The following is a 144,179-nucleotide window of genomic DNA, read 5'->3' as shown; positions in this document are numbered from 1 at the left end:
CGTCTCCCTGTTTTGGTGAAATGGACACCTTGCTTTTCAAAACTGCACCCGGTTGCGGACACGCCGTAACCATCTTATGTGTTTTTCTTATTGTATTGTTATTGTTATACCTTGTTATGTTTTTCTAAAAAAAAAAAATATATGTTTAGTCCCGGAGTACTAAATTTCACTAGGGGGGAATGTGACACCCCAGGGGTCTGGTTGCCACAGTGATAGAGATATTACGTCTGAGAGCAGGTGGGAGGTCCTTTGGTCAGGGATCCTGTGCATGCCACACCTCCTGCCCAGTCTTGGGAGGGGAAGGACTTCCCCTATATAAACCCGGGGCTGAGGCAGGGTGAGTGAGAAAGAAGACAGAACAAGAGTAGAGAAGAGAAGCAGCATAGCAAGAAACATCAGGAGCTCTGTGGGGAGCAGTGTTACATTATGTAGTAGCGAATAGGCCTGAGGTGGTCAGCGTTTTGGCGCATATCCTACCTCCTCCGAAGATTGCTGGATGTTTCCCTGCTACTATCCCAGTTCTATGACTCCCGTTAAAACAAAGCTTCAGGTGATGAATGATGGATGAGGTGGTGGCAAAGGAGAAAGAGCAGGAGGAACAGGGACCATTCAAATCAATATCAGGCCAGTCAACCACACATGTCTTGTAGGATATGTTTCTGTACCAAAAGGAGCGGTTCGGCTACACAGTTATAGGGCATGTTGTGAGTGCAATGCCTAACAAAAATTTGGAGGCACTCCAATGCCCCTTGGAAGTGACATGGAGGTCAGAGGGCCTTAACTAAACAGTTTTTTCCATTTATAGCAACTGGGTCTCCTGTGCACTGTTGGCCTAAGCAGTGAATGGAAGGCTTTCCAAAAATTATGAGGAACTGCAATGCCCCTTGAAACAGACGTGGATTACAGCATGCTAAAAACCTTCTACCCATTATTGGGGAGTGGATCTCCCTTAGTGTTCGCCTTTGAAAAGCAAAAGCTGACTAAAATTAGGAGGAAATGCAATGCCCGTTGGAAGAATAGTGGAGGTCGCAGTGGAATAAAAAGACAATATCAATGCCCCTTGGAAAAGTGGTGGAGGTCGCAGTAGCTTAACAAGACGGTTTTAATGCCCCTTGGAAGAGACGTGGAGGTCGCAGTAGCTTAACAAGACGGTTTTAATGCCCCTTGGAAAAGTGGTGGAGGTCGCAGTAGCTTAACAAGACGGTTTTAATGCCCCTTGGAAGAGACGTGGAGGTCGCAGTAGCTTAACAAGACGGTTTTAATGCCCCTTGGAAGAGACGTGGAGGTCGCAGTAGCTTAGCAAGACGGTTTTAATGCCCCTTGGAAGAGACGTGGAGGTCGCAGTAGCTTAACAAGACGGTTTTAATGCCCCTTGGAAGAGACGTGGAGGTCGCAGAAGCTTAGCAAGATGGTTTTAATGCCCCTTGGAAGAGACGTGGAGGTCGCAGTAGCTTAACAAGACGGTTATAATGCCCCTTGGAAGAATGGTGGAGGTCGCAGTGTAATAAAAAGACAATATCAATGCCCCTTGGAAAAGTGGTGGAGGTCGCAGTAGCTTAACAAGACGGTTTCGATGCCCCTTGGAAGAGACGTGGAGGTCGCAGTAGCTTAACAAGATGGTTTTAATGCCCCTTGGAAGAATGGTGGAGGTCGCAGTGGAATAAAAAGACAATATGAATGCCCCTTGGAAAAGTGGTGGAGGTCGCAGTAGCTTAACAAGATGGTTTTAATGCCCCTTGGAAGAGACGTGGAGGTCGCAGAAGCTTAGCAAGATGGTTTTAATGCCCCTTGGAAGAGACGTGGAGGTCGCAGTAGCTTAACAAGACGGTTTTAATGCCCCTTGGAAGAGACGTGGAGGTCGCAGTAGCTTAACAAGATGGTTTTAATGCCCCTTGGTAGAATGGTGGAGGTCACAGTGGAATAAGAAGACAATATGAATGCCCCTTGGAAAAGTGGTGGAGGTCGCAGTAGCTTAACAAGACGGTTTTAATGCCCCTTGGAAGAGACGTGGAGGTCACAGTGTAACATCCCAGGTGGCGTGCTTGCATAGTGCACCACCTACCACTATGCAAGACCGCAATCTTACCTGTCAGATCAGCCTGCAAACCGTGCTCCAGTTCATGCTGTGTGCATGTCTCTTGACTGACTGCTTAGGGCGGCGGCCCGGTTACTTTCTGATTCTTATAGCTGCTGTGGGCACACCCCTAATGCGTCTCCAGGCTATTGCTGTGAGTCACTGGATATTTAAACCCCCTCCACTAAGTAGGAGGTGCCTGAGCAACACTAACATTCAGTGTGCTCCTTGACTCTGAAGTTGCCAGGTTCAGTTCTGCTTCTTGTCTGTTTCCGCCATCTCTGGGGGCTGCATACCCAGACCTGTTATTTGTGACTTCTTGTCAGTTTCCGCCATCTCTTGGGGCTGTATACCCAGGCCTGTTATCTCTGACTTCTAGTCTGTTCCGCCACTCTGGGGGCTGTATACCCAGGCTCGTTCTTGTATCTCATTGCAGTAGCAGTTCCTGTCTGAACTGTTTCCTAGCCTGTTACCTGTTTGTCTCTATGTCCGTACCTTCCCTTTTCCTGCAGTATCTGAACCTGCACCTACTCCAACTCGTTGTCTCTGTACTTCTGTTTGTGAGTTTTGTGTCCACTCGCTACTTCATAGTAAGTACCTTGTGTGTATCTGGTTCTGCTTGTCCCTTTTCCCTTCCTCCATATCTTCCTCCTGTGTTCTAGCCATCTTCCTGTATTTTCCAGTCTGTTCCATGTGAACAGAGCCCTGTCCTCTCTGCCTTGTCCACCGCACCTGCGGTTTCGCTCCGCTCTGTCTTGCCCACCGCTCCGGCGGCTTCCCTCTGCTCTGCCTTACCCACCGCTTCAGCGGTTTCTCTCTGCTCTGACTTGCCCACCGCTCCAGCGGCTTCCCTCTGCTCTGCCTTGCCCACCGCTCCGGCAGCTTCTCTCTGCTCTGACTTGCCCACCGCTCCGGCGGCTTCTCTCTGCTCTGCCTTGCTCACCGCACCAGCGGTTTCTCTCTGCCCTGCCTTGCCCACAGCTCCGGCAGCTTCCCTCTGCTCTGCCTTACCCACCTCTTCGGCGGTTCCTCTCTGCTCTGCCTTGTCCACCGCACCTGCGGTTTCCCTCTGCTCTGCCTCGTCCACCACTCCGGCGGTTCCGCTCTGCTCTGCCTTGCCCACCGCACCTGCGGTTTTCGCTCTGCTCTGCTTGCTCACCACACCAGCAGTTCCTCTCTGCTCTGCCTTGTCCTCCGCTCTGGCGGTTTCGCTTTACTCTGCTTGTCTACCGCATCTGCGGCTCCGTACCTGTCTCCCAGTCTGTACTGGACCCTATCCAGCCTGCGCTCCAACCTGCTAGTACCTCCCTGTCTGCACTCCAGCCGTGGTTGCCAGTATCTCCCTGTCTGCATACCAGCCGTGCTTGCCAGTGCCCACCTGTCTGCATACCAGCCGTGCTTGCCAGTGCCCACCTGTCTGCATACCAGCCGTGCTTGCCAGTACCCACCTGTCTGCATACCAGCCGTACTTGCCAATACCCACCTGCCTGTATGCCAGTCTAACCTGCCAGTTCCTGCATTCCCCGGTGTGGGTCAACAACTGTGACCGGGGTGTGACCTGGAGTCGCACCTGGTCCCTCTGCTTGGTTCCTCCTTGGTCCATGGAGTCGACTAAGCCGCCGTGAGACCTTGGTCGGATCGGGTTGATACTTAGTTACGCCCCTCCAGGCACTCCTCGGTTCATGGTACAGTGGGATCACTAATCACGCTCACGCCAGTCAGTCCGGGTGCGAGCGTAACACGCAGTAGCTTAACAAGACGGTTTTAATGCCCCTTGGAAGAGACGTGGAGGTCGCAGTAGCTTAACAAGACAGTTTTAATGCCCCTTGGAAGAGACGTGGAGGTCGCAGTAGCTTAACAAGACAGTTTTAATGCCCCTTGGAAGAGACGTGGAGGTCGCAGTAGCTTAACAAGACGGTTTTAATGCCCCTTGGAAGAGACGTGGAGGTCGCAGTAGCTTAACAAGACGGTTTTAATGCCCCTTGGAAGAGACGTGGAGGTCGCAGTAGCTTAACAAGACGGTTTTAATGCCCCTTGGAAGAGACGTGGAGGTCGCAGTAGCTTAACAAGACTGTCTTAATGCCCCTTGGAAGAATGGTGGAGGTCGCAGTGGAATAAAAAGACAATATCATTGCCCCTTGGAAAAGTGGTGGAGGTCGCAATAGCTTAACAAGACGGTTTTCATGCCCCTTACAAGAGCCATGCAGTACAGCATATTAAAAACATTATTCCCATTATTGGGGAGTGGGACTCCCATAGTCTTTGCCTATGCCTTCCAAGAAAAATCTGCCAAAAATTAGGACGAAGGAACTTGCAATGCTGGCAAACAAGAGCCATGCAGTACAGCATATTAAAAACATTATTCCCATTATTGGGGAGTGCGTCTCCCATAGTCTTTGCCTATGCTTTCCAAGAAAAAGCTGCCAAAAATTAGGACGGAGGAACTTGCAATGCTGGCAAACAAGAGCCATGCAGTACAGCATATTAAAAACATTATTCCCATTATTGGGGAGTGGGTCTCCCATAGTCTTTGTCTATGCCTTCCAAGCAAAAGCTGCCAAAAATTAGGACGGAGGAACTTGCAATGCTGGCAACACGGACCACGGTCACCCTGGTGGTATAGTGGTGGTGGAGGCTGAGGATAAGGAGAAGAGCAAAATACAGCCGAAATGAGGAAGCGTAAATGTGGCACCCCAGGGGTCCGGTTGCCACAGTGGCTTTGCCTCCCTCAAAAGAGGTAATGCCATGCCTGGAAGCAAGCAGGGATCCCCTAGTCAGGTATACTAAACATGCAACACTTTCCTGTCTCCAGACCAGCAAGGGGAGCTCCTCACCTTGGCAACTGGGATCTGGGGGCGCGGTTAGTTAGTCTTAGTGTGAGGAGTTGAAGCAAGGACGTCGAGGAGAGAGGAGCTGGGGACTGGAGCTGCGCGACAGCTCACTCCAGAAGGAGCAAACACCGAAGAACCGGACACCAGAGTCCGAGACTGTGGGGCACCGAAAGGCCCAGCAGTAGAAACCGGAGGGCAGGAGACAGCAGGTTTCCTGGCCCCAACAGACGCCCGGAGGCTCAGCAGTACCGCAGGGTCCAGCACCGCCACGTGGGAGTGACGCGCCAGCAAGGCCCAAGCTGCCTGCCATACGGGTGAGCACAGAAACGCCGCACTCAGGGACGAGGGTCATCGCACCTCTACAAGCAGCAGGGCCAAAGAGTTTAGTGGAAAGGGAAGGCCTCCAACTTCACCTGGCAAGGAGGATTCTTTACTTGCTTCCAGGCTGCCCGGACTTCCACTTCTAGCCAGTACCCTAGTCCCGGCTTGTCTAATCAGCACCAGTAAAGACCCTGGGACTGCACTTCCTTGTCTCTGTGTTTCTTGCTGCGCCATCAACCCCTGCACTACAACGCCCAGCACAACCTGCAATATCTACACTGCCCTGGAGCTAGCTCTTCCTGTCGAGAGCCACACCATCCCTGCTGCAGTAACATCAGCTTCAGAGGACTGCCCCGCAGCAGCGGCTCCCTTTAGCCGCACTCCACAGGTGGCGTCACAAACTCTATAAAAAACACTCGAAATCCCCTATCCATAACCCCTTTTATTGACCGCCCTGGGTCACGGACCGGGTCACTGCCACTGTGACATTCCCCCAGCATCTACCGGCCCGGCACCGGGTACCCCACGGCCCAGGGAGCGCGTCAACTTGGCGACACAAACAGGATTCACGAAGCCCTCTATAACTGGGTCCTGTGTGCCATAGACTTTATTGAACTATGTAATCACGTGCTTTGCCGCCCGCCGAGGGGGAAGAAAGAAGCCCCGATCCGGAACCGCCGGGTAAGAGATCCTTCCGCCTGCAGAGCAGCATAGTGGTACGTCAGGAGACGCCCAGGACCTGGCTGAGGTTCACTAGGGGGGAGGAAGATGCCCAACATGGAGGAGGGTTCAGCCGCAGGCGTGGCTGCTGCCACTGTAATGCCGTTATCAATGCCATACATACCGGGGGCAGCGTGGTTGCCCCAGTACTCAGGAGAGTCGCACACCCTGAACAACTTTGAGGAGAGACTGCGCAGTTTGTTTAAAGTGTACCCCCTGTCGGAGGAGCAGAGAGTCAGCATCCTTATAGGCCAGCTAATTGGTGCAGCCCAGAGAGAAGTGAAGTCCTGGCCGGGCAGAGACAAAGGCACTGTAAAAGAGATATTGGCCCGGTTAAAGGATACCTTTGACACCCGCACAGCAGCAGAAATTAAAATGACGTTTTACGGGTGCAAACAAAGGGTGCAGGACAGTGTACGGGACTATGCTCTAAACCTGCAGGAGGTGCTGCGGGCCATCAAACAGGTAGACCCTGACAGTGTGCATGATGAGAACAGATTGCTAACTGAGCAGTTTATTGAGGTGCTCCTGTCCAGCGCTCACAGGACACAGCTGCGCATTATGGCTCTGCAAAACCCTGATCTGGACTTTGCACAATTTAAAGACAGTGCCATCCGGGTGCTGCGAGAATCAACACCAGGAGGCGCTGCACCCCACCGGCGCCCAGCTATCACATACCACCAGGAGGTGGCGTCCATTTCCCCAGAACCTGTGGAGGCTGACGCACAGACTCTGGACAATGACCCATCTGCAGACCTGCGCCCTCAGGTCCAGGAGCTGACCAAAAGTGTGGCTACACTAACTAAAACCGTGCAGGCCATGCAAGTGTCTCCAAAGGAAAAGATCCAGCTGGCTTCCAGTCCAGATGATGTCCCGTGGCGGCGACAGAAGAGAATTCCACCGATCAGAGGGAGGAACAGCGATCGCTACGACCAGGACGGACAACCCATCTGCCGCCGCTGTCAAAAGGGGGGATACTACGCAAGATTCTGCAATTTAAATGAGCAACACCTGGGGCAGAGGGCCAACCCCAAGGAGTAAGACAACCAGGCCCACAACGCTGGCGAGACAAGTACGTGGGAGGACGACCGGTCCTACCTGTCGTGCTTGATGGCATCCCAATGAACGCGTTGCTGGACACTGGGTCCCAGGTGACCACGATGCCATATATCCTTTATAAACAATACTGGACTGATTCAGACATTACCCGCCATCCAGATGAACATCTTAGTATCTATGCCAGCAATGGTCAGCCCTAGCCTCAGGTGGGGTATAAAGAGGTGACCATAAAAGTTGGCAAAGTAGAATTGCCATCACGAGGAATGATTATTGTTGATATTGATCACCGAGAAAGTCATCCCATGATAACCTTAGGCACTAATGTGATAGAAAATTGTCTTGGAGAAATTATTGTTTTGTTGCAACAGGTCGCAGAGACTGCCAGTTCCAGTCAGCAGCGAGTTCTGCAATAGGAGATCAGAGCCCTGATGAAAAAACAACAGGTAGAGCTGTCTGGAGGGGAAATTGGCAGTGTCAGGATGAGTGATCCGTTCCCCATTGCAATGCCCCCTAGGAGTGAAATGTTGATATGGTGTCGAGCAGCAATTGGTCTCAGGGGTCAAGATTATCAGGCCCTGGTAGAACCCGTGTACTCTGACAGTAGGCCCACCATCTTGACAGCCAGGTGGGTGGTCGATGTCCGCAAGGGGAGAGTACCGATACGCATCCTGAATTGTGGGGAGAAAGAGGTCCATTTACCCTGGTATGCTACCCTTGCTAAGCTGTTCACTGTCAGAAACAACGCAATAAAGACAGTGGAACCCTTGCCTCCATCCAAACCGGCGGAGGATAATGGCTCCAAGGGACAGGTGGAGGATTGGTGTCAGAAGCTACAAGTGGGCACTGACTCCACCCCGTTGCACCAAAAGCATGGAGTATACCGGGTGGTCCAAGAATATGAGCGAATCTTCAGCAAACACCCACTAGATTTTGGGCAGGTAAAAGGGGTCCAACATCATATCCCCACAGGAGATCATCAGCCTATTTAAGAGAGGTACAAGTCTGTACCCCCAGATCACTATCAATGTGCCAAAGGAATGCTACGGGAGATGAAGGAGGCTGGGATGATCAGAGATAGTTGTAGACCCTGGGCAGCTCCTTTAGTTCTCGTTAGAAAGAAGGATGGTACAATGAGGATGTGTGTCGATTACAGGCAGATTAACCGCATTACACATAAGGACGCCTACCCATTAACCAGGATTGAGGAGTCATTAGCTGCACTAAGATCTGCTAATTATTTCTCCACTTTGGATCTCACCAGTGGGTACTGGCAGGTTCCTGTGGCAGAGGCGGACAAAGAAAAGACCGCGTTTACAACACCAATGGGCCTCAGTGAGTTCAACTGCATGCCATTCAGGCTCTGCAACGCCCCAGGAACCTTCCAGCGGTTAATGAAGTGCTGCCTAGGACACAAGATGTTTGAAACTGTCCTGCTGTACCTGGATGACGTAATTGTCTACACGAAGACATATGAAGACCACCTGGAGCACCTGGCCGAGGTGTTTGAAGCCCTATCTGGTTTTGGCCTGAAGGTAAAGCCGTCTAAATGCCACCTGTTGAAGTCCAAGGTGCAGTACCTAGGTCATGTGGTAAGCGCTGAAGGTGTAGCGCCAGACCCTGAAAAAGTCACCGTAATCAAGGACTGGCCAAGACCCTCCACTATCAAGGAAGTGCGGCAGTTCCTCGGGCTGGTAGGCTACTACAGGAGATTTATCAAGGGTTTCACCAAGATAGCAGCACCCATGCAGGACCTCCTGGTAGGCCAGTCCAAGAAGGCCAAGAACCCGAAACCTCCGTTCAAATGGGGTAAACCAGAAGGCGAATCTTTCACCTGACTGAAGATGGCTCTGACCGGAGACGAAGTCCTGGCCTACCCCGACTATGGCCAACCTTTTATACTTCATACAGATGCCAGCAAAGTGGGATTGGGAGCGGTGCTGTCCCAGGTACAGCAAGGCAGAGAGAGAGTGATTGCCTTCGCCAGCAGGAAGCTCCGGCCCACGGAAAGGAACCCCGACAACTACAGTTCCTTCAAGTTGGAGTTTCTCGCCATAGTCTGGGCTGTAACAGAGCGCTTCAAGCACTATCTCGCCTCCTCCAAATTTACAGTCTTCACAGATAACAAACCTCTGACGCACCTGGAGACTGCGAAGCTTGGTGCCCTAGAACAACGATGGATGGCCCGACTGTCTAACTATGAGTTTACCATCAAGTATCGGGCGGGGCATAAAAATGCAAATGCTGATGCGCTGTCCTGGATGCCCAACTTGCCAGATGGGGGAGAAGACCCGGAAGAGCTGGAGGAGATAGAGATACCCGCTTTCCATTGTCACGGGGTGACCCAGTGCTCCCACTGTGTAAGGGACAAGCACTCCGCCAACAGAGATGCCACGTTCAACCCATTGCCCCACCATGGATGGGCAGAAACGCAGGATAGCGACCCGGCTGTCTGCCTAGTCAAGGAGTTGCTGACGCAAGCTGACTCGCACCCTGATCCAGATGCTCCACAGGAGACTCAACAGTTGTGGAAGGAGAAGGGCAAACTGTTCATCTACGAAGGAAAGCTGTGTCGAAGAAGCATCAACTCCCGGACACACGAACTGGTCTGGCAGGTGGTAGTCCCGAGGCGGGATGCGTCCATGGTCTTAGAAGCGTACCACGATGGAGCAGGACATTTCGTGTGGAAGAAGTTGGAAGTCCTGCTACGTGAGCGATTCTACTGGGCTGGCATGAGGAAAGCAATCGAGAGATGGTGTTGAGAATGTGGTCCATGCAACCTGAGACGAAAAGACCGTGACAGCCAGAGGGCTCCCTGCCAGCCCATCATCACCAAACAGCCACTAGAACTGGTAGCCTTGGACCACGTGAAGCTAGCCCCAAGCAGGTCAGGCTATGTCTACGCTCTAACCATAGTAGACCACTACTCCCTGTTCCTGGTAGTAGTGCCAGTGAGAGTCCAGATGGCTCAGACGGCAGCCAAAGCATTCCAACAGCACTTTTGTCGCCCCCACGGTTACCCTGAACGAGTGCTTACCGACCAAGGTCCAGCCTTTGAAGCAGAGGTGTTCCAGGAATTCTGTAACTTGTACGGCTGCAAGAAAATCAGGACGCCGCCGTATCATCCCCAGACCAACGGGTTGTGCGATAAGATGAACCAGGTGGTGATAGACCTGTTGAAGACGTTGCCCCTTGAAGAACGTAGCCTGTGGCCAGAGAAGTTACCAGATTTGGTGGACCTATATAACCACATCCCGGTGAACTCCACCAACTGTACACCCGCTTACCTGATGAGAGCAAGACCTGGTAAGCTACCCATCGACTTAGACATGGGAGTTTTAACACCAGAGACGACCTCACCAGATGCGGATTGGGATACCGAGCGGCAGCAACAATACCGCAAAGTGCAAGAGTGTGTTGAAAGAAGTTTGTCCCAGGCAAGACAGAAGCAAGAGAAGACTTACAATCAGCATGCACCTGCCGTTCCCTTGTCACCTGGAGAGCAGGTACTTAAGAGAAAGAGACGACTCCATAAATTAGATGACCAGTGATAGGTAGAGCCATACACCGCCCTACCCTCGAACTACGATAACACCAAAGTGTGCCTCATCAGCAAAGATGGAGGGGAAACTTCAGCGGCAATCTCAAGAGACCACTTGAAGATCTGTCCTGAACAATTGAAACACACGGAAGAAGATGAAGACAACCCTCAACCCACAGAAGGAGTGGAGGAAGTGGTCCAAACAGTACTCAGAGAATTTCCCCGGTCTTGGACGCAGGTGAACAAAGCCATTGTGGTGCCTGTCCTAACCTTTCTCCAAGCGGCCTCACCGGAAGCTTCAGAGGCTCCAGAACATCTGGAAAACCAGTCGGTCCCAGAGACAGAGGTTTCATCATCAGCAGACCAGGAGAATCTACCCTCTGCTAGCAGTGAACCTGTCGTACCCATGGTGAGCCAAAGAATTTGTAGGAGGTTACCCAGCCTACCAGTGTTACCTCAAACTACCCGTAGAGTAGTTCACACTGAGCCCACCACACCAGGGGTAGACACAAGGGACCAGGGTAGAGCAGTAACTACCAACGTACTACGTAGATCGACCAGGAGTGCAAAAGGTCAGCTCTCCGCCCGTTGGAGAAACTAAAATGTAAAGAATTAAAGTATAAGAGAACCAAAATGTATGCCGTATATAGTTACCCGTAAGGGTAAAGCAGAAAAGTTGTGTTTTCAAAGTGAATTGCAAAAGTTGGTCATGTGTGCATTTAGTTACCCGGTAAGGGTATAAAGACTTGCAGGTTATGGACGGTGAATAACCAAAAAACTTTCCATTGTAAATAGTTGCACTTATTAGAGTGCCCCCTATTGGTTTTATGATTACAACAAATGACCTCACAACAAAAACCCGTTTGGCGTGGCCGAAGACGTGGTCCAACACCTGGATCATCTATGCCCTGCAGCCACGCCCAGGGCCTACGTTGAAGGTTTTCGGACGGGTCCCTCATGTTGCTCAAAATTGTACCTAGCTAAAGAAGAATGGACACCCAGTTACAGAATGTACTGTAACCTGTTGAAGAATGTTATTAACAGTGTTTATAATGTTTTGATAACCAGTAACGTTCAAGAAATGTTATATTCATAATCTTCTAATGTGAACTGTAATTGTTATTTGTTAATTTTGAAAGATATCCTCAGTCCGGGAGTACTGAAATTAACTAGGGTGGAATGTGTCACCCCAGGAGTCCGGTTGCCACAGTGGCTTTGCCTCCCTCAAAAGAGGTAATGCCATGCCTGGAAGCAAGCAGGGATCCCCTAGTCAGGTATACTAAACATGCAACACTTTCCTGTCTCCAGACCAACAAGGGGAGCTCCTCCCCTTGGCAACTGGGATCTGGGGGCGGGGTTAGTTAGTCTTAGTGTGAGGAGTTGAAGCAAGGACGTTGAGGAGAGAGGAGCTGGGGACTGGAGCTGCGCGGCAGCTCACCCCAGAAGGAGCAAACACCGAAGAACCGGACACCGGAGTCCGAGACTGTGGTGCACCGAAAGGCCCAGCAGTAGAAACCGGAGGGCAGGAGACAGCAGGTCTCCTGGCCCCATCAGACGCCCGGAGGCTCAGCAGTACCGCAGGGTCCAGCACCGCCATGTGGGAGTGACGCGCCAGCAAGGCCCGAGCTGCCTGCCATACGGGTGAGCACAGAAACGCCGCACTCAGGGACGAGGGTCACCGCACCGCTACAAGCAGCAGGGCCAAAGAGTTTAGTGGAAAGGGAAGGCCTCCAACTTCACCTGGCAAGGAGGATTCTTTACTTGCTTCCAGGCTGCCCGGGCTCCCACTTCTAGCCAGTACCCTTGTCCCGGCTTGTCTAATCAGCACCAGTAAAGACCCTGGGACTGCACTTCCTTGTCTGTGTTTCTTGCTGTGTCATCAACCCCTGCACTACAACGCCCAGCACAACCTGCAATATCTACACTGCCCTGGAGCTAGCTCTTCCTGACGAGAGCTACACCATCCCTGCTGCAGTAACATCAGCTTCAGAGGACTGCTCCGCAGTGGTGGCTCCCTTTAGCCGCACTCCACAGGTGGCATCACGAACTCTATAAAAAACACTATAAATTCCCTATCCATAACCCCTTTTATTGACCGCCCTGGGTCACGGACCGGGTCACCGCCACTGTGACATTCTCCCAGCATCTACCGGCCCAGGGGGCGTGTCATATACCCATGTGTGGGTGTGAAGCGGTGCATGGGAATACACCTCCCGAAATAACACAGTGGATTTTGATAAGGGTCAGCTTGTCAGCATTGTCAGTTGACAGGCGAGTGCGCTTATCAGTTATAATTCCCCCAGAGGCACTAAAAACACGCTCCGATAACACGCTAGCGGCAGGGCAGGCCAGGACCTCCAAGGCATACAGAGCGAGTTCATTCCAAGTGTCCAGCTTGGATACCCAATAATTAAAAGGCACATAGGAATCACGGAGGACACTGGTACGGTCGGCAAGGTACTCCCTCGCCATCTTTTGAAACTTTCCACTCCTTGTGAGAGTACCCCGCGCCTCAGGGCCTGTAAGCTGGGCGGGTCTCAGAAAACCGTCCCAGAATGTTGACAGTGTTCCCCTACCGCTGCTGGATTGGAGTTGCGTCTCTCTCGCCTGTACGCCTTGGTTGGTCAACGAACTGTGACCTCTGCCGCTAGCGTGTTCAGATGGGAATTTTTTTAAAAGTTCTGCAGCAAGGGCCTTCTGGTACTGCCACATTTTTGTAGACCTCTCCACCTCAGGAATAAGAGAGTGAAAGTTCTCCTTGTAGCTGGGGTCTAAAAGTGTCACCAACCAGTAATGACTGTCACCCAACATTTTGACAATGCGAGGGTCACGGTTAAGGCAGCGTAACATAAAGTCAGCCATGCGTACCAGACTGGTAACGGGCAAGACTTCCGTGTCCTCACCAAGATGATGACTGACCATGCTCTCCTCCTCCTCCCCCCTGTCCTCAGGCCACCCACGCTAAACCGACTGTATGACAGTTGTACAGGTACTACCGTCTACAGCGCATGATACCAGCTCCTGTTCTTACTCCTCCTCCTCCTCTCTCTCATTGTCCCCCAATGAACGTTGGGATGAGATGAGGCTAGGCTGTGTGTAATCGCCTGTTACGGCTTCTTGATCCATCTCATCATACTCTGGCTGCAATGCCTCCTCTTTAATTGTCTGCAGAGAGCATTGCAAAAGACAAGAGGGATGCTGACGCTAATGATGGCATCATCGCCACTCACCATCTTGGTGGACTCCTCAAAGTTTGTCAGGATGGTACATATGTCAGACATCCAGGTCCACTCCTGAGGTCTCATGTGTGGAGTCTGACCTGAATATCGACGACCTTGTTGCAGCTGGTACTCCACAACTGCTCTCTTCTGCTCACAAATCCTTTGCAACATGTGGAGGGTCGAGTTCCAACGTGTGGGAACATCACACACCAGTCGGTGTGCCGGAAGCTGCAAACGCTGCTGCAACACAGCAAGGGCGGCGGAAGCTGTAGCCGACTTCCGAAAATGAGCTGACAGGCGGCGTACTTTGACTAGCAGATCTGGCAACTCGGGGTACGATTTAAGAAACCGCTGAACCACGAGGATAAGCACATGAGCCAGGCATGGTACGTGTGTGATCTTGCCTCGCCTCAGAGCCGCCACTAGGTTACGGCCATTGTCACACACTACCATGCCTGGATGTAGGTTCAGTGGTCTCAGCCACAGATCTGCCTGCTCTTTCACAGCTGTCCACAACTCACAAGTAATGTGAGGTTTATCACCTAAGCTTATGAGTTTCAGCACAGCCTGTTGTCGCTTGGCTGAGGCAGTACTGCAGTGCTTCCAGCTTGTAACTGATGTGGTGATATCTGAGATGGAGGCTGAACATGAGGAGGAAGATGATGCGTAGGAGCTATACACTGTGGGGGCAACTCTGACTGACATAGGGCCTGAAATCCTCAGTGTGGGGAGGATGTGTTCCGTCCCAAGGTCCGACTGGGTCCCGGCTTCCACTATGTTTACCCAGTGTGCCGTGAGGGAGATGTACCACCCATGGCCACAAGCACTTGTCCACGTGTCCGTTGTCAGGTGGACTCTCCCAGTAACTGCGTTGTTGAGGTCACGGCAGATGTTTTGGGACACGTGCTTGTGTAGTGCGGGGATGGCACACCGGGCAAAATAGTGTCGGCTGGGGACCGAGTACCGAGGGACGGCCACCGCCATAAGGTTGTGGAAGGATTCCGTCTCCACCAGCCTAAAAGGCAGCATTTCCAACGCAAGCAGTCGTGAAATATGCAAATTTAAGACTGTGGCCTGTGGGGCGTTGGCTGCGAATTTGTGCTTTCATTCAAAGCTCTGGGATATGGACAATTGAACACTGCGGTGGGACGTGGACGTGGACGTTGATGCTGTTTCTTGAGAAACTGCCATAGCAAGTGAAGACTGAGAGGAGGGGGCATCTTTGTGACGCACCCCCTGGGCCGTGGGGATACCCGGAGCCGGGCCGGTAGATGCTGGGGGTTGTAGTCACCGTGGCGGTGACCCGGTCCGTGACCCAGGGCGGTCAAACCAGGGTAGTCTATGTGTATCTGGTTTAAATAGTCCGACTACGCCACCTGTGGAATGCGGTTATTGGGAACCGCCGCTGCAGAGCAGTCCACTGAAGCTGATGGTGTGTGCAGCAAGGTGATGCGACTCCCCACAGGAAGAGTGGAGCTTCAGGGCAGCGTGTATGGATGATGGTGGTGATAGTGCCTGGATCAGTAATGTTAACACAGAGCCTTTGCAGTGCAGTCCCAGGGTTTTTACTGGTGGCAATTATATAGGCCCCAACGAGAGTACTTGCTAGAGATGAGGGCCTGGTCAGTCTGGGAGAAATCCTAGAATTCCCCTGGCCAGGTGGAGTTGTAGGCCTGCCGTTCTGACTGTACTCTTTTGGCTATCCCGCTTATAGTCGTGTTGTAGCCCACGTCCCTGAGTGTAACGTGCTGCTCACCCGTATGGCTGGCGACTCGGATCCCGTGTATTCCTCGATCCTATGTGGCGGTACTGGTCCTTTCGTGTGGCTGAGCCTCCGGGCTTCTGTTGGCCAGGAGACGTATAATCTCCTGCCGTGCGGTTTCTGCTGCTGGATATGTGGCACCCCAGGGGTCTGGTTGCCACAGTAATAGAAATATTATGTCTGAGAGCAAGTGGGAGGTTTCTCTGGTCAGGAGCCCTAAGCATGCAACACTGCCCGCCCAGACCTGGGAGGGGAGGAATCTGCCCTTATAAACTGGGTCTGGGGCTGGATTAGGTCAGTCAGAGCCTAGTGAGTGAAGTCCCAGACAGAGACGCAGTCAGGGTCTGGGAGTCAGAGCCTGAAGAGGGAAGGCAAGAACTAGGAGCTCTGTAGGAGCAGGAGCGAGTGCCAGAGGCTGGAAGCTAGAAAGCTCGCCTTGGCTGAAGACACTAAACCCGGACACGGAGTCCGAGGCTGTGGGGACATCCAGGTCCAGCAGCAGAATCCAACCAGCAGGGGATTCCATGTCCTCTGGCCTTAGAAGCCTGGAGGCACGGTCACGAGCAAGGGACCAGCACCGCCATCGTGAAGTGGAGGCTAACGGAAGGCCCCAAGTCACCGGTCATACGGGTGAGCACCACACGGTAGACTCAGGGACGTGGGCTACTTCTACCCGCATAGAGCAAGGTAGCCAGGAAAGAGTGCAGATAGTCGGGGAGGCCTACAACTCCACCTGGCCAGGGGGGATCCTACTTGCTTACAGACTGACCAGGCCCCTACTGCCAACCAGTACTCCCGGGAGGGTCTGCGTTATACCATCAGTAAAGACCCTGAACTGCACCACACGTCTCTGTGTTTCATCGCCGCACCAGCACCATCAGTATTGGGACGCTCACACCATCACTACCATCATCCACACTAGATGCCCTGAGGCAATACTTCTCCCATGGGGAGTCATCCCATACTTGGCTGCGCATACAACATCAGCCTCAGTGGTCTGCAGCGCAGCGGCGGTCCCCACTGACCGCAATCCACGGGTGGCGTAGTCGGACATTTGTCACATTACTAAGACTGCCACTGGTTTGACCGCCCTGGGCACGGACCGGGTCACAGCCACGGAGGACTACAACCCCCAGCGATCCGGCTCCGGGTATCCCCTGCACAGCACAGGCCCAGGGGGCGCGTCAGATATACAATCCCCACAGCCTCGGACTCCGGTGTCTGGTTCTCTGTATGTACTCTGGCCAGGACGAGCTCTGCCAGCTCCAGTCCTCAGCTCCTTGCTCCTTCCTGTCCTATCTCACTCCTGACACTCAACTTTACTCACTAACCCCGCCTCCAGACCCAGTTATAAAGGGCAGGGTCCTCCCCTTTCTGGTCTGGAGCAGGAGGTGTTGCATGTTGTGTGTCCCTGACCAGGAAACCCCTGTTTTGCTCCCAGACATGGTATTACTACCACTGTGGCAACCAGACCCTCTGGGGTGCCACATTTGCATGCAGTATGGACAGGGGATTGCCTTGCACGCACAACAGGGGGTTCTATTACACACACAACTGCGGAAGAAGCAGTGGTGACACCCGCTGACACTGGTCGTGGACCCTGGGGTTCGCCCCACAAAGTCGGGTGCTTTGCTGACATGTGCCTGATCATGCTGGTGGTGGTCAGGCTGGTAGTTTTGTCACTCCTGCTGATGTTGGCATGGCAGCTGGTACAAATGGCCTTTTTGGGGTTATCAGCAGAGTCTTTAAAAAAATTCCAGACTCTGGAAGACCTACCGGTTGTACTGGCAACGTGTTGGTGCTACTGGGAACTGTTGCCCGCCTTCTGTGTGCGGCCACCACACTACTTCTTCCTGCCTGTTGGGGTACTCTGCCTCCCTCCCCCTGTGTGCTTCTGGCCTTGCTCTGCGTGTCCTCCTGCCACGTTGGGTCAGTTACTAGATCATCCACCCCCTCCTCCTCTTCCTTTTGTGGACCACGATCCTCCTCCTCACTTCGTGGCAATTGTGTCTTGTCTTCGTCCACCTCTTGTGACAAATTGCCAGCGTCGACTTCCTGTGTCCGTGGCTGTTCAAATATTTGGGCATCGCTACATGGGATCTCCTCTTCCACCACTTCAAGCGGAGCAGGCGAGGGGCACAAATATGGAAATGGACCAGTGAACAGCTCTTCTGAGTGTCCAAGTGTGGGATCAGTTGCTGTCTGACGACACTCGGCATGGTGGGAGGAAGGAGCATCAGGGTGAGAAGGAGTATGCGGTCGAGACTCACGGCTACTAAAACTTGACCGTGTGGAAGACAGACCGGAGGTGGTGGTGCCCAGGTAACTGGAAGTATTATCTGCTATCCAATTAATAACCTGTTCACACTGATCAGTTCGCAATACTGGTGTTGTAGTGTGCTTCCCTAGTAATTCGGTCAAGAAGTGGGAGAGAGAAGATGTGGCTGTTGGTTGTGGCACATTTTCACCTTGGCCACGGCCCCGTCCTCTACACGCACCATCACCAGAATGTCCAGTTCCACGTCCCTTGCCACGCGCCTTGCCCATTGTAAATGAAGTAAAATAGCTTACAGTCGCACTATCAATGGAAAAAGGGTAATAAAAAGGAGATTAGAACTGTGGAAGAGGAAAACCACAGTTCTATTTCTCTGGCCTACACCAGACTCTTTTAAACAGATATATTTGTGTCTGAACAGTCAGGGAGACACTGTTACTGTTTTTTTTTTACGGCAAAAAATGCCAAAAGCAGGATAATACAGAGATTTGACCAGTGGAACTGCAAAACCACAGTTCTATTTCTATGGCCTACACCAGACTCTTTTAAACAGATATATTGGTGTCTGACCAGTCAGGGAGACACTATTACAGGTTTTTTTTTACGGCAAAAAATGCCAAAAGCAGGATAATACAGAGATTTGACCCGTGGAACTGCAAAACCACAGTTCTATTTCTCTTGGCTACACCAGACTCTTTTAAACAGATATATTGGTGTCTGAGCAGTCAGGGAGACACTATTACAGTTTTTTTTTACGGCAAAAAATGCCAAAAGCAGGATAATACAGAGATTTGACCCGTGGAACTGCAAAACCACAGTTCTATTTCTCTGTCTACACCAGACTCTTTTAAACAGATATATTGGTGTCTGAACAGTCACAGAAATACCAAAAGGTTAATAAGACGCGTATTTGTACAGTCTGACTGAGGAAAAAAAAATACAGGACTGTAATGCAGCGTTTGCTGGTATAACCACTGCGTCTCTTATACAGCCTGCCTGCCTGATATCTGGGATGGATATTAGTCCTGAGAAGGACTGTTTGTTTGATTTGGCAGGCTTTAGAGACCCTACACTACCTATTTCGCACTATATATCTCTCCCTAACTCAGCAGCACTCTCCCTACACTGTCTGATCCCGGGCGACTGCGTCCAAGATGGCGGCTCCCGGTTTTAAATACTCGAGGTGACGCTGTGCGGCCAGCCAATCACTGTAATGCCCACAAACAACATGGCTGCGGAATTGCAGTGACTGGCTGGCAATCCCTGCATGTTCATTGGCTCTGTAAAGAGCGCCAAACGTGCAGGGCGGAGACCCGAGCTCCCACCCGAGTAACCCGGAAATGCTCGGTGCTCGCCAAACATCCCGAGTAGCGAGATGCTCGGGCGAGTACCGAGCAGTGTCGAGCATTCTCGCTCAACACTACTCCCTGCCTAATTCTCCCCTTCTGCAGCACATCGCTCACTGCCTAATCCTCCCCCTCCTGCAGCATATCGGTCACTGCCTAATCCTCTCACTACTGCAGCTCATCACTCCCCTGCCTAAGCCTCCCCCTCATGGAGCATATTGCTCCCCTGCCTAATCCTCCCTCTCCTGCAGCACATCACTCCCCTCTATCCGGCAGCACATCACTCCCTACCTAATCCTCCCCGCCTGCATTACATCACTCCCCTGCCTAATCGTCCCCCTCCTGCAGCACATCACTCCCTGCCTAAGCCTCACCCTCCTGAAGCACATCGCTCCCTGCCTTATCCTCCCACTCCTGCATTACATCACTTGACTGCCTAGTCCTCCTCCTTCAGCAGCACATCGCTCCCTGTCTAATCCTGACCTCCTGCATTACATCACTCCCCTGCCTAATCCTCCTCATCCTGCAGCACATTGCTCCCCTGCCTAAGCCTACCCCTCCTGAAGCACATCGCTCCCTGCCTTATGCTCCCCCTCCTGCAGCACATCGCTTGATGCTAATCCTCTCCCTCCATCAGCACATCGCTCCCTGCCTGATTTTCCTCTCCTGCATTACATCACTCCCCTGCCTACTCCTCCCTCTCCTGCGGTGTGTTCGACCCCAAGGCTGTAGGTCTAGGGGGGGAAACAAAAAACATGAGCAGATCTAAATGTAGATGTGTATATATATATGGAAAAAGAAGAAAAGTGAACTGCCTACCTTTAGCAGATCTTGTATCAAGGCTTATCGACCAATTCTGGTCTAATATAGGTATCTGGTCCCACCGGTATGCAGCTTCTGTCCGGATTAAGCGGATCTTCCAGCTGGAGTCCGTAGGAATAAGATTCGGAATGGGTATCCGGCTGAATGAGCGCTCCCAGGGTCACAAGGAATGAGTATCCAAAAAACATTTTCTTTGGCAGATCTTATATCAAGGCTTATCGACCAATTCTGGTCTAATGTAGGTATCTGGTCCCACCGGTATGCAACTTCTGTCCGGATTGAACAGATCCCCCAGCAGGAGTCCGTAGGAATGAGATTCAGAGTGGGTATCCCGCTGAATAAGCGCTCCCAGGGTCGCAAGGATTAATTATCCAAAAAAGATTTTCTTCTTCAGAGAATTTATTCAAGTACATAAATAAATGATACATAAAACTGATATATAAAACAACCGTTTCGGCTATTAAAATAAAAGATGTATAGTCTTCCTCAGGTCTAATGCAGGAGAGTCAATAATGGTGGTTATATGGTCAGTACAAACCCACCTAATGAGATGATTATCCTAATCACATGTAAATTAGTTTTAGTTGGCACACCCAAATCCCATTCTATAGAGACTCAGCTTTCTAAGAGTAAAGATTTTCCGGCATTTCCTTCTAATTATAGTCAGTTTCGGAGGGCTCATTCAGCCGGATACCCATTCCGAACCTCCCTCTCCTGCAGCACATCACTCCCCTGCCTACTCCTCACTCTCCTGTAGCACATCGCTCCCTTGACCCCCTTTTACGTGACATCTTTCCTATCAGTTACACATGTGTAGTAACCGCTGTTTCCTGTGAGCAGTGGAGAGCGAGGCTGAGAGATAGGAGGCTTTGCCTCTTCTTACATCATCGTCCATCTAGACCAGGGGAGTCAAACTCAAATGCACAGAGGGACAAAATTAAAAGCTTGGACAAAGCCGTTGGCCAACCTCAATATTTATTAAAACAAATGTCTACAATTGAGGAAGTTTCTTCTTATCATCAAATATAACAATGAACTTTTTCATATAGAAGCAAACTTAAATGGGTTGTCCTATGAACAAAATACATTTTAACCTCTTCCCAACATGTGCCATATATATACGGCACATGTCGTGTTTCCCCCTTTGATGTGGGCTGCAGCGCTGAGCCCACTTTTTCCCAGTACATGACAGTGTCGTGCCCCCGTGGGCCTTACTGTTTGGGGACAGTATATATATATCACGGTGGCTGGCCCAGGGCGGACAGTGCACAAAAGGGGTAGCGATTATTATTAAAGTTCGGAAAAATTTGTGACGCCACCTGTGGTGTCTGGTGAAGGTCACCAGCGCTGCAGCAGTCCTCTGAGGCAGGTGACAAGGCAGCTAAAGATGGTACAGCTCCCCACAGGTGGAGCGGGCCTCAGGGCAGCGTAGATAGTTAGATGGTGGGTGCGCTGGGCGTTGTGGTGCAGTGAGGAATATTAGCGCCGGTGAAGAGACAGACAGAGGCAATTTCCTTGCAGTCATCCAAGGTTTTACTCACAGTCCTTTGGCAAGTCACAAATGCACTTTGCAGGTGAAGGCCTCCCTCGTCGCGCTGCGTTCACCGGGCAGGGGTTCAGTCCTTTCTCAGCAACCTTAGGAATGCCTGGCGGAACCCCACTTTCATATGTGCCTATCTTGACCTTTTCCAGACTCGGTCCTTCTCACCGCTGCCCTATGCTGCTCACTCTCATTCCCGCTCGGGTATGCTGCAGTCCTTCCTGTACGTCGGATCCGGGACCAGCCTAACCCTCTGGGGTTTTGAATGTAGCAACCGATCCCTCTTGATCACCTGGCAGGAGCGGGGCGTACGGGTGCCGTCCTGCACGTGCCGTACTCCCTGGGATCACCTAAGTAGCCTGCTCCCTTCGCCCCTCCGGGGCCTCTACACTGGGCCCTAACTTGTGGAGCACAGCTCTGACTGAGCCTCTGCTCCCTGACTGAACTCAACTGACTGCAAACTGCTCCGTGTATCTGTTTCCTCCACCCACACCCACTATTGGTTCCCCCTACCTTTGGGTTCCCCCCTACTCCAGCCAGGGCTACATTGCGTTTTGCCCCTCCGGCTGGCCTGGAACAGTGTGGTGTTGGATGTAGGTGGTTGGGGTTCAGGGCAGCACTCCCTCCTTACCTGAGAGAAGGGAGACACCACACCTCGGGGTGAGGTGCAGTATCTCTGTGGCAACTGAACCCTCAGGGGCGCCACAACAGCTGATCGGATCAGCTGTCATGTGCCCCTAACAGTCGCGGGTGGAATCTCGATTAACATGTTAAATGCTGCTGTCAATGTCTAACAGCGGCATATAACATGTCGGAAGCGTGTTACTAGTCCCGCCCATCGGCTCGTCCGTCACATGATTACGGGGTGCCAATGGGTTGGCATGACATGTCTGCAGGAGACCCCTGTAGTTATCATAGCCGAACTGCTATGAGCTCCGCCCAGCGGTCGGTGTTCATAGTGTGGCGCCCTGCTGCGCATGGTGCCACAGAACCCAGAAGGGTGCATGGATGGATTTCTCCACAAGAGGCCCTCACTACATACAAACACCTCCACCTTCCACCTCATACCAACAGAGGGAGCCCTGATAGGGATATATAAAGTGAAGGTGGAGCCAGGCAGCTCAGTTAGTGAGTTAGTTAGTTTGAGTCTAGTTAGAGATCAGTTTCAGATTAGTGTGAAGTTTGTGCTCAGTCAGAGTGAGAGCAGCACGCAGGCTGCTGTGTGAGGCAAGCTAGGCCTCCAGCAGCACTGAAGCCTAGTGAGGGCCCCGAGCATGGTCGAAGGCGAGAGAAAAGAAGTAGTGATAAAAGGGGGCAGAGGAGCATAGTAAGCTCACCCCGATATATATACCGGACACCGGGTCCGAGCCTACAGGGACCCTCTACACCCAGTAGGGATAATCGAAATCCCAGGAGGACTACAAGTCCCTGGCAAACCTGAAGCTGGACACATACAGGACCAGGAACCACGAAGGCCCCGACATCCAGGGAAAGTGGTTACCAACCGGAGGTCCTACTTCAGAGCAACAGGTGGAGTAAAAGCAGGACACATAAGCTAGGCCCAGTTGCAGGCTCGCCAGGAGCTTACACAGAGGCAGACACGGATCAGGAGGCCTTATACCCGCTCCCTGGGGAGAAGTCCAAAAGTGCGTCCTTCACCTGGAGTACCCTGGACCGTACCTAACAGCTGTACCAGTAAAGGTAACGAAGAAAAACCCCCTATCTCTGTCCGTTACTCCTGCTGCGCCATCGTTCTCTCCCTGCACCACAACGCCCAGTGCACCATCCATCTATCTACACTGCCCTGAGGCCCGCTCCGCCTGTGGGGAGCTGTACCATCTTTAGCTGCCCTGACATCAGCCTCAGAGGACTGTTGCAGCGCTGGTGATCCTCACCAGACACCACAGGTGGCGTCACGAACTCTCTGAAATTTTACTAATAATTGATACCCCTTTGTGCACTGACCGCCCTGGGCCAGCCATCGTGATATACCCCCCAAATAGTACACCGCGGCCCTCGGGGGCTAGTCATCCATCTGGTGTCACGAACAGGATTGCGTGCCCGTTGCCACCGGGTACTGTGCGCCTTAAAAGACTGTGTTACTCACTGTGGTGAAGTTTTCCCGCCATTTCTGAGGTTTTCCCGCCATATCCGCCATTTTTCCCGTTGTCGCGCGGGAAGAAGAGGGGCGTAACCGCTGGAAGCGCGCGAAGCCTAGGACACGCCCCGCCCCTGACGTCATTCCACGAAGCATCAGGTCCTGGAAGGAGTCAGAGGACGCTCTGACGTCAGATGTGAGCGACGCAAGGTCCTGAAAGAAGACCGTCGCCCGCGGAGCTGTGGCCTACCTGTTGAAGAAGGTAGGCTCCGGTTCACTGGGGGGGGCGCAACCATGGCCGATGACCAGCAAGCCGCCGGAGCACCGGTTAGCGCTCCTGATGCCCAACTTGCGCACAGGCCGGAGCGGCTGCTCCACCAGCAGGGGTCGTAACTCCATTGATACCTATGGCCCTGCCGTATATCCCTGGAGCGAAGTGGTTCCCCCAGTATAATGGTAAGCCAGACACACTGTCCGGATTCAAGAGGAAAATATGCGGCATACTGGATATGTATTCTATGACTGGCAAGCAGAGAGCCGCTGTAGTGTTAGGACAATTGACTGGTGCCGCTGAGCGAGAAGTTGAAACCTGGCCAGCCGCAGACCAAGAATCAGTGTCCATCATCTTTAAAAGATTGCAAACAGCGTTTGAAAACCACACTGAGACAGATCTCCGAATGAGGTTCTACCAGTGTGTCCAGAAACCCGAGGACAGTATCCGGGACTATGCCTGGCGTTTACAGGAGGCCCTGAAACAGGTTAGTCCAGCCAGCATCCATAAGGAAAATAAAATGCTGACGGAACAATTTATCCGGGGGCTGAGGTCCCAGGAGGAGAGCAGAAATGTACGGTGGTGGGCCTTAGACCATCCAGATGCCACCTTTGACACCCTTAAGGACATGGCTATAAAGGGCCTGCAGCCCCTGGAAACCACAGACACTGCTATCCAGCGTTACCAGGGTGGGGCCACCCCAGTGCCTGCAGCACCCACCGCTCCTTCACTAACGGCCGAAACAAGGATGCAAACAGTGCCCCCTAGCGAGCTGGACACCCTACGCTCTGAAGTGCGCCAGTTAAGTAAAACCCTGGCGAATGTCATGAGCATCCTGCAGCTGCAGACGGAGCCTGAGCTGGAAGGAAGGATCCTGCTAGCCGACAGCCCTGAGGATGTCCCCTGGATGAGAAGAAGAAGGAGGACAATGCCACCCCGTAGGAGGACAACGCCGCCCCAGAGGAGGACAACGCCACCCCGTGGGAGGACCAGCGACCAACGTCACCCTCCAGGAGAATTCATCTGCTACCGCTGCCAGAAGGCAGGCCACACAGTGCGGAACTGTCCTTTAAACGAGCAAACCCTGGGGCTGAGGGCCGACACCCAGGAGTAGACCAACCAGGCCCATCAAACTGGTACCGCCGGTTCGTGGGAGGAAGATCTTTCCTGTCCATTGTGCTGGATGGCATCGCGACACCTGCCCTGCTGGACACTGGATCTCAGGTAACCATCATGCCAGATGTCCTCTACAAAAGGTTCTGGTCCATGGACGAACTTCGCCGGCCAGCTCCAAACCTTTTCGTGTATGCCTCCAATGGCCTTCCACTTAACCTAGTCGGGGTTAAGGATGTGGCAGTAAAGGTGGGAAGAGTAGAACTGAAGGACCAGGGACTAATTGTAGTAGAGACTAATCCTGATGATACAGACTTGTATATGGTACTTGGCACAAATATTGTCGGTAACTGTTTGGGAGAAGGGTTGTTTTTGCTCCAACAGATGGCTGACACCGCCAGACCAGGGCAGAGGAGGGTGCTCCAGAAAGAGATCCGAGCCCTTATGTACTAGCAACAGGTAAAGCTATCAGGTGGTGAAATTGGTAATGTACGGGTGACAGACCCGATACCCATTGTGATCCCCCCGATGAGTGAGATGCTGATTTGGTGTAGAGCAGCAATAGGTCTCAAAGGACAGAGCTACCAGGTGGTAGTAGAGCCCCTTAGCTCGGAGCATAGCAATGGGAGGGTGCCTGTACGCCTTCTAAACTATGGGGAGGACGAGATTAGATTACCACGCTACGCCACTGTTGCCAAACTGTACACAGTAGATAACAACTGCATACACACGACGGAGTCCTTAACCTCACGAGACGAAGTGGAGGATAATGACCAAGGAACCGAGGTGGAGGATTGGTGTCAACAGCTCCATGTTGGGACAGACACCACTCCTGCCCATCAGAAGCAGGGTGTACACCGGGTGGTTCAGGAATACGAGCAGGTATTCAGTAAACACCCACTTGACTTTGGGAGGATTAAAGGGGTACAACACCATATACCCACAGGTGACCATCCACCCATCAAAGAACGTTACAGGCCCATACCACCAGCACACTACCAGAAGGAAAAACGAGATGTTGCACGACATGAAGAAGGCAGGGGTAGTAAGGGATAGCTGTAGTCCCTGGGCAGCTCCCCTCGTCCTAGTCAGGAAAAAGGACGGAAGCATGAGAATGTGTGTAGATTACAGAGAGGTAAATCACATAACACACAAAGATGCATACCCTTTGCCCCGTATAGAGGAATCCCTGGCTGCATTAAAGTCTGCAAATTACTTCTCCACCCTTGACCTCACTAGTGGGTACTGGCAAGTAGCTGTTGCTGAGGAGGATCGGGAGAAGACGGCCTTCACTACCCCGATGGGACTCTGCGAGTTCAATAGTATGCCGTTCGGACTCTGTAACGCCCCCGGAACGTTCCAGAGATTGATGGAGTGCTGCCTGGGACACCGCAACTTCGAGACTGTGCTGCTATACCTGGATGACGTGATAGTGTACTCCAAAACTTACGAGGACCATTTGAAGCACCTGGCAGAGGTATTTGAGTCGCTATCCCGGTATGGGATGAAGCTGAAGCCCTCCAAGTGCCACCTGCTCAAGCGAAAGGTACAGTACCTGGGGCACATCGTCAGTCCAGAAGGAGTAGCACCGGACCCAGAGAAGGTCACTACCATCCAGAAATGGCTGGAGCCGAAGAGTCTCAAGGAGGTACGTCAGTTCCTGGAACTAGTCGGGTATTACCGGAGGTTTGTGAAGGACTATACAAAGAAAGCGGCGCCTTTGCAAGATCTCCTGGTAGGACAGTCCGTGAGAGGCAGAAACCCCCCGTTCCAGTGGGGTAAGTAGCAAGCTGAATACTTTGAGGTAATGAAGGGGATCCTGACCGGCGAAGAGATCCTAGCCTACCCTGACTACAGCCAACCGTTCCTGCTGTACACAGATTTCAGCAACAAGGGATTAGGAGCTGTGTTAAGTCAGAAGCAGAATCTCCGAGAGAAGGTGATCGCCTATGCAAGCAGGAAGCTCCGCCCGACCGAAAGGAACCCAGAGAACTATAGCAGCTTCAAGTTGGGGTTCCTGGCCCTGGTCTGGGCCATCACCGAGCGGTTCAAGCACTACCTAGCCTCCAGTAAGTTCACTGCCTACACTGACAATAACCTCTTGACTCACCTAGAGACAGCCAAGTTGGCAGCCATGGAACAACGATGGATGGCTCGGCTGTCAAACTACCAGTTCACCATTAAGTACCAGGCAGGCCGCAAGAATGCCAACGCTGATGCCCTGTCCAGGATGCTTCACCAGTCGGACACTGAAGAAGAAGTGGATGACCTGGAAGAGATTGAGCTACCTGCCTTCCACCGTAATGGAATGGTCCACGAGTAAGGAGCCTCCAGGAGGTATCGTGGTAAGACACTAAACCCTTTACCTCACCACAGCTGGAAGGAGACCCAGGACAACGACCCGGTTGTCAGCCGTATAAAAGAACTGATAACCCAGGAAGGTTCCTCCCTGGAGAAGGATGCGTCTCCACAAGCCAAGCAACTGTGGAATGAGAGAAGCCGGCTGTTCATCTATAGAGAGAAGCTGTGCCGAAGGTACATCAACCCGAGGACCCATGAGATGGTATGGCAGATCGTAGTGCCCAGGACGGACATCCAGATGGTGTTGGAGGCCTACCACGATCAAGCGGGGCACTTTGGCTGGAAGAAGCTAGAAACCCTGCTGAAAGGTCGGTTTTATTGGGTTGGAATGCGCAGTTCCATAGAGAGATGGTGTCAGGATTGTGGACCCTGTAGCCTCAGAAGAAAAGACTACAGCAGCCAGAAGGCACCCCTGCAACCCATGAAGACAACTCGACCCTTGGAGTTCGTGGCCCTGGACCATGTCAACCTGTCACCCAGCAGGTCAGGATATTCCTATGTCCTGACCATGGTGAATCACTACTCCCGGTTCCTGGTGGTCGCCTGCGTCAAGGATCTGACGGCAGAAACTGCGGCGAAGACGTTTCAGGCGTACTTCTGCAGGCCCCATGGATACCCGGAGCAGGTACTGACAGATCAAGGCCCTGCCTTTGAAGCCGAATTGTTCCAGGAGCTCTGCTATCTGTACGGGTGTAAGAAGATCCAGACTGCACCGTACCATCCCCAAACCAATTGGTTATGTGAAAAGATGAATAACATCGTCATCGACCTGTTGAAGACCTTACCGCTAGAGGAAAGAAACCAGTGGCCCGACAAGCTACCTGACCTGGTATATTTGTACAACCACATACCTGTGAGTTCCACCAATTGTACTCCAGCATATCTCATGCGAGCAAGACCCGGAAAGTTGCCCATGGACCTGGAGCTTGGTGTAGTAGAACCCGAAGCAGATATGTCCACTGAGGACTGGGACACGACGCGACAGGAGCAGTACAGGAGAGTACAGGCCTGTGTCGAAGACTGTCTGAATAGGGTAAGAGACAAGCAGGAAGCACAGTGTAACGGGTCTGGGAGGTGGAACCTCTGAGCAACTATACAAAGGGGAAGTCCTTGTAAGGAAGCGGGTGGCTCCCAGGGAAGGCGGGCAGGTAGTCACAGCAAATGACAGGGACAGTCTCTGGGTAGAAGGGCAGGAGGTCACGGCAAGTGATGGGGACAGTCTCTTGACAGGCGGATGGTCACGGCAAGTGACAGCAGGGTAAGAGTCTCTAGACAGGCAGGTGGTCACGGCAAGTGACAGCAGAGCCTCCAGGTAGGCTAGTAGGCAGGTAGCAGGTGAGCGCTCCCAGGTGAGCGGGCAAGAGTCTCTGGACAGGCAGGTGGTCACGGCAAGTGACGGCTGAGCCTCCAGGTAGGCTAGCAGGCAGGTAGCAGGTGAGCGCTCCCAGGTGAGCGGGCAAGAGTCTCTGGACAGGCAGGTGGTCACGGCAAGTGACGGCAGAGCCTCCAGGTAGGCTAGCAGGCAGGTAGCAGGTGAGCGCTCCCAGGTGAGCGGGCAAGAGTCTCTGGACAGGCAGGTGGTCACGGCAAGTGACGGCTGAGCCTCCAGGTAGGCTAGCAGGCACGTAGCAGGTGAGCGCTCCCAGGTGAGCGGGCAGGCAGATCCATAGACAGACTGACAGGTGTTGGTAGGCAGACTGTCGGACCGCAGGAATGCAAGCAGATAGACAGGAATCAGGTAGGTATCAAGCAGAGATCTGGCAGGTAACTGGCAGGTATCTGGTAACGGGACCTGAGGGCTGAAGCAGAGTTGAAAGGCTTTGCAACAACATTGCTCGGGCACCTCCATTTTGGAGGAGGTGCCTTATATATGGTGAGGTCCTCCGGCCATTGGCCGGGGACTCCTTAGGACGGCGCGCGCGGCCCCTTTAAGAGAGGGGGAGTGCGCACGCGCGCGCCCTAAGCACAGAGGCCGGGAAGCAGCGCGCGCTGCCAGCAGAGCGGGAGGAAGCCGCCGGGCACGGAGCGGAGAGGTGAGGGAAATGGCGTCCCTGCCTAGCAGGAGGCAGGGACGCCGACGCTACAGTACCCCCCCCCCCTTTAGGCCCCCCTTTTTTTAGGCCAGAGAGAAATTTATCAAGGATGAGAGGGGCATGGATGTTCTACCAGGGCTCCCATGTTCTCTCCTCAGGACCAAACCCCTTCCAATCCACTAGAAAAAAGGACTTTCCTCTTACACTTTTGGTGGCCAGAATGTTCTCTACCTCAAACTCGTTTTCAGCGGAAACCGGATCAGGAGGCGTACCTGTAGACTTGGAAAAAGAGTTAAGTACCACGGGTTTGAGTAGAGATACATGGAAGGAGTTAGGAATCCGTAAATTGGCCGGGAGTTTCAATTTATAGGCCACCGGGTTGATTTGTTTGATAACTTCCAGTGGACCGATGAACTGAGGCCCTAACTTGTAGAAAGGAATCTTGAGCGAGAGCTAGACCTTATCTCCAGGACGGAATTGTGGTGGATCCAGACGTCTTTTGTCAGCCTGTTTTTTTATCCGCTCGGATGACTGAAGAAGTGCGGATCTGGTACTTTCCCAAATGGAGGAAAATTTGTTAACGAGAGATTCCGCAGCCGGATTGTCCACCGAGGTGGAGACGGGAAACGGGATCCGAGGATGCTGACCGAAGACTACAAAAAATGGGGATTTGGAGGAAGATTCGCTCTCGTGATTATTGTAGGAAAATTCGGCCAATGGTAAAAGATCCACCCAGTCGGAATGGTGAACATTAACAAAGTGCCAGAGGAAACTGGTTAAAATTAGGTTGATCCGTTCTACTTGGCCATTGGACTGTGGGTGATAAGCAGAAGAAAAGTCCAAGGTGACCCCCAGCAGTTTACACATGGCTCGCCAAAAGCGAGAGGTGAACTGAACCCCTCGGTCGGATACGATGTGGAGAGGAAGACCATGAAGACAGAAGACATGATGGATAAAGTCTTTAGCTAACTCTGATGCAGACGGGAGACCCGGCAGGGGAATAAAGTGAGCCATTTTGGAAAAGCGGTCAGCGACCACCCAAATGACCGTACAACCGGCAGATACAGGGAGGTCCGTTATAAAGTCCATAGCTATATGCTGCCACGGGGCAGCAGGTACAGGAAGAGGAAGGAGACGACCGGCTGGCAGATGTCTCGGAACCTTGTTGCGGGCGCAGGACACACAGGCTGAAACAAAGTCTATTACGTCCTTGTGCAGGGTAGGCCACCAGTAATGCCGGGTAATAAGCTGGAGGGTCTTTTTCTGACCAGCGTGGCCAGCTAGCTTGGACGAGTGTCCCCAGTGTAGAACCTTCTCACGATCAGGTACAGTTACGAACGTCTTACCGGGTGGAAGACGATTTAGATTCACGGGGGCCACCTGCATTACTTTGGTGGGGTCGATGATGTGTTTAGGCTCCTCCTCAAGATCAGAGACCAAAAAGGATCGGGACAAGGCATCAGCTTTGATGTTTTTGTCAGCCGGGCGAAAATGAAGAATGAAATTAAAGCGGGCGAAGAACAAGGACCACCGGGCTTGGCGCGGGTTAAGTCTCTGGGCACTCTGGAGGTAAGCCAAGTTCTTGTGGTCCGTGTAAATTATTACCGGGTAAAGAGCCCCCTCGAGCAGGTAACGCCACTCCTCCAGTGCCAGCTTAATGGCCAACAATTCTCGGTCTCCTATAGAATAATTGCGCTCAGAAGAGGAGAAGAGTTTGGAGAAGAAGCCGCAAGTTACCATTCTTCCGGAAGACGACTTTTGGGTAAGTACCGCTCCGGCTCCGGAGGAGGAAGCGTCGACTTCTAGGAAGAATTGTTTGTTGCCGTCCGGACGATGCAGCACAGGGGCGGAGGAAAAAGCTTGTTTTAAGGAAAGGAAGGCTTCCTCTGCTTCGGGCGGCAATTCTCTGGGATTAGCGCCCTTACGGGTGAGCACCGAGATAGGGGCAGTCCGGGAAGAGAAGTGCGGAATGAAGAGGCGGTAGTAGTTGGCGAAGCCCAGGAACCGCTGAATAGCTTTCAACCCCTCTCGTCGGGGCCATTTCTGGATGGCAGACAGTTTCTCAGGATCCATTCGTAGGCCGGTCTGAGAGATTATGTAGCCCAGAAACGGAAGAGAGGTCTGCTCAAAGAGGCACTTCTCATATTTAGCGTAGAGGTGGTTCTGGCTGAGCCTGAGCAGGACCTGACGAACGTCCTTCCGATGAGTGAGGAGATCCGGAGAGAAGATCAAGATGTCGTCCAGGTACACCACCACGCAGGAGTAGAGAAGGTCACGGAAGATGTCATTGACCAACTCTTGAAAGACGGCGGGAGCGTTACAGAGACCGAAGGGCATTACAAGGTATTCATAGTGGTCGTCCCGGGTGTTGAATGCCGTCTTCCATTCATCCCCCTGACGGATACGGACCAGGTTATACGCCCCACGGAGGTCCTGCTTGGTGAAGATTCTAGTCCCCCTTAAACGGTCAAATAATTCAGGAATGAGCGGAAGGGGGTATTTATTTTTCACCGTGATCTGGTTAAGGCCTCTATAGTCTATACAGGGACGGAGTGAGCCGTCCTTCTTTTTGACGAAGAAGAAGCCTGCTCCCGCCGGGGAGGTAGATTTCCGGATAAATCCCCGGGCCAGATTCTCCTCAATATATTCAGACATGGACTGGGTCTCAGCAGCGGACAAAGGGTAAATACCCCCACGGGGAGGAGTAGCGCCGGGTATCAGGTCGATTGGGCAGTCGTATGGTCTATGAGGGGGTAATGTTTCTGCTTCTTTTTTATTAAAGACGTCCGCATAAGACCAATAGGGAACCGATAGGCCAGGTAGATTGGCTGGGGTAGGAGAAGGACGGGCAGGATGAACGGGAACTAAACAAGTCTTATGGCAGTCCTGTCCCCAGCGAAGGACTTCTCCGGTCTGCCAATCAAGCACGGGTGCATGTTTCTGAAGCCAAGGTAGGCCTAGCAAGAGGGCGTGAGAGAGTCCAGGCAGAACATGAAAGAAGATGCTCTCAGAGTGCAGCATTCCCACCTGCAGAGTTATGGATTCGGTAATGAGTTGGATGGGATGTGGTAAGAGGCCCCCATCCACAGCGGCGACAGATAAGGGTACAGCCAGAGGTTTGGTGGGAATGCGGTATTTCTCTACCAGGGACTGAGAAATGAGATTTCCGGCAGCTCCCGAGTCAAGTTGAGCCAGTTCAAAATAACGGTTCTCCCCGCAGATGATAGAGACCAACAGCATCAGAGATGGAGAGGGTTTACTCTTGTCTAGGACGACCTCTCTGAGCGATCCTAGACACAGGCGTTTCCCGACCTCTCCGGGCAGGAACGGATCTGGTGCTCCTTACTGCCACAGTAGAAGCAGCTCCCCTCGGCACGGCGTAATTCTTGACAGGTTTTGACCATCACCTGCATAGGCTCGGGTGAGTGCGCCTGGGGAGTAACGGAGGAAGTGACGGGTTTCTGGAAGGTAGGGGCAAGGCGTGGAAACCTCCTCTCACGGGTGACCTCTTTGGTGCGCTCCTGGAACCGGATGTCAATCCGGGTAGCAAGTGTTATTAAGTCGTCGAGAGTGGTAGGAATGTCCCGACCGGCGAGTTCATCTTTAATACGGCCGGACAGACCCTCCCAGAAGACGGACACCAGGGCGTCGTTATCCCAGGCAAGCTCCGAGGCAAGGGTACGGAACCGTATGGCATATTGGCCCACGGTGAGACTTCCTTGACGGAGGCGTAGCAGGGATGAGGCAGATGAGGTCTTCCGTCCCGGTTCGTCGAAGACTTTCCGGAAAGCCGTGAGAAAGGCTGGCAGGTTGGACACCAGGGGGTCTCCTCTCTCCCATAGAGGATTTAGCCAAGCCAGCGCCTCCCCCGTGAGATGGGACATGATGAAGGCTACTTTGGCTTGGTCGGTGGAAAACTGGGGTGCCAACAGTTCGAAGTGCAGAGTGCACTGGTTAATGAAGCCCCGTGCCTGGCCGGGATCTCCGCCAAAACGATCGGGGCGGAGAGGCGGGGACCGGGAAGAGATGCCATGGTATTGATGGGCTGCGGCGGCGCCGGGATAGTAAGTGTGCGAGTGGAGGCCGCTCCCGATGAGGCAGTCAATGTGTCCAGGCGGGAGTTAACACTACGCAGGTGACTCAGGATGGAGTCCTGTTGGGACCTCTGACGGGAAAGTTCATGACATAGGTCCGAGAGCGAGGGAGCTTGGGTGCCACCGGGTTCCATGCCCCGAGCAAACTGTAACGGGTCTGGGAGGTGGAACCTCTGAGCAACTATACAAAGGGGAAGTCCTTGTAAGGAAGCGGGTGGCTCCCAGGGAAGGCGGGCAGGTAGTCACAGCAAGTGACAGGGACAGTCTCTGGGTAGAAGGGCAGGAGGTCACGACAAGTGACGGGGACAGTCTCTTGACAGGCGGATGGTCATGGCAAGTGACAGCAGGCTAAGAGTCTCTAGACAGGCAGGTGGTCACTGTAGCGTTGGCGTCCCTGCCTCCTGCTAGGCAGGGACGCTGTTCCCCTCACCTCTCCGCTCCGTGCCTGGCGTCTTCCTCCCACTCTGCTGGCAGTGCGCGCTGCTTCCTGGCCACTGTGCTTAGGGCGCGCGCGCGCTCCCCCTCTCTTAAAGGGGCCGCGCACGCCGTCCTAAGGAGTCCCCGGCCAATGGCCAGAGGACCTCACCATATATAAGGCACCTCCTCCAAAATGGAGGTGCCCGAGCAATGTTGTTGCATAGCCTATCACTCTGCTTCAGCCCTCAGGTCCCGTTACCAGATACCTGCCAGTTACCTGCCAGATTCCTGCTTGATACCTGCCTGATACTTGTCTATCTACTTGCATTCCTGCAGTCCGACAGTCTGCCTACTAGCCCTGCCAGTCTGTCTATGGATCTGATTGCCCGCTCACCTGGGAGCGCTCATCTGCTACCTGCCTGCTAGCCTACCTGGAGGCTCTGCCGTCACGTGCTGTGACCACCTGCCTGTCCAGAGACTCTTACCCGCTCACCTGGGAGCGTCCGCCTGCTACCTGCCTGCTAGCCTACCTGGAGGCTCTGCCGTCACCTGCTGTGACCACCTGCCTGTCCAGAGACTCTTGCCCGCTCACCTGGGAGCGTCCACCTGCTACCTGCCTGCTAGTCTACCTGGAGGCTTAGCCGTCACTTGCTGTGACCACCCGCCTGTCAAGAGACTGTTCCCGTTACTTGCCGTGACCTCCTGCCCTTCTACCCAGAGACTGTCCCCGTCACTTGCCGTGACCTCCTGCCCTTCTACCCAGAGACTGTCCCTGTCACTTGCCGTGACCTCCTGCCCTTCTACCCAGAGACTGTCCCCGTCACTTGCCGTGACTACCTGCCCGCATACCCTGGGAGCCACCCGCTTCCTTACAAGGACTGCCCCTTTGTATCGTTGCTCAGAGGTTCCACCTCCCAGACCCGTTACAGTTTGCTCGGGCCATGGAACTCGGTGGCACCCAAGCTCCCTCGCTCTCGGACTTGTGTCATGAACTTTCCCGTCAGAGGTCCCAACAGGAGTCCATCCTGAGTCATCTGCGTAGTGTTAACTCCCGCCTGGACACATTGTCTACTTCTTCGGGAGCTGCCTCCACACGCACACTTACTACCCCGGCACCGCCGCAGCCCATGAACACCATGGCATCTCTTCCCGGTCCCCGCCTCTCCGCTCCTCCTCGTTTTGGCGGAGATCCCAGCCAGGCACGGGGCTGCATTAACCAGTGCACTCTGCACTTCGAACTGTTGGCACACCAGTTTTCCACCGACCGAGCCAAAGTAGCCTTCATCATGTCCCATCTCACGGGAGAGGCACTGACTTGGCTAAATCCTCTATGGGAGAGAGGAGACCATCTGGTGTCCAACCTGCCAGCCTTTCTCACGGCTTTCCGGAAAGTAGACCTCATCCGCATCATCTCTGCTACGCCTCCGTCAAGGAAATCTCACCGTGGGCCAATATGCCATACGGTTCCGTACCCTTGCTTCGGAGCTGGCCTGGGATAACGACGCCCTGGTGTCTGTCTTTTGGGAGGGTCTGTCCGGCCGTATTAAAGATGAACTCGCCGGTCGGGACATTCCTACCACTCTCGACGACTTAATAACTCTTGCCACCCGGATAGACATCCGGTTCCAGGAGCGCGCCAAAGAGGTCACCCGTGAGAGGAGGTTTCCACGTCTAGCCCCTGCCTTCCAGAAACCCGTCACTTCTCCTGTTACTCCCCAGGCGCACTCACCCGAGCCTATGCAGGTCGACCAGACCAAGATGGTCAAGACCCGTCAAGAGTTACGCCGAGCCGAGGGGAGCTGCTTCTACTGTGGCAGTAAGGAGCACCGGATCCGTTCCTGCCCGGAGAGGTCGGGAAACGCCTGTGTCTAGGATCGCTCAGAGAGGTCGTCCTAGAAAAGAGTAAACCTTCTCCATCTCTGTTGCTGTCGGTCTCTATCATCTGCGGGGAGAACCGTTATTTTGAAATAGCCCAACTTGACTCTGGAGCTGCCGGAAATCTCATTTCTCAGTCCCTGGTAGAGAAATACCGCATTCCCACCAAACCTCTAGCTGTACCCTTGTCTGTCGCTGCCGTAGATGGGGGCCACTTACCACATCCCATCCAACTCATCACCGAATCCATAACTCTGCAGGTGGGAATGCTGCACTCAGAGAGCATCTTCTTTCATGTTCTGCCTGGACTCTCTCACGCCCTCTTGCTAGGCCTACCTTGGCTTCAGAAACATGCACCCGTGCTTGATTGGCAGACCGGAGAAGTCCTTCGCTGGGGACAGGACTGTCATAAGACTTGTTTAGTTCCCATCCATCCTGTCCGTCCTTCTCCTACCCCAGCCAATCTACCTGGTCTTCCAGTTCCCTATTGGTCTTATGCGGACGTCTTTAATAAAAAGGAGGCAGAGACATTACCCCCTCATAGACCATACGACTGCCCAATCGACCTGATGCCCGGCGCTACTCCTCCCCGTGGGCGTATTTACCCTTTGTCCGCTGCTGAGACCCGGTCCATGTCTGAATATATTGAGGAGAATCTGGCCCGAGGATTTATCCGGAAATCGACCTCCCCGGCGGGAGCAGGCTTCTTCTTCGTCAAAAAGAAGGACGGCTCACTCCGTCCCTGTATAGACTATAGAGGCCTTAACCAGATCACGGTGAAGAACAAATACCCCCTTCCGCTCATTCCGGAATTATTTGACCGTCTGAGGGGGGCTAGAATCTTCACCAAGCTGGACCTCCGTGGGGCGTATAACCTGGTCCGTATCCGTCAGGGGGAGGAATGGAAGAAGGCATTCAACACCCGGGACGGCCACTATGAATACCTGGTAATGCCCTTCGGTCTCTGTAACGCTCCCGCCGTCTTTCAAGAGTTGGTCAATGACATCTTCCGGGACCTTCTCTACTCCTGCGTAGTGGTGTACCTGGACGACATCTTGGTCTTCTCTCCGGATCTTCTCACTCACCGGAGGGATGTTCGTCAGGTCCTGCTCAGGCTCAGGCAGAACCACCTCTACGCTAAATATGAGAAGTGCCTCTTTGAGCAGACCTCGCTTCCATTTTTGGGCTTCATAATCTCTCAGACCGGCCTACGAATGGATCCTGAGAAACTGTCTGCCATCCAGAAGTGGCCCCGACCAGAGGGGTTGAAGGCTATTCAGCGGTTCCTGGGCTTCGCCAACTACTACTGACGCGCCCCCTGGGCCTGTGCTGTGCAGGGGGATACCCGGAGCCGGATCGCTGGGGGTTGTAGTCTCAATGTGGCGGTGACCCGGTCCGTGCCCAGGGCGGTCAAACCAGTGGCAGTCTAATGGCATTGTAATTGTCCGACTATGCCACCCGTGGATTGAGGTCAGTGGGGACCGCCGCTGCGCTGCAGACCGCTGAGGCTGATGTTGTTTGCGCAGCCGAGTATAGGATAACTCCCCACGGGAGAAGTATTGCCTCAGGGCAGCTAATGTGGATGATGGGAGTGATGGTGTGAGCATCCCAGTAGTAATGGTGCTGGTGCGGCAAGGAATCACAGAGACGTGTGGTGCAGTTCAGGGTCTTTACTGATGGTATAAAGCAGACCCTCCCGGGAGTACTGGTTAGCAGTAGGGGCCTGGTCAGTCTGTGAGCAAGCAGGATCTCCCCTGGCCAGGTGGAGTTGTAGGCCTCCCCGACTATCTGCACTCTTTCCTGGCTACCTTGCTCTATGCGGGTAGAAGTAGCCCACGTCCCTGAGTATACCGTGTGGTGCTCACCCGTATGGCCGGTGACTTGGGGCCTTCCGTTAGCCTTCGCTTCACGATGGTGGTGCTGGTCCCTTGCTTGTGACCGTGCCTTCGGGTTTCTAAGGCCAGAGGACATGGAATCCCCTGCCGGTTGGATTCTGCTGCTGGACCTGGATGTCCCCACAGCCTCGGACTCCGTGTCCGGGTTAGTGTCTTCAGCCAAGGCGAGCCTTCTAGCTTCCAGCCTCTGGCACTCGCTCCTGCTCCTACAGAGCTCCTGTTGTCACTTTCCCTGTGTCTGGAACTCAACTCTTTCTGACTTAATCCCGCCCCAGACCCAGTTTATAAGGGCAGATTCCTCCCCTCCCAGGTCTGGGTGGGCCGTGTTGCATGCTTAGGGCTCCTGACCAGAGATACCTCCCACTTGCTCTCAGACATAATATCTCTATTACTGTAGTAACCAGACACCTGGGGTGCCACATTCCCCCCTAGTAAATTTTAGTACTCCGGGACTAAACACATTTTTTTTTTTTTAAAGAAACATAAATGCAGGGTATAACAATAATACAATAACATATTTACAAGTAGCTTTAGTTCTTTAAAGGTCACGGCATGTCCGCAACCGGGTGTCCATATCACCCAAGGTGAAGTTTTAAGCGAAGTAGGGGACCTGTCCAAAGCAAACCCCTTGCGTTGTCCTTGGGCGTGGCTGCAAGGCTGGAGCTAGCTACTTTGGGCCGCAAGTAGGCCACGCCAGACAGGTTTTCTCTTCCGCGGCCGTCTTCGCAAGAGGCACAAATGGTGCAACTATCTACAAGATTGTTCCGGTTATCCAGTGTCCATAACCTGTTAGTCCAAATAAATCTGCAGGGTAACTGAGAAACATAATTAGTAACAGGCAACAAACATAAACCATAAACATTTTCAAGAAACAAGTAAATTCACAGTGCATTAGTTTAGATTCTCCAGCGAGCGGGCATCTGACCTCTAGTGACTCTAGTGGACCTACGGAGCTCACTAACTGGTCCTGCACTACAGGGTGTAGGAGGTGTTATGGGTAAGCTGGGCAGCTGTCTGCGCACTCTTTGGCTCACTAGGGGCACGGCAAGCTCACTACTAGCAGAGGGTTGATTCTCCTGTGCTGCTGGTGTGGATTCTTCTGCCTCCTGGGCCGGTTGCTCTTCCAGCTCTACCTGGTCTTCTGTAGGCACTTGAGGGGCTGGCTGGAGAAAGGTGAGGACGGGCACCACGATAGCGTTGTTTACTTGTGTCCAGGACCGGGGAAAGTCTCCGAGTACGGTGCTGATCATTTCCTCCTTTTCCTCTACGGGTTGAGGGTCTTCCTGATCTTCATCCGTGCTTTGCAACTTCTCGGGGCACTTTTTCAGGTGGTATCTGGAGACAGTGGCTGTGGTCTCTCCTCCATCCTTGCTGATGACGTACACCTTTGGATTATGGTGGCTTGAGGGCAGTACGGTGTACGGGTCCTTTTCCCACTGGTCGTCCAACTTATAGAGCTGCCTTTTTCTTTTCAAGACCTGCTCTCCTGGTACCAGGGGAACAGCGGGAGCATGTTGGTCATAAGTTCTCTCCTGCCTTTCTCTTGATTGACAGAGACTTCGCTCGACGCTCTCTTGTACTGTCCGGTACTGCTGCTGCCGTTCTGTATCCCAGTCTGTCTCTGGTGAGGTGTCCTCAGGCATCAGGACTCCCATATCCAGGTCAACAGGCAGCTTACCAGGTCTTGCTCGCATTAGGTAAGCCGGGGTACAGTTGGTGGAACCTACCGGGATGTGGTTATACAGGTCCACCAGATCGGGCAGTTTCTCAGGCCACAGACTGCGTTCTTCCAGGGGCAATGTTTTTAGCAGATCTATCACCACCTGGTTCATCTTCTCGCAGAGTCCATTGGTTTGGGGGTGATAGGGCGTTGTTCTTATCTTCTTGCAGCCATACAGGTTGCAGAACTCCTGGAAGACCTCCGCTTCGAAGGCTGGTCCTTGGTCCGTCAGCACTTGGTCCGGGTACCCGTGTGGGTGGCAGAAGTGCAGCTGGAAGGCTCTAGCTGCTGTTTGTGCTGTTAAGTCTTTGACGGGGACCACCACTAGGAATCGGGAGTAGTGATCCACGATGGTTAGGGCGTAGACATACCCGCTTCTGCTTGGAGCCAGTTTAACATGGTCCAGAGCGACCAGTTCCAGCGGTTGCCTGGTGATGATGGGCTGCAGGGGAGTCCTCTGGCTGGCACGGTCCCTTCTTCTTAGATTGCACGGGCCACAGTCTCTACACCACCTCTCAATGGCTCCTCTCATGCCTATCCAGTAGAACCGTTCACGCAGCAGGAACTCCAGCTTCTTCCATCCGAAGTGCCCGGCTCCATTGTGGTAGGCCTCCAGCACCATAGCCGCGTCCCGTCTCGGTACCACCACCTGCCAGATCAGCTCATGTGTCCGGGAATTGACCATTCTGCGGCACAACTTCTCCTTGTAGAGGAACAGTCTGCTCTTTTCCGTCCACAGTTGCTTGGTCTCTTCCGGAGCTTCTGGGTCCAGGCGGGCGTCAGCCTGGGTCAGCATCTCCTTCACCAGACGGACTGCGGGGTCACTATCTTGCGTCTCCGCCCAGTTGTAGTGGGGTAAGGGGTTGAACGTAGCGGATCGCTGGCCCCTCACACGGTGGGAATACTGGGTAATCCCATGACGGTGAAACGCAGGGAGTTCGATCTTTTCCAATTCTTCTGGATCTTCCCCTTCGTCAGGTAGGTTTGGCATCCTGGACAGGGCGTCCGCGTTGGTATTGGAGCGTCCTGCCCGGTATTTGATGGTGAACTCAAAATTGGACAGGCGGGCCATCCATCTCTGCTCCAGGGCACCCAGTCTTGCAGTGTCCAGGTGTGTCAACGGGTTGTTGTCTGTGAACACGGTGAACCTGGAAGAGGCAAGGTAATGCTTGAAACGTTCGGTTACTGCCCACACCACTGCCAGGAACTCTAGCTTGAACGAGCTGTAATTCTCAGGGTTTCTTTCCGTGGGTCGCAGTTTTCGGCTGGCGTAAGCAATTACCCGTTCTCTCCCCTGCTGGATCTGGGACAGTACGGCTCCTAGCCCGATGTTGCTTGCGTCCGTGTAGAGGATAAAGGGCTGGCTGTAATCAGGGTACGCCAGGATTTCATCCCCCGTGAGGGCCATCTTCAGCTGGCGGAAGGACTCCTCTTCCAGCTTTTCCCATTTGAAGGGTGGCTTCTGGTTTTTGGCCTTCCTGGACTGGCCTATCAGGAGGTCCTGCATAGGAGCTGCCTTCTTGGTAAAACCGGGAATGAATCTTCGGTAGTAGCCTACCAACCCGAGGAACTGCCGCACTTCCTTTATGCTAGATGGTCTTGGCCAGTCCTTAATCACGGTGATCTTGTCAGGGTCGGGGGCTACTCCGTCAGCACTCACCACGTGTCCCAGGTACTGTACCTTTGGCTTCAGTAGATGACACTTTGAGGGTTTTACCTTTAGGCCATAGTTTGCCAGGGCTTCAAACACTTCTGCCAGGTGTTCCAGATGGTCCTCATAGGTCTTGGAATAGACGATGACGTCGTCCAGGTATAGTAGGACCGTCTCGAAGTTCCGGTGTCCCAGACAGCATTCCATCAACCGTTGGAAGGTTCCTGGTGCGTTGCAGAGCCCGAACGGCATACAGTTAAATTCGCTGAGTCTCATCGGGGTGGTGAATGCGGTCTTCTCCCGGTCCGCCTCTGCTACAGGAACCTGCCAGTACCCGCTAGTGAGATCCAAAGTAGAGAAGAAGTTAGCAGATTTTAATGCAGCTAAGGACTCTTCTATCCTTGGTAACGGGTACGCATCTTTGTGTGTGATACGGTTGACCTTCCTGTAGTCTACACACATTCTCATGGTGTTGTCTTTCTTTTTCACTAAGACTAGTGGAGCTGCCCAGGGGCTACAGCTGTCCCTAATTACCCCAGCCTCCTTCATGTCTTTTAGCATCCCCTTGGCGTGTTGATAGTGTGCAGGGGGTACGGGTCGATATCTCTCCTTTATGGGAGGATGGTCTCCCGTTGGGATGTGATGTTCTACCCCCTTTACTCGCCCAAAGTCTAGCGGGTGTTTACTAAACACTCTCTCATACTCTTGAACCACCCGATAGACTCCCTGTTTTTGGTGTGAGGGAGTGGAGTCAGTACCCAAATGCAGTTGCTGACACCAGTCCTCCATTGGTTTCTTAGAGCCGTTACCTTCCTCTGGATGAGATGGAGGCAAGGGTTCCACGGCCTGTACAGAATTCTGGTTTATGGTGAACAATTTGGCTAGCGTGGCGTACCGGGGCAGGTATACTTCTCTCTCCCCGATATTGATGATGCGGACGGGCACCCTCCCATGGCGTACATCGACCACCCCCCGTGCTGTCAAAATGGTGGGCCTACTGTCTGAGTAGACGGGTTCTACCATTGCTTGGTAGTCTCTACCTCTTAGACCAATAGCTGCCCGGCACCAAATCATCATCTCACTTTTTGGGGGCATGGCAATAGGGAACGGGTCACACATTCTCACGCTACCTATCTCACCACCAGATAGTTCCACCTGTTGCCGTTTCATCAGTGCCCGGATCTCTTTTTGGAGCACACGTCGCTGGCTGGAACTGGCGTTCTTGGCAACCTGCTGCAAAATAAGAATCACCTCTGCAAGACAGTTTTCAATTACGTTAGTACCTAGTATTATTTTTGGGTGACTCTCGCGACGGTCAATGTCCACAATGATAAGTCCTTGTGCCGGCAGTTCAACTTTACCGACCTTAATGGTCATTTCCTTAAATCCTATCTGTGGCACGGGCTGACCATTGCTGTCGATAATGCTCAGCTCGTCATCTGGGTAGCGGGTTATGTCCGAGTCATTCCAGTACTGCTTGAAGAGCACGTACGGGATGGTGGTGACCTGTGACCCGGTGTCTAGTAGGGCACTCATAGGAATGCCATCCAGTACCACAGGCAAGACCGGACGTCCCCCTACGTATTTGTCACGCCAGTTTGATGGGCCTGATGATCTTATGCCTGGGGGTTGGCCCTCTACCCCAGGTTGTGCCCGTTTAAATGACAGTACCTTGCCATATGTCCGGGTTGATTGCAACGGCGGCAGATGGGTCGTCCGTCCTTGTTGTATCTGTCGCTGGGTCTTCCTCTGGCCGGTGGGGTCCTCCTCAGTCGGCGCCACAGGACGTCCTCCGGTCCGGATGCCAGCTGGATCTTTTCTGGAGAAGAGACCTGTAAAGACTGCACAGTTCTGGTTAGCGCGGCAACACTCTTAGTCAGCTCTTGGACCTGGTGGTGCAGGTCTGTTGTCGGGCCATTGTTCAAAGCCTGCGCATCAGCTCCCACAGGCCCTGCAGACAAGGGTGCCGTCTCCTGGTGGTAAGTGATAGCAGGGCGCCTGTGGGTCACAGCGCCACCTGGTGCCGGTTCTCGGAGCACCCGGATGGCTCTGTCCTTGAACTGTGCAAAGTCCAGGTCAGGGTCCTGTAAGGCCATTGCCCGCAACTGGGTTCGGTGGGCATTGCACAGTAGACCCTCAATAAATTGTTCGGTCAACAGCTTGTCTTCATTTCCCACGCTGTCAGGGTCTGCCTGCTTAATGGCTCTCAGGGCCTCTTGTAGGTTTAGAGCATAGTCTCTTATACTTTCATGTGCCTGTTGTTTGCACCCATAAAATCTTAGTTTTATCTCGGCTGAGGTGCGGGTGTCAAACGTGTCTTTCAGCCGGGCTAGTATCTCTCTGACAGTCCTCTTCTTCCCAGGTGACCAGGACTTTACCTCCCTTTGGGCTGCCCCGATTAACTGGGCCACCAGAATGCTCACTTTTTGCTCTTCTGTGAGGGGGTATACCTGGAAGAGGCTATCAAGTCTTTCCCTAAAGCCACTCAGGGTATGTGACTCTCCTGAGTACTGGGGTAGCCAGGTTGCCCCCGGGATATAGGGCATGGTGAATGGCATGACTGCTGCAGCGGTTGCGCTGGCGGTGGCTGTGGCAGTGGAGCTCCCCTCGGTGTCCGACATCCTCCTTCCCCCCTAGTGGACCGTGGCCTACCTTGCAATGCTCTTCTTCCGTAGGCCGCGGCTCCGCAGCCAATCGTCGGGGTCGAGGACCTGGCGTCGCGCTCCGATGACGTCAGCGTCGCTCTTCCTCCCTTCCAGGACCTTACGCAGCGTCAGAGCGTGGGGCGGAGCTTCGGATCTCGCGCGCTTTCGGCGTCCACGCCCCTCTTCTTCCCGTGCGGCGTCCCGAAGATGGCGTCCGAAGGCGGGAAGCAGCTGCGGATGGCGGGAAGAAGGCAGAAGACGGCGGGAAACGGTCCAAGATGGCGTCTGATGGCGGGAATCGGCTCCGGATGGTGGGAAACGACTCCGGACGGCGGGAAACTTCACCACAGGTAAGTTCAAAAGTCTTTTTCAGGCACGCAGTACCCGGTGGTTGCGGGTACGAAATCCTGCCGACTACGCCAAAGTTGACGCGCCCCCTGGACCTGTGCTGTGCAGGGGGATACCCGGAGCCGGATCGCTGGGGGTTGTAGTCCTCCGTGGCGGTGACCCGGTCCGTGCCCAGGGCGGTCAAACCAGTGGCAGTCTGAGTGTGATAATAATGTCCGACTACGCCACCCGTCGATTGCGGTCAGTGGGGACCGCCGTTGCGCTGCAGACCGCTGAGGCTGATGTTGTTTGCGCAGCCGAGTATGGGATAACTCCCCACGGGAGAAGTATTGACTCAGGGTAGCTAATGTGGATGATGGGAGTGATGGTGTGAGCGTCCCAGTAGTAATGGTGCTGGTGCGGCAAGGAATCACAGAGACGTGTGGTGCAGTTCAGGGTCTTTACTGATGGTATAAAGCAGACCCTCCCGGGAGTACTGGTTAGCAGTAGGGGCCTGGTCAGTCTGTGAGCAAGCAGGATCTCCCCTGGCCAGGTGGAGTTGTAGGCCTCCCCGACTATCTGCACTCTTTCCTGGCTACCTTGCTCTATGCGGGTAGAAGTAGCCCACGTCCCTGAGTATACCGTGTGGTGCTCACCCATATGGCCGGTGACTTGGGGCCTTCCGTTAGCCTTCGCTTCACGATGGCGGTGCTGGTCCCTTGCTTGTGACCGTTCCTTGGGTTTCTAAGGCCAGAGGACATGGAATCCCCTGCCGGTTGGATTCTGCTGCTGGACCTGGATGTCCCCACAGCCTCGGACTCCGTGTCCGGGTTAGTGTCTTCAGCCAAGGCGAGCCTTCTAGCTTCCAGCCTCTGGCACTCGCTCCTGCTCCTACAGAGCTCCTGTTGTCACTTTCCCTGTGTCTGGAACTCAACTCTTTCTGACTTAATCCCGCCCCAGACCCAGTTTATAAGGGCAGATTCCTCCCCTCCCAGGTCTGGGTGGGCCGTGCTGCATTCTTAGGGCTCCTGACCAGAGATACCTCCCACTTGCTCTCAGACATAATATCTCTATTACTGTGGTAACCAGACCCCTGGGGTGCCACACTACCGCCTCTTCATACCGCACTTCTCTTCCCGGACTGCCCCAATCTCTGCGCTCACCCGTAAGGGCACTAATCCCAGAGAATGGCCGCCCGAAGCAGAGGAAGCCTTTCTTTCCTTAAAACAGGCTTTCTCTTCCGCCCCGGTGCTGCATCGTCCGGACGGCAACAAACAATTCTTCCTGGAAGTGGACGCCTCCTCCTCTGGAGCCGGAGCGGTACTTACCCAAAAGTCATCTTCCGGAAGAATGGTAACTTGCGGCTTCTTCTCTAAACTCTTCTCCCCTTCTGAGCGCAATTATTCTATAGGAGACCGAGAGTTATTGGCCATTAAGCTGGCACTGGAGGAGTGGCGTTACCTGCTCGAGGGGGCTCTTCACCCGGTAATTATTTACATGGACCACAAGAACTTGGCTTACCTCCAGAGCGCCCAGAGACTTAACCCGCGCCAAGCCCGGTGGTCCTTGTTTTTTGCCCGCTTTGATTTCGTTCTTCATTTTCGCCCGGCAGACAAAAACATCAAAGCTGACGCCTTGTCCCGATCCTTCCTGGTGTCTGATCTAGAGGAGCAGCCTAAGCACATCATTGATCCCGCCAGAGTAATGCAGGTGGCCCCCGAGAATCTAAATCGTCTCCCTCCCGGTAAGACGTTCGTAACAGTACCTGATCGGAAGAAGATCCTACACTGGGGTCACTCGTCTAAGCTAGCTGGCCACGCCGGTCAGAAAAAGACCCTCCAGCTTATTACCCGGCATTACTGGTGGCCTACCCTGCACAAGGACGTAATAGACTTTGTTTCAGCCTGTGTGTCCTGCGCCCGCAACAAGGTTCCGAGACATCTTCCAGCCAGTCGCCTCCTTCCTCTTCCAGTAACTGCTGCCCCGTGGCAGCATATAGCTATGGACTTTATAATGGATCGCCCTGTCTCTGCCGGTTGTACGGTCATTTGGATGGTCGCTGACCGCTTTTCCAAGATGGCTCACTTCATTCCCCTGCCGGGCCTCCCGTCTGCACCCGAGCTGGCTAAAGACTTTATCCGCCACATCTTCCGTCTCCATGGCCTGCCCCTCCACATCGTGTCGGATCGTGGGGTTCAGTTCACCTCACGCTTCTGGAGAGCCACATGTAAGCTGCTGGACGTCACCCTGGACTTCTCCTCCGCCTACCACCCACAGTCCAATGGTCAAGTGGAGCGGATCAATCAGATCCTGACCAGTTATCTCCGGCACTTCGTTAATGCCCACCATTCGGACTGGGTGGATCTCCTACCATGGGCCGAGTTCTCTTACAATAATCACGAGAACGAATCTTCCTCCAAATCCCCGTTTTTTGTAGTCTTTGGTCAGCATCCACGGATCCCATTTCCCGTCTCCACCTCGGTGGACAATCCGGCTGCGGAATCTCTCGTTAGCGAATTCTCCTCCATTTGGGAGAGTACCCGATCCGCACTCCTTCAGTCGTCCGAGCGGATGAAAAGACACGCTGACAAAAAATGCCTGGATCCTCCACAATTCCGTCCTGGAGATAAAGTCTGGCTCTCGTCCAAGTATGTCCGGCTCAAGATTCCTTCCTACAAGTTAGGGCCTCGGTTCATCGGCTCACTGGAAGTTATCAAACAAATCAACCCAGTGGCCTATAAATTGAAACTCCCGGCCAACTTGCGGATTCCTAACTCCTTCCATGTATCTCTCCTCAAACCCGTGGTACTTAACTCTTTTTCCAAGTCTACAGGTACGCCTCCTGCTCCGGTTTCCGCTGAAAACGAGTTTGAGGTAGAGAACATTCTGGCCACCAAAAGGGTAAGAGGAAAGACCTTTTTTCTAGTGGATTGGAAGGGGTTTGGTCCTGAGGAGAGAACATGGGAGCCCCGGGAAAACATCCATGCCCCTCTCATCCTTGATAAATTTCTCTCTGGCCTAAAAAAGGGGGGGCCTAAAGGGAGGGGTACTGTAGCGTCGGCGTCCCTGCCTCCTGCTAGGCAGGGATGCTGTTCCCCTCACCTCTCCGCTCCGTGCCCGGCGTCTTCCTCCCGCTCTGCTGGCAGCGCGCGCTGCTTCCTGGCCACTGTGCTTAGGGCGCGCGCGCGCTCCCCCTCTCTTAAAGGGGCCGCGCGCACCGTCCTAAGGAGTCCCCGGCCAATGGCCGGAGGACCTCACCATATATAAGGCACCTCCTCCAAAATGGAGGTGCCCAAGCAATGTTGTTGCATAGCCTATCACTCTGCTTCAGCCCTCAGGTCCCGTTACCAGATACCTGCCAGTTACCTGCCAGATTCCTGCTTGATACCTGCCTGATACTTGTCTATCTACTTGCATTCCTGCGGTCCGACAGTTTGCCTACTAGCCCTGCCAGTCTGTCTATGGATCTGATTGCCCGCTCACCTGGGAGCGCTCATCTGCTACCTGCCTGCTAGCCTACCTGGAGGCTCTGCCGTCACGTGCTGTGACCACCTGCCTGTCCAGAGACCCTTACCCGCTCACCTGGGAGCGCTCATCTGCTACCTGCCTGCTAGCCTACCTGGAGGCTCTGCCGTCATGTGCTGTGACCACCTGCCTGTCCAGAGACTCTTACCCGCTCACCTGGCAGCGTCCGCCTGCTACCTGCCTGCTAGCCTACCTGGAGGCTCTGCCGTCACGTGCTGTGACCACCTGCCTGTCCAGAGACTCTTACCCGCTCACCTGGGAGCGTCCGCCTGCTACCTGCCTGCTAGCCTACCTGGAGGCTCTGCCATCACCTGCTGTGACCAACTGCCTGTCCAGAGACTCTTGCCCGCTCACCTGGGAGCGTCCACCTGCTACCTGCCTGCTAGTCTACCTGGAGGCTTAGCCATCACTTGCCGTGACCACCCGCCTGTCAAGAGACTGTTCCCGTCACTTGCCATGACCTCCTGCCCTTCTACCCAGAGACTGTCCCCGTCACTTGCCGTGACCTCCTGCCCTTCTACCCAGAGACTGTCCCTGTCACTTGCCGTGACCTCCTGCCCTTCTACCCAGAGACTGTCCCCGTCACTTGCCGTGACTACCTGCCCGCCTACCCTGGGAGCCACCCGCTTCCTTACAAGGACTGCCCCTTTGTATCGTTGCTCAGAGGTTCCACCTCCCAGACCCGTTACAGTCACGGCAAGTGACAGCAGGATAAGAGTCTCTAGACAGGCAGGTGGTCACGGCAAGTGACAGCAGAGCCTCCAGGTAGGCTAGCAGGCAGGTAGCAGGTGAGCGCTCCCAGGTGAGCGGGCAAGAGTCTCTGGACAGGCAGGTGGTCACGGCAAGTGACGGCTGAGCCTCCAGGTAGGCTAGCAGGCAGGTAGCAGGTGAGCGCTCCCAGGTGAGCGGGCAAGAGTCTCTGGACAGGCAGGTGGTCACGGCAAGTGACGGCAGAGCCTCCAGGTAGGCTAGCAGGCAGGTAGCAGGTGAGCGCTCCCAGGTGAGCGGGCAAGAGTCTCTGGACAGGCAGGTGGTCACGGCAAGTGACGGCTGAGCGTCCAGGTAGGCTAGCAGGCAGGTAGCAGGTGAGCGCTCCCAGGTGAGCGGGCAGGCAGATCCATAGACAGACTGACAGGTGTTGGTAGGCAGACTGTCGGACCGCAGGAATGCAAGCAGATAGACAGGAATCAGGTAGGTATCAAGCAGAGATCTGGCAGGTATCTGGTAATGGGACCTGAGGGCTGAAGCAGAGTTGAAAGGCTTTGCAACAACATTGCTCAGGCACCTCCATTTTGGAGGAGGTGCCTTATATATGGTGAGGTCCTCCGGCCATTGGCCGGGGACTCCTTAGGACGGCGCGCGCGGCCCCTTTAAGAGAGGGGGAGCGCGCGCGCCCTAAGCACAGAGGCTGGGAAGCAGCGCGCGCTGCCAGCAGAGCGGGAGGAAGCCGCCAGGCACGGAGCGGAGAGGTGAGGGAAACGGCGTCCCTGCCTAGCAGGAGGCAAGCACGCCGACGCTACACACAGTAAAACAAGAGTGCATCAGCAGGACCCTTAGCACCTGGAGAAGTTGTGCTAAAAAGAAAAAGGAGAAACCACAAACTTGATGACCAGTGGGAGAGGGAACCCTACACTGTGTTAAATTCAAGATTTGATAACAGGAAGACCTGCCTAATTAGTAGAGACGGAGGAAGAACGACTACAACGGTATCTAGAGACCATCTGAAGTTGTGTCCAGGTCTGCTAAAGCCCCAGGAAGAAGTGCCTCTCATCGTACCAGAGGAGCCTAAAGAAGCAGTAATACATACTGAATTAGGAGATTTCCCGGCAGATTGGCCCCAACTGGGAGGAGCAGTGATAATACCTGTGATCCCCTTCTTCCAACAGCCAGAAGACCCTCCACAGCAAGAAGAACCTGTAAGTGCCCCAGAAGAGCCTGCTCAAGAAGAATCCCCGGAAGAAGGATCCCCGGTTGGAGCAGAGCAAGAAGGCCTAGCCAATGGAACACTTGCCAGTCCCATAGAGAGGTTAAGGCAGTTTTACAATCTACCCACACGTAGAACTGACAGGGTAGCAGATGGTGCAGACACAGATACCATCCACACTCCCGTACTACACAGATCAACACGTAGCACCAAAGGCCAGGCCCCTGTCAGGTTCAGTGAATAAGTAGAAAAAGGAACGCTGACAGTATAAATAGTTGCCCCTGGGGTATGTTATTATTGTGTGATTTTCATGTATTTATTTATTGTTTTGTCTTGCCTTGCTAATGGACAATTTAGGTGACATGGACACTTTTCTATTGCATTTAGTTACCCGTAAGGGTATATATATAAAAGACTCAGTGGCTGAGGACTGTGAGCAGCCCAAAAACTGTTCATGTTAGAACTCTCCTGTTAGGTTTTTTCTATCTTGCTGGTCACATGACCTTTTTTGCCTATTTAATCCTCCTCCACCCTCCTGGCCTTCCTGGACTTCATTGTAATTTCTACTCTTAAGCTAGCCTGGTGCTTAATTACCTTTCTCAGTCAGTTTAGCTAGGTCTTCGGACCTTTATGTTCTATGTTGTGTGTTTGTCTTTTACTGCTACAATTTCTGCTAGGAGGTGTCCAACTTTATCCCAGTCCCTAGTTCTTGTAGGGATCCCTCCCTTGCATCTTTAGGTCTTCGTACAGACTAGCCGAGGACTTTAGCGGGTCTGATCGCAGGATCAGGTTCCCCGTTACATCGTAGGGATCTAGCTTAGTTCTATTGTAGGGACAGATCTCCTTTCTTTCCTTAGTGCTTGTAGCAGATCGTAACAGTAAGTCCAGCCCAAAAATATCTCTAAGGAAAGACTTCCAGTTTCCATCATGGTGTCGGTTCAGGATTTGGCTCAACGCCTGCAGAGACTCTCTCTGGAGGTGGCCGAGCTCCAACAACACGTGAGTAGCTGTTCTGGAGCACATTTTGTGGAGCCAAAGGTACGTTTGCCTGATTTATTTTTTGGTGATCAACAAGAATTTTTTTCCTTTAAAAATGCTTGTTTGTTGTATTTTCGTTTGAGACCCAGATCCTCTGGTGATGAATCACAGCGCATAGGGTTCATAATGTCACTTTTGCGCAAAGAACCTCAGGGATGGGCCTTTTCTCTCCAACCTAGTGATCCATGCTTTAGATTAGTGGATAGTTTTTTTCTGCTTTGGGTTTGTTGTATGATGATCCTGATCGTGTCTCATCAGCTGAGACTGAATTGAGACGTTTGAGACAGGGATCAGGTAATGTGGAAAAATATTGTTCTCACTTCCGTCGGTGGTCTGCCCAGGTGGGGTAGAACGATTCAGCTTTGAAAAGTTTGTTTCTTGCGGGGCTAGGTGAAAGGGTTAAGGATTTGCTGATTACTTATCCCACACCTGGAAACTTGCAGGAGGCAATGCAATTAGCTATACGGGTGGACAGGAGACTGCGTGCAAGGGTTAATGAGAGTAAATCCTCTGCCATGTCAGCTCCGAGTCTTGAGAGGGTCTGTACTGACATTGGAGAGCCGATGGAGATTGGGGCGATGGCACCCCGCTCTCAGGAAAAAGACCGCAGGTCTTCTGAAGGTTTGTGCTTTTATTGCGGGAAATCTGACCATTTTATTAAGAACTGTGTGCTTCGTATGAACAAAGAAAAAAAAAAGGTCAGTTACACCCGTATAGCCTGTTTAAATACGAAGGGTGTATTTCTTTCTGCTACTACTGCAGCTCAGGAAGAATTAATTGAATTTCGGGTATTTGTGGATTGTGGTTCTACTCTGAATGTGATTGATGGGGGATTCTTGGAAAAACTTAAATTAAAATCCAAACCTTTGTCATCCCCTATTGCTGTGGTTTCTGTCGATGGCTCTCCCTTGAAGAATGTTACTCACAAGGTCTGTGAATTTCCCCTCACTATTAATGGTGTTCACCAAGAGAATTTGAATTTGGTAGTATTAAATAATTTGCCTTCTCCAGTAGTTTTCGGGTTGCCCTGGTTAAAACTGCACAATCCTGTACTGGATTGGTCTACCAAATGAAATTAAGTCCTGGAGCCCTAAGTGTTATGACAAGTGTTGTAACGGACGTATTGCTGCGGTGGAAAAAGGGGAATTACCTGTACCTATTCAGGATTTTTGGAGAGTTTTTTCTGAAGAGGAGTCACAAATTTTGCCTCCCCATAGAGACTATGATTGTACCATTGAATTTGTCCCTGGAGCGACTCTTCCTAAAAGTCGTTTATTTAATCTTACTATTCCTGAGAGAAAGGCTTTGGAGGAATACATACAGACAAGCTTGGCCTCCGGTCACATTAGGCCTTCCAAGTCTCCTGTGGCTGTTGGATTTTTTTTTGTTAAAAAAAAGGACGGCGGTTTACGTCCTTGTCTGGATTTTCGTGAGATTAATAAAATTACTGTACGCAATCTTTACCCACTGCCATTGATTCCTGATTTGTTTAACTAGTTAGTGGGGGCCAAGTGGTTCTCTAAAATTGATCTCCGGGGGGCATATAATTTGTTGCGCATGAAGGAGGGTGATGAATGGAAGACTGCTTTTAACACTCCTGTGGGTCATTTTGAGAATCTGGTTATGCCTTTTGGTCTTACCAATGCTCCAGCATTTTTTCAGAATATTATTAATGACATCCTTAGACCTTTGATCGGCAAAAATGTGGTTGTATATTTGGATGACATTTTGATTTATTCACCGGATCTGGAGTCTCATTGGCGGAGCGTACGTGAGGTATTACAGTTATTAATTGACAATTCGCTTTTTGCTAAGCTGGAGAAATGTGAGTTCGCTGTACAGAGAATTAGTTTTTTGGGCTACATTATCTCCAGCGAGGGCTTTGAGATGGACCCGGTGAAAGTTCAAGCTGTGCAGGAATGGCCTAGGCCTATTGGTTTGAAATCGATATAGAGGTTTTTGGGTTTCGCCAATTATTACAGAAAATTCATTAAAAAATTTTCTATTATTGTCAAACCACTGACCGATCTCACCAGGAAAGGTGCTAATGCGGTTCAGTGGACTACTGAGGCCATTGAAGCTTTTGTGTTTCTAAAGGAGAGGTTCAGCTCTGCTCCCATCCTTATGCAGCCTGATGTGACTAAGCCGTTTTTGGTTGAGGTTGATGCTTCTTCGGTAGGGGTCGGTGTGGTGTTGTCTCAGAAAAACAAGGATGGAGTACATCCCTGTGCTTTTTTTTCAAAAAAATTTTCTGAGACTGAACTTAATTACGATATTGGTAATCGGGAATTGCTGGCTATTAAACTCGCATTTGAACACTGGTGTCATCTCTTGGAAGGTGCTGAATTTCCCATTCAGGTTTTCACTGATCATAAAAATCTGATCTATCTTGATGCTGCCAAGCGCTTGAATGCCCGTCAGGCTTGGTGGGCACTTTTTTTCTCGCGGTTTAATTTTTCCGTTACTTACATCCCGGGTACCAAGAATGTTAAAGCTGATGCTTTGTCTCGCAGCTTTTCTCCCATGGTCGGTGCTGAGGAGGAGGAGAGCATTTTACAAGAAGGTGTTCTCATTGCTGCATTGAACTCCGTTTTGGAAGATGAGATTCTTAAAGCACAGGAGAATGCCCCATCTAACACTCCCCATGGGAGGTTGTTTGTGCCTAGGACCTTTAGGAGAGATTTGTTTGTCGAGAGTCATGAGTCTCGGTTGGCAGGTCATCCAGGAATTTCTGAGACCAAGAGACTTGTGGGTCGCAGTTTTTGGTGGCCTGGATGGCAGAAGGAAGTCATTAAGTGGGTGTGTCAATGTACGGTGTGTGCCAGATCTAAGTCTTCACATACTCCTGCAGGGGGGTTGCTTTGCCCTCTGGAGGTTCCTAGTGCACCTTGGACACATCTGGCTATGGACTTTATTACTGACCTTCCCCCCTCTGAGGGTTTCACGGTCATCTGGGTGGTCGTGGACCGTTTTAGCAAGATGTGTCACTTGGTTCCTTTCATCAAACTGCCCTGCGCTAAGACACTCGCTAAGGCCTTTGTCAAGGAAATTGTCAGACTACATGGCGTTCCTACTGACATTGTTTCGGACAGGGGACCTCAGTTCGTGGCTCGTTTTTGGCGTGCTTTTTGTGACAGGTTGGGAGTTCATTTGTCGTTTTCATCCGGATATCATCCTGAGTCTAATGGCCAGACAGAAAGGAAGAATCAGGATGTTGAGCAGTTCTTGCGTTGTTTTGTGGCAGACAATCAGGAGGGGTGGTCTGAGTTTCTGCCACTTGCTGAGTTTGCTCTTAACAACCATACATCCTCTTCTGCTGGTTGTTCGCCTTTTTTTGTTGTTCTGGGAGACATCCGTCTTTTGGGTCATTCTCCAAATTGGTATCGGCTGTGCCTGAGGAGGAGAGTTTTTCCGGTGATTTGGAGAGAGTTTGGACGGATGTGCGTGGTAATCTTCAGGAGGCTAACAAAAAATCTAAGAGGTACTTTGATAGGAAACGGCAAGAGGTTTTGTTTGCTATTGGTGACATGGTTTGGTTGTCCTCTAAGAATCTGCGGTTGAGGATTCCTTCTAAAAAATTGGGTCCCAAGTTTGTAGGGCCCTTTAAGGTGCTTCAGGTAGTTAACCAATCTGCTGTTAAGTTGGAGGTTCCTATCTCCTGGAAGATTAATCCGGTGTTTCATGTTTCTCTGTTGAAAAGAGCTTATGTGTCGGATGGAGACGCCTCTGCCACTGTTCCTCCGGTGGTGGAGGACGGGGAATACGAAATTTCCCGCATCCTAAATTCTAGACGGTATAGAGGGAGTTTGCAGTATCTCGTCACTTGGAAGGGTTTCGGACCCGAGGATAACTCATGGGTGAGGGGGGATGATGTTTCTGCTTCCAGACTTGTGAGAGCGTTTCACAAGAGGTTTCCTGATAAGCCTGGGCCTAGGGGATCCGGAGGATCCTCATAGAAGAGGGGGTACTGTTAGAACTCTCCTGTTAGGTTTTTTCTATCTTGCTGGTCACATGACCTTTTTTGCCTATTTAATCCTGCTCCGCCCTCCTGGCCTTGCTGGACTTCATTGTAATTTCTACTCTTAAGCTAGCCTGGTGCTTAATTACCTTTCTCAGTCAGTTTAGCTAGGTCTTCGGACCTTTATGTTCTATGTTGTGTGTTTGTCTTTTACTGCTACAATTTCTGCTAGGAGGTGTCCAACTTTATCCCAGTCCCTAGTTCTTGTAGGGATCCCTCCCTTGCATCTTTAGGTCTTCGTACAGACTAGCCGAGGACTTTAGCGGGTCTGATCGCAGGATCAGGTTCCCCGTTACATCGTAGGGATCTAGCTTAGCTCTATTGTAGGGACAGATCTCCTTTCTTTCCTTAGTGCTTGTAGCAGATCATAACAGTTCATGTACATAATTGCACTCCCTGGAGTGCCTTGTAAGTGACCACTGAACAAAAACCCGTTTGGCGTGGCCGAAGACCTGGATCACCTATGCCCTGTAGCCACGCCCAGGGCCTACGTTGAGGGTTTTCAGGCGGGTCCCTCATGTGCCTCATGTTCTTTCACCGGTGAGGTGGACACCATTAACTTGTAAGACTCTGAGGACGCTCCATATTTGTATATATTTATTATGTCTTTACATCTGTAACGTTCAAGAATGTGCCTCCCATAAAGGGAAGAAATGTTATTATTATTGTTTAACCTGTTTTTGAAAATTGCTTCAGTCCAGGAGTACTGAGTTTTACTAGGGGGGAATGTGGCGCCCTGCTGCGCATGGTGCCACAGAACCCAGAAGGGTCCATGGATGGAGTCCTCCACAAGAGGCCCTCACTACATACAAACACCTCCACCTTCCACCTCATACCAGCAGAGGGAGCCCTGATAGGGATATATAAAGGGAAGGTGGAGCCAGGCAGCTCAGTTAGTGAGTTAGTTAGTTTGAGTCTAGTTAGAGATCAGTTTCAGATTAGTGTGAAGTTTGTGCTCAGTCAGAGTGAGAGCAGCACGCAGGCTGCTGTGTGAGGCAAGCTAGGCCTCCAGCAGCACTGAAGCCTAGTGAGGGCCCCGAGCGTGGTCGAAGGCGAGAGGAAAGAAGTAGTGATAAAAGGGGGCAGAGGAGCATAGTAAGCTCACCCCGATATATATACCGGACACCGGGTCCGAGCCTACAGGGACCCTCTACACCCAGTAGGGATAACCGAAATCCCAGGAGGACTACAAGTCCCTGGCAAACCTGAAGCTGGACACATACAGGACCAGGAACCACGAAGGCCCCGTCGTCCAGGGAAAGTGGTTACCAACCGGAGGTCCTACTTCAGAGCAACAGGTGGAGTAAAAGCAGGACACATAAGCTAGGCCCAGTTGCAGGCTGGCCAGGAGCTTACACAGAGGCAGACACGGATCAGGAGGCCTGATACCCGCTCCCTGGGGAGAAGTCCAAAAGTGCGCCCTTCACCTGGAGTACCCTGGACCGTACCTAACAGCTGTACCAGTAAAGGTAATGAAGAAAAACCCCCTGTCTCTGTCCGTTACTCCTGCTGCGCCATCGTTCTCTCCCTGCACCACAACGCCCAGTGCACCATCCATCTATCTACACTGCCCTGAGGCCCGCTCCGCCTGTGGGGAGCCGTACCATCCTTAGCTGCCCTGACATCTGCCTCAGAGGACTGTTGCAGCGCTGGTGATCCTCACCAGACACCACAAGTGGCGTCACGAACTCTCTGAACTTTTACTAATAATTGATACCCCTTTGTGCACTGACCGCCCTGGGCCAGCCACCGTGATATACCCCCCAAACAGTACACCGCGGCCCTCGGGGGCGAGTCAATAGCAGATGGGCATTTATGTTACACATAGCAGGGCTAAAGACAGGTGATTGGATGATCACAGCTTCTAGTCTCCCATGCAGATGATTAAAGCAAGTAAAAAGTGTAAAAAATGTTTTTAAAAATATTTTAAAAAATATTAAATTTTAAATCACCCCCCTTCCTCCCCATTCAAAACAAATCAATACAAAAATACACATATTTGGTATCGCCGCATTCAGAATCGCCCTGATCTATAAATATATAAAAAGAATTAATCCGATCAGTAAACGGCGTAACAAGAAAAAGGAATCGACAAAATTATGTTTTTTTGGTCGCTGCAACATTGCTATAAAATGCAATAATGGGTGAGCAAAACATTGTATCTACACCAAAATGGTATCACTGAAAACGTCAGCTCGGCACACAAAAAATAAGCCATCACTCAGCCCCTAATCCTGAAAAATGAAGAGGCTATGGGCTCGGAAAATAACACCATTTACTTATTTATTTTTTTTACAAACTTTGGATTTTTTTTCACAATTTAAATAAAAAAGAACCTATACATGTTTAGAATCGACAAACTCGTAATGACCTGGAGAATCATAATGACAGGTCAGTTTTACCATATAGTGAACGTGGTAAAAAAAAAAAAAACTATTTGGAATTGCACTTTTTTACAATTTCGCTGCACTTGTAATTTTTTTCCTGTTCTCGAGTATATGATATGGTAAAACCAATGGTATTGTTCAAAAGTGCAACTCGTCTCGCAAAAAAAAGCCCTCACATGGCCATATCGATGGAAAAATAAAAAAAGTTATGGCCCTGGGAAGAAGGAGAGCAAAAAATGAAAGCGCAAAAACGGAAAATGGCCTGGGGGTGAGGGGGTTAATTTATAGATCTTAGAATAAAATCTTGGAATACTATAATATGTTATCTAAGAGCAGTAAAAACATATGACCCAATGGCCCAATTTAAATATGTAACCACAAAGGATAAAACACCTTGAATAATACAGATAATAAAGTATGATGCCAACAAAAGTGCCCCCCAAACACAGTAAGATATTCCCACAGTGAATTCCTCCACACAAACGGTATGATGACCTCCCTCAATCCCCCCGACAAAGAATGGTGACCCCACCACAGTATAATTCTCCAACTGTAATTCCCATACAGCTTCCCATACAGTATAATGGCCACAAAAAGTGCTCCATACAGTATAATTGGCCCCACATAGTCCTCCATACAGTATAACGGGGCCCTGCATTCCCTTCCAAACAGTATAATAGTCCTCACATAGAGCTCCATACAGTATAATGGTCCCACATAGTGCTCCATACAGTGTAAAGGGCCCCACATAGTGCTCTATACAGTATAACGGGGCCTTGCATTTCCTTCCAAACAGTATAATAGTCCTCACATAGAGCTCCATACAGTATAATGGTCCCACATAGTGCTCCATACAGTGTAAAGTGCCCCACATAGTGCTCCATACAGTATAATGGCCCCACATAGTCCTCCATACAGTATAATGGCCCCACATAGTGCTCCATACAGTATAATGGCCCCACATAGTCCTCCATACAGTATAATAGCCCCACATAGTGCTCCATACAGTATGATGCGTCTAACATAGTGCTCCATACAGTATACTGGCCTCACATAGTGCTCCATAGAGTATAATGGCCCCACATCGTGCACTATACAGAATAATGCCCCACATAGTGCTCCACACAGTATAATGTGTCCCACATAGTGCTCCATACAGTATAATGGCCCCACATAGTGATCCATACAGTATAATGGCCCCACATAGTGCTCCATACAGTATAATTCGTCCCACATAGTTCTCCATACAGTATACTGGCCTCATATAGTGCTTCATACTGTATAATGGCCCCACAGAGTGCACCATACAGTATAATAGCCCGGCATAGTGCTCCATAGAGTATAATGGCCCCACATTGTGCACTATACAGAATAATGCCCCACATAGTGCTCCACACAGTATAATGTGTCCCACATAGTGCTCCATACAGTATAATGGCCCCACATAGTGCTCCATACAGTATAATGGCCCCACATAGTGCTCCATACAGTATAATTCGTCCCACATAGTTCTCCATACAGTATACTGGCCTCATATAGTGCTTCATACAGTATAATGGCCCCACATAGTGCACCATACAGTATAATAGCCCGGCATAGTGCACCATACAGTATAATGGCCCCACATAGTCCTCCATACAGTATAATGGGCCCCACATAGTGCTCCACACATTATAATGCGTCCCACATAGTCCTCCATACAGAATAATGGCCCCATATAGTCCTCCATACAGTATAATGGGCCCCACATAGTGCTCCATACAGAATAATGCGTCCCACATAGTCCTACATACAGTATAATTGCCCCACATAGTGCTCCATACAGTATAATCACCCCACATAGTCTTCCATACAGTATAATCGCCCCACATAGTGCTCCATACATTATAAGGGGCCCCACATAGTCCTCTATACAGTATAATGGCCCCACGTAGCTCTCCATACAGTATAATGGGCCCCACATAGTCCTCCATACCGTATAATGGCCCCATAGAATCTTCCATACAGTATAATGGCCACTCTTAATGCTCCATACAGTATAATGGGCCCCACATAGTCCTCCATACAGTATAATGGGCCCCACATAGTGCTCCACACATTATAATGCGTCCCACATAGTCCTCCATACAGAATAATGGCCCCATATAGTCCTCCATACAGTATAATGGGCCCCACATAGTGCTCCATACAGAATAATGCGTCCCACATAGTCCTACATACAGTATAATTGCCCCACATAGTGCTCCATACAGTATAATCACCCCACATAGTCTTCCATACAGTATAATCGCCCCACATAGTGCTCCATACATTATAAGGGGCCCCACATAGTCCTCTATACAGTATAATGGCCCCACGTAGCTCTCCATACAGTATAATGGGCCCCACATAGTCCTCCATACCGTATAATGGCCCCATAGAATCTTCCATAAAGTATAATGGCCACTCTTAATGCTCCATACAGTATAATGGGCCCCACATAGTCCTCCATACAGTAAAATGGCCCACAGAGTCTTCCATACAGTATAATGGCCCCACATAGTGCTCTGCTCCATACAAAATAATGGCCCCACATAGTCATCCATACAGTATAATGGCCCCACATAGTCATCCATACAGTATAATGGGCCCCATATAGTCCTCTATACAGTATAACGGGCCCCACATAGTCCTCCATACAGTATAATGGTGCTGCTGAGCAGGGCCGGCTCCAACTTTTTCTGGGCCCTGAGCAAAAGAGTCTCAGTGGGCCCCTTTAACACATACCACAATTCATGATGCACAGATACCCCAGAGAAATATATATATAGTTCAATGCCAAAGATTTCACTTCTTACATTACATGAGTGATATCTATTGTAAATTCCACAATAGCTCAGAAACCGGCGAATCGCTCCACACAGTATACTGGCCCCCATAAAACACTCCATACAGAATACTGGCCCCCATAAAATGCTCCATACGGAATACTGGCCCACATATAATGCTCCATAAGGAATACTGGCCCCCATATAACGCTCCATACAGGATACTGGTCCCATATAACGCTCCATACAGAATACTGGCCCCCATATAACGCTCCATACAGAATACTGGCCCCCATAAAATGCTCCGTACAGGATACTGGCCCCCATATAACGCTCCGTACAGGATACTGGTCCCCTTATAATGCTCCATACAGGATACTGGCCCCCATATAATGCTCCATGCAGGCTGTTCCCCCCACATAATGCCCCATGCAGGCTGTCCCCCCCTTATAATGCCCCATGCAGGATGTTACCCCCCATATAATGCCCCATGCAGGATGTCACTCCCGCCATATAATGCTCCATGCAGGATATCACTTCTCCCACCCATATAATGCCCCATGCAGGATGTCACCCCCCATATAATTCCCCATGCAGGATGTCACCCCCCATATAATGCCCCATGCAGGATGTCACTCCCCCCATATAATGCCCCATGCAGGATATCAATTCTCCCCCCCCCATATAATGCCCCATGCATGCCCCAGGTAGGATGTCATTCCCCCCCCCATATAATGCCCTATTCAGGATGTCTCTTCCCCCCCATATAATGCCCCATGCAGGATGCCCCTTTCCCCCCATTTAATGCCCCATACAGGATGTCCCCTCTCCCCCCCCCCCATATAATGCCCCATGCAGGATGTCTCCCCCCCCCCATATAATGCCCCATGCAGGATGTCCCTTTCCCCCATATAATGCCCCATGCAGGATGTGCCTCCCCCCATATAATGCCCCATGCAGGATGTCCCTTTCCCCCACCATATAATGCCCCATGCAGGATATCACCCCTCTCTTTAAAATTCCCCATGCAGGATGTTACCCTCCCTCTTTATAATGCCCCATGCAGGATGTCACCCCCCCATATAATGCCCCATACAGGATGTCCCCTCTCCCCCCATATAATGCCCCATGCAGGATGTCCCTCCCCCCCATGTAATGCCCCATGCATGTTGTCCCTCCCCCCCATATAATGCCCCATGCAGGGTGCCCCCCCCATATAATGCCCCATGCAGGATGTCCCTTTCCCCCACCATATAATGCCCCATGCAGGATATCACCCCTCTCTTTAAAATGCCCCATGCAGCATGTCACCCCCCCTATATAATGCCCCATGCAGGATGTCACCCCCCTCTTTATAATGCCCCATGCAGGATGTCACCCCCCCATATAATGCCCCATGCAGGATATCACCCCCCATATAATGCCCCATGCAGGATGTCACCCTCCCTCTTTAGAATGCCCCATGCAGGATGTCACCCCCCCATATAATGCCCATGCAGGATGTCCCCCCCCCCATATAATGCCCCATGCAGGATGTCACCCCCCCTCTTTATAATGCCCCATGCAGAATGTCATCCCCCCTTTATAATGCCACATGCAGGATGTCACCCCACCTCTTTATAATGCCCCATGCAGGATGTCACCCCCCCTCCATATAATGCCCCATGCAGGATATCAACCCCTCCATATAATGCCCCATGCAGGATGTCACCCCCCCTTTATAATTCCCCATGCAGGATGTCACCCTTCCCCCTTCATAATGCCCAATGCAGGATGTCACACCCCCCTCCCTTATAATGCCCCATGCAGGATGTCACATCCCCCTCCCTTATAATGCCCCATGCAGGATGTCACCCCCCCTCTTTATAATGCCCCATGCAGGTTGTCACCCCCCATATAATGCCCCATGCAGGATGCCCCCCCCCCCAATATAATGCCCCATGCCTCCATACATTAAAATAAAAAAATCAAATACTCACCCTACTCCTCCTCACCTGAAGCCGCTGCTCAGATCCGGACTCCAGTGTCGCCGGCGTCGTCCCGCTCTGCGCTGCCTGTGATGGCTCAGGGGAGGGCGCGAGGGAAAGATGTCACCGCACCCTCTGACCTGAGACGTCACAGGGAGCGCACAGCAGGAAGACAGCGGATATGCGGAGGCACGGGGAGAGGTAAGTATCCGGCTGCCGGGACCCTGACCAAGCGGGGGAGAAGGGCAGGCACTGGCACCGCTCTCCTCCGCCCATAGCCCAGCGGGGTGCCCGACCGTGAGTGGGCCCCCCGCCTGCTCAGGGCCCTGGCACTTGCCCGGGTGCTGATGACGAGCCCCCAGGGCAATGGGGTACTCGGCAGCCGGGCCTATGGATGCTGGTGGGGGATATCACGGTGGCTGGCCCGGTCCGTGGCCCAGGGCAGTCAACCAAAAAGGGGGGTTTGTAACTTAAATAAATAAATAGTTTGTGATGCCACCTGTGGTACCTGGTAAGGTTTACCAGCGCTGCTGCAGACCTCCGGGGGGTGATGGGATGGCAGCTAAGGTGTTTCTGCTCCCCACAGGTGGAGCGGACCCCCGGGGCAGTGTGAAGTTTGATGGTGGTGATGCTGGGGCTTGTAGTGCAGGCGGATGGCGCAGCAGGAGTAACTGACAGAGACAGGGGATTCGCTTCAATACCTTTACTGGTGCGGATGTCAGGTACGGTCCAGGGTACTCAGTAGGGTGGGTGCACTTCAGGACTTCTCCCCAGTGAGCGGGTATAAGGCCTCCTGGTCCATGTCTGCCTCTCTGTATGCTCCTGGCCAGCCTGCAACTGGGCCTAGCTTATGTGTCGTGCTGTGCCTTCACCTGACGCTCGGTAGTAGGACCTTCTGCTGGCAACCACTATCCCTGGTAACGCTGGGGCCTTCGTGGTTCCTGGTCCTGTATGGGTCTAGCTTCAGGTCTGCCAGGGACTTGTAGTTCTCCTGGGATGCCGGTTATCCCTACTGGGTATAAAGGGATCCTGTAGGCGCAGACCCGGTGTCCGGTTTGTATACTGGGGTGAGCCTATGATGCTCCTCTGCCCCCTTAATTCCTCTCTCCTCTCTCCTCTTGCCGTCGGCCACACTCGGGGCCCTCAGAACTCAGCAGCAGATGAGCTGTGTCTTCGCTGCTCTCAGCGTCAGCACGCTCTCAGACTCTCTGACTCTGTCTGACTGACTGAACTGCCTGGCTCCACCCTCCATATATATATCCCTAACGGGCTCCCTCTGGTGGTGTGAGGTGGAAGGGTGGAGGTGTTTGTATGTACTGAGGGCCTCTTGTGGAGAAGTCCGTCCATGAACCCTGGGTCCTGTGGTACCTGTGCGCAGCAGGGTGCCACATTTCCCCCTAGTACAATTCAGTACTACTGGACTGAAGCATTTTTTTCAAAACAGGTAACAACAATAATTAATAACAATAACAATAATAAGGTTACAGTAAGTCCCATAACTAGGTGTCCATTTCACCGAAAAAAGGGACCCGCCTGAAAACCCTCAACGTAGGCCCTGGGCGTGGCTACAGGGCATAAGTGATTCAGGTGCTGGACCATGTCTTCGGCCACGCCAAACGGGTTTTTGTTCTGTGGTCATTTATAGGGCACTTTGATAAGTGCAACTATATACATGACAGTTTTTGGCTTGCTCACAGTCCTCAGCCTACGAGCCTTTATACCCTTACGGGTAACTAAATGCACATATATTTTCAGTTTACATAATAAACAATATTCAATACCCTACTGGGCAACTATTTACATGGTAGACACTTCATTCTTATTCCCTAAACCTAGCAGGGATTTGTCCTTGTGTGCAGCGTGTGGACTTTCGTAGCACTGGGGTGTCACTAGTGTCTGTTAATCTAGCAGGTGTACGTGCTGGTAGATTATAGAACTGCCTTAATCTCTCTATGGGACTGGCAAGTACACTGTCCACTGGGCCTTCAGGCTCTGCTTCAACGGGTGATTCTCCTCTTACTGGGGACTCTTCCAGTTCCTGAGCAGGCTCTTCCAGGGTGCTTACAGGTTCTTCTGGTTGTTGATAGAAGTGTATCACCGTGTGAAGCACTTCTTCCTTGGGTTCTTCCGGTGCTATAGGAGGTACTTCTTCCTCCGTTGTCTTCAGTAGACCTGGGCACACTTTCAGATGGTCTCTTGAGACTGTTGTAGTTGTTTTTCCTCCATCTTTGCTAATCAGGCAAGTTTTACTGTTATCAAACTTGGAGTTCAGCACTGTGTAGGGCTCTCTTTCCCACTGGTCATCGAGCTTGTGACTTCTTCTCTTCCGCTTTAGCACTATCTCTCCAGGTGCCAAGGGTTCTGCTGGTGCATGTTTATTGTACTGTTCTTCCTGTCTTTCCCTTACTCTGTTCAGACCGTCTTCGACACAGGCCTGTACTCTCCTGTACTGCTCTTGCCGATTTGTATCCCAGTCTTCAGTGGACATATCTGCTTCAGGTTCTACCACTCCGAGTTCCAGGTCCATGGGCAACTTTCCGGGTCTTGCTCTCATGAGGTACGCTGGAGTACAATTGTACAGATCTACCAGGTCAGGTAGTTTGTCTGGCCACTGGTTTCTTTCTTCCAAGGGTAAGGTTTTCAGCAGGTCTATGACGATGTTGTTCATTTTCTCACACAAACCATTGGTCTGAGGGTGGTACGGCGTAGTCCGGATCTTTTTGCACCCATACAGATGACAGAATTCTTTAAACAGCTCGGCTTCAAAGGCAGGGCCTTGATCCGTCAGCACTTTGTCCGGGTATCCATGGGGCCTGCAGAAGTATGCTTGGAATGTTTTTGCTGCAGTCTCTGCTGTCAGGTCCTTGACAGGGGCTACCACCTGGAACTGGGAATAATGATCCACCATGGTCAGTGCATAGGAATAACCTGACCTGCTGGGTGACATCTTGACGTGATTCATAGCGATAATCTCCAGAGGCTGGGTTGTTTTGATGTACTGCAAGGGTGCTTTCTGGCTGCCGTAGTCTTTCCTTCTGAGGCTACAGGGCCCACAATTCCGGCACCACCTCTCTATGGAGCTCCGCATTCCAACCCAGTAGAACCGGTCCTTCAGCAGGGTTTCCAGCTTCTTCCAGCCAAAGTGACCTGCCTGGTCGTGGTAGGCCTCCAACACCATCTGGATATCCGTTCTGGGTACAACAATTTGCCACACCATTTCATGGGTCTTGGGTTGACATATCTTCTGCACAGCTTCTCTCTATAGATGAACAGCCGGCTTCTTTCATTCCACAGTTGCTTGACTTGTGGAGGAGCATCCTTCTCCAGGTGGGAACCTTCCTGGGTGATCAGTCTTTTGATAAGGCTGACAACCGGGTCACTGTCCTGAGTCTCCTTCCAACTGTGGTGGGGTAGAGGATTCAGGGTCCTTCCCTGACGTCTTCTGGTGACGTGTTGCTCATGGACCACTCCGCTTTGGTGGAAAGCAGGTAATTCAACTTCCTCTAAATCATCCACTTCATCCTCGGTGTCTGACTGGTGGGGCATCCTTGACAGGGCATCAGCATTGGTGTTCTTGTGACCTGCCCGGTACTTGATGGTGAACTGATAATTTGACAGTCTGGTCACCCAACGCTGTTCCATGGCTCCCAACCTGGCTGTCTCCAGGTGTGTCAAGGGATTGTTGTCAGTAAAAGATGTGAATTTCGTTGAGGCTAGGTAATGCTTGAACCTTTCAGTGATAGCCCAGACCAAGGCCAGGAACTCTAGCTTGAAGGAGCTGTAGTTTTCCGGGTTCCTCTCAGTAGGGCGAAGCTTCCTACTGGCATACGCAATTACCTTCTCTCTTCCATTTTGCTTCTGGGACAAGACAGCTCCTAGTCCCTCATTGCTGGCGTCGGTGTACAGCAGGAAAGGCTGGCTGTAGTCAGGGTAAGCCAGGATTTCTTCACCAGTCAGGATTTCCTTCATTACTGCAAAGGATTCAGCCTGTTCTTTGTCCCACTGGAATGGGGGACTCTTTCCTCTTTTGGACTGTCCTACCAGGAGGTCTTGTAGAGGTGCTACCTTCTTGGTATAGTCCTTTATGAACCTCCTGTAGTACCCGACCAGTCCCAGGAATTGCCGTACCTCTTTGATGCTTCTCGGTTCAGGCCACTTCTGGATGGCAGTGACCTTCTCCGGGTCTGGTGCTACTCCCTCCGAGCTGACTACGTGTCCCAGGTACTGAACCTTCTGCTTGAGCAAGTGGCATTTAGGAGGCTTTAGTTTCATCCCATACCGGGACAATGCTTCAAATTCCTCCGCCACGTGCTTCAGATGGTCCTCATATGTCCTTGAGTACACGATAACCTCATCCAGGTACAGCAGCACTGTCTCGAAGTTCCGGTGTCCCAAGCAACACTCCATCAGCCTCTGGAACGTTCAGGGTGCATTGCAGAGTCCAAACGGCATACTGTTGAACTCACACAGTCCCATCGGGGTGGTGAAGGCCGTCTTCTCCCGGTCTTCCTCAGCAAAAGAGACTTGCCAGTACCCGCTAGTGAGATCCAGTGTAGAGAAGTAATTGGCAGATTTTAGTGCAGCCAGGGATTCCTCTATACGGGGCAAAGGGTATGCATCTTTATGTGTTATGCGATTAATCTGTCTATAATCTACACACATCCTCATGCTACCATCCTTTTTCCTGACCAGGACCAGAGGAGCTGCCCAGGGGCTACAGCTATCCCTTACTACCCCTGCCTTTTTCATGTCACGCAAAATTTCCTTGGCTTTCTGATAATGGGCTGGTGGTATGGGTCGGTAACGCTCCTTAATAGGTGGATGGTTACCGGTGGGTATGTGGTGTTGTACCCCTTTGACCCTACCAATATCAAGTGAGTGTTTACTAAACACTTGTTCATATTCCTGAACCACTCTGTAAACACCGTGTTTCTGATGGACAGGAGTGGCGTCAGTCCCAACATGGAGCTGTTGACACCAATCCTCCAGCTGAGCTTCCGAGTCATTGTCCTCCACTGCATCTGGTGGGGTCAAGGATTCCACTGTGTATATGGCATCACCATTCACAGTATACAATCTAGCAACAGTGGCATACCTTGGCAATTTGACCTCCTCCTCCCCACAATTTAGGAGTCGTACGGGCACCCTCCCATTGCGTACATCAACTACCACTCTAGCAGTTAGGAGTGTAGGTCTGTGCTCTGAGCTAATGGGCTCCACTACCGCCTGGTAGTTCTGTCCCTTGAGACCTATTGCTGCCCTACACCAAATTAGCATCTCACTCATTGGGGGAATCACAATGGGTATCTGGTCTGTGACCCGTACATTACCAATCTCACCACCTGTTAGCTTTACCTGTTGCTGGTACAGGAGAGCTCGAATCTCTCTCTGGAGCACCTTCCTCTGCCCTGATTTGGCAGTGTCAGCAATCTGTTGGAGCAAAAACAACACTTCTCCCAAACAGTTACCAACAATATTTGTACCAAGTATCATATACAAGTCTGTATCACCAGGGTTAGATTCTATGACAATTAATCCTTGGTCCTTTAGTTCCACTCTCCCCACCTTCACTGTCATGTCCTTAACCCCTACTAGGTTAAGAGGAATGCCATTAGAGGCATACACAGAGAGGTTCGGGGCTGGCGGGTGGAGTTCATCTACGGACAAGTACCTTTTGTAGAGGACATCAGGTATGATGGTTACCAGTGAGCCGGTGTCCAGTAACGCAGGTGTTGCTATGCCGTCCAGCACGATGGACAGGAAAGGCCTTCCTCCTACAAACCGATGGTACCAGCTTGATGGGCCTGGTTGATTTACTCCTGGGTTTCGGCCCTCGGCCCCAGGGTTTGCCCGTTTAAAGGACAGTTCCGTGCTGTGTGGCCTGCCTTGTGGCAACGGTAACAGATGAAGTTGGTCCTCCCACGGGGTGGTGTTGTCCTCCTCCGGGGTGGCATTGTCCTCCTACGGGGTGGCGTTGTCCTCCTTCTTCTCCTCATCCAGGGGATATCCTCAGGGCTGTCGGCGAGTAGGATCCTTCATTCTGGCTCGGGCTCCGTCTGTAGCTGCAGGGTGCTCAGGACAGTGGCCAGGGTTTTACTTAGCTGACGCACTTCAGAGCGCAGGCTGTCCAGCTCGCTAGGGGGCACTGTTTGCATCTTTGTTTCAGCCGTCAATGAAGGAGCAGTGGGTGCTGTGGCCACTGGGGTGGCCCCACCCTGGTAACGCTGGATAGCAATCCCTGATGTTTCCAGGGGCTGTAGACCCTTAATAGCCATGTCCTTCAGGGTGTCAAAGGTGGCGTCTGGATGATCTAAAGCCCACCACCGTACAGTTCTGCTCTCCTTCTGGAACCTCAACCCCCGGATGAACTGTTCCGTCAGCATTTTATTTTCATCTTGTATGCTGTCTGGACTAACCTGTTTCAGGGCCTGCAAGGCTTCCTGTAAGCGCCAGGCATAGTCCCGGATACTGTCCTCAGGTTTCTGGGTACAGTGGTAGAACCTCATCCGGAGATCTGTCTCAGTGCGGTTTTCAAAGACAGTTTGCAGTCTCTTAAAGATAATGGATACTGATTCCTGGTCTGCGGCTGGCCAGGTTTCAGCTTCCCGCTCTGCGGCACCAGTCAATTGTCCCAGCACAACAGCGGTTCTCTGTTTACCAGTCATTGAGTACATATCCAGTACACCGCATATTTTTCTCTTGAACCCAGACAGGGTGTCTGGTTTGCCATCATACTGGGGAAGCCATTTCGCTCCAGGGATATACGGCAGGGCCATGGGTATCAACGGAGTCACGACCCCTGCTGGTGGGGCGGCAGCTCCGGCCTGTGCAGCGCCGGGCGCAAGTTGGGCATCAGGAGCGTTAACCGGTGCTCCGGCGGCCATGGTTGCACCCCCCTAGTAAACCGTAGCCTACCTTCTTTACTTGGATCGGGTAGGCCGCAGCTCCGCAGGCGACGGTCTCCTTCCAGGACCTTGCGTCTCCCTCGTGGCTGACGTTAGAGCGTTCGCTTGACAACGGTCTCCTTCTAGGACCTGACGCTTCCTGGTTCGGCGTCAAGGTGCGAGGCGGGGCCTGGGCTTCGCGCGCTTGCAGCGGTTACGCCTCTCCGATTCCCACGGTTAAGCCCCTCTTCTTCCCGCGCGGCGACAGGAAAATGGCGGATAATGGCAGGAAACCTCGGGAATGGCGGGAAATCTTCACTACAGTAAGTGTTACAGTCTTTTAAGGCGCACAGTACCCGGTGGCAACAGGCACGAGATCCTGTTCATAGCAACGGGCACGAGATCCTGTTTGTGACGCCAGAAGTTGACGCGCACCCGGGGCAATGGGGTACTCGGCAGCCGGGCCTATGGATGCTGGTGGGAGATAGGTCACAGTGGCTGGCCCGGTCCGTGGCCCAGGGCGGTCAACCAAAAAGGGGATTGTAACTTGGATAAAAATAAAATAAATAGTTTGTGACGCCACCTGGTACCTGGTAAGGTTTACCAGCGCTGCTGCAGACCTCCGGGGGGTGATGGGATGGCAGCTGCGGTGTTTCTGCTCCCCACAGGCGGAGCGGGCCCCCGGGGCAGTGTGGAGTTTGATGGTGGTGATGCTGGGGCTTGTAGTGCAGGCGGATGGCGCAGCTGGAGTAACTGACAGAGACAGGGGATTCGCTTCAATACCTTTACTGGTGCGAATGTCAGGTACGGTCCAGGGTACTCAGTAGGATGGGTGCACTTCAGGACTTCTCCCCAGTGAGCGGGTATAAGGCCTCCTGGTCCGTGTCTGCCTCTGTATGCTCCTGGCCAGTCTGCAACTGGGCCTAGCTTATGTGTCGTGCTGTTCCTTCACCTGTCGCTCGGTAGTAGGACCTTCTGCTGGCAACCACTATCCCTGGTAACGCTGCGGCCTTCGTGGTTCCTGGTCCTGTATGGGTCTAGCTTCAGGTCTGCCAGGGACTTGTAGTTCTCCAAGGATGCCGGTTATCCCTACTGGGTATAAAGGGACCCTGTAGGCGCGGACCCGGTGTCCGGTTTGTATACTGGGGTGAGCCTATGATGCTCCTCTGCCCCCTTAACTCCTCTCTCCTCTTGCCATCGGCCACACTCGGGGCCCTCAGAACTCAGCAGCAGACGAGCTGCGTCTTCGCTGCTCTCAGCGTCAGCATGCTCTCAGACTCTCTGAACTGCCTGGCTCCACCCTCCATATATATATCCCTAACGGGCTCCCTCTGGTGGTATGAGGTGGAAGGGTGGAGGTGTTTGTATGTACTGAGGGCCTCTTGTGGAGAAGTCCATCCATGCACCCTGGGTCCTGTGGTACCTGTGCGCAGCAGGGTGCCACACTGACGCCGGTCCTGCTGCTGAGTCTGGCAGCGCCCCCTTCCCCAGCTACAGGCATGTCACTGTTTCTCACAGCCATATTTATATAATTCGGGGCTACCCCTTCAGATCTCCCGTGTGTCATCAGAATATCATGGTTGGTCGCACTTAGCATTTGCCCCGTTATTAGGGGATTGATGTAGAAAACAATAGGTCTCATCTAGCAATAAAAATAACAAATAATTTGATGACTCCAGGATCAGTGGCACTTCTTCATACTCTTCCTCTTTAAGAGTTGGGCATGACCTGACAACAGGGCTGGGCATCACCTGACAACAGGGCAGGGCATCGACAGACAACAGGGCTGGGCATCGCCTGACAACAGGGCAGGGCATTGCCTGATAACAGGGCTGGGCATAGCCTGACAACAGGGCTGGGCATCACCTGACAATAGGGCAGGGCATCGCCTGACAACAGGAAAGGGCTTCACCTGACAACAGGGCTGGGCATCGCCTGACAATAGGGCAGGGCATCGCCTGCCAACAGGGCTGGGCATCACCTGACAACAGGGCTGGGCATCTCCTGACAACAGGGCTGGGCATCGCCTGAACACAGGGCTGGGCGTCGCCTGACAACAGGGCAGGGCATCCCCTGACAACAGGGCAGGGCATCGCCTGACAACAGGGCTGGGCATCGCCTGACAACAGGGCAGGGCATCGCCTGACAACAGGGCAGGGCATCGCCTGGCAACAGGAATGAGCTTCGCCTGACAAGGGGGCTGGGCATTGCCTGACAACAGGGCAGGGCATCGACTGACAACAGGGCTGGGCATCGCCTGACAACAGGGCTGAGCATATCCTGACAACAGGGCTGGGCATCGCCACCAGGGTTGGGCATCGTCTGACAACAGGGCTGGGCATCACTTGACAACAGGGCTGGGCATCTCCTGACAACAGGGCGGGCATCGCCTGACAATAGGGCCGGGCATCGTCTGACAACAGGGCAGGGCATCCCCTGACAACAGGGCTGGGCATCGCTTGACAACAGGGCTGGGCATCTCCTGACAACAGGGCTGGACATCGCCTGACAATAGGGCTGGGCATCGCCTGAAAACAGGACAGGGCATCGCCTGACAACAGGAATGGGCATAGCCTGACAACAGGGCTGGGCTTCGCCTGACAACAGGGCTGGGCATCACCTGACAACAGGGCTGAGTATCACCTGACAACAGGGCTGGCCATCTCCTGAAAACAGGGCTAGGCATCGCCTGACAACAGGGCTGGGCATCGCCTGACAACAGGGCTGGGCATCGCCTGACAACAGGGCTGGGCATCGCCTGACAACAGGGCTGGGCATTCATCTAATCCAGAGATTCTGTTTTGGTAAAAATAAAAAACTTTATTCCGCCCCACTTCCCCAGCTACAGGCATGTCACTGTTTCTCACAGCCATATTTATATAATTCGGGGCTACCCCTTCAGATCTCCTGTGTGTCATCAGAGTCTCATGGTTGGTCGCACTTACTATCTGCCCCGTTATTAGGGGATTGATGTAGAAAACAATAGGTCTCATCTAGAAATAAAAATAAAAAATAACTTGATGACTCCAGGATCAGTGCCACTTCTTCATACTCTTCCTCTTTAAGAGTTGGGCATGACCTGACAACAGAGCTGGGCATCACCTAACAACAGGGCTGGGCATCGCCTGACAACAGGGCTGGACATCGCCTGACAACAGGAATGGGCATAGCCTGACAATAGGGCTGGGCATCGCCTGACAACAGGGCAGGGCATCGCCTGGCAACAGGAATGAGCTTCGCCTGACAACAGGGCTGGGCATAGCCTGACAACAGGGCAGGGCATCGCCTGACAACAGGGCTGGGCATCGCCTGATAACAGGACTGGGCATCTCCTGACAACAGGGCTGGGCATCGCCAACAGGGCTGGGCATCGCCTGACAACAGCGCTGGGCATTGCCTGACAACAGGGCAGGGCATCACCTGACAACAGGGCTGCGCATCACCTGACAACAGGGCTGGGCATTGCCTGACAACAGGGCTGGGCATCGCCTGGCAACAGGAATGAGCTTCGCCTGACAACAGGGCTGGGCATCGCCTGACAACAGGGCTGGGCATCGTCAACAGGGCTGGGCATCGCCTGACAACAGGGCATCACCTAACAACAACACTGGGCATCGCCTGACAACAGGGCAGGGCATCGCCTGACAACAGGAATGGGCTTCGCCTGACAACGGGGCTGGGCATCGCCTGACAACGGGGCTGGGCATCGCCTGACAACAGGGCAGGGCATCGCCTGACAACAGGGCTGGGCATCGCCTGACAACAGGGCTGAGCATCTCCTGACAACAGGGCTGGGCATCGCCACCAGGGCTGGGCATCGCCTGACAACAGGGCTGGGCATCGCCTGACAACAGGGCTGGCCATCTCCAGACAACAGGGCTGGGCATCGCCTGACAACATGGCTGGGCATCGCCTGACAACAGGGCTGGGCATCACCTGACAACAGGGCTGGGCATCGCCTGAACACAGGGCTGGGCATCGCCTGACAACAGGGCAGAGCATCACCTGACAACAGGGCAGGGCATCGGCTGACAACAGGGCTGGGCATCGCCTGACAACAGGGCTGGGCATCGCCTGACAACAGGAATAGGCATAGCCTGACAACAGGGTTGGGCATCGCCTAACAACAGGGCTGGGCATCGCCTGACAACAGGGCTGGGCATCACCTGACAACAGGGCTGGGCATCGCCTGACAACAGGGCTGGGCATCGCCTGCAACAGGGCTGGGCATTCATCTAATCCAGAGATTCTGTTTTGGTAAAAATAAAAAACTTTAATCCGCCCCACTTCCCCAGCTACAGGCATGTCACTGTTTCTCACAGCCATATTTATATAATTCGGGGCTACCCCTTCAGATCTCCCGTGTGTCATCAGAGTCTCATGGTTGTCGCACTTAGTATCTGCCCCGTTATTAGGGGATTAATGTAGAAAACAATAGGTCTCATCTAGCAATAAAAATAAAAAATAATTTGATGACTCCAGGATCAGTGCCATTTCTTCATACTCTTCCTCTTTAAGAGTTGGGCATGACCTGACAACAGAGCTGGGCATCGCCTGACAACAGGGCAGGGCATCACCTGACAACAGAGCTGGGCATCACCTAACAACAGGGCTGGGCATCGCCTAACAGGGCTGGGCATCGCCTGACAACAGGGCAGGGCATCGCCTGACAACAGGAATGAGCTTCGCCTGACAACAGGGTTGGGCATCGCCTGACAACAGGGCAGGGCATCGCCTGACAACAGGGCAGGGCATCGCTTGATAAGAGGACTGGGCATCTCCTGACAACAGGGCTGGGCATCGCCAACAGGGCTGGGCATCGCCTGACAACAGCGCTGGGCATTGCCTGACAACAGGGCAGGGCATCGCCTGACAACAGGGCTGAGCATCGCCTGACAATAGGGCTGGGCATCGCCTGGCAACAGGAATGAGCTTCGCCTGACAAAAGGGCTGGGCATCGCCTGACAACAGGTCTGGGCATCGCCAACAGGGCTGGGAATCTCCTGACAACAGGGCTGGGCATCGCCTGACAACAGGGCAGGGCATCACCTGACAACAGGGCTGGGCATCGCCTGACAACAGGGCAGGGCATCTCCTGACAACAGGAATGGGCTTCGCCTGCAACAGGGCTGAGCATCGCCTGACAACAGGGCTGGGCATCGCCTGGCAACAGGAATGAGCTTCGCCTGACAATGGGGCTGGGCATCGCCTGACAACAGGGCAGGGCATCGCCTGACAACAGGGCTGGGCATCGCCTGACAACAGGGCTGAGCATCTCCTGACAACAGGGCTGGGCATCGCCACCAGGGCTGGGCATCGCCTGACAACAGGGCTGGGCATCGCCTGACAACAGGGCTGGGCATCTCCTGACAACAGGGCTGGGCATCGCCTGACAATAGGGCTGGGCATCGCCTGACAACAGGGCAGGGCATCTCTGACAACAGGGCAGGGCATCGCCTGACAACAGGGCTGGGCATCACCTGACAACAGGGCTGGGCATCGCCTGAACACAGGGCTGGGCATCGCCTGACAACAGGGCAGGGCATTACCTGACAACAGGGCAGGGCATCGCCTGACAACAGGGCTCGGCATCGCCTGGCAACAGGGCAGGTATCGCCTGACAACAGGGCTGGGCATCGCCTGCCAACAGGAATGGGCATAGCCTGACAACAGGGCTGGGCATCGCCTGACAACAGGGCTGAGTATCACCTGACAACAGGGCTGGCCATCTCCTGACAACAAGGCTGGGCATCACCTGACAACAGGGCTGGGCATCGCCTGACAACAGGGCAGGGCATCCCTGACAACAGGGCAGGGCATCGCCTGACAACAGGGCTGGGCATCGCCTGACAACAGGGCTGGGCATCTCCTGATAACAGGGCAGCGTATCGCCTGACAACAGGGCTGGGCGTCGCCTGACAACAGGAATGGGCATAGCCTGACAACAGGGCTGGGCATCTCCTGATAAAAGGGCAGGGTATCGCCTGACAACAGGGCTGGGCGTCGCCTGACAACAGGAATGGGCATAGCCTAACAACAGGGCTGGGCATCGCCTGACAACAGGACAGGGCATCGCCTGACAACAGGAATGGACATCGCCTGACAACAGGGCTGCGCATCGCCTGACAACAGGGCTGGGCATCGCCTGACAACAGGGCTGGACATCGCCTGACAACAGGAATGGGCATAGCCTGACAACAGGGCTGTGCATCGCCTGACAACAGGGCAGGGCATCGCCTGGCAACAGGAATGAGCTTCGCTTGACAACGGGTCTGGGCATCGCCTGACAACAGGGCAGGGCATCGCCTGACAACAGGAATGGGCTTCGCCTGACAGCAGGGCTGGGCATCGCCTGACAACAGGGCAGGGCATCGCCTGACAACAGGGCAGGGCATCGCCTGGCAACATGAATGAGCTTCGCCTGACAACGGGGCTGGGCATCGCCTGACAACAGGGCAGGGCATCGCCTGCAACAGGGCTGGGCTTCGCCTGACAACAGGGCTGAGCATCTCCTGACAACAGGGCTGGGCATCGCCACCAGGGCTGGGCATCGCCTGACAACAGGGCTGGGCATCGCTTGACAACAGGGCTGGGCATCTCCTGACAACAGGGCTGGGCATCGCCTGACAATAGGTCTGGGCATCGCCTGACAACAGGGCAGGGCATCACCTGACAACAGGGCAGGGCATCGCCTGACAACAGGGCTGGGCATCGCCTGACAACAGGGCTGGGCATCGCCTGACAACAGGAATGGGCATAGCCTGACAACAGTGCTGGGCATCGCCTGACAACAGGGCAGGGCATCGCCTGACAACAGGAATGGGCTTCGCCTGACAACAGGGCTGGGCTTCGCCTGACAACAGGGCTGAGCATCTCCTGACAACAGGGCTGGGCATCGCCACCAGGGCTGGGCATCGCCTGACAACAGGGCTGGGCATCGCTTGACAACAGGGCTGGGCATCTACTGACAACAGGGCTGGGCATCGCCTGACAATAGGGCTGGGCATCGCCTGACAACAGGGCAGGGCATCACCTGACAACAGGGCAGGGCATCGCCTGACAACAGGGCTGGGCATCGCCTGACAACAGGGCTGGGCATCGCCTGACAACAGGAATGGGCATAGCCTGACAACAGTGCTGGGCATCGCCTGACAACAGGGCAGGGCATCGCCTGACAACAGGAATGGGCTTCGCCTGACAACAGGGCTGGGCATCGCCTGACAACAGGGCAGGGCATCGCCTGACAACAGGGCTGGGCATCGCCTGACAACAGGGCTGGGGGCTGGGCATTGCTTGACAACAGGGCTGGGCATCTCCTGACAACAGGGCTGGGCATCGCCTGACAACAGGGCTGGGCATCGCTTGACAACAGGGCGGGGCATCTCCTGACAACAGGGCTGGGCATCATGTGACAACAGGGCAGGGCATCGCCTGACAACAGAGCTGGGCATCGCCTGACAACAGGGCTGGGCATCGCTTGACAAGAGGGCTGGGCATCTCCTGACAACAGGGCTGGGCATCGCCTGACAACAGGAATGGGCATAGCCTGACAACAGGGCTGGGCATCGCCTGACAACAGGGCTGGGCATCGCCTGACAACAGGAATGGGCTTCGCCTGACAACAGGGCTGGGCATCACCTGACAACAGGGCAGGGCATTGCCTTACAACAGGGCTGGGCATCACCTGCAACAGGGCTGTCCATTGCCTGACAACAGGGCTGGGCATCACCTTACAACAGGACTGGGCATCACCTGACAACAGGGCAGGGCATCACCTGACAACAGGGCTGGGCATCACCTGACAACAGGGCAGGGCATCACCTGACAACAGGGCTGGGCATCTCCTGACAACAGGGCTGGGTATCACCTGACAACAGGGCTGTCTATCGCCTGACAACAGGGCTGGGCATCTCCTGACAACAGGGCTGGGCATCACCTGACAACAGGGCTGGGCATCACCTGACAACAGGGCTGTCCATAGCCTGACAACAGGGCTGGGCATCACCTGACAACAGGGCTGGGCATCACCTGACAACAGGGCTGTCCATCACCTGACAACAGGGCTGTCCATCACCTGACAACAGGGCTGGGCATTCATCTAATCCAGAGATTCTGTTTTGGTAAAAATAAAAAACTTTATTCCGCACAAACATTTTGCGATTTCTGTGGTTTTTACTTCATCACATTTCTAAAAAGTAGGTAGAGGCGACGTTTTCTGGCCAAGTTCTACGGATCCACTATAGTTTATGCCCGAATGTTGTGTAAACCGTAGCAGGACTGTACCCGGCCTGTAATTGAATGAAAGTTTGGTCTGAATAATAGACCAAAACATTTCACTTTTCTGGATTGCCCATTGTAATTAAATCTCACCGTCTGCACTATTTTGGAGTGTCGAATTTACATTCATTCCTTCATGGGACAGGTTCCTCTTCGTGCACCCGTTCTCAGAAGTGCCATGTTTATCATATAACAATTTTGTACCCGGCCGTTCTGACTGTGGCACATGGACGGTGTGTGAGATGCGCCACCTTCATTAAGGGGCAGGAGAAGGATCTTGGGTTTGGGGCGTCCTGCTACTGCAGATTTGTGATTGGCTGCAGACAGGGCCGGCGTCAGCTCCCGGCACATCCAGGCAAGTGCCAGGGCTCTGAGCAGGAGGGGGGGCCCACTCGCCGTCGGGCACCCCGGCGCGCTATATGGTCTGTGAGCGGAGAAGTCCGGTGCCAGCGGCACAATACTTACCTCTCCCGTTCCTCCGCAGCTCTGGTGTCTTCCGTGTCTCATAACTGTGACATCTCAGGTCAGAGGGAGCGATGACGTTTTTCCACCGCGCCCACTGCTGAGCTGTCACAGTGCAGCAGAGAGCGGGAAGACGATGACGCTGAGGAGTGCGGTACGGAGCGGAGCAAAGCAGCGGCAGCAGCCAGAAGAGGTGAGGTGAGATGAGTATTTGATTTCTTTTTTTATGTATGGAGGCATGGGACATTATATAGGCCCATTATGTAGGGAGCATTTATATGGGGCCCATCCTACATGGAACATCTATATGGGGCCCATCCTGCATGGAACATCTATATGGGGCTATCCTTCATGGAACATCTATATGGGGCCATCCTGCATGGAACATCTATATGGGGCCATCCTGCATGGAACATCTATATAGGGCCATCCTTCATGGAAGATCTATATGGGGCCATCCTGCATGGAACATCTATATGAAGCCCATCCTGCATGGAACATCTATATGGAGCCATCCTGCATGGAACATCTATATGGAGCCGTCCTTCATGGAACATCTATATGGAGCCATCCTGCATGGAACATCTATATGGAGCCATCCTGCATGGAACATCTATATGGGGCCATCCTGCATGGAACATCTATATGGGGCTATCCTTCATGGAACATCTATATGGAACCATCCTGCATCGAACATCTATATGGGGCCATCCTGCATGGAACATCTATATGGGGCCATCCTGCATGGAACATCTATATGGAGCCATCCTGCATGGAACATCTATATGGAACCATCCTGCATCGAACATCTATATGGAGCCATCCTGCATGGAACATCTATATGGGGCCATCCTGCATGGAACATCTATGTGGAGCCATCCTGCATGGAACATCTATATGGGGCCATCCTGCATGGAACATCTATATGGGGCCATCCTGCATGGAACATCTATATGGGGCCATCCTGCATGGAACATCTATATGAAGCCCATCCTCCATGGAAAATCTAAATGGGGCCATCCTGCATGGAACATCTATATTGAGCCGTCCTGCATGGAACATCTATATGGAGCCATCCTGCATGGAACATCTATATGGGGCCATCCTGCATGGAACATCTATATGGAGCCATCCTGCATGGAGCATCTATATGGAGCTATCTTGCATGGAACATCTATATGAAGCCCATCCTTCATGGAACATCTATATGGGGCCATCCTGCATGGATCATCTATATGGGGCCATCCTGCATGGAACATCTATATGGGGCCATCCTGCATGGAACATCTATATGGAGCCATCTTGCATGGAACATCTATATGGAGCCATCCTGCATGGAACATCTATATGGGGCCATCCTGCATGGAACATCTATATGGGGCCATCCTGCATGGAACATCTATATGGGGCCACCCTGCATGGAACATCTATATGAAGCCCATCCTTCATGGAACATCTATATGGGGCCATCCTGCATGGAACATCTATATGGAGCCATCCTGCATGGAACATCTATATGGAGCCATACTGCATGGAACATCTATATGGAGCCATCCTGCATGGAACATCTATATGGGGCCATCCTGCATGGAACATCTATATGGAGCCATCCTGCATGGAACATCTATATGGGGCCATCCTGCATGGAACATCTATATGGAGCCATCCTGCATGGAACATCTATATGGGGCCATCCTTCATGGAACATCTATATGGGGCCATCCTGCACGGAACATCTATATGAAGCCCATCCTACATGGAACATCTATATGGAGCCATCCTGCATGGAACATCTATATGGGGCCATCCTGCATGGAACATCCATATGGGGCCATCCTGCATGGAACATCTATATGGGGCTATCCTGCATGGAACATCTATATGAAGCCCATCCTTCATGGAACATCTATATGGGGCCATCCTGCATGGAACATCTATATGGAGCCATCCTGCATGGAACATCTATATGGAGCCATCCTGCATTGAACATCTATATGGAGCCAACCTGCATAGAACATCTCTATGGGGCCATCCTGCATGGAACATCTATATGGAACCATCCTGCATGGAACATCTATATGGGGCCATCCTGCATGGAACATCTATATGAAGCCCATCCTGCATGGAACATCTATATGGGGCCATCCAGCATGGAACATCTATATGGGGCCATCCTGCATGGAACATCTATATGGGGCCATCCTGCATGGAACATCTATATGAAGCCCATCCTTCATGGAACATCTATATGGGGCCATCCAGCATGGAACATCTATATGGAGCCATCCTGCATGGAACATCTATATGGGGCCATTCTGCAAGGAACATCTATATGAAGCCCATCCTTCATGGAACATCTATATGGGGCCCATCCTTCATGGAACATCTATATGGAGCCATCCTGCATGGAACATCTATACGGGGCCCAGCCTTCATGGAACATCTATATGGAGCCATCCTGCATGGAACACCTATATGGGGCCATCCTGCATGGAACATCTATATGGGGCCATACTTCATGGAAAATCTATATGGAGCCATCCTTCCTGGAAAATCTATATGGGGCCATCCTGCATGGAACATCTATATGGGGCCATGCTGCATGGAACATATATATGGGGCCATCCTGCATGGAACATCTATATGGGGCCATGCTGCATGGAACATCTATATGGGGGCATCCTGCATGGAACATCTATTTGGAGCCATCCTGCATGGAACATCTATATGGAGCCATCCTTCATGGAACATCTATATGGGGCCATCCTGCATGGAACATTTATATGGGGCCCATGCTGCATGGAACATCTATATGGGGCCATCCTGCATGGAACATCTATTTGGAGCCATCCTGCATGGAACATCTATATGGAGCCATCCTTCATGGAACATCTATACGGGGCCATCCTGCATGGAACATCTATATGGGGCCATCCTGCATGGAACATCTATATGGAGCCATCCTGCATGGAAAATCTATATGGGGCCATCCTGCATTGAACATCTATATGAATCCCACCCTGCATGGAACATCTATATGGAGCTCTCCTGCATGGAACATCTATATGGAGCCATCCTGCATGGAACATCTACATGGAGCCATCCTGCATGGAACATCTATATGGAGCCATCGTTCATGGAACATCTATTTGGAGCCATCCTTCATGGAACATCTATATGGAGCCATCCTGCATGGAACATCTATATGAGGCCATCCTGCATGGAGCATCTATATGGAGCCATCCTGCATGGAACATCTATATGGAGCCATCCTTCATGGAACATCTATTTGGAGCCATCCTTCATGGAACATCTATATGGAGCCATCCTGCATGGAACATCTATATGGGGCCCATCCTTCAAGGAACATCTATATGGAGCCATCCTTCATGGAACATCTATATGGAAACATCCTGCATGGAACATCTATATGGAACCATCCTGCATGGAACATGTATATGGGGCTATCCTGCATGGAACATCTATATGGGGCCAATCCTGCATGGAACATCTATATGGAGACATCCTTCATGGAAAATCTATATGGAACCAACCTGCATGGAACATCTATATGGAGTCATCCTTCATGAAACATCTATATGGAGCCATCCTTCATGGAAGATCTATATGGGGCCATCCTGCATGGAACATCTATATGGGGCCATGCTGCATGGAACATCTATATGGGGCCATCCTGCATGGAACATCTATTTAGAGCCATCCTGCATGGAACATCTATATGGAGCCATCCTTCATGGAAAATCTATATGGGGCCATCCTGCATGGAACATTTATATGGGGCCATGCTGCATGGAACATCTATATAGGGCCATCCTTCATGGAAAATCTATATGGGGCCATCCTGCATAGAACATCTATATGGAGCCATCCTTCATGGAACATCTATATGGGGCCATCCTGCATGGAACATCTATATGGGGCCATCCTGCATGGATCATCTATATGGGGCCCATCCTGCATGGAACATCTATATGGGGCCATCCTGCATGGAACATCTATATGGAGCCATCCTGCATGGAACATCTATATGGAACCATCCTGCATGGAACATCTATATGGGGCCATGCTGCATGGAACATCTATATAGGGCCATCCTTCATGGAAAATCTATATGGGGCCATCCTGCATGGAGCATCTATATGGAGCCATCCTTCATGTAACATCCATATGGAGCTATCCTTCATGGAAAATCTATATGGGGCCATCCTGCATGGAACATCTATATGGGTCCATGCTGCATGGAACATCTATATGGGGCCATCCTGCATCGAACATCTATTTGGAGCCATCCTGCATGGAACATCTATATGGAGCCATCCTTCATGGAACATCTATATGGAGCCATCCTTCATGGAACATCTATATGGAGCCATCCTTCATGGAAAATCTATATGGGGCCATCCTGCATGGAACATCTATATGGGGTCATGCTGCATGGAACATCTATATAGGGCCATCCTTCATGGAAAATCTATATGGGGCCATCCTGCATAGAACATCTATATGGAGCCATCCTTCATGGAACATCTATATGGGGCCATCCTGCATGGAACATCTATATGGGGCCATCCTGCATGGAACATCTATATGGGGCCCATCCTGCATGGAACATCTATATGGGGCCATCCTGCATGGAACATCTATATGGAGCCATCCTGCATGGAACATCTATATGGGGCCATCCTGAATGGAACATCTATATGAATCCCATCCTGCATGGAACATATATATGGGGCCATCCTGCATGGAACATCTATATGGAGCCATCCTGCATGGAACATCTATATGGGGCCCATCCTTCATGGAACATCTATATGGAGCCATCCTGCATGGAACATCTATATGGGGCCCTCCTCCTTGGAGCATCTATATGGGGCCCATCCTTCATGGAACATCTATATGGAGCCATCCTTCATGGAACATCTATATGGAACCATCCTGCATGGAACATCTATATGGGGCCATGCTGCATGGAACATCTATATAGGGCCATCCTTCATGGAAAATCTATATGGGGCCATCCTGCATGGAACATCTATATGGAGCCATCCTTCATGGAACATCTATATGGGGCCATCCTTCATGGAACATCTATATGGAGCCATCCTTCATGGAACATCTATATGGAGCCATCCTTCATGGAACATCTATATGGAGCTATCCTTCATGGAACATCTATATGGAGCCATCCTGCATGGAATATCTATATGGGGCCATCCTGCATGGATCATCTATATGGAGCCATCCTGCATGGAACATCTATATGGGGCCATCCTGAATGGAACATCTATATGAATCCCATCCTGCATGGAACATATATATGGGGCCATCCTGCATGGAACATCTATATGGAGCAATCCTGCATGGAACATCTATATGGGGCCCATCCTTCATGGAACATCCCGTATTTTGTGTAGTGAAAGCAATGATACATAGGTATTACTTTCAGTACGCAAAATATGGGATGTTTTGGCTTAACATTGATTATGCAAATTAATAGGCGTGTATAGGTAATATATACTCACCTTTGTCACCTCCCCTGTATGTAGTGACCTGTAGAAGCACAAACTAGCGCGAAACGGCCATCGTCCATCATGTGTACCGCAATCTCCCCCGCTTCACGTTTATAATATGATTCAATAAAGGAGAACGTTTTACGGACAGGTGAGTGTGTGATGCCCAGGTGGAGGAGAGGGATGGATGGTAGTAATACGTCCGAGTCGGTTGGACTAGGGGACGCCTCTCCTTCCCCTCCCCGCTCGCTAGCCCACCCTGAGAGTTGGGGTACTCGGAAGCCGGGCCACTGTGCAGGGTGGATGTAGTCGCGGCCTAGGCCCAGTCCGTGCCCAGGGTTGTCACATTAAAAAGTTAAGGGCTAGGAGGGATGGTGACAGTGATTCGAGTGGTGTGAAAGACTACGCCACCTGTGGTTTCTGGTGATCCTCCACCAGCGCTGCGGCAGTCCTCTGATGCGGGATGTCGTGGCAGCAGCAGATGGTACTACTCCCCACAGGCGGAGCAGGGCCTCAGGGCAGAGGAAACGGGAGGATGGGGATTGTAGTGGAAGATGTGGTGCGGTGTCGTGCGGTGCCGCGTTGCAATAAGAAACCAGAGGCCATAGGGGTAGTCTTCCAAGCTTTCCTCTCCCAGTGCTCACGATGACGGAATACTCAGTTTTCCTTAAAACATTTGTGTCAGGGCAATCGGGACGTTTGAACACCCAAGAATCTACTTGTACCACCACTTAAAGGGGAAATCCTTTTTTCCGTAGCCTATGCCGTTTAAGTCTCTATAACATCAGACATGATGTATTACACACTGTATATAATTATTATACGCAATGGCCATGAATAAGGCTACTAATAAGCACATAACAATGTTGGCGCGGGAACTATTTACCAGGTGTAACACCATGCGGAAGGTTACTGACAGTAGGAGGAGTAACTTTTCACACATAACACGACCAGAACGGGAATAGCTACGCCCATGTACTAGCACCGCCCACATATGCAAATACATCATGTTTCTTCCAATAGCGTTGAGCTCCTGCGCTTTGCTCCGCCCCCGGAAATAGATCTGGCAGCGTACTAGGCTGTGAGGAGTGAGGTGTTTGGTGCACGCCGGTTGTGTGTACGGCGCTGTGGTAGCGGTACCATGGCGGCCCACGGAGGGCCCCGGGTACGGGCGCTGTACTCCTGCGAGCACTGGGAGATTGTGAAGCCGTCAGTGAGTGAGCTCTCCCGGGAGGTCCGTACAAACATTCTGTGTACAGTGAATGGATGCGGTAAAGTGCTCCCTAACCCCCCCGCTCTGAACATGCACTTGGTGAAGTCTCATGGAGTACAGGTGAGAGAATCCTGGGACGTACCAAAAAACATCATTAAAAAGGGAGGTTGTAATAATAATAATAACAACAACAACAACACAAATTCCGTGGAGGAGCAGAAAATGACATTGTGATTGTATGGTTGCTACATTGTCTGCAGATATGGGAAGTCGGGTGTAAATGGGTGGGCTACTAGCTAGTGCCCATCTATCCTTTATAGGCATTAGCAGCCAGCACAGATCAGGTTGATTTCCCATTGGAGCTCATTTTACCTTCATGCTCTATAGGCTGCTTTTTTGTATTCCTCTGTTATTCCTCCTGGCAATACATTGACAACTGGGATTTAAAGGGGTTGTCTAGTTTCATATGAAAAAAAGGGGCTGAGGTTGCATATGTTGTAAAATAAGAAATACAGTAGTTGTTTAAACTCGTGTCTACAACATGTGCATTAACCGTCTCCTTCTCCTCTCTGCAGCCTGACTGATGAGCGAAAGGATTCATAAGAACCCCTGATCACGCGGCTATGTCAGTGCCTGAGCCCTGCAGACCCCCTCCCACCGGCATCTCTTCTCATTCGACCATGATGAGGTGGCTCCGTGATAGTGATGTTGCACCAGGCCTAAACAGAAGAGATGCCAGGGAATAAAAGGTTTGCAGTTTGCTGGTTGGCAGCCACAGATTATGGTTCTGCAAACCATATGTGGCTGTGCAGGGACACATCCGCTAAGAAAAAAAAAATGCCCCCATTAATCTATTCATACATTTCCAGGAGGAGTGACAGAGGATCAGTGCAATACAGAGATCTAGGACTAATGCAGAATATTTCTATGTGATAAAAAATATGTAGTATCGATAAGGATTCCTGGGGGTCCAACATAAGGAATCCCCCCAACGATTTGAGATAAATGGATTAACAACTTTGCTACCCCTTCAGCAGCGGTTGGCTGGGAGCATCTTTTAGCAGACGTGGTCCACAGCAGTCAAAGACCCCACTGTCTAGACCTGCTCCTCTTTCCTGAACTGGGATCCCCTATATGGCATGGTGAGACCACCATGGTGGAAAATTCATGGAGAGGTGATGACGTATGTCGTGAGCTCGGCTCTCTCCATGACTTTCATTGAAGTGAATGGAGAAAGCCACAGAACCCATTGATGTGGATCATACTGCTAGTACCGGTACCTATCATACACCCATGCCACATTCTGTTGGTGGGAATCCACCTTTTAATAGTGCGGAATTATAAAATACTCCCAAGAGATACGAAATGGTATTAATAAGCCCCCAATATGGGTTTAATGTTTAGCACTATATAGAGGTGCCCTGATCATTATCAATACGCCGCCTGATGCGCTACTGCCGGCATCACTGTGTCGTGCAGAGGTCTGAGCTGATGTCAGGACATTTGTTTGCTTCAGTTTCCTGTTTATTTTATTATATTAATCTTCTGTTTGTCTTGTTTTCCGCTGTCAGCCTGTGATGCAATGTAACCGCTCCCTATTGTGTGCGGCTCCTGCCTGCGGCCCACGCTCCACCCCCAAAGGCTTTATCAGGATGGAAGGTTACTGAAATCTATTGTCCTGTGGATGGAGGGTCGTCTTTTGATCCTTTTTATAAAGTTTTGATTAACTTTTTCACTTTTTACTTTTCCTAAAATGACTATGATTGTCAGGCTGGATAGTGGAAACTAGACAAAGTTCTGCATAAAACTCTAATTATTGCTGTCGGTACTTCCCATTAAATGAAATGTCACTAGTTTTTTTTTCCCAGCTCATCTGAGAGCAGTATGATGTAGGGGCAAAGACCCCGATTCCAGTGATTTCACTTACTGGTCTGCTTGCTGTAGTTTTCATACAATCCACTGTTTTATCAGCAGGAGATTATCACTAGAAGACTAGTAATCCTGCTACCAGGTCATTGTCCATATTCATGAGCTCTATATAACCCCGCCCCACCACTGACCGCTTCCTGCCTATGCAGAGTACATAGAAAGCAGCCAATCAATGATGTGGGTGGGGTTAAAAGGGCTCAGTATTCAGAGATCTGCAGCAGAGAAAACTAATTTTATCAAAACTGCAGAAAGCAGCCTAGTAAGTGCCACAACCTTGGAATCTGGGTCTTTGCCACTACATCATGCTGCTCTCGGATAAGGTAGCAAACACCTGATGATAGTTGATTTTCCCCTGAATTTGCTTTTGGAAGAATAGGATAGAACTGGAGAGATGGGCACGCTTCATTACGCTCCATAGGAAATACAGAGGGCATATCACATGACCCCATGCACCAGTGCAGTTTGTGATGACCCCCAATTTTTTTTTTTTTTTTCGGATCACAATTTTTATTACAAAAAAAAAAATTAAAAAAAATTGCAATTCTCACACTGGCCACTGGGGCTTTTTAAACTTTGACTTCTTGTTTCAGGAAATGCATATGTACGTGTAGCCACAATGGTCAGGTCCTGAGCCCACCTTTTTTATATTTCAGTGTCAAATGAGCATGTGCAAGTTATTTACAAACAACCTAGAATGGTAGCGTGTAAGAAAGCCATGAGCTATACTCTCAGGCACATAGGGTGCGGCCATTATTGCATTGGTGGCTTCTTTTTGTCTAATTTCTGCTAAGCTCCAGCGTTTGATTGGCGCCAAAATCTTCTTTTAACTGGTGCAATTTCGTAAGTCTATTTTATGCATTCCGTTTCTTTTTGATCGCTATTGTGAGTGGCTTTTGGGTTTTTCAGCGGTTTCATAATTTCAATATTTTTTAAAAGACGCTACATTTTTCCTCAAATATACTCCAGTCACCTCCCTGGAGTGATTTTTAAGTACTTCTGGTTTTTTTTTTTGTAACTGTGAGGATACAGCTTCTAATCTTAATTAGCCAGACATCTAGATTTGTTAGGTCAAGAGACATACACTATTGTGTTGACTTTTGAATGTATGTGTTTTTCTTTGGTGGGTCAAGAAGGACAGACTAGTATTTGTATAACCCTGAATGTTGACTTCTATTGGTCTGTGAACAATGATGTTTGTTAAATTGCATATTATACTAAGCCAGCTAGTTGTTGATTTACAAGAGTAGGGGGATACCAACTATGCAAATTGATTAAATGCTCAAACAATGAGACCCGAGCCCTGCACCCCCCCCCCCACCCCCCAACCTGTGTATACAGGTACACAGATGTAAATATAAGAAGGGTTTTCTATCCTGCTGCAAACGAGAATCAAAGATCAGATAAACTATTCAGGACAGTAGTTTGGTAGCATGGCTCCATCCAGAGAGACACAGATTTGGATTCTACAGGATTCCAGCCTAAGGGTACGGCCCTGGCTAGAAGGATACAGATCTGCTCCATTGACCATTAGAGAACCCATGAATAAATTTGGGGAGACCAGGTTTGGACAATTAAGTCACCTGGCTACATAGATATGTTGTTTGGGGTTGCCAGGTGGGACCCTCCAGTCACCTGGAACCCATGGAGACGTTCAGAGAAGCCAGGGTGGGACCAGCTGGTCATCTGGCCCCATGAAAACTGTCAGAGAGGCCAGGGTGGGACCCTCGGGTCTCCTGGCCTTGTACCTCGATGGACTGTCAGCTTCCTAAGCTTGCCGCTACCTCCTCTCTGTGGGGGCCCACCAGAAGCGGGGGGCCACTGGTTGAGCCCTGGAAGTCCCAAAGTCGCTGCTGTTCTATCCCAGGTGGGTGGAGGAGAAGGAAGGGTGAGACTGTGTAATGTTCTACCATCTTGGGTATTTGCTGGGACTGTCCTATCGGTTTGTCTGTTTGGTTCAATAAAGTATTGTCACACTGTTTTACCCTCACCCTGTGCTGTCTGAGTAGTGTTACGCCCACGGAACACCGTAGGTTTTAACGCAACTCGCACAAAGTTAAAGAAAAATAATTAATTTTGTTTTTATTTTGCACAAAATTCATTACCCCCGTGCACCATTTTGAAGAATCTGGTGCAAAATAAAATGTTTACAAATAAAGACAAAAAAAATAAGTCACCTTTTTAGTAAAATAAAATATATGTACAGTATGTATATATGCGCAAGTGATGAATCCAGGGGCTCATGGATTTAAAAGGGGGACCGAGGACATGTCAACCTCCATACTTTAAGGGGTGAGCACAAGACCTCTGTTGTTGAGAGCACTGGCCCCAGCTAGGAACATGAAGCGGACAAGCTGGGAAATGTCACTCTTGTGTGTGCTAGAAATATAGATAGAAATATTGGAAATCCTTGGCAGTCTGGTACTGATGTTGGCAGCATGCATGGGTGAATCTAGTGCAGGCCTGCTCCATCAGGCCCCCTCCCCGACGTGTAGCAGCGTGGTGAGGTCAGCTCACTGCTGACATCAACACATTGCTGCTGGGGAGCCGCACAGGAAGAGGACCCTTCAGGCACTGGTAAGCGCTCCATGGAGGAACCAAAGATTTAATGTCATGTTATTTTAGATGAGGGATGGGGGAGGGAAGGGTAGTGTTACTACGAGGGCCCATAATGTGGCAAGTTGGGACATTATGGGGCAATTAGGGGGTATTGTAAAAGGGGGCATAATATAGCGATGGACCATTTAGGGGAGATATGGAGAGGGGCGGGGCGTGGGGGGGGGCATTATGGAGTGGGGCAGAGCAGGGAAGGCAGCCTTTTTTTATGGTCCCTGTCGGGATGTGTTGCTGAAGACAGAGGAAAGTCTATGGAGAGAAGCTTTGGGCATGGCATCTGTGCTACATGGAGACAAAAGGGTTTCAAATTACTCCAATCAGATGTCACCTATAAGGTACCTGGATGTAAATGTTTTTTGTGACACTGTCTCATCAGTGCTGTGGTTCCTGTATGGTGGCTGGTAACAACACCACCCAGCTCATCTCCTTACTATTGTTAAGGACATAATGGAAATTGTGGGTTCATGCAATACAGATTTACATGGGTCTGACCTGACAATACAGTTGATCACTGTACCGAGCTTGGCGCTGCATTCATGTACTGACGGTTGTTCTGATCTTGTACACCTGTAGCAATCCATAACGTCTTTAATGGCCATGTTAAAACTTAGTGTTTTTTGTTTTTGCACAAACTGAGCAGAAACTCCCCAAATCCTTCTTAAATAGTCAAAATGTATTTCTGGTGATGTATTAATGCACTGATGGTGGTTCTGGTGATGTATTCATGTAACTAACCCTTTCCAAAAGTTTTGCTGCCCTTGGGATTGGTTCAGTATGGCAATGTGGCCCTTGGACCAAAAATGTTGTGCACCCCTGATCTAGTGCATGGTGCTCATGATGAACAATGAATTATGTTAGAGATTAACTCACTAAAGACATGGGTTGTTCGCTTATGGGTACACCCGGCAGCCCACCGATCAGCTGTTATCCGTGTCTGCGGCTCCTGGCCGGAAGTGATCATTTGCCGAGCTGCTCCGTCTATTTTGTAGTGGCGGGGGCTGAGTACTGCACATCCGCCTCCTCTTCACTCAACAGCCAGCAGATGTGCAATACCCTGCGATGGCCATTACAAGCAGAAGGAGCGGCTCCACAATCGAGTAGTTCAGGCTGCCAACGCCGATAACAGCTGATCGGCGGGGGTGCCAAGTGTCAGACCCCGGCCAATCAGACATTGATGACCTATCCTGAGGAAAGACCATCAGTGTAAAAGTAGTGGACAACCTCTTTAAATTCATATATTTGGGGCTAAAAATCACTTTTGCAATTTGGTTTCATTAAAAAGTGAGCCCGGTTTTGCTTATACAGGCTATTTGTTTTGCTGTACATTCAACTTTGATGTGATCTGTGGTCCTAAATTAACTGATAGGAACTCCAGAGACAGATACAATCACAAACTCTCCTTCAGACCATCCAAAAGGAGCTCAGACAGAGCTCTGCATACCGTGCAGCCCACAGATCTGTCTGCATTGTCAATATGAAGGTGCCCTTTAACTATAATGGGCTAAAACTAGTGAAGCCCATTATGTATGGGACTGTATGTAGTCCAGGGCTGCCCCGCTGCGGCAAGGGCTGCCCCATGCAAAGACCAGGGATTTCAATGGCTAAAATACAAGTTTTGCTGAAACTTTTCCAACAAAAAATGTCTATCAATCTGATCTCATGATAGACAATGCCTTCAAAAAGCAGCTGCTGGGGTAATCAGCTGATCGTCGCTCCTACCTCTCCCCAAAGTCTGATATCACTCCCTGATATTGATGGCTTTCATAAGGTTAGACAATCAATTTAGCTGGAAAGTTACAGGAGGGCTTAGTTTTCTATGTAGAAGTTTGGGTAGTGGATACCTTATACAATATGGAAAGTGCCCATTTCTTAATGGGGCAGAGATTCTTGATTATTCATGTAGCTGCTTTGCAGGTACGTTATGTACTTTTATTTTAGTAAATGTGTCCTCCTGGCGTCCTTGAAAATTTTCAGCTCATTGACGGTCACCATCTGCTGCTTCTTCTCATCTAGGGAATTTCTTAATTTGTGCTTTTGGAAGTCCCCTAAGTCTGTTCCTCTCCGGAGCAGGTGTACGATGTTGCCTGGTGCCATCAGATCTGCTCCGGTGTACCGTATAATGTGACATTTTTTGCAATGCTGAACCCGGTACAATTTATTTTTTAAACTACATTGGCTTAGGTTTCATATCACAGACCGATACTTTACATTTTCTTTTTTTTTTCTTTGCAGGATGGAATAACGAATCCTACATTAAGGAAAGATTTAAAGGCTTCACAGAAGCTGTACTGCTGTCCGATAGAAGGATGCCCACGAGGAACCAACAGACCTTTCTCACAGTTCTCCCGTGTAAAGCAGGTATGTGTCCTGCTTATATAAAATCGAAGATGTCCAAGCATCGGACCACACATCTTTAGGGTTTCCATGTCCAACACCCCCACCAAAAAAACCCTATAATGTATGAAGCAATCTCACCCCTCGGGTCCTGTCCTACCCTACAGCTGATCCAGCCTAAAAGCTCCCCTCTTCCCACCACAATATTAATAATAAACCACAGATTATTATTTTTTTCCCCTTTTGTATCTTGTCTTAACCTCAGCACTTCATGAAAATGCACGCGGAAAAGAAGCACAAATGTGACAAATGCGGAAATTCATACGGCACCGAGTGGGACTTGAAGCGGCACGTTGGCTACTGTGGGAAGACGTTCAGGTGCACGTGTGGCTGTCCTTACGCCAGCAGAACGGCTCTGTTATCACACACCCTCAGGATGGGCCACGAGATTCCTGTTGAGCACAGGTAAGAGATTTATATGTAAGATTATTATTTAACGGCCTTTGACTCCGTCTCGACCCACGGCGACTTGATGGAAGATAGATCTCGTGCAAGCCTAGAGAGGTCCACCAGAGTCTTCACGGTTAATTTGACTGTATCAAGCCATCTGGTTGCTGGTCTTCCTCTTCACCTTGTTCCTTCTATTCTTCTGACCATGATGTCCTTCTCCAGTGATTGCTCACTTCGTATGATGTGTCCACAGTAGGCAAGTCGTAGCTTGCTGATCCTTGCTTCCAGCGTCCTCTGTTCCAAACTTGATTTTTGTTCTTCTTGCCATCCATGGTATTGATGACATCCTGTTACCACATTTAGAAGGCGGTGATCCTTCTTCTGTCTTGTTTCTTTATAATCCAGGTTTCACATCCATATGTTACTATAGAAAAGACCAGACTAATAATTTTTATTTCTTTTTTAAATTGGGGTACTTTCACACATTACAGACCTGTTGCAGACACTTTCCATAGCAAATCCAGAAGTTGGATAGTGTAGATTTAGCTGCAGATATTACTGTGGATTAGAAGCCTATTTGAATGACTGTTCAAATGATAGATACCTGTGCTTCCTGGCCTCCCGTGCCAGCGATCCATCCCATATGATCACTGCAGCCTCAGGCTGTCGCGGTCACTTTGTGCAGATGTCCCGTCCTAACGGCTGCAATATTAGAAGCTTAGAGAAATAATTTTTGAGGATTTCACTGCCAGGGTCTCGACTCTCCGCAACATTGAAATTGCAACAAGAAGGAAAAGTGGTGGCATTATGGAAATCATAGGCTGTATAAACATGTTGGTGATATATAAATGATGATAAAATGGAAACAAAAGTTTCCCCTTCTCCCATGACAGCACCACCTGAGAGAGGGTATCCGCCCACCAAGGACAGGAACCTACTGAATAAAAAGGCGGTAACTCTCTTCCGCATCAGTTTTGGTTCCTGTCCTTGATGGGAGCCTCTCTAGGTGGTGCCTCGCCTACCTGATCGTGGGGTCTGGACCGTGGATCCCGGGATCGATGCGGCCTGGAGGCCGTGAAGAAGCAGCAGATGGTCCTCTGTTCCCAGACTCATCTTGCTGGCACCTGGGTCTGCGAGCGGGGGGGGTGCCTTTCGGGGTCCTCTCCCGCGTGCGCTGGGTCCTGCGGCCGGGTCTGCGCTCGCATGATGGCCATGGCTGAGCGCGCCGGCAGGCAGGTCTTCCGGGCTGCGCACGTGCAGCGTCGCGCCCTGTGACGTAGCGCGTCGGAAGTCTGGGCTGCGCACGCGCGGGGTCGTGACGCACCCTAGCTCGAGTGCACTGGAAGCCTGGGTCTGCGCTTGCGCGGGGTGCGATGTCCAGGTCATCCCCGTTTGCAAGCGCGCCGGAACCGCTGGGCAGCGCAGGAGGGATCCTGCGGCGTAGCGCGCCAGCTGGCATAAATTAAAAAAAAAAAAAAAAAATCCTGCGTTAAGCCGAAAGAGAGTGCACACTGTTGCCGGAAGGGGAGGAGCCCAAAGAATGTGGAGCCCCTTATTCTTTATAAGGATGGGAAGCAGTCCAGATGGCGGTGTCTGCATCCCCGTCATGATGAGTGAGTAGCCGCAGTCACCTGGGCAGCAGCTTTCTCCACCGCAGGAGGAACAGCAGCAGCCACAGCTGCCAAAGCAGCGTAAACAACTCAAGCCGGAGCATCGGGAGTCTTCCCATCTTCAGAGCCACAGCAGTGGGGGCCGGCAGAACCGGTCAGAAGAAATCTCGTCAATCCACCTCCGCCAGATGGGAGCTTTCATGTGAACGGCAACCACCGCATCCAGTACCCTAATCTGAACGGCAGTGTGGTGAGTGATCTTCGTGAAAGTTCACCTTAGTAATGTGCTCTTCTGTTTTTTTTTTTTCTCCCTTCTCTCCTTTCATTTCCTTCTGGTGTTAGGAACCAAAAAAGTGTAGTTCCAAGAATAAAAATAAGGAGTGTGCATTATGCAAAATTAGCCTTCCCACCTCCTACGCTAAAAACATTTGCTCGGATTGTATCCAGAGAACCATAGCAGAGGAGTCCTCTAGGTTCTCTATGGAATTAAAAACTTTGATCCAAACGGAGGTCAGGGATTCCTTTAAAAGGCTTGACCTCGCGTAAGAAGAGGAAGCAGAAACGGGTTTCCTCAGACTCAGAGGAGTCAGTGGAGTCCCGTTTCACGAGAGAATATCCTTCCCCCTCTGACCTCTCCTCATCATCAGAGTCTTTGGATGATGACGGAGGGGGTAGGCCTTGTTTTTCAGTGGACAATACTGAAAGACTCGTTAAGGCTATAAGAGTGACTATGGGTATTGCTGATACTAAAGCTCCCAGAACAGTTCAGGATGTCATGTTCGGGGGCTTAGAGGAGACGCACATTCCCAGTTAATGAGAGAATCAAGTCTCTTATAGATAGGGAATGGAAAAAAACAGAGCGGAAAGGCCAGCTGCCTTCTTCTAAGCGGAAATACCCTTTTGAAGAGGAGGATGCAGCTAAGTGGGACAAACCCCCTAAAATTGATGTGACCATTGCGAAGTCCTCAAAAAAATCCACACTGCCCTTTGAGGATTTGGGGGCCCTAAAAGATAAGCTTGATAAAAAGGCGGAGTCTTTTCTTAAACAGGCCTGGGAGTCGTCAGCGGGGGCTCTGAAACCGTCAGTAGCAGCCACCTGCACCGCCAGGTCTATGATGATCTGGCTTCAACAGTTAGAGGACCAGATCAAAGGGAATGTCTCTAGAGAGAAAATTCTGTCGGATCTTCCTCTTGTGCAGGGGGCGGCTGCATTCCTTGCGGATGCATTTGCAGATTCAATTAGGCTGGTTGCCAGGTCAGCAAATATTTCTAATGCAGCCCGTAGGGCACTATGGCTCAAGAGCTGGCCAGGGGATGTGCAGTCAAAGTCTAAACTCTGCTCAATCCTTTGTTCGGGGGTCCAACCTCCGAGAATAAGAAAGCCCCTAAGTGACAGACCTCCCCAGATGGGAGGAAGATTGTCCCACTTCCTTCCCGCCTGGGAAAAAATCTCGTCCAGTACTTGGATTTTAGGGATAATCAGGAGAGGGCTCAAGTTGGAGTTCAAAAACATTCCCAGAAGCACCGTCAGAATTTCAGCCCCCCAGAGGCCTAAGAGAGCAGATGGCCCTGCAGCAGGAGGTACTCACTCTGGTTGTGAAGGAGGTTCTGGTAGAAACACCACTGCCCGAGCAAGGGAGAGGGTTTTACTTAACTCTCTTCCTAATAAAGAAGCCGGATGGCTCCTTCAGAACCATTGTCAACTTGAAGAAGCTGAACGACCATCTGATCTACAGGCCATTCAAGATGGAATCAATAAAATCGGGCATAAAAATGTTGTTTCCGCACTGTTATATGTGCGTCCTCGATCTGAAGGACACTTACTACCACGTCCCAATCTTTCCTGCACACCAACAGTTTCTGAGGGTAGCTGTACAGTTCGGCAAGCACATAAGGCATTTTCAGTTTGCAGCTCTTCCCTTTGGCATCTCCATGGCTCCTAGGGTTTTCACGAAGATTATCCTGGAAGTCACAGTTCATCTAAGGGAGAAAGATATCCTAGTCATCCCTTATCTTGACTATTTTTAGTGGTGGGCAGATCAAAACAACTCTGCTCACTGGCTCTGGCGGAGGTCATGGCCAGTCTAAACGGCTTGGGTTGGTTGCTAAATTTAGAAAAATCAAGACTGAAACCAAGGAAGGTTCAATCATTCCTGGGTCTCATTTTGGACTCAGAAAACCAGACCTGTCTTCTGCCAGAGGACAAGAAACTGAAGATCAGTTCCCTAATATCACGGGTAATCAGCAATCCATCCATGACCTTGAGAAATGCAATGTCTCTATTGGGAATGATGACCTCTTGTATCCCAGCAGTTCAGTGGGCCCAGTTCCATTCCAGACGTCTTCAGCAGGAGATCCTGACAGCAGACAAAAACGGCTCAGAGGTCGCCTGGATGGAAGAATATTGCTTCCAAGTTTAGTGATCAACTCGCTGGATTGATGGATGAATCCGGTAAATCTACCTCTGGGGGTTCCTTGGTCTTTCCAGGTGTCAGATACGATTACGACAGATGCAAGCGCAGAAGGCTGAGGAGGTCACCTGAGATCATTCAATACAGGGCCTCTGGTCAGATAGCGAGACGGGTCTCTCCTCCCAACATGAGGGAGCTGTTGGCAGTCAGAAACGCGGTAGTAGAGTTCAATTCTCTTCTTCAGGGTCATCACATCCGGATAATGTCGGACAACCGAACGACAGTCGCCTACATCAGTCGCCAGAGAGGTACCAGATCCCTTCCTCTGATGTTAGTAGCGGATCAGATCTTTTGTTTTGCCGAGAGTCATCTGTTCACGCTCTCGGCGCTGCATATAAAAGGAGAAGAGAACGTAAAAGCCGATTTTCTAAGTTGGCACATCTTGAAACAAGGAGAATGGGAGTTGAATCCAGCGGTATTCCAGCAGATTGTCGGCTGATGGGGACAACCTCAGATAGATCTGTTTGCAAACAAAAACAATCGGAAAAGGCCGTTTGCGGTGGACGCGCTGCAAATTCCTTGGGATTTTACCCTGGCCTATGCCTTTCCCCCTCTAATGCTGATCCCTACCATCCTAAGGGAGATCTGAGAAGAACAGGCGAGGGTTATATTGATCGCCCCGTTTTGGCCCAAGAGACCATGGTTCACTTGGATGAAGAGAATGTCCCAAGCGGATCCATGGGTTCTTCCGGCACCCCAGGTCTCCTCAGGCAGGGCCCAGTCTTCCATCCCCAAAGATCGGGCCTGCATTTGACGGCCTGGATTTTGAAAGGTCACTACTAACGCAGGAGGGGTTCTCTCCAGGTCTAGTTACTACTCTGCTGGCGAGTAAGAAGCCGGTGACTACTAGGATCTATGGCAGAACCTGGGCTAAGTTTCTGTCTGCCTCAGGTCAGTCCGCCAAAGGGAGGGTTACTATTGGGGCCATCTTAGAATTCCTTCAGAAAGGCTTAAGCATGGGGTTAGCCACCAGTACCCTTAAGGTACAAGTATCAGCTCTGGGGGCACTATATAATTACGACTTAGCAGCGAATAGGTGGATCATCAGATTCATTAAAGCTTTCAGTAGATCTAGACCTATTCCTACTCCAAGGATGCCTCCTTGGGACCTTAATCTGGTTCTACAAGCACTAACCAAGTCCCCCTTTTGAGCCCTTAGAGGAAGCTTCGGAGAAAATTCTCACCTTAAAAATAGCCATGCTGGTAGCTCTAACTTCAGCTCGTGATCTGCACGCGCTGTCAGTTAACCATCCGTTCACTCAGGCGTGTATGGATAGAGTAACCTTAGGCCGGGTCTGGTCTTCTCTTCCAAAAGTGGCCTCCAAATTCCATAGGACACAAGTAATTACTCTCCCTTCCTTCTATCCTGACCCTAGGGATTCGGAGGAACAAAAACTTCACACTCTAGATGTTAAGAGGGTATTAGTCCAGTATTTGGAGGTAACGAAGGCCTGGAGAAAAAGTGACACCTTATTAATTTCATTTCAGGGGGCTAGGAAGGGGCTTAATGTTACAAGGGGGATCATAGCTAGGTGGGTCAGGGACACCATTGGCTTAGCATACTCTTCTAGCAATCTGCCAGTTCCAGAGAACCTGAAGGCCCACTCCACCAGGGCTGTAGCTGCTTCCTGAGTGGAGAAAGCGGATGTGCCCATCGACATCATATGTAAGGCGGCAACTTGGTCACCTAACGCTACATTTTACAAGCATTACCGTCTTGACCTTTCCTCTTCTACGGATCTGTCCTTTGGGAGGAAGGTGTTGCAAGCGGTGATCCCTCCCTCTGGTGTCTGATCTCTCTAAATCTCTCAAGTGGTGCCGTCATGGGAGAAGGGGAAAAGATCCTAGTTACTTACCGGTAACTGGATTTTACAGAGCCCATGACAGCACCCTATTAATTCCCTCCCCTTTATCACTTATGGTGTGCACTTCTTAAGGTGTTGTAGCAGTTAGGTTAGTACATATTTTTCGGAGGCCCTCTCATGCTCTGAAACAAAAACTGATGCGGAAGAGAGGTACCGCCTTTTTATTCAGTAGGTTCATGTCCTTGGTGGGCAGATACCCTCTCTCAGGTGGTGCTGTCATGGGCTCTGTAAAATCCCGTTACCGGTAAGTAACTAGGATCTTTCCAAAACATCTGAATTTATTCAGTATGGAGCATGAGTGACACATGCTGAAATTTCCGCACTTTCAGCCTCAACTGCTATCAATGAGGTTGTTAACCCCTTTTGACATGAGACGTATCCATGTGTCCCTGTGGCCTGGTACTTACCGACATGGGACGTATGGCTACGTCTAGGCGATTTTGTGCGCACCGAGACCGTGCGGACGCGATAGCTGCTGGGTGTCAGCTACTTCTGACAGCTGACACCCGGCACTCAGTGCAGGGAGCGGTGCCTGCACTGCTTCTGCCACTTTAACCCCTTAAATGCTGCAATTACAGCATTTAGCGAGCAGGCAGAGGGACGGCGGCCCCTTTGCTCTTGGATCGGAGACCGCGCGCTGTCCCGATCATTGCCATGGTGACCCGACATCCAGGCCACCAGGCACTAGCGAGGTAGTTAGATCATGCGCAGTGCATGATCTAACTAACTTGTGTCTGCAGGGCTGACAGCTATAAGGCATAGCAATGATCCTGCACTGCTATACCTTATAACTGTGATCAGACTGCCGAAAGTGAAAGTCCCATAGTGGGACTAAGTGTTTTTTTTTGTTTGTTTTTTTTAAAGTTGTAAAAGTATTTTTTTTTTTTAAAAAATCACAAAGATAATAAATATTTATGGGTACAATATATTTTTATGAAAAAAAATAAAAAACAATAAAAGTACACATTTGGTATCGCTGTGTCCGGAACAACCCAACCTATAAAACTGTCCCACTATTCATTTAACCTAGTGAGCACTGTAAAAAAAAAAATAAAATAAACAAGGCAAAAAATTGCTTTATCATACTGCCAAACAAAAAGTGGAATAAAACACGATCAAAAAGACTAATGTAAATAAAAACTGGTACTGCTGAAAACTTCATGTTGTCCTGCAAAAAAAAAAAAAAAAAAACAGGCTGCCATAAGTTATAGCTCTCAGAATAAAGCGATGCAAAAAAATTTTTTTCTGTAAAAGCGCCAAAACATTGTCTTTTTTTTTTTTTTAAGTGTAGTGTCGCTGTAAACCCGAAGAATAACGCAGCCTTATAAATTTGACCATACGTGGAACGGCATTTTAAAAAAAAAAAACAATTCCTGAATTGTTGGTTTTGTTTATTCTTCCTCCCAACAATCAAAATGGAAAGCTATCAAAAAATGTCATGTACCAACAAAAACGTCAACTCCTCCAACAAAAAACAAGCTATCATATGACTGTTGGCTGAAATATGATGGCTCTCAAAATATGGCGATGCAAAAACTATTTTTTTTTTTTTTTTGCAAAAAAAAAAAAAAAAAAAGTCCTAGTGTGTGACAGCAGCCAAACATAAACCTGATATGAATCTGGTATCGCTGTAATCGCAACGACCAGAAGAATAAAGTCTAATCACTTACACCACACGAGGAACGGCGTAAAAATAAAACCAATCTTTCACTTGCGTCTGATTTGTTCATTCTGCCTCCCAAAGATCACAGTGAGGCTCGGCTCACATTTATCCTGTTCTGAGCGCTTGCACCGGTTTTGTAGTTTTAAGAATGGTGTCACTTTGGGGTATTTTCGGTCATATTGACCCCTCAAAGTCACTTCAAATGGGATGTGGTCCCTAAAATAAAAATATTTTTTTGTAAATTTTGTGTGAAAAATGAGAAATCTGCTGTTCAACTTTTAACCCTTATAACTTCCTAACCAAAAATTAATAATTTGTTTAAAAAATTGTGCTGATGTAAAGTAGACATGTGGGAAATGTTATTTATTAACTATTTTGTGTGACATATCTCTCATTTAACGGCATAAAAATTCAAAGTTTGAAAATTGCAAAATTTTTGCCAATTTCTGTTTTATTTCACAAATAAATGCAGGTCATATCAAATACATTTTGCCACTATCATGAAGTACAATATGTCACGAAAAAACATTCTCAGAATCAGCGGGATACGTTGAAGCGTTCCAGAGTAATTACTTCATAAAGTGACAGAGGTCAGAATTGTAAAAATTGGCCTGGTCATTAACGGGCAGTCTTGGGGGATAAAGGGGCTGCTTATGGGACTTGCACTCATTGCTGAATAAACCCAGATATTTTTGAAATGTTTTTTTTTTTTTATTTGTATATTATGTCCATCCTGTGATTTCCAGATTTCCATGACTTTCTTCTTGGTGTTGCAGTTTCATTGTTGAGGAGCGTTTGTTTTTGTGGATTTTAGCCACCTATACTTGACTGAGTGAAATTTGCAATGAACCTGCATTATTTTCAGACTAAATCGACATGCTGCTGATAGAAAAATGTATGTAATAAATCTTTGTAATTTCTGGTTTGCTTGCAGAGATCCACCTGTAAAGAAGCGTAAACTTGAAGCATCTAAGCAAAATCAGAAAATTGTGATAGAAGAACAGCCCACCGTGTCCACAGCCACCACAAACGTCAGCCAGCAGGTGGCCAACATAAAGGCACTTGCCACAAATGAAACATACTCTAGTTCCCATGTGACAGACATCCCTTGCATCCAATCAAACCAAGCACAAAAGCTTCTTTTACCAAAACCGAAACTGACCTTAATTAAACTACCCGTGGTGCAGCTGGCCCATCTGCCTGTCCTAGTGTCATCTGCAGAGTGCTCCATGAAGCCCATGATGGTTGCTGTTAATAATCGAGGGTCGTTAATGAGTACATTACAGATATTGCCTCCATATAACGGGACTGTTCTTTCTGGCGTAGATGCCGATGCTTCCTTATCGAGTAGTTCTTTAAATACGTATGTGCAGGTCAATATGGAAGCATCGCAGCCCCCTATCTCTAACACTGTGATTACGAAAACCAGAACGACATCTGATGTCCAAACAGACTTGTCGTTCTTCTCGCCTAATATGTTGCCAAATAACTCTTGGACCTCTCCTGAATCTTGCGTGTCGTCTTTTTCTCAGACAGACTTGTCAATCAGTGCCCAAATGGCTCTACCTATTAGTGTCGAGACTCAGACGCTTCACGAAAGTGCTGCTTTTCCCACCAAATCTCTGTCGGAGGCCTCCATTAATCCTGGTGGCACTTATGGAATTTCTCGGGAAACCCAAACTAACACTATGTTGAGAGATAACCCGCTCCTGGTGGACCAGTCTGTTATGTGTGACAGTATCTTCACCAGCACCAGCTCTCTTTACACCGTATCTACACAAACGAGCCAGGCTGGCCAAGCTTATATTTCAGGAGTCTTGGGACAAAACCTTCTGGAAACCAGTAACCTCAAAGACCTAAGGGTGGAGGAAATTAAGCCAACCTCTTTCATGAATTTTAACTCTCAAAATGTGACATTCCCACCTCAAAACATGATCGATAACCAAACTCAAACCATGGAACTTTTGAGCGATCTGGAAAAGATATTCTCGGACAACATATCCAGCCAGTCCATGTCAGGTGGAGACCATAACCTTTCGTCTAATTGTAACCAGAACCCAAGTCTAGATTTTGACATAGACGAGTTCTTTTCCGCCTCAAACATCCAGACGCAGACGGATGAGAGTGTGTTGGGCAACCTCAATTCTGAATACTTGGATATTGAAACACAGACAGACTTTTTGTTTTCCGACAATTCAGTCCAGCCCTTCACGAACAAGGCAAACTCCAACCTTCTCGGCATGGAAATGTTTGATACGCAAACCCAAACTGACCTCAACTACTTTCTAGACAATAGTTCTCACTTGCGTCTGGGGAACATCCTGAAGCAATCTAGTTTCTCGATGAGCACAGACTCTTCAGATGCTGAGAGCCACACAGATGGGTCATCAACCAGCAAACCGCTGCCTTGCCCCAGCCTCGAGAGTCATGTGCAGCTGAACTGTGCCGAAACGCAGACTACTGACAGCTCCTTTGATACTCTTGGAAGTCTCTTCTTGACTAGTAACGAGACCCAGACTGCTATGGACGACTTTCTCCTGGCTGACCTGGCATGGAATACAATGGAGTCTCAGTTCAGCTCGGTGGAGACCCAGACTTGTGAGGAGAGGTTCTCTTTATTCTCTGAGAAATCTGACAACTGAGCACTTCACCTCCGAACTAATCACGCCGATAGCAGCGAATGAACACTACTCCCCCACTCCCTCTATTTATTGATTTGTCCATGCATGTCTTCATGTATCCTGCTAAACAAACCATCTTGTTTCGCACCCGCTGTAAAATGTGACAGCATCTGCATGGTGCACAAACGACTACGGCCTAATGACTGAAGCAGTGCTATTTTTACAGTGATTCTGAAATGCATGTGTAATTGTACATCATACTTGTAGGCGGCTGGCTACTTCTGTATATTGGCGACGACACACGGAAAAGCACTTTATTTATTTGGTTTCCATTGTAAATTATTTATACAGTGATGATAAAGAATATCGGACAGCAAAATGTCTTCTGTTTTTATTTGTTAGGTTTTGTATAGTTTACCTGCATAAAACAAATTTCTCAGAAAGGGCAGGTATTTTATATTCCCCCCCTCTCCCCTTCATGACCACACCATGGGAGCAGGATACACCCATCAATGACAGGAAGCCTACTGAATAAAAGGGTGGTTCCTCTCCCCCGCATCATTTAGTTTCCTGTTCTTGAGGGTACCGTAAGTTGAAGATCAGGACTGTTCAGGAAGGATTCAATGAAAGACTTATCCAGGCTGGTTGCTGGAGGAATGCGGGTCCTTGAAGCGCCACCACCGGTTCAAGGGATTTGTGCGGAGAACTTTTTCAAATGTCTGCCGGCTGTTGCGTCGTCCTGGACTGCGCATGTACAGAGCGCGCTGGATTGGCATATCCTGATGTCGAGCGAGCTGGTGATGTAGGCCGCCCGGGTCTACGCATGCGCAGGGCGCGCTGATGACTAGGTGATTGCAAATAGGCGTGCCCGGATGTGCCGGTAAACATGGAAAGCGGCTGCAAAAACCCGGATCTGTGCATGCTCAGGGTGCACCTGGCTTGGCACCCTGAGGTGTAGTGTGCTGGAGAAAACTGCCTGGAAGTAATGAATAATGCTTCTGGGAGGGGTCCGGAGGAGGTGCTGGAGGAGTGGCTGTGGCTGGTCCCTCATTTAAATTGAGGTCTGACCACCAGAGAGCAGGTTTGTGTCAGTTCCAGAGAACTTGAAGGCTCATTCCACCAGGGCTGCGGTGACCTCCTGGGCTGAGAAGGCAGAAGTGTCTATTGACCAGATATGTAAGGCCGCGACATGGTCCTCCCCTTCTACTAAACATTATCAACTTGATCTATCCTTTTGGGAGAAGGGTTTTACAAGCAGTCATCCCTCCCTAGGGTGGATTCTGTTCTCTATATAATTCTCTCAGGTGGTGCAGTAATGGGGGGAAAGGGAAAATTCTTAGTTACCGGTACCAGGATTTTTCAGAGCCAGTGACAGTACCCTTATATCCCCCCCAGCACTGTGTGTATAGTCTAGAAGATGTGATGGTATTTATTGGTGATGGTTTGTACATATAACTATCTGGAGGTGTTCTCATGCTCTGTGACCCAACTGATGCAGAAGAGATGTACCACCCTTTTAAATTCAGTAGGTTTCCTGTCCTTTGATGGGTGGCTCCCCTCTCTCAGGTGGTGCTTTCATGGGTTCTGGAAAATCCTGTTACCGGTAACAAGTCCTTTGCCATTCCTGCATGAATTATATGCTATTTATCTACAGATTACCCCAATATTTACAGGTAAATAGCACTTTAGACTGATCCAGATTGTCAAACAATCTACGTGTTGTCTTTTTTTTTTTCTCTCAAAGCTTTGAATGGCTAAAACTATTGAGGTTTTTTGCATTAACCCAGCCTCCAACCTCAATACCTTTTTTTTTTTTTTTCTGATTTTTTTTTTAATCTATCAAACAGACCATTCTAAATATGTCAGTTATAGCAGGACAGGCTTGATAAGGAAAATTTAAAAAAATATGCATTAATCAAATAATTTTACATTGCAGCTAAGACATGTTCTGAACCTGTCCTACTTGTACCCAAAATAAGTTCTCGGGAAGTAATCTCATACAGTTTTTAGGCCTATAGTAAAAAAAAAAAAATCCTTGACAATCCCTTTAAGAACAGGCAGGTATTTGCTAACAGAGGCAATTATCTGCCTGTTGTACTCAGCACAGATTAATCACAGACTGCTCCTGCCGGTGATTCAGCTGCTCTACGTTAAAAGAGCAGGTCTTCCTCTTCGTCGACAGGTTGTGATGGCATACGCTGTGCTGATTGACAGCCAGCTCCCTGCAGTTAGACAGCGGGGAGCCGGCTGTCAATCATAACATCCGCAGTCAAGTCCCATCAACAGTGCAGAGCGGGAGTGAAGCCGCTGCTCTGCTGACGTGATGTCTGTGGAACCCATTGAATCGCTGGAAGGGGCAGAAATCAGTAGTAACTATCTGCCTATTAGCTTTTTGGCCTATATTGAAAAATTAATGGTCCCGGATAACTCCTTTTAATCTGTGTATCAGAAGGGATAATCAAAGTTTTGTGGGTACTTTTGAGTAGTGGGATACTCATTGGAGCAGGAACGCATGCCATGAGAACCCCTGAGCCATTGCAAGCTTGTAATTTAGATGGTTTACGTGGCGATCATTCTTTTCAACATAATTTCCAAAAAAACAAGTGAATGCGAATCTTGGGGGAGCTTAAAGCTATATTCCTACCAACACAAGCTATCCAATAGGGTGATAACTGTTGGATCTGCGTGTTCCACCATGCCGGAAAACGAGACAGAGCTGGTGGAAGGCACTGCCAACAGGGATGGAGGATCAGTAGTGGAGTATATGCTATTTTTTTTTTTCTTTTTAAGCACATTAGGCATTTTCGTAAAGTTACAGAATAGCATGAAAACCCCCTTTAAATCATCGAGTACCGATCAAACGTGTATTCTAATTCTGCAATGGCGTCTATCATAAATCTCTTTAAAATACTTTCAGATTAACGCATTTTGTGCCTGGAGTGGTTTCCATGTGTTTAAGAGACGGCATGCTCACCAGTGTTAGTCAATGCGCAAGTGCATATGAGAAATTTTTGCACATAGGTGGGGGATAAAAATTGCAGTCCCAGCACCCGTTCATATGGGCGAGTGCACGGAGGGACCCAGTCATGTCTGACCTTTCCTTAAGATGAAAAGTCGATTAGCACTTTATTCACCATTTTTGCTTTCTGCAGGAGTTCGGATTTATTTAACTAAAAATGAATACTTCATAGTGTTCTCCATAGGGTTTATTGGCAACAGGGTGACTAGTATAGAGGTAGCTGATTACAGATATGCTATGTAATAGAAGTTTTAGCACATTTTGATTTTGACCGGTATTTCTACCCTCGTAACAGTCAGCGAAGGTAATATCGTGTTACTGACTACGGGGCTGCCGCCTGATTTTGCCCTTCTACCTTTAGTATCATTGAGAGGTCTCACTTCTTGGCGCATGTTGCGCTTGTTTTGCATTGTCCTGGTATGGAGGAAGCCCACAGGAGCAGAGCTGGTCCCATGTTTTACATTGCTGGTATTCACGCCAAGAGACTTCTGGACTAATAACGAGGTTTGCCATTGCAGACGATCCACGTCCTTTACTGGTGTTTTTGGAACGCAAGATGTGACCAAGGACAGCGGCTCCGGCACTCTGAGCTGCTCCTTAGGAAGATTACTTATGACTTCAAGAAGTTTCCTCTCTACCCTGAGGTCCATGTTGTGGAGGACTTGTCCGGCCAGGGTGCTGCCCATAAATCCCTTTGAGGGAAGCTTTTCCAGCTGATGGAGCAGAACCTCTTTCCTTCGTGCCATCTGCTCTGCGTGCCCGGTTCCAGGTGACGCTTTCAATGGCGGCAACAACAAGGGCACATTGAACGTTAGCGACTCCTTTGGATTGTAACAATTGGTACATAACGGAAAGGCTCTCCCAGTGGATGGTGAGGAGCTGCTTTGTATGTTCCTCTCCTTGTTGTGTCTTGGTTCTCTAACAGATACCTCTACAGAAGATACGTTGTCATGACCGGTTTCTGTAGAAGGGCAGTGACCTGTAAAGCCAGCCGCCAAGTCTTTCTCTACGGTAGGCAGGCCGTGAGCCTCAGCATTCGTCTCGATTGCTGACTTCTTTTCGTGGTTGGTGACTGTGTCGGATTTTGTTTCTGCAGTTGTATCTTTACTTTCAGGTATAAAACACAGGTCTAGACATAAAATACAATCTGTGGCCTCTCCAGGTTTAGGCTTCTTCTGTTTCTTCTGAGGCTGCAGACATGCCGTTGCGGAAACGGGACACCAGCCACGAGCCTGGAAAATTAGAAACCACAAAGCATTAATTTTTCACAGCTACACTGGATCAGACATTCAGAGATAGTCCATACATTTCAGAGTCTTACTAAGATGGAGACCTTGAAATGACATCTAAATCCCTGGTGGGGAACCTATATGATGGCACGTGTCATGGTGCTAACTACACTGCTCAAAAAAATAAAGGGAACACTTAAACAACAGAATATAACTCCAAGTAAATCAAACTTCTGTGAAATCAAACTGTCCACTTGGGAAGCAACACTGATTGACAATCAATTTCACATGCTGTTGTGCAAATGGAATAGACAATAGATGGAAATTATTGCCAATTATCAAGACATCCTCAATAAAAGGAGTGGTTCTGCAGGTGGGGACCACAGACCACATCTCCGTACCAATGCTTTCTGGCTGATGTTTTGGTCACTTATGAATGTTGGTTGTGCTTTCACACTCGTAGTAGCAGGAGACGCACTCTGCAACCCACAGAAGTTGCTCAGGTAGTGCAGCTCATCCAGGATGGCACATCAATGCGAGCTGTGACAAGAAGGTTTGCTGTGTCTGTCAGCGTAGTGTCCAGAGGCTGGAGGCGCTACCAGGAGACTGGCCAGTACACCAGGAGATGTGGAGGGGGCCGTAGGAGCGCAACAACCCAGCAGCAGGACCGCTACCTCCGCCTTTGTGCAAGGAGGAACAGGAGGAGCACTGCCAGAGCCCTGCAAAATGACCTCCAGCAGGCCACAAATGTGCATGTGTCTGCACAAACGGTTAGAAACCGACTCCATGAGGGTGGTATGAGGGCCCGACGTCCACAGATGGGGGTTGTGCTCACAGCCCAACACCGTGCAGGACGCTTGGCATTTGCCACAGAACACCAGGATTGGCAAAGTCGCCACTGGTGCCCTGTGTTCCTCACAGATGAAAGTAGGTTCACACTGAGCACATGTGACAGACATGACAGAGTCTGGAGACGCCGTAGAGAGTGATCTGCTGCCTGCAACATCCTTCAGCATGACCGGTTTGGCAGTGGGTCAGTAATGGTGTGGGGTGGCATTTCTTTGGAGGGCCGCACAGCCCTCCATGTGCTCGCCAGAGGTAGCCTGACTGCTATTAGGTACCGAGATGAGATCCTCAGACCCCTAGTGAGACCATATGCTGGTGCGGTTGGCCCTGGGTTCCTCCTAATGCAGGACAATGCCAGACCTCATGTGGCTGGAGTGTGTCAGCAGTTCCTGCAAGATGAAGGCATTGAAGCTATAGACTGGCCCGCCCGTTCCCCAGACCTGAATCTGATTGAGCACATCTGGGACATCATGTCTCGCTCCATCCACCAACGTCACGTTGCACCACAGACTGTCCAGGAGTTGGCGGATGCTTTAGTCCAGGTCTGGGAGGAGATCCCACAGGAGACCATCCGCAACCTCATCAGGAGCATGCCCAGGCGTTGTAGGGAGGTCATACAGGCACGTGGAGGTCACACATAATACTGAGCCTCATTTTGACTTGTTTTATGGACATTACATCAAAGTTGGATCAGCCTGTAGTGTGTTTTTCCACTTTAATTTTGGGGGTGACTCCAAATCCAGGCCTCCATTGGTTAATAAATTTAATTTCCATTGATGATTTTTGTGTGATTTTGTTGTCAGCACATTCAACTTTGTACAGAACAAAGTATTGAATGAGAATATTTCATTCATTCAGATCTAGGATGTGTTATTTGAGTGTTCCCTTTATTTTTTTGAGCAGTGTATATGGATTCTGCTCTGTAGTGATCGAGGTTGGTCTCCGTAGAGCCACAAATATTTCTGCCCTACTACCGTTATCCCATGACTAATACTGGGGAGTTTTACTGTCCTTATTATGCCTTCAACACCCACCTGAACAGAGCGGGATCATCACCACCACGATCGATGAGAGCTCTAGGATAGGTGATAAATGTATGATCGCTGGGAACCCATCTCATCATGGGACTGGGTGGGGGGTCCTGTGCCCCATGTTTTAATGGAGCGGTGGTCTTTCAAGTGCACTACAACGCCATTCACTGTCTATGGGACTGACAGCCAAATACAGAGCTCAGTGATCTAATCTGGTGATCTGTGACACATCAATCGCTGGCAGGTGCTTTGTAGATTGTGGGTCAAGCATCACTTTAAAGTCAAGTTAAAGGGGTTGTCCACTATTCAGGCAACCCCTTCTGAATCTCTCCGGTAAAATAATAACACTTATACTCGCCTCTGATGCCGGCGCTCACTCTCCCAGGGATTGTGTGACATTATGTCACGCACTCCCTGAGGTCAACCAGCGTTGACTTTACTCTCCTCTCCTATTTACGTAATTGACATCCGGAGGAAGTGAGAGCTTTTTTTTTATTTTTCTATAATTTAAACTATAAATTGATTGCCCGTAGAATGAACATGCTACATCTTTTAACTCCTTCACGGTTTCCAAAGACTGAAATAGTTAAAAGAAATAACGTGTGCACAGCAATGTCATTTTAGACCGACGTGTTCACCTATTGCGGCACTTTTCCAGGCTGAATATGCCTGAAAAAGATGTGTGCACATACCCTAAGGGTATGTACACAAATATTTATTTATTTATTTTATTTTTTTGGGGGGGGGGGGGGGGGGGGAGAGAGACTTCTGAAAAATCACTTAACGCTTGACAGACTTTTTCTATTCATTTCTATGGTAAAACGACTTTGCTGTTTATAGTTTTTAAGTGTTTTTCCTCCGGCTTTGAACACCTGGTGGGAGAAAAAGAGCTCATCTTATCTTTGAGGTGGCTACTGATGGAAAATGCTCCAAACTAGGCAGTGTCCAATCAGAAGACTAAAAAAAAAAAAAACTCAGGGAAAAAAAACTTTCCAAAAACACTTAGGAAACGTTTGAGTTTTTCAAGGCTTAGTGCCCACGATGCAGAAATAAAGCAGAAATTTTCCTGAGCATTTCTGCATCTCCTTGGCAGAAAAACGCATGCAGTTTTTCCGATGCATTGTATAGGCAAATCTGCATGCAGAAACACACAAGAGTTGGTCATGTCAGGATTTTTTTCTGCGAGTAAAATCCACACAGAAAAAATCCTGACCATGTGCACAGAACTTGCAGAATGTCATAGGAAGTCATGGGATAAGGTATGCAATGCGTTTCTGCGCGGCAAATCCGCACCAAAAACGCAACGTGGGCACACAGCCTAAAGCAGTTTCCATTAGAAAACTTGTAGTCACTGTGAAGAGGCTTGTTAAGCCATTGTTTTCAAATGTCCATCAATCCTGATTTTTTTTCCCCCCATTTCCAGCATGGTACAGAAATGAACCCATACTTTTCTATGGTATCATTCCTATTCATCTGGGGGTATCCGTTCCACCAGATTAAGTTTAGAGCTGGATCAGCAATGATAGAGAAGTACAACCTCACATCCAAAAACTTGGCAAGTTATTTTTATTCCTTTATTTTACTTTTTTCTGCACCAAAGTTGTTATTCCGCAACAAGAAAATGCCCTTTTGTCAATGCACACAATCCTGTCCACGCAAAGCACCACCTTATAAATTGCTGTGCGGTGGTTGGTGTGACTGTGGGTCACTATCTCCATGCAATACAGAAATTGGGAGACTCCAAATTCTGCAGACGATAGTTCAGGGCTGGAAGAAACATTAATGGTGGTCTGTCCCAAATGAAGAAAACGGCTATAACCGGAGCAGACGTCACCTGTGACTCACTGGATATTATGACCGGTGATGTATTCGCTTACACACTATAGGGACAAAAGTTTTGGAGACCGCGCTTAATTATTAAATTTAGATTTAGCATTCATTCCCAGTGCCACAGGTGAATAAAATCCATTGCCGTCTTCCCTATTAGCATTTGGGAAAGGGTGGCTGGTTCTAAAGAGCTCCCTGATACCAGCTTGGTCCTGTAACAGGAGCCAATGGGGTAACAAGTTTGTCCTTGACATTTCTTCCTCCTAATCTTCCCCCATCACCTGTGAGTGATATTATTGAGAAGTGGAAGGAACCGCAGCAACTCAACCACAAAGTGGAGACCCCGTAACATTACAGAGCAGGGGGCTGACTGCTGAGGAGCAGAAGGCTGAAAAGTTATCAACGCACTGCTGACCTCCTCTGGTATATCAGCACAAACGCTGCACACCCGCTGGGAGCTTCATGGCCTAACAGCTGCATGCAGCCGTACATCACCAAGCACAATGCTGAGCTTCGGATGGAGTGATGTAAAGCCGCCACCACTGGACTCTGGAGGAAACATGTTCTGTGCAGTGAAGGATCACACTTCTCTATCTGGCGTCTGATGGACGAGTCAGGGTTTGGTGAATACCAGGGGAATGTTACCTGCCTGACAGCATTGTGCCTGCTGTACTTTGGTGGATGAGGGGTAATACTATGGGGTGTTTTTTTTTAATATTCGGCCTCGGTTCCTTTGTTCCAGTGCAGGTAAACCTTAATGCTTCAGCATAAGATATTGTGGACAATTGTAGCTGCCACTTGTGCGAACAGTTAGGGGAAGACCCTCTTCTTTTGCCCATGACGGTGCACAAGGTCCATACAGACATGAGTGGGATGGGGGTAGGAGTTTGGTGAGAAGAACATGACCGGCCGCACAAAGCCCGGACCTCAAGCCCATCCTACACCTTTGGGATGAACTGGAACAGAGATTGTAAGGCCGGACATCAGTGCCTGACCTCACAAATGTTCTTCTGGATGAAGGAGGAAAAATCCCACAAAAAATCTTCTAGAAAACCTTCCCAGTAGAGTGGAAGCTGTTATATTGTCCTACTCCATATTAAAGGGGGGTATTAGGGCAAAGTCCTCTTCTTCCTAAATCCATCTCTATTTAGTGCCATATTCTGAACTATTTTCTAATATACTTTAATTACAATTTCCCTTTCCTTCCCGAACGACACTATCGAACTCCCTTTTTTTTCCCCCACTTCCTTTTTAATGATGCTTTGTTTGAGTATCCCAGCATGCACTGGGGGTGCTCAAACAAAGCGTCATCTGGGGGGCAGAGGCTGCGGTCACTGTCACAACCTCTGCCCCTGCCTTACAACAAAGCCTCATCAGTGACGCTCATTTCAGGGGCTTTGCTAGTCCCTGTGCGCTGTGCACAATAACAGCGCCCTCTCTGTTGTCTGCTCAGATTAACAGTAAAGAGAGCACAGTGTCAGAATACAAAATGTGCAGAGACCAGCGCTGCCCCTGCAAGTGCTTTCTGCACGCCGGGTAGTCTGACGCCGCACTCTGTTGCCGGCTTATTACTGCTGATCTGAGCCGACAACAGAGAGCGCACTGTCATTGTGCACATTATACTGCCCAGCCCCTGAAACAAGCGTCATTGAAGATGCTTTGAGTATCCCAGCATGCATAGGGATTCTCAAACTAAATAGGTAGGGAATTAGGAGGAACATAACCACCCCTTTAATGTCTATGGATGTAGAATGGGAGGTCAAAAAGGCTCCTGTGGGTGTAATTTGTAGAGTACCAATACTTTTATCTATACAAAGTTTTTAAAACTTTAGCAACACCCCCGATAACTTATGCACCATCCCCACGATGATCCTGTCACTACACATTACTGAGTAGATCTCATGACCCTTCTAATTTACAAGCGGAGATCTCCAGATCCTTAGAGGATCCTACCCCGATATAAACTGTGGCAGAGGGGTGGCTATGATGTACTCACAGCTTCTTCCCATCCTGTGCCTATCAGCCACTCGATGGACCTGTGATCATCCTCCAGAGTCTTCTCGCTGATCTCCACCAGTGCTTCCGTCAGCTCCTTCTCCCTTTTCTCTTCACGAGGGGAGCAGACTTTTTGTGGAAATTCTTCTAGCTCTTGCAACGTTTCCAGTAGTGAATCATTATCTCGGATAGCCATTGAGTTAGCATTACATCTGCAATATAAAATTGGAGATTTAGGAGCCCAACGTATCACATATAAGACCACAAGTAGGGTTTATGCATGTAACTATTTCCAAAAATTGAGACCAAATCCACGACTTGGATGCTGGAGACAAGTTATATGGATTCTCAAAATGTTGTCTCACTGGCTACCCTCCTCCGCAAGGAGAAGCTGCCACGCTGACCGTATTACCAGATGGCTCCTCTGATTAATGGGCGTCTTCCCGTGTAAACAGATAGCGGTTGTCAATAAATTTATTATATCAGGTTCCAGACGTCGCATCTCGCGGTTCATTGGATTACGCCTTTGCTGGAGGACATTAATAAAATTATAACGTGATGTCAGAATTTATAAAAAGGCAAAATGTTATTATCCAGGAAGACAGCCGGGCTCATAGGATCGGCACAAACCCTAGTCTGCCAGCACTGCTATATAATAATGTCACCCGATGCCCGGGAGAGCCAGTGTAGATACCGCTGGAACGGCGCTGGCACCGTCATTTTTCGATCTGTTGGCAGCAAGAAAACAATTCCCACCCGGTGACTTGTTTGCTTCCTAGTGGTAATAAGGTTATTAATATGGTGCAAAGTATTTTTTAGGGGCAATGAGATAATTAGGTCGATCACATGCGGTAAATTAAATTTTAAAACGGCAATTTACTTTAAAGCGACTCCCGCAATCAATGGGTTTTAATTAGAAGATGAGTCTCGCAGGTGGCACAACTGGAGCACAGAGCGAGGTGATGGCGGCAACCTGAACCACGGGCCGTGCCGATAAATAATTACATAGGACACAGGCTTGTACTTTACACTGATGTTTCTCGGATAACCCTCTATAAATCATGCAGGTGCCATCACTGCAGACAGGACTGATGGGGATGAAAAGTGTTGGACTGTGTGATTACAGCACAGGGCCATGGGATTATCCCACAGCTGAAGAGTAGCAGGTCCGCTAACCAAAATGGCTACGAATTATGAAAAATAATAAATAAATATATGGCAACGCATAGGAACAAGCCCCGAATCTTAGCAGTGTAGCTCCGATGCTGCACTGATCGCCCCACCGATGCTGCACTGATCGCGCCAACCGATGCTTGAAAGCCTCAGAACAAAATAGATACTTAAAATGTAACTTTTATTAATATTTAAAAGCATACGGACTCCCAACAAACCACAGAAAATACAAACACAGCATAAGGGCGAGACAATATCTATAATGAGGCAGTAAGGATTGAAGATGTTTTAGTAGTCCTTAGCAATCCAAGAACCCTATCGCGGGAAAGGGCGTGTCCTTATATAATAACAAGGCGCCCTCGCTAAATGTCTACACCCCCAAATGCCCTGACAGCCCACCAGTAGTTCAAATATAAAGTGCTTAGAAAAACTGGAGATTTTAAAAATTAAAGTGTATCAACCAATAAACATAATGTAAAGGAGAATATATAGATATATAATCAGGGAATAATTTTTATACGCTGGTGGGGCCTTACCCTAGTATGCCCTGTCTCTTGCCCTGCCTTGCTGCGGAGGTTGGCACCCTAATCTAAACGGTATAGTGCCCCCGCTCAATCCTGAATACCCTAATGTTCACCCTAAGTCAAATTAGATACATATAGGGATGATAAGGGAAAAGGCACATGTATAAATTGTTTCAGTTAGAACAGTCACAAGACAATACACACATTTAAAGGTGAATCATACTTTTCTGTCTGGCAACCCAGAGTCTATCCCACACATGTGGAACGTATAGGCGCTAGGTGATAAAATAGTCAGGGTATATTGGTCCCACAGCGTGGACCACTTATATGCTCCACATATTGAATATGTCACTCAGAGTGAGTGACATCCAGATAGTAACCACATACATAAATGTATCATGCTGTTCTGTCTAGCAGACTGAAAACCTATCCCACAAATGTGGAGAGTCTAGGCAATGATTGATCGCATGATCAAAATGAAGATTATTGGTCCTACAGTAAGAACCGCACATATCCTCAATACAAAATTTTAATCCCGTAACCTCCTAATCCTCCAGGTAGCCACCTTAACCAGTATTAGATAGCACGTCTCAATGTTACACTCACATATATATGTACCACAATGTGGACATTGCAGATAAAGAGAATTGACACTTATCATTTAAGTTGTCCCAACGAGTTTCCCTCTGTTTTCTCCAGGGTTCATCAGGGGACCGATGGGAGATATCAGTTTCTCGCCATATGTCCAGACAAGTGTGCACGCCACCAATACTGCACTGATTGCGCCAACGGCGCAGCAATGATAGCGCCACCGATGCACTGATTGCGCCAATGGTGCTGCACTGATCACACCTATCTGCATCTCATTCACGTGACTACTGCAGCCAATCATAGGTCTCAGCAGTAACGTGTATACACGGCACATGACTGCTGAAGTCAGTGATTGGCTGCAGTGGCCACGTGAATGATACAGCGGGATAGGGAGTTGCACTGGACTGGTAAGTAAGGCTTGCTTCTTTATTTTCTCTACTTTTACGCAAAATTTGTCAAATCCTGTCAAATTTCTATTTTTGCAAGGTGTCCCCTAGTCACAGGATAGGACTCCATCAGTGTGGAGAACCGGGCTCTAACATGCCCCATGTAAATGCGGCGTGGGCCAAGCAATGTGCGCCACCGCTGCATTCACTGTCTATAGGATGGCCGGAGATAGCCAAGTACAGCGTCCGATTAGCTGGCGGTCCTATAGATAATGAATGGAGCGGTGGTGCCCATCTACTTCTATTAGAGATCTGGAAGTGGGCAGGTTCTATAGGTCATCCTATCAATAGGCCATAAGTATCGCAGATGTCAGCACGAAGGATGAGGGAATGGATTTGCAGGACCCTGGTCTAGCGGCTAAGTAAGCGCAGCACTTCTTGCCATCCACCGCGGCTTCTCTTTTGATTATGCGGCCTGGAGCGACATTGTTTTTTGTAGCATGATGCGCCCACAACTTCCCACCAGGCCAACTAATCAAACGAGGAGGTGGGTGACAGGGCTCTAGTCCAGCGACCACAGAACACTGACCCAGCAGGTGGTCACCTACTGCAGACTGGCACAGGCAATGCATCATCCCTGGCCGTGGGCTGCACTGTATAAGGGGGCACAAAAATTGGGTGACCCACGTATTGTAAAAACTGAGATCTGGCCCAAAAATGGATCCAGAACACTGAAACAGAAAAGCGCAGCGGGATAAGGCTTCTCCGGGGAGGTTTCCATGTGTGTACAGCGGCATAATGCAGGAATGAGCCCCGTTCTATGGAGCTAATGTACAGTGCGGACCCCGAGGGAACTGCAACTGTGCGTCAGAAAAGTGTGAGCGTGCCCTTAGTTTAACACTACAGCACTACAAGCCCCAGCATTATTACAGTGGGCAGAGAACTGCAGGTCCCAACATCATTACAAGGATACAAGCGGTGTAGAACTACAGGTCTCAGCATAACTATACAGACAAAAGGTGTAGGACTATAAGCGCCATCATTATTACAAAAGATATAGAGAACTACAAGTGCCAGCATATGTTTAGGGACACAAAATATGTAAGACTACAAGCCCCAGCATTATTACACAGACACAATGGGTGTAGGACTACAAGCCCCAGCATTATTACACAGACACAATGGGTGTAGGACTACAAGCCCCAGCATTATTACACAGACACAATGGGTGTAGGACTACAAGCCCCAGCATTATTACACAGACACAATGGGTGTAGGACTACAAGCCCCAGCATTATTACACAGACACAATGGGTGTAGGACTACAAGCCCCAGCATTATTACACAGACACAATGGGTGTAGGACTACAAGCCCCAGCATTATTACACAGACACAATGGGTGTAGGACTACAAGCCCCAGCATTATTACACAGACACAATGGGTGTAGGACTACAAGCCCCAGCATTATTACACAGACACAATGGGTGTAGGACTACAAGCCCCAGCATTATTACACAGACACAATGGGTGTAGGACTACAAGCCCCAGCATTATTACACAGACACAATGGGTGTAGGACTACAAGCCCCAGCATTATTACACAGACACAATGGGTGTAGGACTACAAGCCCCAGCATTATTACACAGACACAATGGGTGTAGGACTACAAGCCCCAGCATTATTACACAGACACAATGGGTGTAGGACTACAAGCCCCAGCATTATTACACAGACACAATGGGTGTAGGACTACAAGCCCCAGCATTATTACACAGACACAATGGGTGTAGGACTACAAGCCCCAGCATTATTACACAGACACAATGGGTGTAGGACTACAAGCCCCAGCATTATTACACAGACACAATGGGTGTAGGACTACAAGCCCCAGCATTATTACACAGACACAATGGGTGTAGGACTACAAGCCCCAGCATTATTACACAGACACAATGGGTGTAGGACTACAAGCCCCAGCATTATTACACAGACACAATGGGTGTAGGACTACAAGCCCCAGCATTATTACACAGACACAATGGGTGTAGGACTACAAGCCCCAGCATTATTACACAGACACAATGGGTGTAGGACTACAAGCCCCAGCATTATTACACAGACACAATGGGTGTAGGACTACAAGCCCCAGCATTATTACACAGACACAATGGGTGTAGGACTACAAGCCCCAGCATTATTGCACAGACACAATGGGTGTAGGACTACAAGCCCCAGCATTATTGCACAGACACAATGGGTGTAGGACTACAAGCCCCAGTATTATTGCACAGACACAATGGGTGTAGGACTACAAGCCCCAGCATTATTGCACAGACACAATGGGTGTAGGACTACAAGCCCCAGCATTATTGCACAGACACAATGGGTGTAGGACTACAAGCCCCAGCATTATTGCACAGACACAATGGGTGTAGGACTACAAGCCCCAGCATTATTGCACAGACACAATGGGTGTAGGACTACAAGCCCCAGCATTATTGCACAGACACAATGGGTGTAGGACTACAAGCCCCAGCATTATTGCACAGACACAATGGGTGTAGGACTACAAGCCCCAGCATTATTGCACAGACACAATGGGTGTAGGACTACAAGCCCCAGCATTATTGCACAGACACAATGGGTGTAGGACTACAAGCCCCAGCATTATTGCACAGACACAATGGGTGTAGGACTACAAGCCCCAGCATTATTGCACAGACACAACGGGTGTAGGACTACAAGCCCCAGCATTATTACACAGACACAACGGGTGTAGGACTACAAGCCCCAGCATTATTGCACAGACACAATGGGTGTAGGACTACAAGCCCCAGCATTATTGCACAGACACAATGGGTGTAGGACTACAAGCCCCAGCATTATTGCACAGACACAATGGGTGTAGGACTACAAGCCCCAGCATTATTGCACAGACACAACGGGTGTAGGACTACAAGCCCCAGCATTATTGCACAGACACAACGGGTGTAGGACTACAAGCCCCAGCATTATTACACAGACACAACGGGTGTAGGACTACAAGCACCAGCATCTTCACACAGAGATGTATGCGGTGTAGGACTACTGCTCCCAGCATCCCCATTTCTCCTCTGTCAGCACTAGAGAATCAACATTGAAATAAGGCAGAAGCCCCAGAACTACAGGCCCCAGCAGCAGGCCGGTCCCGGCTCAGTACACACCCGTCAGCAGCAGTCAGGGGCCGCACACATCACGGCGCCGCCGTCCTCCCCGCTCCGCTCCATCTCCTCCCTCCGCAGCCGTTGTCAGGGGTTACGCTTGGGTCGCGTGCTCTGGGCGGGGCTTTTCCCCCAGCGGAAGTGGCGTGTCACGTGACCGCAGTGCGCCGCTGACCTTGATTCTGACGCGGCAGAGCGGGCTGCTGTCTCCTTGGGGTCATCACCAGTGGTACCCGGATGTGGGGTGGGCACCACCCTGCCCCCTCACACCCACAAGTCAAACACTTCTGCTAAAGAACGAGACTTCTGAGCCTCAGTTTTATTTTGTATCGTATCCAGAAATTGGGACAGAAATAATTTTTTTAGCCCTATTTCCATAAAAATAGAGGCAGGCCTGAAAAATGGGGTCACCTACTGCAGCTTGGCGGGGGGCTGCACTGTATATGGGGGCGCGATGATGTCACTGGCGGTGCAGGGGCAGAGCAGCACCCGGAGATATAATATCACCAGTATATAAAATCTACATTTTTTACTTCTTAAAGCACAACTATTATTTTATAGATACTATAGTGGCGGCTGGGGTGAGGGGTCCGGATCCAGGTCCCCACCGATCGTTCAAAACACCCCTCCGAACTTCCTGAGAGTCCGTCTGTGGTCTACGGGTCCGTTCACTTTCACAAAGCGGAGGACTGCAGACTAGATGGACAACCCCTTTAAGGGGATAGGCTATTGATATTAGATCAGTGGGGGCCTGCATCACACAGAGTGACTGCAGACCACCTGGACAACCCCTTTAAGGGGCTTTACCTTGGTATAGGCTATCGATATTAAATCAGTGAGGGTCTGCACTGCACTCTTAGAGTAACTGCAGACCACCTGGACAACCCCTTTAAATTCCTTTCTGACCACAGTGTAGTCGCAGGCAGCTACAGGAACAGACAGCACGGGACCTTTGTCTTACATGGGGGGAGCCGGATTTTAAAGTTAAAGGGGTATTCCCAAGTTGTCTCTTGAGCAGCTCAGAGCTTTGCAGTCTCCTTACTTCCTGGTTTCTGGGAGGGCGGGCTCTTCTCCTTGAGTGACAGCTCTGTTGAGTAGCAGAGCCAGGGGTTTCATTCATACCTGAGGCCCAAATGGCCTTTTGTCCTATATGAAAAGACTATTATTATTAAAGATCTCCAATAGTTGGGGCCTCTGTTTGAGATTTTGCACTAGGGCCCACAAGCTTCAAGTTACACCACAGAGCAGAGCTGTAGTATTAGTAGAACTATAAAGCTCAGCATAAGTTCTGCTGTAACACATTTAGCTGTCAGTGGGTTGTTCTGCGCCTACACTGCTATCACTGCATTTACACACAGCGATAACTGTATTTGATCAAGCACACAGCCCTGGACAGTGAGAGCCATGATGCGGAGTGCTGGGGATTGTGATTCTACAGGATTGATAAGAGCATGATTTATAACAGCAGCTCGTCAGGAGCTAAGCAGGAGGGAGATAAGCAGCTAACTGCTGTATAGAAATCAGTGTGCTGGAGAGAGGTGGCTGGAATCTCAGGAGTTAACTCCTGAAAGGTAACTATTGCATATACTCACGCTCTATAGAAACTTGCTGTACACTATGCAAGATAAAAGCTCTCATTGCAGGAGAATGACAGCAGATAGAAAAAGCAAGTCAGTTCCAAATTTGCTTATTTTTATGTTGTCTAACATAAATCAATTTAATAACTGGAGAGTACCCCTTTAAGGAGGATGACCCAACCATAAGCATAGGTGATAAGCGTCTGATTGTTGGAGGTCTGACCACTGGGACTCGCCTTAAGTGGATAGTTGATAAATTATTATGAGATTTTATGATTAGATCAGGACTCGTGCACAAGGCTCTTCATATATTATACAGGGCCTTAGTCACTGTTCCATGCCCTGTAGTGGAAGTCCGGAATAATGGTGACCATTTGGTAATGTCTAGTAAACTTTAGTCCCTGAATCTTCCCATTTTATCAAGTTGTGAGCAATTCCGGGCAGTTGTTTCTTCATCGTTATCTCTGGCTGTGGGAAAGCTGGGTGATCGCTCATCTGGCAGGGATGCAGCTAAACTTTCCTTTATGCGGTGATGCATCCCGTAATTCCATGTTGCTACATAATTGCAAATTTTTTTTTAGGAAGAGTCTGGGAAAACTGAAGAACGACCCCCTTAGGACCTGTAATGGCATTTGTCCAAGGTGCAGATGTGACTGAGAACATCTAAAAGGAATTTTCCATAACTTCACCCTAAAGGGCAACCCAAAGACTTTGCTTTACTATATATATATATACGTATATATATATATATATATATATACATATACACAGTACAGACCAAAAGTTTGGACACACCTTCTCATTTAAAGATTTTTCTGTATTTTCATGACTATGAAAATTGTACATTCACACTTAAGTCATCAAAACTATGAATTAACACATGTGGAATTATATAGTTAACAAAAAAGTGTGAAACAACTGAAAATATGTCTTATATTCTAGGTTCTTCAAAGTAGCCACCTTTGCTTTGATGACTGCTTTGCACACTCTTGGCATTCTCTTGATGAGCTTCAAGAGGTAGTCACCGGAAATGGTCTTCCAACAATCTTGAAGGAGTTCCCAGAGATGCTCAGCACTTGTTGGCCCTTTTGCCTTCACTCTGCGGTCCAGCTCACCCCAAACCATCTCGATTGGGTTCAGGTCTGGTGAATATGGAGGCCAGGTCATCTGGCGTAGCACCCCATCACTCTCCTCCTTGGTCAAATAGCCCTTACACAGCCTGGAGGTGTGTTTGGGGTCATTGTCCTGTTGAAAAATAAATGATGGTCCAACTAAACGCAAACCGGATGGAATAGCATGCCGGTGCAAGATGCTGTGGTAGCCATGCTGGTTCAGTATGCCTTCAATTTTGAATAAATCACCAACAGTGTCACCAGCAAAGCACCCCCACACCATCACACCTCCTCCTCCATGCTTCACAGTGGGAACCAGGCATGTAGAGTCCATCCGTTCACCTTTTCTGCGTCGCTCAAAGACACGGTGGTTGGAACCAAAGATCTCAAATTTGGACTCATCAGACCAAAGCACAGATTTCCACTGATCTAATGTCCATTCCTTGTGTTCTTTAGCCCAAACAAGTCTCTTCTGCTTGTTGCCTGTCCTTAGCAGAGGTTTCCTAGCAGCTGTTTTACCATGAAGGCCTGCTGCACAAAGTCTCCTCTTAACAGTTGTTGTAGAGATGTGTCTGCTGCTAGAACTCTGTTTGGCATTGACCTGGTCTCTAATCTGAGCTGCTGTTAACCTGCGATTTCTGAGACTGGTGACTCAGATAAACTTATCCTCAGAAGCGGAGGTGACTCTTGGTCTTCCTTTCCTGGGGCGGTCCTCATGTGAGCCAGTTTCTTTGTAGCGCTTGATGGTTTTTGCAACTGCACTTGGGGACACTTTCAAAGTTTTCCCAATTTTTCGGACAGACTGACCTTCATTTCTTAAAGTAATGATGGCCACTCATTTTTCTTTACTTAGCTGCTTTTTTCTTGCCATAATACAAATTCTAACAGTCTATTCAGTAGGACTATCAGCTGTGTATCCACCTGACTTCTGCAGAACACAACTGATGGTCCCAATCCTATTTATAAGGCAAGAAATCCCACTTATTAAACCTGACAGGGCACACCTGTGAAGTGAAAACCATTTCCAGTGACTACCTCTTGAAGCTCATCAAGAGAATGCCAAGAGTGTGCAAAGCAGTCATCAAAGCAAAAGGTGGCTACTTTGAAGAACCTAGAATATAAGACATATTTTCAGTTGTTTCACACTTTTTTGTTAAGTATATAATTCCACATGTGTTAATTCATAGTTTTGATGCCTTCAGTGTGAATGTACAATTTTCATAGTCATGAAAATACAGAAAAATCTTTAAATGAGAAGATGTGTCCAAACTTTTGGTCTGTACTGTATATATATATAATTTTTTTGTTTTTTTTTACAAAAAAGGCTGTTTTAAGGGAGATGACAATTTAGTGCACCTCCTCATTAGAAAGGGCACAGAGAGTGGACCACCCATTCTGTGACACCAGCCTATGCCAGCGGCTAACGCTGCCGATAACAGCCAACCCGGGGTTAATTACTAGTAATAACGTGCAATATGTCTGACCTGGTAACATAATCCTATGATAAATCACTGATGCTATTGGCTTTAGTATACGTATTGTATAGATTTCATACTATTACATCAGGTAGAATTGCTTATAATGTCATATTCATAGGTAAGCCGTCCGACAGTCAATCTTCACTAAGGTCAGAGAAGACGCGCGCAATGAATCTGCAGAGCTTATGAAGAAACCACAAGCTGCTGCGGTGAGGGCAATTTATTGACCTCCTCCATTCCTCTATTCATCATCACATCACATGTATACAGAGACGAGAGCGATCAATACTTCTGAATTTATGTGAATGAACTTCTGTTCGCCCCTGAGGTATACGGTACTTCCAATTTTTATATGACTAAAGTGAAAAGTAATCTAAAGTGATAGACATAACAATCCATATGTGTATAGATCATTAATATGAATGTAAGTGCAACTACCATTAAAAGGGGACGTCCAGCTCAAAAAAACATCCTTAAAGGGGTAGTCTGAAGGCAAAAGTAAATTTGATCGAAATCCCTAACTATTTGATGCCATAATCATAAGTATTCTAAGCACAGTCAGGATTCTTCATCGCCGGGAGCGGGCGAGTGCATGACCGCAAGTATGTGATTTTCATACATGCGGTCACATGCCGACTAGCCTTGCTCATATTGACACATCTAGTTGGAATGTGGCAAATTGCATACTTGCGATCAAATGATTTCCCGCTCCTGGTGCTGACACTGGAGAATCCTGACAGCGCACACACTGCATGCTGTGAGGATTCACAATTCTGCTGTCACATAGGGAGAAACAAAAGTAATGGTTATAGAAATTCATATTTTTTTATTCTTTTTTTGTCCAAAAGAACATCAGATGGTTGGTCAGTAATCTGAGGGCACTGGATGAAAGCCCTGAGAATCGGGAATCCGCGGGTCCTTTGACTAGCTGGTCTGATGTGACGTCACGCTGCAAAGATGACATTGTGCCAGTCCGGCCAATCAGAAGAAGAGCCAGGGATACCGGGAGGTAGTTCACAGGGATCCCATCCGGTAGCCACCTGTCACCAAAGTGTCCTGCTAATCGATCCGCACCATCTCTATTGGCCAATCTTGGCAGGATCAGCCATCACTAATCTGTAAATTGACTTTTAGGCCAGAACAGGAGTTCACCATCATTAGTGATTACATCCCTGATCATTGCGATACCACACTTGGAACAACAATGTAGAGCAGTGCACTCGTCGGTGAATCTCTCTTCTCCTGCAGCCTGCAGTTCATGTTGTATACTGAACGGCCGTCATTTCATCACTGCTGTAGCTGTAGACAGTGCCAGAACACGGGCCCACCGGAGAATCCTCCGGTCCTCCGGTGGGACAGTCCGACCCTGATTACATGGGAGTCATCGGTAAAATTCAGCACTTGCAAAAAAAATTCCATTACTAGTCACAATCCTTGGTAATTTTGCTCTAGTTCTACCTGATAATATCCGCTTAGATCCCTGCTTTCATCCATTTGTATTCTTTCTGCTAAAACACAGTCACCTACATTACAGTATAGAACTATATTGAAATAAATCCTTCATACAGCGATTCCTGATTATTCTACATAACGGACCGTGACCTGCTAAGATGAGTATTCTCTCCTAATACCAGCATAAGACCCCTCGGCCGTTTCATCATTACCGTGCAGCGGTGAAGTCCGCCCTGTGCACACCACAAGAATAGACAATGTAGCTGTGACCTTCAGTCATTATTCAGCCCTTGCTACAAAGTCACCGCATTATTGCCTTCCAAGCCGCGAGCTGCGCTTAGTAACAGTTGTAAGCTTTGCCTTTCTAGTAACTAAATAATTAACAGCTACAGAGAAAGAGTGAAGATTTTACTTGTCACACGCCCCGGGGGGTGGAAGAACCCAGGACGATTGTGCAGAGATGCCACTAAGAAGTAGATTAGCGTTCCGGTCTGTGGAGTTATGCAGTCTGGACTTTCAGCTTCCCTGATTTTACTGCAGAGACCTTTACATCTAAAATGAGAAAGTCACTAGAAAACAAGTCATCCCGTTGTTCTCTTTATTTTTGGGGTGGCTACTGAAAATTGCAGCCATTAACTATTTAACTTCTGCTTTCCAGCTTTGCACCTTTGGCAACCTGCATTTTTTGCAGTCGCTGGAAATGCTCTTTAACTATCACTTCTGTTTGCAAAATGAATATGCAAAAAAAAGTGATCGTAAATGGAACCCTATAGCGAAGCTATAGGTTCAGCTTCTTTTTGGTGGATCCCGCTGTTTTTTTTCAATAACAGCCGCACTTATTTCTCATTGGATCCTTCATTTCTGGCAAGATAGGCAGCATGTACTATATCTGACAACCTCCTAACATCCCCCCTATAAAGATTCTCTGCTATTAATAGGAGAGCCAGGGAAGATAGACGACATAGGACTGCCTGAGCCTCAAGAGGAAAGTGCGGCGTAATTGATCACTTCTCAACACTTGATTATTTTTTCGCGCTCAATGCGATGCAATTTGTAATGCGTTCCCCAAATTGGCAAACGTTTATTTCCAAAGTTTTCAGTGGTTTTCAGATTCCATCTGCAAAGTCCCTACAGTTCTACTGTAGTAGACCACCAATGAACACTGGGGGCATTTTTTTTATTACCTCGCCTAAAAATTATTTTTGCAATAGGGTTTTGCCATAATTTTTGGACCATTTGGCTTCCACAGCCTCTATGTATCACTGTACATAGCTGGCTGCAGAATGTGTTACAAGTGGATCTATCAGTATTCTCGGATGCGATTTGTATCCCTCATCTCTCTTCTCCTGAACTATCTTCTAAGCCAATGGATGACGATTTGAAAGTTGAACTTTGATGTGGTTTGATAATTCAGTTTAGAGTTCAGGAGAGGAGAGATAACGGTTATGGATCGTACCTACTAGTCTGCTATGTACTGTCAGACCTAGAATGGTCTCAAATGTTCCAAGCTGTAGTGTGTTTAAAAAATAATCAATCTCTTATTTACTCCCCCTCCCCAGGTCCAGAGCTGAGTCTTCGCTTCTCCCTGTGTCTGCTATTGTCTGCAGCGCTGACGTCACATTGATATCTCTACAGTCAATAGCTGAGCTCAGTGTCAACTGTCCTCCAAGGGAAGTCCAAGAAGAAACTAGCCCACTACAAGTACTCCAGGCATGGACAGAGGAAAATAGAGTTATCACCGGCGACTCTCTGGAGACTCTGAGAGTTTTTAACTAACAAGCAAGGGTGTGTCAATCAGCAGCAGAAGGTGGAGGTCGCTGCTGGGTCCTAAAGGAAGAAGGATATCACTACACTACAGCGATGAGAGGATCAAGAAGGCGTCTGCAAAGCCAAGTGCAGTGACCTTCTACAGCCGGATCCAGAGCGATTGTCTGTCACACTTGATACATCCGTGACACCATGACTTCAGGGGGACTCAGGACGCCGGGCAGGAGAGAAGAAATGTCCTGCTCGGGCGGCCGGTACTATGGTGCTAATGAGTGAGTGGGGCGAGGGGTTCTGTAAGAACTGGCAGTGAACACCATAGAAGAGAGTCTGAAGATGACCCATGTGGGGTAGAGTAGTTTCCGTCAATGCTGGTAGGCAGCACAATGGAGAACGGCCGGGTGTTGACCCTTGGGGTTGTGTCAGAGTTGGCAGTTGGCAAAATAAATATCGGTTGCTCAGCATTGGGGGGGGGGGATTTTTAAGGAATAACGAAGCCCCCAGATGTATGTCAGCTAGAGAGATGCCACTAGGTTTACTGTCAGACTTACTCTATTGATGATGAAGGCCACAAGAGGGGATTATGACTGAGTGAGCTGACGTGTATAACATATAGATGGAATTAAAAGGGCATGTTCATATAAGGTAGGCTTATACCTGTGTCCATGGCAACCGGCTGGCCATCGCAGCATCTGTCCTCACTTTACTACCATCCCCCGAACCGTTATATAACATGAATATCAAATGGCAAATCTGCGAAGGCAATCAGGACAAGTCTATAAAAATGAAACAAACCCATAACCATTATTTTATATTATTTCTACTTCTTATTTCAACGCTCGGAAACCTTAACACACACATAGGAGAATTATATGGGCTTCTCTTCTTGTAAATCACTTTACAATGAAGTATGGATCCGATAACACGGCGCCCTAGTAATACCAGTGACTTCGGACCCCAATACAGGTCCGTTCACACATCTCAGATTGCAGTGCAAAATCTGCATCAAATCTGGCGACAACCCACACGCTCTTAAAGCTGCAACCTATTGATGCAGATCCCTCATCAATCACAAAGGAACTTAAAGGGGTTGTCTATTTTTTTCTTACTAGTATTGGGGCTAGATATTATTTTTCTAATTGGATTTCATTAAAGATTTTGCATCGTTTGCCTTTGGACTCTTTTGCCGTCTTTATAGTAAAATGACTCAGTTATATTGACTCTGTGCTAAATTGTAAAGGGATTTGTAAAGTTCCCTTACGATATAAGAAAGTAGCAAAAATGAGAGAAATAAATCAAAATATTATTGCAAAAAGGAGGCTCTTAATAAGCTGCATCCCTCACTGCTGACAATCTGTAATACACACACAGGACGATTAGGACGCCGCTAAATTTCCTGCCTGAAAGAACAGAACAGCTATAGAGACCCTTGAGATTTTTGTGTTTTTATTTATTTTTTATTTTTGCTTTAAAAAAAATGCAAAAGTTTCACCTAGGATGTCCTTAGTTTTGGAGTGAAGTGGCCATTGGAAGGGCGAGCCTGTGACCTGTCCCCTTAGTTAGTGAGAACAATGCACTAACATTACAGTATATCAATGTTAGAGGGGTTTTACTAAAAATGTCATTTATCACCTATCCACAGGAGACGTGTTAAGTGTTTGATCCCGGGGGTCCCACTGATCAGACGCCTATTACCGATACTGTGGTTAGGTAGTAAATCACAGATCCTGCAAGCCTGGATACACACAAACGGGCTCTCGTATCTTTGGTAGCCACAGTTTCAGCCCTAACTCTCCATTAAAGGGGGTTGTCCTGCCTTAGGCTACAAGTCTGCAGTCACTTTATGTGATTGCAGACTTGTGAATCCTCCCATCACGCTGGTGCCAGGAGCAGGCAGTCATGTGAACGGAAGTATGTGATTTGCATTCTTCCAGCCACATTCCGACTAGACTTGTCTGCATGTCTAGTCGGCACATGACCACATACATGCTGTCATGCTCCTGGCGCCGGTACCGTAGAATCTGGGCATGCGATGTGAGCATTCACAAGTCTGCAATCGCATAGAGTGACTGTAGACTTGTACCCCTCTAATGACATGCATAGCACCCTCTTAAAAGTCACAGTAGCGTCTTCATAATGTCAGCCATATTACCAGCCGGTGTGGGCCCCAATGCAAAACATGCAACAGGGCCCCCAATTATCACAGATCTTTATTAGTAATGGTCTTTTCATATGGGGCAATGGGCCAAAGGGACCTTTTGGTCCCCCCTAGGCTCCAGAGCCCTGGTGCGATTGTAACCCCTGCACCTATTATAGTTCCGCCTGTTACCAGTTACAAACCACTGTACCTGCGAACTACACCAACACTTACCCCACTCGGGAGGGATGTTGCACCTTTCTGGTGGCATAACAATTTGTTTAAGAAAGAATAAGTTTGTAAAGCCGGACGAGGACTATAGGGAGAGACCGGGCCAGGCCGGTGTGTGTCCCCCCCCAGCCGACTTCATCACTAAAGTTGATTGACATGTCATTCCCCATATGTATATGTGGGACAGACACGTCAATCAATGGAAACCGGGCAGGGAGAGTTCGGCCAGAGGTCGGCGCACCAGACTAGTCGCGTCTCTCCCTATAGTCTCTGGACTTTTTTTCTGAAACTTTTGCAGCTTTTCAGAGTAAAACATACCTGTCTGCAATCACACAGCCTGTGGTTTGGGCAGCATGAACCTAGTGACAAAAATTAGAAGGTCAGTGCCTCCTCCGATCACATGGAATTGGGGCACACAGCCTAGAATTGGGGGCATACACCCCAGCACTAAGAAGCTTATTCAAAAGTGACATTATTATGGCTGCACTTCTTACTTTCCCTTAAACAAAACAGGACGCCACAAAAAAAATAAATGAAGCAAACTTTTGCTGCTGTTCTAATTTCTGTTGTATGGACAGACATCTGTCTGAGCTGGTTTAGTGACTCCTGCATTGAGCAGGGGATTGGACACAATGACCCTGGAGGTCCCTTCCAACGAGAACATTCTAGGATTCCATGCAACCAGTTTTACGTAGAAATCCTTTTAAAGGAGTTGTCCAGCTCCATTCACTTCAGTGGGACTGAGCTGCAATACCAAACACAACCCAATGGTGGCATTTTCTAGAAAAAAAAAAGCAGCCATGTTTTTCTAACACTGGACCACCCCTTTAAGTGTTCACAATCTATAACCCAATGGTGTGCAGTATTGCAGTGACACTTCAATTTCTCCCTATAGTTTGATGGGGGTCCAATCCTTGCAGCCCCAATGACCATCTGTGACCGCTGGAGCCCTGCGAATCGCCGCTTACTTGCTGCCATCCTTTTGATTAGCCAGGCTGGTGCGACATTGCGTGTGTGTCACATTGCATTGATGACTTTCCACCTGCTCAGCTAATCTAAAGAAGAGCTAGGGATGAAGGAAGGTAAGCGGCGAAACACAGGGCTTCCGCCAATCCAGCGGGCACAGATTACTGACTTGGCAGCTGGACTGGGGTCCTAGGAATCGATTTTTTTCTATCTCTAGAAATAGCTCTAAAGACCCCCCTAAAGTAATTCTGAGACAGGAAATGTTTGGCCACCCGCTATCTCTCTTGATTCCCCCATATACTGGAATGCTCTCTTTGGCAGCGGCTTATTTCAAGGGAAAATAAAAGGATTGACAGCTGAAATTCGGCAAGCTGAATCCTGTCCCCGTGGAGGAAGAGTCACATTACCGTGCCGATATCGGAGGATTTGGCCGACTTTACATGTATGGGGACCTTTAGTTCCATCTAAGCTGGATAAAATCTAAACCATCACATTTAAAGCAAAAAAAAACCCAGTCTATTCTAAGTATAAAACCATCACGTCCTGCTGCGCGGTAGATTACATTTTGGATATATTCATAACACGGGATTTTCTCATCCTGCACCATATCCAGCGCTATGTGCAAATATTTATTCTCAGGAAATAAAATATATATAATTCCATAAAAAGAACAGGAGATGGAAAAAAAGAAACCCTAGCCTTAACCTCAATGATGATGAAAAATGACACCTACGATGTTAACACTTCCATGTCTATAGCCATTGTATTCCCATGGTAGCTGATTTCCAGTTACCTCGCTCTGTTATAGCAGACGCTTTTGGTAGATATTTACAATATTTCCTATATACTTTTTAATCGGGTGATGAAGCACATTGATACTTTTCCAAATGAACCTGTTCTTAGCCAGTGAGGGGTGCAACAGTCGGCATATACTACAATTGCAATCTTCTCCCTTACTATTCTGGTGGATTTCATTAATGGGGATGTTGGCTGTGTTCGCAGATCTAGTCAATTATACTTACAGGCTGTCATGACATAACTGTAACTACATGCCACAAAGCAAGAAACGCAATAAAGTGGCTCTGTCACCACATTTCACAATGCAAACTGCATACATAATAAATAGATCTCATATATAGAATGAGGCTGGTACACATATAACTATGTCAGAATCAGATCCGGGGCACGGGCTATGAACTTGATGCCCAGTGCCACGTTTAACTATATCAGGGTAAACATTATGCCGATACAATTTCAGTCCTGTGGTACAGCAGGGGGCCCGTGGTCTGCAACCTACAAGACATCAGCGTCCTCCCCATAATGGAGGGGACATTATTGTTTGAAGGGGGCACACAGCAGGCATGATTGCTTAAAGGGGGCATGCAGGGCCATCTTTGCTTAGAGGGGGCATACAGGGGGGCATTATTGCTTAGAGGGGGCATACAGGGGGCATTATTGCTTTGAGTGAGGGCATGCAGGGGGCATTATTGCTTGGAGCGGACATGCAGGGGCATTATTTCTTGAAGGAGACACGCAGGGGTATTATTGCTTGGAGGGGGCACATGGGAGGCCTTATTGATTGAAGGGGGCACGCATAGGACATTATTTCTTGGGTAGGACACACGGGCATTTTTGCTTGAAAAGGGCATGTAGGGGGCATTAGTGCTTAGAGGGGCATGCAGGGGCATCATTACTTGGAGGGGGCCTGATTGCTTGAAGAGGGCATGCAGGTGGCATTATAGCTTGGAGGGGGCACGCAGGTGGCATTATAGCTTGGAGGGGCATGCAGGAGGCATTATAGCTTGGAGGGGGCACGCAGGTGGCATTATAGCTTGGAGGGGCATACATGTGGCATTATAGCTTGGAGGGGCATGCAGGAGGCATTATAGCTTGGAGGTGCATGCAGGAGGCATTATAGCTTGGAGGGGCATGCAGGTGGCATTATAGCTTGGAGGGGCATGCAGGTGGCATTATAGCTTGGAGGGGCATACAGTAGGCATTATAGGTTGGAGGGGCATGCAGGTGGCATTATAGCTTGGAGGGGGCATGCAGGAGGCATTATAGCTTGGAGGGGCATGCAGGAGGCATTATAGCTTGGAGGGGCATGCAGGAGGCATTATAGCTTGGAGGGGGCATGCAGGTGGCATTATAGCTTGGAGGGGCATGCAGGTGGCATTATAGCTTGGAGGGGGCATGCAGGTGGCATTATAGCTTGGAGGGGCATGCAGGGGCATCATTACTTGGAGGGGGCCTGATTGCTTGAAGAGGGCATGCAGGTGGCATTATAGCTTGGAGGGGGCATGCAGGTGGCATTATAGTTTGGAGGGGCATGCAGGAGGCATTATAGCTTGGAGGGGGCATGCAGGTGGCATTATAGCTTGGAGGGGCATACAGGTGGCATTATAGCTTGGAGGGGCATGCAGGTGGCATTATAGCTTGGAGGGGCATGCAGGTGGCATTATAGCTTGGAGGGGCATACAGGAGGCATTATAGGTTGGAGGGGCATGCAGGTGGCATTATAGCTTGGAGGGGGCATGCAGGTGGCATTATAGCTTGGAGGGGCATGCAGGAGGCATTATAGCTTGGAGGGGGCATGTAGGTGGCATTATAGCTTGGAGGGGCATACATGTGGCATTATAGCTTGGAGGGGCATGCAGGAGGCATTATAGCTTGGAGGGGCATGCAGGAGGCATTATAGCTTGGAGGGGCATGCAGGTGGCATTATAGCTTGGAGGGGCATGCAGGTGGCATTATAGCTTGGAGGGGCATACAGGAAGCATTATAGGTTGGAGGGGCATGCAGGTGGCATTATAGCTTGGAGGGGCATGCAGGAGGCATTATAGCTTGGAGGGGGCATGTAGGTGGCATTATAGCTTGGAGGGGCATACATGTGGCATTATAGCTTGGAGGGGCATGCAGGAGGCATTATAGCTTGGAGGGGCATGCAGGAGGCATTATAGCTTGGAGGGGCATGCAGGTGGCATTATAGCTTGGAGGGGCATGCAGGTGGCATTATAGCTTGGAGGGGGCAGACAGGTGGCATTATAGCTTGGAGGGGCATGCAGGTGGCATTATAGCTTGGAGGGGCATACAGTAGGCATTATAGGTTGGAGGGGCATGCAGGTAGCATTATAGCTTGGAGGGGCATGCAGGAGGCATTATAGCTTGGAGGGGCATGCAGGAGGCATTATAGCTTGGAGGGGGCAGGCAGGTGGCATTATAGCTTGGAGGGGCATGCAGGTGGCATTATAGCTTGGAGGGGCATGCAGGAGGCATTATAGCTTGGAGGGGCATGCAGGAGGCATTATAGCTTGGAGGGGGCAGGCAGGTGGCATTATAGCTTGGAGGGGGCAGGCAGGTGGCATTATAGCTTGGAGGGGCATGCAGGAGGCATTATAGCTTGGAGGGGGCAGCAGGTAGCATTATAGCTTGGAGGGGCATGCAGGAGGCATTATAGCTTGGAGGGGCATGCAGGAGGCATTATAGCTTGGAGGGGGCAGGCAGGTGGCATTATAGCTTGGAGGGGGCAGGCAGGTGGCATTATAGCTTGGAGGGGCATGCATGAGGCATTGTAGCTTGGAGGGGGCAGCAGGTAGCATTATAGCTTGGAGGGGTATGCAGGTGGCATTATAGCTTGGAGGGGGCAGGCAGGTGGCATTATAGCTTGGAGGGGCATGCAGGAGGCATTATAGCTTGGAGGGGGCAGCAGGTAGTATTATAGCTTGGAGGGGCATGCAGGAGGCATTATAGCTTGGAGGGGGCAGGCAGGTGGCATTATAGCTTGGAGGGGCATGCAGGTGGCATTATAGCTTGGAGGGGCATACTGGTGGCATTATAGCTTGGAGGGGGCATGCAGGTGGCATTATAGCTTGGAGGGGGCATGCAGGAGGCATTATAGCTTGGAGGGGGCAGGCTGGTGGCATTATAGCTTGGAGGGGGCAGCCAGGTGGCATTATAGCTTGGAGGGGCATGCAGGAGGCATTATAGCTTGGAGGGGGCAGCAGGTAGCATTATAGCTTGGAGGGGCATGCAGGAGGCATTATAGTTTGGAGGGGCATGCAGGAGGCATTATAGCTTGGAGGGGGCAGCAGGTAGCATTATAGCTTGGAGGGGGCAGGCAGGTGGCATTATAGCTTGGAGGGGCATGCAGGTGGCATTATAGCTTGGAGGGGCATGCATGAGGCATTGTAGCTTGGAGGGGGCAGCAGGTAGCATTATAGCTTGGAGGGGTATGCAGGTGGCATTATAGCTTGGAGGGGGCAGGCAGGTGGCATTATAGCTTGGAGGGGCATGCAGGAGGCATTATAGCTTGGAGGGGGCAGCAGGTAGTATTATAGCTTGGAGGGGCATGCAGGAGGCATTATAGCTTGGAGGGGGCAGCAGGTAGCATTATAGCTTGGAGGGGCATGCAGGAGGCATTATAGTTTGGAGGGGCATGCAGGAGGCATTATAGCTTGGAGGGGGCAGCAGGTAGCATTATAGCTTGGAGGGGGCAGGCAGGTGGCATTATAGCTTGGAGGGGCATGCAGGTGGCATTATAGCTTGGAGGGGCATGCAGGAGGCATTATAGCTTGGAGGGGCATGCAGGAGGCATTATAGCTTGGAGGGGGCAGGCAGGTGGCATTATAGCTTGGAGGGGGCAGGCAGGTGGCATTATAGCTTGGAGGGGCATGCAGGAGGCATTATAGCTTGGAGGGGGCAGCAGGTAGCATTATAGCTTGGAGGGGCATGCAGGAGGCATTATAGCTTGGAGGGGCATGCAGGAGGCATTATAGCTTGGAGGGGGCAGGCAGGTGGCATTATAGCTTGGAGGGGGCAGGCAGGTGGCATTATAGCTTGGAGGGGCATGCAGGAGGCATTGTAGCTTGGAGGGGGCAGCAGGTAGCATTATAGCTTGGAGGGGTATGCAGGTGGCATTATAGCTTGGAGGGGGCAGGCAGGTGGCATTATAGCTTGGAGGGGCATGCAGGAGGCATTATAGCTTGGAGGGGGCAGCAGGTAGCATTATAGCTTGGAGGGGCATGCAGGAGGCATTATAGCTTGGAGGGGGCAGGCAGGTGGCATTATAGCTTGGAGGGGCATGCAAGTGGCATTATAGCTTGGAGGGGCATACTGGTGGCATTATAGCTTGGAGGGGGCATGCAGGTGGCATTATAGCTTGGAGGGGGCATGCAGGAGGCATTATAGCTTGGAGGGGGCAGGCTGGTGGCATTATAGCTTGGAGGGGGCAGGCAGGTGGCATTATAGCTTGGAGGGGGCATGCAGGAGGCATTATAGCTTGGAGGGGGCAGGCTGGTGGCATTATAGCTTGGAGGGGGCAGGCAGGTGGCATTATAGCTTGGAGGGGCATGCAGGAGGCATTATAGCTTGGAGGGGGCAGCAGGTAGCATTATAGCTTGGAGGGGCATGCAGGAGGCATTATAGCTTGGAGGGGGCAGCAGGTAGCATTATAGCTTGGAGGGGCATGCAGGAGGCATTATAGTTTGGAGGGGCATGCAGGAGGCATTATAGCTTGGAGGGGCATGCAGGAGGCATTATAGTTTGGAGGGGCATGCAGGAGGCATTATAGCTTGGAGGGGCATGCAGGAGGCATTATAGCTTGGAGGGGCATGCAGGTGGCATTATAGCTTGGAGGGGCATGCAGGAGGCATTATAGCTTGGAGGGGCATGCAGGAGGCATTATAGCTTGGAGGGGGCAGCAGGTAGCATTATAGCTTGGAGGGGCATGCAGGAGGCATTATAGCTTGGAGGGGCATGCAGGTGGCATTATAGCCTGGAGGGAGTATACTGGGCATTCTTGCTAGGAGGCTCTCAGGGGTCCTTTTTGCTTTTAGGAGGCAGGCAGGGGGCAGTATTACCGTAAGGGAGCTCACTGGGTTAGAGCTGCTCTTTGTAACATTAGACTGTAACATTTTCAAAAAGGATACAGACAGTCATGCTGACATGGATTTTCAAAGCAACTACACCCCTCTCATCAGGTCGAAGGAATCCATTTAATAATATCTGTAATTTATATTGTGAAACATGGTGACAGATCCTCTTTAATAAAATGTGCACACCACAAAAAATGAAATATAATGATTTCATGCCATGTTATGCAGCAGCAGCCCACTACTCAGCAGCTCTAGCATGTTGTGGATCAATGTGATACATGCATTTATTAAATAAACATCGTAGCAAAGGTATCTGTTATTATATCAGTGCATGCTTGTGCATAGTGAATAGGTGTACATACCCACTGATCCGCATAATGCTGGCACTGCTCGCCATGGGCTATCAGCATTTGTCATTGATCAGCTGCCAGCAGTGGCAGTGTTAATGATCTGCATGGTGGGGAGGAGTGACGAGGGAGGGGACACCGGTGTCTTTGGATGAATGAGGGGAATGCACCAGAGATGGATCAGCCCTTGTACTGCGCGCACAGGCTGCAGAGCTCCCGGGACCGGCACCGGGATTAACCCCTCCGCAGCTGCAGGGCGCATCCATCCTGCGCTGTGCGCAAAGGGTTCTTCTCCTTGGCACGATGCTGAGCGCCTCCTCCTCCTCCTCCTCCAGTGCAGCTTGTGGTTCCTGCAGGGATGTGGTGTGCGTCACCACACGTCAGCCCCAGCATCTTCCTCCTTCTATAATCCACACACTGCCCCTCTCATGTAGTGGGGAGACCGAGGAGAGCGCACGAAGCACCTGCCTGGGGTGTATGGACACCATGCCCACCCATCGCCACCTCCTGCCACGCAACTTCAGCTGCACAGCAGTGCTGTATGGGGAAAGCCCTGAGAGCCCAGAGGATGAGGATGTCAATGATGGAGAAGAAGAGAAGGTGGAGATGACAAAGGAGCCCAGCAAACCCATCACCAGGGGCAGAGAGGTCAGTGTGGTGCCACAGAGCCCGACTGCCCGCAGGAGAGCCAAGTCCTTGCCCACACCTGCTGAGAGGAGGCACCTGGAGGTTGCAGCCCCCAGAAAGAAGGAGGTACGTTTTGCGGACTCTCTGGGGCTGGAGCTGACCACAGTGCGACATTTTAGCGATGCTGAGTTGCCTCGAGTTCCCTACCATGTTCTGGCCGGGCTGCGCTGCAGGGAAGCCTGTCCCGCGGGGGCGGAGCTTAGCACACTATTGCTCCGCCCTACTCCTGGTACCCCTCAGCTAGAGCCACAATTTGAGAACCCCTACACTAAGCCAGGCTTCCTAGATTTGGTGAGACAGCGCAGAGTATGCCTGGAGACCATACAGACCGATCCGTTCAGCGTCAGCGGAGAGCTCCGAGTCCTCAATCTGTCCTACGAGAAGGAGGTGATGGTCAGATACACGGTGGACTCTTGGAACACTTCATCTGAAGTGATCGCCTCCTACCAACGAGGATATAGTGACAGGTATTCAGACCGCTTTTCATTCAAGCTGCTCTGCCCAACCCTGTTGAACAAGGAAGGGATGTTGGAGTTTGCCATTCGGTACAAGGTTTGCGGGACGGAATATTGGGATAATAACGATGGACAAAACTACAAGGTCAAGAGTCAAAGAGCCACTGTGTCTCCACCAAAGGAGTATGAAAGTGCATGGATTCACTTCATTTAGGGTTGGGGAAGGCCTTCCGATCACTACACTGTTAGAAGAGCCAAGATGAGGCCCCCATCAAGGTCACTGAGGCGTGGAGATTATGAGGTTCATGTACTGGGTCATCATTAGTCTAGCAAGGAACTTCTAATATCTGGTCACAAGGTCTACGTTCTTGAGCCACCATTGGAACATTGGCTACTGTAGAAGACAACGATAATTAGGCTCATACAAGTTTGATCGTAAATTATTCCAAATATAAGTTCCAAAAAATGCAATAAGGTCCGGGAAGTGGTATGTCGTGAGGAGCAGGATTGTCAAATGCCACATTGCCTTTCAAGAATTGGATACTTTTATTGTCACCGAGAGCTTCGGCTACGATCCTGGAGACGAAGAACATCCGGCAACTCATCATGGTCACCGATTGCATCAGAGATGACGTTGTACAAAGGACAACGACCCATAAAAGGCCCTTTTATTTCCAGTTTCAAAAAAACAGTCTTCATCGTCAACCTTGTATGGAAGAAAACTGCCTGGATTTCTCACTCATTTGCTTCAGATCCTCAGTGCTGTTGATAGTGATTCGTTTTGGATCAGCACCTCACCCAAGAACCGGCACCAGCGACCACATACAGTGGAAGCAAACATCCCTTCATGCTAAGGCCACAACCCCACTATCAGTATTTGGTCAGTATTTTTCTCAGGAGTGGGAGACAAAACCAGGTGAGGAACAATCAGAGAAAGGGTATAATAGAAACAAGTCACCAATTCTGCATTCATCACCCACTCCTGGTTTTGGCTCCCACTCCTGAGAACAAAATACTGACTGAATACTGATAGTGGGGCCGTGGCCTAAATCACATATTCCGATAGCCACTGACTACATTCTCTAAAGTCCTGTCCAGTGCACCAAATGTTTGCCTCCACTGTGTGTTGGTAGCTATAGTAATTCTGTAGAAACCTGGTGCAAATCTACCACTTTAGTAGTGTGATGGTGCATTTTTTTATTTTATTTTTTAACCACCAGTGTGATTTGTCCTTTAAGTATTGCCTATTAATATGTTGATTTCTTAGCCGCTCAAAAAGAGTGCCCTGATGACTATTCCTAGGGCTGGTGATGTCTCTTAGACTTCATGCACATGGGCGTTTTATGGTTCTGTAGAGGTTCCAAGTTGTACAGCGCTGTAATATGGCACGTGTAGGTTACCTATTGTTTCATACAGGGGTGTCTACATTGTGCCATGTTCCATCAGATGCCATATGGAGGCACCATTGGACTTTGAAGGTTCTACCATGTGCATGAGGTTCTAAAATGCAACCTGCTCCATCAGCTTTAGCTCATCCTCCTTATGGGTCGGCTTTTGGTTTTCTCATCAACTTGTGGGTATTTGGCCATTTCTTTATTACCCACACCACTGTGCCAGCCTTGGCAAATGGTACCTTCTTTGCATTTCACTTTTTGTGCATCCGATCACTTCCGTGCATTAAGATTCCTTGCACATGAATTTATCCGGATCCGGTGCCTATTCTTTTTCTTTCTGTACGTGTTTAGTGATTGTCGATGGCACCAGCTCGGTGCACGCCTGGTTCTGCAGTCACATTGAGTGCGGAGCTGTGTTAAACAGGTCACCTCTGAATAATTTATGGATCCTGCACTGTGCATTGCCATATGTAGGCTCGCTTTGCTTTTCTCTCTGCACTTCCCTAAAAGAGGGTTTTATATTTAGCATCTGCGGTCAGAGAAGGTGGACTGTAGACAGACGTGTGTTATCTCCACCGCTTTTCACCATGGCATTGTTATATCACAGGCTCGGTTTATGTCTTGCACAATTTATAGTGTTTACTATATTAGTAGCTGAAGTTTGTTCACGACTTTTGCGGTCCACTTCCTTACACGGGTGTAGTCACGGGGCTGTGGACCAAAGTGATCTTTTTTTTTTTTAATAACTGGGGTCATGTATGAAAAGTGTTAATTTTCCCAACAGTGGATGTGGATACATTTCCATGCTTCTCGTTAAACATTTATGTCAATTTTTTGGATCAGTAAAGTGCCTAAAAATATAAGACATCTAATGAAACTGTTCGAAATGCGTGGCAGTTCTTTTATATGTCTGGGATATTAGTGTACCACTTTTTTGGGGACTTTGCAATGACACTTTTGATACATGCCCCCCCCCCCCCCCCTCCCACAAATGTTTTATTCTCTCTGGGCTTTGAAACAGATTTTTAACAATTCTTGAGAAATATCATTGATTATGGGTACGTCAGATCTCATTTGGGTGTAAATGCTTTTGATAGGTCAGATTACCAAATTCTAGAAATTTCTACAAGGATTTTGCACCATATTGGCAAAAAGGAAAATAAGCCTCTAGTCTTTTACCGTCAGTTTATTGTTCCCTGATCTAAGCCTTTTGGGGCATTGGGGTTACTAATGGGATGACCAGAAAAAATTCTGCTAGAGAGATAAAAAATAAGAGGCGCTCCCTGTGTAACACTGAGGGCAATCAGTGTTTTATCAGTGTTTTATCAGCAGGAGATTATCACTACAGGACTAGTTGTCTAGTACCTCCTTGTCCAACCACGCCCCCAGCACTGATTGGTACATTGTACACAGAAAGCAGCCAATCAGTGATGTGGGCGGGGTTATACACAGCTCAGCATTCTGAGCTCTGCAGCAGAGAAAACTGTGATTCTATCACAACTGCTGCACCCAGTAACCTAAGTGCGGGTGGGTCGGAGTGTTGGTCGCTGACCTGATCAGGTTGTGCGCGGCATAACTACGTGAAGAGTGATGTATAATCCATTCGTGATTGGATTATACATCCAAATGAAGAGAGGACATAACAAGTAAAGGAGTGCGCTGCTGCTGAGAAAGGTTAATCCAGATGGTAAGTATAAAAAAATTCCAATTTATTGCAACGTGTTTCAGAATGCCTGAGGAAGGGATAAATTCTACTGCGAAACGCGTTGCAATAAATTGGAATTTTTTTATATTTACCGTCTGGATTAGCCATTGTCAGAGTCAGTGCCCTCTCTCCTTTACTAGGAAAAATTCTGCAACATTAATCACTATTTTATCTCACATATCACCGGTTTTGAGAACTTCCACAATCACATACATACATGTGAGCGATCATAGCATTTATATAAGTTTATTGCTCCTTTACACAGGACCTCTCCATTCTTCTGACAATGTCTGTTTAAGTAAATACTTGTATTTACTGACACTTCGGTTTCCTTTAATTCCTCAAGGAAATCTGTGAATAAATTGGCAACTGGGTGTAATCGTTCTACTTCCTAATAGGGTGTTCCATACTGATTGGTCAGAATGTAGGGACACCCACCCCCCATTTTAACTGTTTCCAATTTACAAACATTTCCAGGAAGAATAACAGAGGCACGACATAATAAACAGTTTCTCCAGAATTGATATTTGATGGGGAATTCGAATATTTGTTAAAACAGACATGTCAGGAGAGGGGACATATCACTTTTTAAATTAAATCTGTTAGCAGATTTTTTTGCTGAGTAATCTGAGAGCAGCATGATTTAAGGGCAGAGACCCTGATTCCAGCGATGTGTCACTTACTATTCTGTGTTTAATACAATCAGTGTTTTAACAGCCGGAGTATCGCTACAAGACTAGGTTTCTAGTACCTCCTAGTCCAACCATGCCCCCAACACTGATTGTACACAGAAAGCAGCCAATCAGTGATGTGGGCGGGGTTATACACAGCTCAGCATTCTGAGCTCTGCAGCAGAGAAAACTGTAATTCTATCAAAACTGCTGCACCCAGTAACCTAAGTGATATATTGCCGGAATCAGGGTCTCAGCCCCTACATCATACTGCGGTCAGATTGCAAAGCAAAAAATTGCTGACAGATTCTCTTTAAGCATTAGATTTTCCTTTAATTGAGTACAGCAGCTGAGGCCGGAGACCCTATTACATATTTAATTTCCATAATGTTCCCGGTGTCTTTGAGACTGTTCAGATCACACTGCAGGCGACGTCGTCCACCTTGCATTTGGTATCTTCTGGTGTATTCGAGGCTGGTGACAGCTGAGCCATGACACCATCCTCCTGCTTCTTCTCTGCCAGCAGTGTTCGATTCTGCACGTCCGCAGGCCCCCGTGTAAGGTTCTCCAGATATACGTCATCCCATATACAGGTCTTGATATTCTATTATGGGCAGGATTTCAATCTCCTACCGGAGTGACGTTCATCATTTTGCCAGGAAATTTTCTAATAATCTCTTGCTATATTTGACGTTGGAGCAGTTGGGTGTGGGTGGCGTTGTACCGTTCTATATTAGCGATATACTGTAAAAAAAAAAAAAGGTTATTTGTGAAGTGAATAGAACAGCGTGGGGCCGGGATGAAAGAAAAAACCCACAGATTTCATTTTCTCTGCAGGATCTTTATATACAGAAAGTAGGGGAGAGTTTATATGGTCTCGGAGCTTCACACACCAATATATCAGCGTAGAAAAGGGGGCCCCAATCTGTGTCTCTCCCGCGCATGCTGGGAGTTGTAGTTTTGCAGCAGGCGTAGGTCAACGAGTTGTAATCTTGTGGGATAATCCTGACGCTCTAAGTGGCCACCACTGATAATGGTCATTACATGAAGGAACGTAATATCATATATTTTAGTCTCTATGGGGGAGCTCTTTAAGACTTTAATCCCTATTTAATGCAGGACTTGATTATAGGAACCGTGTAATATAGAGCCTCTGCTTCTTATACTTTTTCTACCGGGGCAAGCTCACCATCTGCAGTGGAAGGCCATACTAAAATTAAAGGGAATCTGTCAGCAGGTTTTTGCTACCTCATCTGAGAACAGCATAATATAGGGGCAGAGACCCTGATTCCATCGATGTATCACTTAGTTTACTGGGTGCAGCTGTTGTGACACAATAAGAGTTTTTAGATGTAGCTTGTAGCAGAGCTCAGAAAGCTAACCCCACCCACAGCTGGCTCGATGTGTACACTGTCTATTGACCGTGAGCTGCTTATCAGCAAAGGGGGCATGGCTCACTTGTGCTGTAGTCCAGGCAGTGATAATCTCCTTGTGATAAAGCATTCATTGTATTGAAACAACAGCACACAGCCTAATAAGTGACACATCCCTGGAATCAGGCTTTCAGACCCAACCTCATCCTGTTCTCAGATTACATAGCAAAAACCTACTGCCAGATTCCCTTTAACAATATCCCACAATTATCCAATTTTTTTTGAATCGTCAACCCAATAATGTATTACAAAAAGTGCAAAATTTTACTAAATTAGAGAATATTATCGCATCCTCAGAGGCAAAGGATGCCCCTGCATAAATGATGCATGGCATTGAGAGAGAGTAGCACTTCACTTCCTACACTTTGTTGCTTTGTAGTATTATGTTATCATTTTCTTTGTTGCAATATTTTGTGCCTGTTGTTTACCTGGTTATTATGTTACCATTTTTTTTTATTGTGCTAACATGGGATTTACTGATTACTGGTGGATATATTTCTGAAAATGGTTCTACTGGGTCAGTGAAAAGCTAGGAAACCCATAAGTATCTGTAGGGCAGTGTCAGTCACTGTATGGCAGCGTCAGTCACTGAAGGGCAGCGTCAGTCAATGTAGGGCAGCGTCAGTCACTGAAGGGCAGTGTCAGTCACTGTAGGGCAGCGTCAGCCAATGTAGGGCAGCGTCAGCCAATGTAGGGCAGCGTCAGTCACTGTAGGGCAGCGTCAGCCAATGTAGGGCAGCGTCAGTCACTGTAGGGCAGCGTCAGCAAATGTAGGGCAGCGTCAGTCACTTCAGGGCAGGGTCACTCAATGCTTGGCAGCGTCAGTCACTTTAGGGCAGCATCAGCTAATGTAGGGCAGCGTCAGTCACTGAAGGGCAGTGGCAGTCACTGTAGGGCAGGGTCAGTCACTGAAGGGCAGCGTCAGCCAATGTAGGTCAGCGTCAGTCACTTTAGGGCAGCGTCAGCCAATGTATGTCAGCGTCAGTCACTTTAAGGCAGCATCAGCTAATGTAGGGCAGCGTCAGTCACTGTAAGGCAGGGTCAGTTACTGTAGGGCAGGGTCAGTCACTGTAGGGCAGGATCAGTCACTGAAGGGCAGCGTCAGCCAATGTAGGTCAGCGTCAGTCACTTTAGGGCAGCGTCAGCCAATGTAGGTCAGCATCAGTCACTGTAGGGCAGGGTCAGTCACTGTAGGGCAGGATCAGTCAATGTAGGGAAGCGTCAGTCACTGACGTATGCCACAGATGGATGCTACTCTATAGGCACACAGTGGCATATGCCACACACAGGCTGTCATACCAGATAGTATACTTCTTTTAATGGATGCTACAGAAAACATTAGGTATTCTGATTCCTACGACTTCGCTTTTGGCCCCCATCCTGGTGATTGGGGGCCAATATACACGGTTGACTTCTATTTAGGTTCTTTTCTGGCCCACACTGAAGTTAAAAAAGCAGCCAAATCTGATTAATGGACCTGTGGGTGTATGAAGCACGTGTTGTATTCCACACCTTCTCTATCTGGAAACTCAATATCTTGAATAGCGTTTTTGTCGTACTTTTTTCTGCGCAGTTCTCACAAAACCTGAAGGACCCAGATAACTGAGATTTCTGAATTCTCATGCACACGTTGCTTATTTTTTTCCTTGCAGATTTTGTCAATTCTTTCAGCGTTTTTGCTGCAGATTTCGCGAGTGGGGAAAAAAATCAGTGTATTTTAAGCAGCGTTTTTTCCTGCTAAGAAAGGTGTAGAGGTTTCCGCTGCAAATACTTAGCCTGTGCACATACCCTAATGGGTTCTTGACTTTTCAGCATCTGTAAAAATGTAGGAAAAACTGCTGAATATTATATATATTCTGTACAGTAATCAGCAATTTAATCCTCCGAGTTCTCCTCCATTATCTCCAGTGTTAAGTTGCAAGTCACAATGACATCTCATTAAGATTCTGGTGGTGACGGAGAAAGCTCATTCTTCAGTTTTCCATTCTGTTGCTTAGTGGTTTAGCTGCTTGTGGTTGGTTTTATAGAGAATTCCCAGGAGCTGAGCCTCTTCCAGGCTCGGGAAGGTCGTCCTTTGACCAAAGAGTGGATGTGACAGATATTGACAGGTGATTGACATCTTACTACCAGTCTATTTTTTTCCCCTATTTTATCTTTTTTACATTCTGTTGCATTTTTTTCTGTAAGGTTTTAACTATAAAAAAATCGATTTCAATACTTTTATGCCCAAAAATGACAAAAGTAATCTCTGAGTGATACCTTTATTGGCTAACCAGCCAGAACAAAATATATATTTACGTTAGTCAATAAATCTGATTAGCCAATAAAGGTATCACTCCGAGAATACTTTTGTCATTTTTGGGCATAAAAGTATTTACATCGATTTTTCTAGGTAACACAGTACCACAATATCATTTTGTATTTTACACCTATAAAAAATATAAAGTTTAATTAGGGCACATGGGGATGAGGAGCCCTTTATATGAGCCACAGACTGCACTGCGCAGGTAGAACTTTCCAGGAATCCACGTTTCTATTTCTTGACTCTTATAATGAGACCTGATTATTTTCCTGCGTTCTGTGAATTCTCAGTGTAATTTGAAGGGACGTATAAGTGTCCTCACCTTCTTAAAACATCTTACCTGGTGGCCCCCGACGTCCTCCAACCATCCGTCATGCATGAGCTCCTTGGGGGATGTCCTAGTCTATGGAGATGCCAGCCATCCCAGCATTGCAGGACACATTCTTCCATTCCTTCTCAATTTTCAATCATTTTTGCATGTTTCTGAATTTCTAATTATGACTAACCCTAAAAGAACCAGGAGCGGACATATCATTGGTGCAACCAGGGGCCCAAGAGGTAAGGAGGACCATTTCTACCTCCAAAGCTGGTGCAATTTTGCATTTTTTTGGGGCTACAAAGGGCCCATATATTGTTCTTGCACAAGGGCCCTTTTCTGTCTGTGTCCCCCAGGCAAAAGAACACTAAGGAAAGTGCTGATCTAGCAATTCCCTTACATAGTGTTATATGAATCTCTGTTCAGCAGCAGAACGGAACGGTGAGGAATTTCAGGGTCCCCATTGTAGCACTGCAAATACCTAAACATACACGGACTGCTGTTCCTCTGGACTAAAGAGGGGCGTAAAACAGACTAATGTATACTGACGGGTTGGAAGGGAAGCCTCTGGAGCGCTGAATCCATCTAGTCCCCAGCTATGTTCTTAGATTGCTAATGGCAGTGTTTCCAATAACTATGCAATGGAACTGCTATTTAAGCAATTGCATAACGAAACCTCATGTAGGTTATACATAGAAGATATAAATAAAAAAAATAGCTATATATATTTAAAGGGATCGTGCCATCAGAAAATTACCTATTGTTTAAATCAGGTTTTTGTGTTCAATGCATATTGAACATAATTTAAAAATATATATATATTTATTAAAGTAAAAAAATATATATATATATGT

At 49.6% G+C, this 144,179-nt stretch overlaps 3 protein-coding genes across 7 annotated transcripts; 2 read left to right on the top strand and 1 right to left on the bottom strand.

Moving 5' to 3' along the window:
- The first annotated feature begins 83,885 nt into the window (after positions 1 to 83,885).
- ATMIN (ATM interactor) lies at positions 83,886 to 101,994 on the top strand. 4 transcript variants are annotated; one of them, XM_073659124.1, is made up of 5 exons: positions 84,032 to 84,165; positions 84,621 to 84,794; positions 90,820 to 90,945; positions 91,187 to 91,386; positions 99,915 to 101,994. In XM_073659124.1, exons 4-5 carry the CDS (start codon positions 91,193 to 91,195, stop codon positions 101,620 to 101,622), a joined length of 1,902 nt encoding a protein of 633 aa, XP_073515225.1. In that variant the 5' UTR covers positions 84,032 to 84,165; positions 84,621 to 84,794; positions 90,820 to 90,945; positions 91,187 to 91,192; the 3' UTR covers positions 101,623 to 101,994. The 4 variants fall into 4 exon arrangements, with proteins under 4 accessions (XP_073515223.1, XP_073515225.1, XP_073515224.1 ...); XM_073659122.1 differs by lacking the exon at positions 84,621 to 84,794 and having other exon boundaries at positions 83,886 to 84,165; XM_073659123.1 differs by lacking the exons at positions 84,032 to 84,165; positions 84,621 to 84,794 and adding an exon at positions 84,802 to 85,321.
- Positions 101,995 to 103,405: 1,411 nt separating this feature from the next.
- On the bottom strand, positions 103,406 to 134,735 carry CUNH16orf46 (chromosome unknown C16orf46 homolog). Of its 2 annotated transcripts, none has more exons than XM_073659126.1 (3): positions 134,378 to 134,735; positions 111,550 to 111,760; positions 103,406 to 105,852 (listed from the first exon to the last, which is right to left on the bottom strand). In XM_073659126.1, the coding sequence occupies exons 1-3, from the start codon at positions 134,410 to 134,412 to the stop codon at positions 104,872 to 104,874; spliced, it is 1,227 nt and encodes a 408-aa protein (XP_073515227.1). In that variant the 5' UTR covers positions 134,413 to 134,735; the 3' UTR covers positions 103,406 to 104,871. The 2 variants fall into 2 exon arrangements, with proteins under 2 accessions (XP_073515227.1, XP_073515228.1); XM_073659127.1 differs by lacking the exon at positions 134,378 to 134,735 and adding an exon at positions 117,429 to 117,595.
- Positions 134,391 to 142,952, top strand: LOC141174278 (protein phosphatase 1 regulatory subunit 3E-like). The gene has a single exon (XM_073659128.1). It carries the CDS (start codon positions 134,666 to 134,668, stop codon positions 135,716 to 135,718), a length of 1,053 nt encoding a protein of 350 aa, XP_073515229.1. The 5' UTR covers positions 134,391 to 134,665; the 3' UTR covers positions 135,719 to 142,952.
- Positions 142,953 to 144,179: the final 1,227 nt, after the last annotated feature.

The sequence above is a fragment of the Phyllobates terribilis genome, unplaced genomic scaffold, assembly GCF_046119375.1.
Source record: "Phyllobates terribilis strain yellow unplaced genomic scaffold, ASM4611937v1 Scaffold_13__5_contigs__length_258822181, whole genome shotgun sequence".
NCBI classification, from domain to species: domain Eukaryota; kingdom Metazoa; phylum Chordata; class Amphibia; order Anura; family Dendrobatidae; genus Phyllobates; species Phyllobates terribilis.
The sequence above is the reverse complement of the archived record's forward strand: the minus strand, read 5'-3'. Positions and strand labels throughout refer to the sequence as shown.

Excerpts from the sequence above, each read along its gene's own strand:
- ATMIN (XM_073659122.1), top strand. The coding sequence starts at position 83,974 with ATGGCGGCCCACGGAGGGCCCCGGGTACGGGCGCTGTACTCCTGCGAG. Across the intron at positions 90,946-91,186 it reads AGTTCTCCCGTGTAAAGCAG|CACTTCATGAAAATGCACGC; the intron begins GTATGTGTCCTG and ends TCTTAACCTCAG. Across the intron at positions 91,387-99,914 it reads GAGATTCCTGTTGAGCACAG|AGATCCACCTGTAAAGAAGC; the intron begins GTAAGAGATTTA and ends GTTTGCTTGCAG.
- CUNH16orf46 (XM_073659126.1), bottom strand. The coding sequence starts at position 134,412 with ATGGCGAGCAGTGCCAGCATTATGCGGATCAGTGG. Across the intron at positions 111,761-134,377 it reads AGCATTATGCGGATCAGTGG|ATGTAATGCTAACTCAATGG; the intron begins GTATGTACACCT and ends TTTATATTGCAG. Across the intron at positions 105,853-111,549 it reads GCACAGGATGGGAAGAAGCT|GCTCGTGGCTGGTGTCCCGT; the intron begins GTGAGTACATCA and ends CTAATTTTCCAG.
- LOC141174278 (XM_073659128.1), top strand. The coding sequence starts at position 134,666 with ATGCTGAGCGCCTCCTCCTCCTCCTCCTCCAGTGCAGCTTGTGGTTCC.